This window comes from Scyliorhinus canicula, chromosome 28 (assembly GCF_902713615.1).
Source record: "Scyliorhinus canicula chromosome 28, sScyCan1.1, whole genome shotgun sequence".
In the NCBI taxonomy this organism is placed as follows: domain Eukaryota; kingdom Metazoa; phylum Chordata; class Chondrichthyes; order Carcharhiniformes; family Scyliorhinidae; genus Scyliorhinus; species Scyliorhinus canicula.
This window is the reverse complement of record NC_052173.1, coordinates 18640245-18770063: the sequence shown is the minus strand read 5'-3', so window position 1 is coordinate 18770063 and position 129819 is coordinate 18640245. Positions and strand designations below refer to the sequence as shown.

Here is a 129819-nt window from a genome sequence, read left to right as displayed (position 1 = left end):
AACAAGCTCATTTACCTTGTTCCATATATTGCACGCATTTTAGGTACAACACCCTCAATCCTGCCTTGACAACCTCCCTTTTCACACTCCCCTCAGTCATTGTACCCTGTACTGTGGCCCTTTTTTGATTTTTGACTATGGCTTCTCTGCCTTACACTTTCCCCCTTACTGCTTTTTGTTTCTGGGCCCGTTTTACTTCCCTCCGACTTCCTGCATTGGTTCCCATCCCCCTGCCACATTAGCTTAAACCCTTCCCGACAGCAACCCCCCCCCCCCCCCCCCCCCCCCCATGGACATCGGTTCCAGTCCTCCCCAGGTGCAGACTGTCCGGTTTGTCCTGGTACCACCTCCCCCAGAACCGGTTCCAATGCCCCAGGAATTTGAATCCCTCCCTCTTGCACCATCTCTCAAGTCACGCATTCATCCTATCTATCCTAACATTCCTACTCTGACTAGCTCGTGGCACTGGTAGCAATCCTGAGATTACTACCTTTGAGGTCCTACTTTTTAGTTTAACTCCTGACTCCCTGAATTCAGCTTGTAGGACCTCGTCCTGTTTTTTACCTATATCGTTGGTGCCTATGTGCACCACGACAGCTGGCTGTTCACCCTCCCCCCCCCCCCCCCCCCCCCCCCCCCGAATGTCCTGCAGCCGCTCCGAGATATCCTTGACCCTTGCACCAGGGAGGCAACATACCATCCTGGAGTCTCGATTGCGTCCACAGAACTGCCTGTCTATTCCCCTTACGATCGAGTCCCCTATCACTATAGCCCTGCCATTCTCCTTCCTGCCCTGCTGCGCAGCAGAGCCAGCCACGGTGCCATGAACCAGGCTGCTGCTGCTTTCTTCTGGTGAGCCATCTCCCCCAACAGTATCCAAAGCGGTATATCTGTTTTTCAGGAAGATGACCGCAGGGGACACCTGCACTGCCTTTCTACTCTTGCTCTGTCTTTTGGTCACCCATTTTCTATCGCCCTCAGTAATTTTCACCTGCGGTGTGACCAACTCGCTAAACGTGCTATCCACGACCTCCTCAGCATCGCGGATGCTCCAAAGTGAGTCCATCCGCAGCTCCAGAGCCGTCAAGCGGTCTAACAAGAGCTGCAACTGAACACACTTCTTGCACGTGAAGGAGCCAGGGACAGTGGACCCACATCGCACACGAGGAGCATGACACAGGTCTGGGATCTCCTGCCATGTCTTAAACCTTAGGTTAACTTCCACAATTTCAAAAAACAAAAGAAAAAAAATTAAATAAATTAGACAAATGAAAAGAAGAACTACTTACCAGTCACTTACCGAGGATAAAAAGCACCTCCTCCCCACCCAGCTTCGAATTCCCACCTAGCTTCAACCCCACCCCCCCTCCTTTCACAGCCATGGCCCACCTCACCCCCTGGCCATCGGCAGTGCCACCCTGGCACATGGGCACCCTTGCAGGTCTCCTGGCACATGGGCACCATGGCAGTACAAGGGAGGGAGTGCCAAGGTGCCAGCATTCACTGCCATCCTGACGACCCAGAGGTCTTGAACGCAGAACAGTGTGAAAGACTAGTAATGGGAGCCAAGTGAGTCAATTGGGTCAGAGCTTCAGATTCGGATGAATCCCTTGAGGTACAAAGCCTGTCGGGAAGCTGCACAGTGCTTAAGGGAGAGCGCAATGCAGCTGGTGGATCAGAACCCAAGTGTTGATGGGACTAAATTGCATGCAGTTTATGTTCTCTTTGGGGGCGCTATTTCTGAATCAATGCAGGACAGGCCAATAGGTCAGCACACCACCGGCGCGAATTCAGAGCAATTCCCAGCCCAGCAGGCATTCTGACCGCTGAGGCTGGAGTTAGTACCAAAGAGCCTGGCAGCTGGAGCTGTTTTAAGCTCTCTACTCACCACACACACGGCAACCACCAAGATGGCTCAAAGAAAGACCTGCCCCTCCCCCAACAGGAGCCAGAGGTGTACCCTCAACTCTATGCCAGTGAAGAGTGGAGGGACAGAGAACCAGGGAGGGTTCCGTGGGCCACAGTGCAGTTGCCCTCTGTTTGGGGTAAGCTCTGCTTCCTCTACAATGTGGTAGCACTTGAGTGCCAACACCTGGTGGGCACCTGATCGAGCCTGGCATGTTTATTATTATTGTCACAAGTGGGCTTACAAGGGCAGCACGGTGGCACAGTGGTTAGCATTGTTGCCTACGGCGCTGAGGACCCGGGTTCGAATCCCGGCCCTGGGTCACTGTCTGTGTGGAGTTTGCACATTCTCCCCGTGTCTGCGTGGGTTTCACCCCCACAACCCAAAAGATGTGCAGGATAGGTGGATTGGCCACACTAAAATTGCCCCTTAATTGGAAAAAATAATTGGGTACGCTAAATTTATTAAAAAAAAGAAACAAGTGGGCTTACATTAACACTGCAATGAAGTTACTGTGAAAAGCCCCTAGTCGCCACATTCTGGCACCTGTTCAGGTCACAGAGGGAGAATTCAGAATGTCCAATTCACCTAACAGCACGTCTTTCTGGACTTGTGGGAGGAAACCGGAGCACCCGGAGGGAACCCACGCAGACACGGGGAGAACATGCAGACCGTCCGCACAGACAAGCCGGGAATCGAACCTGCGATCCTGCTGCTGTGAAACAACAGTGCTAACCACTTTGCTACCGTGCCGCCCATGACACGTACAACGGCGTCCAGAGGGATAGCCTTGGTGGGCTGCCAGATGACTGGAGGCCTTCTGAGTAATTAAACGGAGCAGTTTGAGGAGCCAGGAGCCCGTCAGTAGCACCAAAGGGATGAGTTTAAAAGACAGACTGCAGCAATGGGGTCTGAGCCAGGCCACCCCGATCCCGAGGGAGACACCCGAAGTCCATGGACCTGGCATCAAGTCACTACACCCTACTGCCCCCAGCAAGACAGAACATTTTCAATGGTTTTTAAGTGTGTATTTAGACTCCCACTTCCCCTCCGCAGCCATGACCACCTGGTCCATATTTGCAAATATTTCTAGTAATTCACGCCTGCAAGACCTCCGCCTGAGAGCAGAGCAGCATTGCGGAAGGGCAGAGGATACGGTGTCCAACCCGCTAATCACATTTAAATTAATGAAGATGCCGGTTCCGCATGCTGCCAGCGCAGGGCGCAAACCTAGTTATCGCCACCAGTGACGGGCCGGAGCAGGGCACCCGACCCCGCGGCCGGAGCACGGCACCCGACCCCGCGGCCGGAGCACGGCACCCGACCCCGCGGCCGGAGCACGGCACCCGACCCCGCGGCCGGAGCATGGCACTGTTTTGGCCAGGCATCCAATTCTCCACCCGATCGCGGTTTGCGCTTGCACGTCGCGAGGTGGAGAATTTCACCCAATGGCAAGCCTGGAAGGGTGAACAACTCCTTCCTATTTGATCAAGGTGGAGAATGGATCATTCCAAGTTAATGCTTAAAAATAAAAACAAAATCACAGTAGCCATTAAACAGGGAAGCTATGCATTTTACATTCTTTGGAACATATATCACATGACTTCTCTATCTTGGTTGGATACTGGAATTGGGATCCCAAGTAGAGAACACAGGGAGCAGGGGTCCTCCTCCACAATATTTGATCCAGGTTTGCATCCTGTTTTACGAAGAGGAAATAAAAAAGTGGCCACATCCATGCAGCAGGGACTCTGCTAAAAAGCCCTTGGATTTTCTACATCAGTGATTCCAGGAGAAAAAGGAATCTGCCAGCCATAACTTTGAACCAACGGCCTCAGCTGAAGAACCAATGCTTCCTGACAATGCATCGGAGGGGAATTATGTGCACACTAGTGAGAAGTAGAGTAGGACACATCTGTATATTATGTCTGGGTGGGTTTCAGCAGTAAACCTAACTTTTACATGTTTGACTCAAGAATACCTGCCTAACTTACTTCCCTCAAGACTTTGTGAAGTCAAGTACATACTGAACAGGCAATATCAGACTTTTTTCAAAAATTAAAACCTTGGCTATGACCAGAGTGGGGAAGAACTAAAAAGGAACGGCAGCCCATCACTCCTCACTTAGTCTAACAAAAAAAACCAATAAATAAATAATTGTGCATATCCTCTATTTGTGTTTCATTGGCCATGTGCATTGTCCCACATGCATTGCAGGACAAGGAAATCCAGATTCCAACCCATGAACTCCCCAGCTTACAGGCAAGGGCTGCACAATATTAACATTTAGAACAAGGTCTATGTCTCACCGTGAATATCTGATAACTGCCATTGCACAATTCCTCAAAATGAGGCAGGTGAGAAAGTTATTTCCCAAACCCAAACAAAGTCTCAAGCTTTGCAATCCATGAACGAGCAGGAAAAGCAAAATTAGATTCTGACAATTAGCCCACATAACCCACCTCTTTGCTCACCGATAAGTCAGCATTACAAGACCTTTACAGTCTATTTTAAAGTAATCTTATCTAACTTAATTATAAATAACTTAGCACTTTCTTTCCAGTCAGAATTCATTGTGACTGAGGAGGCCCCCACTGAGAGCCCAGGCCTAGTCAGGTCCGTTTGAATTTTTTTTAAATATAATCTTCACATCCAGAAATGGAAGTTAATTATTTTAGAACACAGGATTGGAGTCAATAATGCTCAAGTTCTTTCCATATCTTGGATTTATTCCAGCTGGTCAGAGAGTTTAGTTATTGCGAAAGGTTTCCCTTGGTCAAATAAATTATTCAAAAAGAAAAAAAGTGAAAAATCAAAAGGCACATTTGTCAATTGGATAACTGAAGTGTCTGCAAAGCAACAGAACAACATTTTTAAAATACTTTACAGACAAAAGCATTTCAATTTTGGGAGGAAAAACCATTTCCATATGTCCATGCCAGATACAGGCTGACTGCACCCCTGGCATACAGGTTTTTGTGTTTCACATAGACGTGTTGGGGTGGGCCATGAGGAAAAACACCATCAACTGCAGTTCAGTTTTAGCAGTTATACTAGCTACCACTTGCTAGGTGATTTTGGCATATCAAAAAAAGACCGGAACGGCAACAAAATAGAAAAGCAGCCTCTACCTACCAGAGCAACATGGTGGAAAGGAGGGCAAAGGGGAAGGAAACACTGATCATATCATCACATTTAAAATAAATAACTTGCATTTATTTATGCTGTTCACTGCAAGCTCCTATTCCTCCTCAACCTAGGGTCCATTAATTAGCACAGAAAAGCACCAAAAGGTTTTAATATTACATATTCTAAGGAAGCAGCTAGTCAGTCAGAGTCAGGCCGTTGTTTTGAGAATGGAGAATAACTTCATACTCCAGCTTCAAAAATACCTTCATGAAGAAGAAAAACTAACAAAATGGCGATTGGCATCTCTGAAAATCTGCCTGTTAATTTGGGAATACCACAAACAATAGCAGGTAACTGAACAGTTTCAACAATCTGTGCGAATTATCTTGATAAACTTATAAATACTATACAATTAGGCACCCTTGCTTTTGAAGTATAAAATCCCCGTACACTGTAGAAATGGCATTTTTTATTAAAGGCTGCTAACGTGCCAATATCCACTCCCTTCAATAGGTGGGTACTGATTCCTAATCGCATCGTGCGGGCGAGGCTCTTCGTCCCTCCTTATCTCGACCCTTCGGAATGAGTTGCGTCCCTGACTTTGTGCTTGGGCAGCTATTGCATTCAAATTGTTGACAATGAGAGATTAGAAATGGTTCCCAGGAGAGAAAACTTTACACAGCAACATTTCCCCAGAGGAATCAGACTGGGATTGTGTTTCAGGACAAACGTCACTAGTTACTGACCACAGATCTAACATGGCCAGAGCATAATTTAACCCTTGTTGAGGCAAACAGTAAAAAGTCAATTTGGAACCCATTTCAGGCAAAACAAGGAATGCCAGGTTACTACAACAAGGCTCAACATTTTGCACTCCAATCCAAAAGCAGTGGGCAGGATTCTCCCGTCTCCCAGCCACACGTTTCTCAGTGGTGCAATGCTATCTTCCCACCGCTTGTCAATGGGATTTCCCATTGAAATAACCCCACGCCACTGGGAAAAGTGAATCACACGGCTGGAGAATTCAGGACAGTATTTGGCTCTGTTGACCGATGTGAACAAACATACTGCAATCAAAATCTTCAGTTGTCCCTCCCCATTAGGCAAATTTAAGCAATAATGTTAACGCGTGGCTCCAGAATTAACAACAGCCGAAAGGGGGTGCTAATGCTACAGTAATCGGATACACAATTGCAGTGGCAAGGAAGCCAAGTCTCAGGATAAATGTTCAATTTGGATCAAAGTGGTACCAAAAACAGTGAATGTGGGACAGTTTTGTGTGTTAATTTACAGATATTTCTTCCCCCTCAAACACAGACTACAAAAGGTATAATTTGATATAGCATTTAGGGCGAAGGTAGGATTAGGCTATTGAGTTGGATGATCAACCATGATGATAATGAGTGGCAGAGCAGGCTCGAAGGGCTGAATGGTCTCCTCCTGTTCCTATTTTCTATCTATGTAAAGACGTAGGAACAAAAGTAGGCCATTTGGTGTGGTCTGGTCTTAATTGGTTTTGGTAACTTGGGAGTAGATCGTCAGGTTCGGAGAAGGCCCAGGAGAGCAGCACGTTACTAACTCTTGCTGGGGTAGAGTTTCATGGTGCCTGCAGCCATCTAGCAACTCACCCCCAAGTAGCCATTCTTCATTTGTCAGCAGGCTATTGCAAAGGGATGAAGCAGGGAGATCATGAAAGAGAGTGAGGGAAAGAAATATTAGAAATGCTGAGTAATAGCTTGACCAAAAGGTGGGTTTTTGAGGAGATTTGTAAAAGGCGAGGAAGGAGGAGATGCAGAGGGGTTTTGGGAGAGAATTCCAGAGCTTGGAGCCGAGCAGGAAGGCAACATAGACAAGAGGCTAGATTCAGAGGAATGGAATTAGAGTCGTGGTCCAAGGAGGAAGTTACATCAAGTGGGATGGCAATTTGCAAACACCTTGGCTCAGCGCTGGTCAGGAAGGGGGATGGGTTGAGTTTGTGACAGGAGCCAAGACAAAATTTATTTATTTATTTATTTTTAAAAGGGGATAGAAAAACACTACAATTCAGACCAATCCAAGGTAAACAGGCCTAAAGCAACATTGGGCCTTTCAAGAATCTGAAACCCACTAGAAGTGGTTCAAGCTGTTGATGGCATTGCCAGCCACCGAGGCCACCTGTACTGGCTGACAAAGCTGTTCTGTACTCGCTGTTCTGCATATATCCCTTCAGCCAGTGAAGAACTTAGGAGGCCAGGAAAAGTCCACCATTACGAACTGAATAGGTGGCGCAGTAGTGAGCACTGCTGCCTCAGGCATCAAGGGCCATTCCCAGTCCTGGCTCACTGTCCGTGTGGAGTTTGCACATTCTCCCTGTGTCTGCGTGGGTTTCACCCCTCCAACCCAAAGATGCGCTGGTTAGGTGGATTGGCCATGCTAAATTGGCCCTTAATTGGAAAAATATTTTTTTTAAAATTGAACAATTAGTTGCTCCCTAGTTGTGGCAACTAAAGAATGGCCTGAAGCCCCAAGGCAAACACATCTTGGAGCAACTCTGCAAGAGAACTTGGTCAGAGAATTGTGCTTAAAGCATGTAAGCTAACCTCATTCCAGAAAACGCACCCAGTGCTCAGCAAAATGATGTTTGTTGTGTAATGGACTGGTTCACGTGGCCAGAGAATGTTAGCCGGTACGCTATGGTGAAGCCTAGCATCTCGGACCTACAGACAAATATCTACCTGATACAAGGAGGCAGTTTTATTGAGTCAAGCCATCTTGGTAGTAGCATTCAATTAGGATATTGTACCCAACTATTGAAAGGAGTTCAAATTACTAGTTATCCACACACTTTAAAACATTAAAAACCTCCAGCTGTGTGGATCACCAAGTCCCATTACACTCCCAATATAATTCTAGTTCTAAAAAGAGTTCAAGCTATTTTTGAATGTACCTTGGTCTCATCAAAACGTAGCCAATCAGAATACCTGACGGGGGGGGGGGGGGGGGGGGGGGGGGGGGGGGGAATACCTAGTGCCCAGTGTGCTGTTCAACACCTAAATCACAAAACGTGGAGAAAACTACCTTCTTTTCAGCTGCAAGATTTACTAGTGTCATAATGCTGTTGGCACCTGCACATCAAGTCATCCTCAACCCGGAGGAACTGCCCAAGCACCTGTACAGGTCGTACTTACCAAATGCATGGAGAAGTTCTGCTTGCATAGACCTGGTGAATTTTTTAACCAGGCACATTGCGGTAAGGCCAGCAAAAAGCATGTTGTAGAGAAAGATGATGTAAAAATTTCCCAGCCAGTTAAAACTGCCAAAGTTCCCCAACAGGTCAAAGTTTGTGATTCCTAAAAGGGGAAAAATAAATAATTGTTTTAATGAGGTAATATTAGGAAAATTAAAGTGTTAAGGAATTTACATTGGTAAACATAATGTTACTGTGCCGAGAAGGGTAAAAATTATAGTTAGATTCGTATGCATGCGCATGTGTCAGTAGGTTTTGATTCTAACTGCAATTCTATTGTGCTTAGACGAGTCTACGGCAAGAAGAGTAAATAAACCAGCAGTGGTTGCTCAGTAACTGGGGCCTTGCATGGTAGAGAAGCTCTTACATTGGAGATAGGTAGTGAGAGAAGGCAGCTGCCACAGCTCTGCTAGAAGCAATTTGTTTTAGAAGACTAAAGAGGGAGCATCACTCAGGCTGTAGAGTAATAGTGAAGAAAACAGCTGGATCTCCAGCATCTAGAAGTCTGGAGTTAACAGAACAGAGGAAAGTGGGCAAGTGGGCAAATCAATGGCAGATGCAGTATAATTTGGATAAGTGTGAGTTTATTCATTTTGGAAGCAAAAACAGGAAGGCAGATTACTACCTGAATGTTGTAAATTGGAAATGGGGTGTGCAGCAGGACCTGGGTGTCCTTGTGCACCAGTCGCTGACGGTAAGCATGCAGGTGCAGCAGGCGGTAAAGGCGGCTAATGGTATGTTGGCCTTCATTGCGAGAGGTTTCAAGTATAGAAGCAGGGATGTCTTGCTGCAATTGTACAGGGCCTTGGTGAGGCCACACTCGGAATATTGTGGGCAGTTTTGGTCTCCTTCACCCTGGAAGGATGTTCTTGCTCTTGAGGGAGTGCAGCGAAGGCTTACCAGGATGGTGGGACTGTCATATGAGGAGAGATTGACGAGGTTGGGATTGTTCTTGCTGGAGTTCAGAAGAATGAGGGGAGATCTCATAGAGACTTATAAAATTCTAACAGGACTAGACAGGGTAGATGCAGGGAAGATGTTTCCAATGATGAGTGCGTCCAGAACCAGGGGTCACAGCCTGAGGATCCAGGGTAAACCATTTCGGACAGAGATAAGGAGACATTTTTTCACACAAAAAGACTGGCGAGCCTGTGGAATTCATTACCACAGGAAGTAGTTGATGCTAAAACTTTGAATATATTCAAGACACGGCTGGATATAGCACTTGGGGTGAATGGGATCAAAGGCTATGGGGAGAAAGCAGGATTAGGCTATTGAGTTGGATGATCAGCCATGATTGTGATGAATGGCTGAGCAGGCTCGAAGGGTCAAAAGGCCTCCTCCCATCTTCTATAAAAGCATTGGCTGTCAGATCAACCAATTTATTTATTTATTTTTTAAAGTGAAGAAATAGAATTAGCTAAAATTCAATTACAAATATATGCAGGGCAAAGGAGAAAGATAAAGAGATATAAAAAAAAGAAATAGCAATGAAGAAACTTGAAAAGCAGGTAAGGGGGGGGGGGGGGGGGGAAAGTGCACTTTTGAAAAGGAAATTGAAATGAGAAAGCTTGATGCGGAAGTGGAAAGATTAGCAATGGCAGAGAGAGAATTTAAGCTTAAAATGCTGGCACAAGTGACACACTAGAACAGATTGAGGAAGGAAGTAGTTCAAGACATGAACCTAGTGGGGAAATGTCAAGCTCCTCCAAAATTTGAAGGAAAGGATTTGGAAGCATTCTTTATTTCTTTTGGAAAAAAAAGGTAGCTAAACAGATGAAATGGCCAACATAAATTTGGTCATTACTTTCAAATTAGACTGGTGCAAGTACCATTGTCAGAAGAGGTATCTATGGATTTTGTAGTAAATAAAGCTATCCTTTGTGCGTACGAGTTGGTTCCGGAGGTGCACATGCAGAAATTTCGAAATGCAAGAAGACAGCCTGGATAAATTCCTATTCAATTTGAGGGAGTGAAGCAAAATTCTTTTGACTGGTGGATCCGGGCATCAAAAGAACATATGAAGTCTTGGAGAGGTGATTCTTTGAGAAGAATTTAAAGATTCACTTCCTTTAGTTATTAGACACACATGTTGAGGAACAAAAAGTTAAAACTGCTAGGCAGCTAGTTAGTTAGATGATTACAAACTGGTCCATAGAACCAAATCTTTTTCCACAAAAAAAGTATCTTCCAATTCTCTGTAGTTAGTGTTTGCTAAAGTACAGTACCATACACACAAATCCAAAATAAGCTTTGCATTTTTAAAAAAATAAATAAAAGGATCACCACCTCAATGGCCAACAGATAAATTCTGCATCAGTAGTGCAGACTAGGTTCAATTCCTGAACTCTCAAGATACTCAATTCTCAGTCATGACGGAAGCAATAATGCTACAATTTTCTGCAGTGTTCCTCTGCTCAGCACAGAGACACAAAAAATAAAGCCACGGTTTTGGCTGGATTACTATCCAGATAATGCATATGCACTTTCTTTAATAATTGGTCAACAGTTATTATATCACAGATCGGGATGCAGATACATGCAACTATATTCTAGTGAGGGAACCAATGCCTTCCAGGGGGGGGGGGGGGGGGGGGGGATGATAGAAAGACGACCAAGGCTACATAAATTCTCCAAGATAACACAAGGCAGGAAAAGCTGAATTTTATACATGCAGGTTCTGCAAACTGAAAATGGGGCTTTGAACTCCAAGTAGCCTTAGTGGAGTTTGGTGCCACCTGCAGGCAGCTTGAAGGAACTTAAATCCTAACAGCAACAGTGCTCACAAGATGCCATTAGGGCCAAAGGCATGTCATGACTTGTGTAAAGCAAATTTGTTTTTATTGCATTTGCTTCTGGGATCTCGAATTAGCATTTTGGAGATCACATTCCACAATTTAATCTGTTTTTCTCAGGAAACAGAAAACCAGTGCCTTCCTTGCATTATACAAAGGGGTAACTATTCCTCATTATCAAATATCATATTAACATTCTCTGGTTACCAAAGGCAATATGAAAAGCAGCAGCAAAAGGTCATTCAAATCGTCTCGTTAAAAGGGAGCTGATTCACTCATTGCTATTGGTTACATTCAGAAAAGTCACAAAAATGACTCCTGGGTAATAAATGACAGGTGCAGTGCAGAGTTTCTCCAATTGATTTTTCAGAGATCCTAATTTAAAATCAACACATTTTGCGGGGGGGGGGGGGGGGGGGGGGCTATTTCCCTCATGCATTCAGCAGGACATATGGAACCTGGTTGATTTTATCATAAAGGATTTCATTCCCCTCCCTAGTCTGAACAGGTTGAAGTCGATTAAAACATCCAACACTGCCCCAGTAGGGATGTTTAAAGTTAGCAGACCTGGAAGATTTAAAACAGTAGCTATAGGCACTGGAGAAATGTACAGTTGCTTACCGAGTGTCCGGGAGAATACTGGCAGGGCTGAGCTCAGAACAAGCAGTGACACACAGTTCCCGATTATCTAGATGAAACAGATAGATCAAAAGATTTTACACAGAACTAGAAAGATAATGAACCAGGGGCGAAATTCTCCCGGGGCCGCCGAAAATCCCTCTCCGCCACCCGGGAATTGGCGGGGGCAGGAATCGCGCCACGTCGAGCGGCAAGCCCCCTGCAGCGATTCTCCGGCCCGCGATGGGCCAAAGTCCCACCGCTGGGAGGCCGCTCCCGCCACCGAGGTTTGAACCACCTCTCTGGCGGCGGGATCGGCGGCGCGAGCGAGCCCCCGGTTTCCTTTTGGGGGGGGGGGGGGGAAAAGAGATCGGACCCCAGGGGGGTCCCCCACGGTGGCCAGGCCCGCGATCAGGGCCCACCGATCGGTGGGCGGGCCAGTGCCGTGGGGGCACTCTTTCTCTTCCGCCACCGCCACGGCCTCTGCCATGGCGGAGGCAGAAGAGAATCCTCCAGCGCGCATGCGCCGGTGGTGACATCAGCAGCAGCTGCCACTGACGTCACCACCGGTGCATGCGCAAACTGGTGAAGGCCTTTCGGCCAGCCCCGGCGCCGGGCCGGAAAGGCCGCTGGTGCCGATTTTGGCGCCAGTCGGCGTGGTGCCAACCACTCCGGCGCAGGCCTAGCCCCTCAATGTGAGGGCTTGGCCCCCAAAGGTGCGGGGAATTCCGCACCTTTGGGGAGGCCCGATTCCGGAGTGGTTGGCGCCACTCCGCTACGCCGGGACCCCCCGCCCCGCCGGGTAGGGGAGCATGCCACCCCAGGTCTGGCAGCATCTGTAGGGAGAGAAGAGAGCATCTGGACTCGAAACGTTCGCTCTTCTCTCCCTACAGATGCTGCCAGACCTGCTGAGATTTTCCAGCATTTTCTCTTGTTTCAGATTCCAGCATCCGCAGTAATTTGCTTTTATTAAGAAAGACAATGGCATCCTTCAAACACCCTTTATCCTGCCACATCTGGGAACAGTGTGTCCAGTTTTGGTCCCCTCAAATAGTGCAGGATAGCAAGCCAATGAAAAAGGTTTACACAACAGCCATTTGACTGATAACCTAGTTAATTTACCAGGATAGGCAAAGAGAGCCAGGGCTTTTTACTTTTGAAACAGATCAACTGATACTGAGATTCTGCAACGTAATTTTTATTTTTCTACAAGTTTAAGTGTCTTCATACACACTTTTGATTCCTGGACTGATTATGAGCCAATTGCACCGCATTATGAATGCTCCTTCCATGACCAACAAGTCCTGTTGGGAATTGAACCTGGAGCTCCTGGTAGGTAGGGACTGCTCAACAAGGCCTCCTGTCTTCAAGAAATTAAGGATTAGACTCAGCCCATGGATAGACTACAAACTAGATAGGTTAGGAAAGACCGATAACTCTAACATTGGTGACAAAAAACATAGAATTCGCATAGCCTTAAACTCTGGAATAAATTGACAGCAGGTGAATGCAGGCTCACCATAAGCATTCAAAAAGGAAACTGGTCATGTTCCTGACACCTCTATATACAGAAGGTAGCAGAATTACTGCAGGCCAGGGTCAAGTTACTGTTTGGTCACCTCCAGGATTTGAAAAGGATTGCTGCAGAGTTTTGTTTCACGAACTGACCAAATGGTTTTGTTTTCATTTTTAAAATGTGCCTTAAATGTCACTGCCAGTGAGATAGTTGGGGTGGTGTGTGTAAGCTACGGTACATAGGGACCAGGAAGGTGGTCTTTGCTTGTCCTTACCATATTTAACTGATGACAATATTAAATATTAATCATGGCATAACAGAAACTGAATGGACTAGCCACAAAATTACTGTGGCTACCAGAGCAGGTCAGAGGCTGGGAATCCTGCGGAGAGTAACTCACCTCCTGACCCCCCAAAGCTTGTCCACCATCTACAAGGCACAAGTCAGGAGTGTGATGGAATACTCTCCACTTGCCTGGATGAGTGCAGCTCCAACAACACAAGCAGCTCGACACTATGCACTAAAAAAGCAGCCCCACTTGATTAGCACCCCATCCACCACCTTCAATATTCACTCCCTCCACCATCGACACAGTGTCAGCCGTGTGTACCATCTACAAGATGCACTGCAGCAACTCACCAAGGCTTACCATCATCTTCTCAAGGGCAATGAAACTTGGTAATAAATGGTGGCCTAGTCAGTGATGCCCACATCCCATGAAAGAATTTTTAAATTCCACAAGAACAAGCTGAACAGTGCTGTCTGAGGTCGTTGAGCTTTGGGTAACTATAATCAGTCCCCCCGTGTGGTTGTTCTTTGTAGATTTAAAAATCAAAATATTTACATACAATTTGAGAATCAGAGAAAGTGACTCTTCTTTCCCAAAGTGTTGCCACGTCATTACCCAAACTTGTAACTGACACAAGAAAGCAAATAGAACAATGTGGCATTTTATAATACAACACAAGTCCTCAAACAGGAAGTTACTTTCAACAGACTAGTTTCCAACCTTACCTTAGTCATGGTGGTGTCCTGCTTCCTGGGGGCAAGCTTGATGAAAAATGGCGAACTGTAAAACCCAACAACTGATGACACCATTAAGTAACTGCATTGAAGTCAAGGTGCAAATAAAATATTCAAAAGCATGTCAGACAAGAGAACCAGAAACTATTGGGCCATCTTACGGCCGAGAATGTAAACCGAGTCTGCCCTCTCAGCTGGACCCTAGAACACACAATCAATGTCATGGCCAATCGTTGTCCCTCAACATTTTCTGATCATTGCAAAATTGTTTCTGGGAGTTCACTTTGTACAATGGTCTATATATTTCCTAAACAAGTGGCCCCAAGAGGCTGCTCCACCAAGTCCTTTCAAACTGAAGAGTCCAGAGGAAGGATTCAGGGTGGTGGCATAAGAGAGTGTGGTTGAGAGGGGACAGCTGTCATTCATGGCAGTCTTTGGGCAGGGCCTTGCATCAGGCTTCTTTGGAGACCATGGGTGGATTCTCCGGCCATGCCTACCCAACCAGAAATCCCCCCCCCCCCCCCCCCCCCCCCCCCCCCCGGCCAGGACAATGGAGCTTTACATGGTCCGTGTCCGCCTGTGGCAATCTTGCAGTGGGCGGGGCAGAAGAATCCCACCCCAATGCTAGGGTGACCAGACAGATGAACAGGAAAACAGTTTCTAGCACAAAGGATGGTTGCAGTTGTTGGGACTGAGCCATCTCAGTCCCAGGTCATTGGTGCAGGATTTCCTCAGGGTAGCATCCCAAGTTTAACCTTCTTCAGCTGCTTCATCAATGACCTTCCTTCCAAACAAAGTCAGAAGTGGGGATGTTTGCAGATGACTGCACAATGTTCAGCACCATTCATGAATCTCAGACTATGAATCAGTCCATGTGCAAATGCAGCAAGACCTGGATAATATCCAGGCTTGGGCTGACAAGTAGCATTTGCCCCGTACAAGTGCCAGACCATGACAATCTCCAACCTCACCATCTTCCCTTGAAATGACATTACCATCGCTGAATCTCCCACTATTACTGTCCTGGGGGTTAACATTGACCAGAAACTGACCTGGACCAGCCATATAAATACTGTGGTTACAAGAGAGGTCAGAGGCTGGGAATCCTGTGGCAAGTAACTCACCTCCCAACTCTCCAAAGCCTGTCCGGCAAGGCAGAAGTCAGGAGTGTGATGGAATCCTCGCCACCTGCCTGGATGAGCGCAGCTCCAACAACACGCGAGAAGCCTGACACTTTGAAGGACAAAGCAGTCCTGCTTGACTGGCACCCCATCCACCACCTGCAAAATTCACTCCCTAGTGGCAGCAGTGTGTACCATCTACAAGATGGACTGCATCAACTCACCAAGACTCCTTCGACAGCACTTTCTTTTTTCGTTTGTCGAAGTGGCAGAATTACTAGCAAGGCCAGCATTTCTTGCCCATCGCCAGTTGCCTTCAAGGGTGGCTTGCTAGACTATTGCCAAGGGCAGTTAAGGGTCAACCACATTTCTGTGGGCCCGGAGTCACATCGGCCAGATAGAGCCAGGATGGCAGATTTCCTTCTCTAAAACAAGGGTAGTAAGCCAGATGAGTTTTCATGCCAATTTTATACCCATCTAAGCCCGTGACTTCTACCACCTATAAAAAGGACAAGGGAAGCAGATACCTGGGAACACCATTGCCTGCAAGTTCCCCTCCAAGTCACACACCAGAACTATATCAGTTGATCCTCCATGGTCATTGTATCAAAATCCTGGATATCCCTGCCTAACAGCACTTCCGATAGTCGAGCGAGCCACTTGATGGCAATTAGGAATGGGTAACAAAAGGCAGCAGCTCAAGGTGATCGCTGCCACCTTACAGGGCAATTCAGGAAAGGCAAAAAATGCTGGCTTTGTCATCCACACACAGAAATTCCATTAACAAATAAAAAAACTGGAGGCAGAAGATTGGGAACATACCCTCACTCACACTATGGTACTTGGCCTGTGCCTCCTACAGGTGGTCAACATTCAATAATGTGGGGCCTGGAGGAAAGCCTGGTGAGCACAAAAGGGGAAATGACCCAACACAGTGGGGCTTTGTCTGCCTTTACAGAACAGAAACATTAAAGGATACAATATGAGAATGACTTCTATAGCTGCTCCAAGTGAACCAAACATAGAGAGAGAGTCTTTTCCTAGAAGAGGATTCTGGAATAGAAAAAAAAGTCACGTAACTACAATTGGCTTTCGGACGTGTACGGGCGCAAGCGTATAAGCGTGGGTAGATGGCAAGGGGGTGGGGAAGAAAAGGAGAACAAGTGAGGAGATCGGGATGAAGGTTCCTGGGTGATGGTCAATACACAAAAAAGGTTACTACTGGCATACAGTTGAGATATCAACCCACAGTCAAATGACTTCCAACACCCTCGGTCCAGGTCCAAAAGGCCGGCCATTAATACACTGGACAGCTTTCAGTGCTTGTAGCACTGGAGTTCGGCATAAGTGGGCAGGATACAAAATCCAGAAACGTACCTCCACAGGAGTAACCTGCAAACTCAGCTGTCATTTTTCTCCAAAACAGGGATACTGTGCAAGGGGGGGGGGGTGGAAAAAATAAACTGCAAATGCTGTAGTGACACAATAGACGCATTGTACAGTACAATCAGCTCTTCTTCAGAGCCAGAGAGGAGTTGTGCAGGGTCAACCCGCCTTTTTCCTTTCCAGACAGTGTACGTTCAAGCATTTTCTGTTCTTCATTCAGACATGGCATGTACATGGTACAGGAGCTCCTCCACCAGGTTATTAAAGGTAGAGCATGATGCACATTGAAAACGGTTTAGGGTCCAACCGGAAAAGTAGCAACTCAGGAGGCCATTTGGGGAACTATATACCAATTTATTTTTGTAAATGTTGACCTCGTTATCACTTGCAATACAACAAAGAGCTTATCGAGCATTTGTAATTCAGCATGGTGTTAATTTTTAGACTTGCTGGGGAGCTTACTGTCAAAACACTACTTTATTCCTGCAGTGCAGGAGGCCATTCGGCCCATAGAATCTGCTTTGACCCTTGAAAGAGCACCACACCTCATCTCCATAACCCAACCTTTTTCTTAAAAATGTTTTTGATTATCCTTCCTCCCCCCCCCTCCCCAATTAAGGGGCAATTTAGCATGGCCAATCCACCTACCCTGCACATCTTTTCTTGTGGGGGTGAGACCCACGCAAACACGGGGAGAATGTGTAAACTCCACACGGACAGTGACCCAGGGCCGGGATCGAACCTGGGACCTCGGCGCCGTGAGGCTGCAGTGCCGCCCTTCCACCCTTCCACAACCTAACCTGCACATCCCTGAACACTAGGAGGCAATTTAGAATAGCCAATCCTCCTAACCTGCACATCTTTGGACTGTGGGAGAAAACCAGAGCACCCGGAGGAAAAGACACTGGGAGAACGAAAGTGCAGACTCCAAACAGACAGTCATGCAAGGCCGGAATTAAACTCAGGTCCCTGGTGCTGTGAGGTAGCAGCACTAACCACTGTGTCACCCATTTTGCAAGTAAATAAATAACAGTTTTAATAAGGGAGCAGCACCAAGCTCTGTTACACATATGTTCATTCAGAATTAAAGATCCCAACTCATGGAGCTAATTATACATATTAATGTGGCTTCCATCTTCAAGATTCGGTTTCACTCGCTGCAACAGGACATTTTAGGTAGTCAATATGGTTTGAGAACATATAACATGCAACTGTCCCTACATTTGAGCACCGGTTGCGTACACCTAACTTGGAGACTTTCGCACACTGCAATTATCTCCCCGGCACCCAAATGTATATTTGCCTCCCCTATTTCATATTTTATTGTGTATTTTAGGTTGGGGTGTGCTCCTCTCTTCCAAATATATATATGTTTCTTATTCTGTGTACATAACGGTAATTATACCTTGTTCAAAAGCCCAATTTTTAAAAAATTATTTTAAAAAACTTGGAGACTTTCCCTTACCTGATGATATTTGGAAACTACAAAGCCACCAGACCGTGGTAGTTCCAGATACAGGACAGCAGCCAGACAAAAGCTACAGGAACAGGGCTGGGAAATTCCAGGTACTACACTTCACAAGGTGTGCCACAGGAAGAGGTCATTCAGCCTCTTTACCTGCTGCACCATTCAACTAGATCACGGCTCGGTAACCCTTAATACCTGCGCATAACGAAAAGAAAAATCACGCTGACTTTCCCAACTCAACGATGTGCAGCTTTTTTTTTTTTAAATCAGAGTGAGGGGCCGAGATGAAATGTTTGATGCAGCCAGGTTGTCTAGATGGTTTGCAGACATACAGGAGCATAACACATAGCAGAATTAAATGATATGTTTTGCTTTTCTTTACCTGCATTCCTTTGGGCATGGCCGTTTCATCAATAAGTAATTCAAGAATATGGAATCCCACCAGCAGGATGGAGATACCCTGAAATTACAGCAGAACAAACATCAATTGAGGGGAACAGTGTACTCCAATCTTCCCCAGTTGACAAGACATCTAATTCCCAGAGTGGTCAAGATGAAGCTACATTGGTCTTTGTGTTTCAGAAGCACTGTCTTTATGACCCTTAAACTGATGGGAATGATAAAAAAAAAAGAAGTTTGGAATAATCCCAACCAAAAGCTTAGTGCAAGAGTCCCTTGTACAACCCTTTGTCACACACACAACAACAGGAGTTGCAGAACACAAATAGGATGCCTTGTGTGGCATTTGGCCCATGGTGCACCTTGGCCCATGGTGCACCTTGGCTGGAAGGGCTTGGGGCCGAATGCAGCTGCTAAAACCTCGACTTGTGCAGTCCACTTGGGGATTACAACATTCAAGAAAATCACAACAACAACACTTGGTTTGATCATGTGCACCAGTTAAATAGTGAAGTTTTATTTATGGATTGAGTAATGTTCAATTCCTGGCTCACGCTGCATCGGGACTCCAACAGAAGCCAATCATGTTTGTGCCAAAGGTCAGCAAACAGTTCAACTTCTGTGAGGTCTTTCATGTGAAGTTGAGTTTTCTGGATTCAACCAAAACAAGCAATCAATTAACTTCTGCATAAAACAAGTTTCTTTCAAAACGAAAGGGCCGTACATCATTTTGTTTTTGAGTTATGCAAATGAGTCACTCCTAAAAACAGTGCAATGCAAACTTACAGCTCAAGGGACAGGAGGGACTCGACTGAACACAAAAGATGTATAAATGGCAACAAACAAACTCAACCCATTACTTATTAAACCTGCAGAAATGAAGCAATTACATTTTTAGTTGGCCTTTAATATATTTGTTGCTGGGATTTGAGCATCACTGGTCAGTCCAGCATTTGTGGCCCATCACTAATTGCCCTGAAGGTGGTGCTGAGCTGCCTTCTTGAAACACTACAGTTCATCTGCTGTGGTTATGCCCAGTGTTAGGAAAGGAGTTCCAGAATTTTGACCTAGCAACAGTGAAGGAATAGCAATATAGTTCCAAGACAGGATGGTGCATGGCTTGGGAGGGGAAGCGGTGGTGTCCCCATGTAACTGCTGCAATTGTCCCTCCCTCTAGTTGGTAAAGATCACAGGTTTCGAAAGTGCGGTCAAAGGAGCCTTAGCGAGTTGCTGCAGTGCATCTTGCAGATGGAACGCATGGCTGCTACTGTGTATTGGTGCTGGAAGGAGTGAATGTTCGTGGGTGGGGTGCCAATCAAGCGAGGTTGCTTTGTCCTGGATGGTGTTGAGCTTTTTGAGTGTTGTTGGAGCTGCACTCATCCAGGCAAGTGGAGAGTATTACTTCACACTCCTGACTTGTGTCTTGTAGATGGTGGACAGGGGGGAAAAAAAAAAAAGAGGGATGGAGGAGAGGAGAACTGCAACGGTTAAGATCCTAACTAAAACTGGAATGGAGTGGCATGGGCACCATCGAGCAAGTTCAAGCTAGTTGAGAATATAACGGGGGAAAAAAGGCCCAGTCTTTTCTATTCATAAAAGGAATATGCTCTTGGAAAAGCAAACTGACAAAATCCAGGATCAACTAACCTCCCCAACATGACCTTTTAAAAATTGGACTCCCGAGAAGCTATGTTTACCCATCAATTTTCTTAACATAGCTTTCCAGTCACCCACAATTAGCAAAGTTGCTAGAAAATGCTCATCTCAGCAATTGAAAAGGTTTTAGGTATACCGAGACTTTACACACCACCCATCCTGGATGGGATTAGCAGAGGAACACTCAGGATTTCTATAAACAGCACAGACAACTGGCAAACTTTTGCATTCAGTCATTCAACCCAAAACAAGCTGGAATACCTCTTATACCAAAAGAAAAAGGTCAGACTACAAAGTGTGCCGCTGTCTCCAGGTGACATTTGACAGCAGGTTGGCTGCATTTAGTTGGCAAAGCATTAAAAACAGTTTACAGAACACTTTGTAGTTAAATGTTCTGTGTGATCAGTAATTCTGCACAATGAGTGCACAAGACGTGATTAGGTACACTGCATTCTATGCTCGAACAAGGTGTGCATTAATCAGAAAGAATTGTAATGAGAACCAAGTCTAATTCGTAGGTTTATTCTTACATCTTGTATCATGGATGTCAGTGGTGTCCTTAGAATATTAAGCAAATTAATTTGAGATACATCAAGTGGCCATGGAGTCAAAAAAGGGCAACATTTGCATTAATTACACCTGGAAACTCTTCACCAAAACCCACCCAACATTTTAACACTTACTGTTAATGCCAGAAGCAACAGCATTGCCAATGGGTATCCCAGGTTTCTTTGCCATGGCGATGCTCTTCTCCGTATTTCTGTAGGCACAGACATGCTGTTAGGTGGGTCACATAAAAAAAAAAGAATGTGCGCGCACACAGTTAATCCAGATTTCCGGTCCTTACCCAATTTAAGCCTCCTGGCATGGATACTCAGGAACTGATTTTTGAGGGACTCCACACTGAAAAACACCCAGCAAGATGACATCTTGCCTGCCGCCAGAAGAAAAAACAAAGATACATTAGCAACAATGTTGCTTTTGAATTCCTTTCACAGTAAATTGCTTTTAAACTGTTTAAACTTATTGATTCAATCAAACCTTTGATTGTAATGATCAGCTATCATTGGGGCACAAAGTTGCGCAGCTCAAATGTATGATGTGCGATTTGGACTACAGTACTAACAATTTGCTTCAGTTTTTGAACATAACACTAATCTCATGAGCTTGACAAATGAAAAGGGTACCAAATTCAACTAAGCTTATTCCACCATTGATGGGGTTGGATGTGGGGGGTCATATGTAGTCCCCCGTATAACTGTTGACAAGAACTGTTTTTACACACCATTTAGCTTATGCACCACAGCAGCCTCCTCAAATCTTGTACAGTTGAGTTGTTCATCCAGATCTTCCAAAAGCTACAAACAAAAAGGTAGAGCAAGATTGATGCATCCCATCTCCTTTCAACATACATTGGCATAGCTAACAAAATATCCCAACGGCTCTTCACAGGAGCATCAAACATCGAGCCAAATAAGGAGACAAAAGGACAGGTGACTAACGGTTGGATCCAAAAAGCAGAGCTAGGCAAAGGTATTTAAGGCAGGCAATTCCAGAGCTTAGGGCCCAGGCAGCTGAAAGCAAGCCCATTAATGGCAGAAGAATTAAGTCATAGGTACTCAAGAGGCTGGAATTGGAGCAGAGAGATCAGAGGGTTCAGGCTGGAGGGATTTGATCACAGATCAAACTGATGGGTTGCTGGACAAGGAACCAGTGTAGGTCAGAGAGCACAGGGGTGATGGGGAGCAGGGCTTGGTACAGGTTAGGGTACAAGCAGAAGAGTGTTGGAAGAGTACAAGTTTATGGAACGGTGGTCAACAAAGCATTGGAATAGTTCAATCTGGTATCAACAACAGTACAGATAAGGGCTTCAGCAGGGGATGGCCATATGAGTGGAAGCGGATATTCTTGGCAATGGTGGGACTGAGGGGTCAGAAGTCCAGCTCAGAGTTAAATAGAACGACAAAGTTACAGATCGTGCAGCCTCAATTACCAAAGAGGGGATAGAGTCTGTGGTTAATGAACAGAGTTTGTGGCAGGGAATGTAAACAATGTTATTGAATTAACATTGGAGAAAATTCCTCCTCATCCAATACGGAGTATCAGGCAGCAGTGCCACAAATTGGAGGCCGTTCATTCACCTCAACATAAAAAAGATTAAATAGTACCTTGGGTGTTCCAATAGACCAGCGAGTACAGTATTTGCAATCTTCAACATAACCACAAAGGGATGAATGTCAAGGGAAGGGACAAAATGGACAGAGTCACTGCTTACCAAAAGTAGTTTTCACAATTTTCTAATGCTGCACTTGCATTGGCGAGCTGTCTTATGAAGCAACAGGACCCACTTTAAAACAACTGTACACATGCATGGCAATGAGAGCCTCTTCCAACTGCATTTGTTCAGATTTCATTCAGAAGGCGGCCATTAGAGTCTGCACTGACCCATTTAAGCCCTCACTTCCACCCTATCCCCATAACCCAATAACCCCATCTAACCATTTTGGACACTAAGGGCAATTTATCACAGCCAATCCACCTAACCTGCACATCTTTGGACTGTGGGAGGAAACCGGAGCACCCGGAGGAAACCCACACAGACACGGGGAGAACGTGCAGACTCCGCACAGACAGTGACCCAGTGGAGAATTGAACCTGGGACCCTGGCGCTGTGAAGCCACAATGCTAATCACTTGTGCTATGGTGCTGCCCACAAAATATTCAAAGATTCTGCTTCCACTGCCTTTTGAGAAAGAGTTCCAGACTCTCAACCCTCAGAAAATATTTCTCAGATCCAATTTAAACAAGCGACTCCATATTTTTTTAAACAGTAACCACCAGCGAAGGGCAGCACAGTGGCACAGTGGTTAGCATTGCTGCCTCGTGGCACCGAGGTCCCAGGTTCGATCCCAGCTCTGGGTCACTCTCCACGTGGAGTTTGCATTCTCCTAGTGTTCGCGTGGGTTTTGCCCCTCCACAACCCAAAAGATGTGCAGAGTAGGTGGATTGGTACGCTAAATTGCCCCTTAATTTGGGGAAAAAAATGAATTGGGTACTCTAAATTTTAAAAAAAAAAAACTAACCCCCAGTTGTAGATTATCCCACAAGAGGAAATATCCTCATCATATTCACCTTGTCAAGGCCCACCAGGATCTTAAAGGTTTTGATCAAGTAGATCTCTTATTCTTTTAAACTCCAGCAAATAAGAGCCCAACCTGTCCAACCTATCCTCAGACAACCCGTCCATTCCTGGTATTAGTTAAGTGCATGGCTTTTCAAGCTGCGGGTCATGACCCGCTGGTGGGTGCTGGGAGGCATTCCTGATTGCGGATAAAGCAGCCATGAGCAGCTTTTAGAACGGGGAATGTCAGCCGCGATCGGCTTTTAAATGGAACGATGCAGTCTTCGTCAGAAGCGGCTGCAGACAACAGGTCACGTGCCCAGCACGTACATTGATGTCACACAAAAAACCTCAAAAATTCAGAAGGAGTTTGAAGACTAACCATGGCGAGTTATTGGTGAGGACTGATTTTTCCAAAGGATGCAGTGAGAACTTAAATCATCAGCTAATGGGTGGTATGGTGGCGCAGTGGTTAGCACTGTTGCCTCAGTGCCGAGGACCTGGGTTTGATCCCAGCCCACTGTCCATATGGAGTTTGCACATTCTCCCAGTGTTTGTGTGGGTGTCACCCCCACAACCCAAAGAATGTGCAGGGTAGGGGAATTGGCTATGCAAAATTGCCCTTGGAAATTTTTTAATTTAAAAACCATTAGTTGAAATCCTTAGCAGAAATGCAACATTGAATGAGAGATCGTGAGGACCAATAGGCTCAGTGTCACATTAAAGGCAAGCGAAAATAGCATGTCACGGAGGTCGGCTGGCTGGCAGAAGTGGGTCCCGGGAGAAGAAAAAAGTGTGAAATCCACTTGTCTGGTGAACCTTTTCTGAACCGTTAGCACTGCTGCCTCACGGCACAGAGGTCCCAGGTTCGATCCCATCTCTGGGTCGTTGTTCGTGTGGAGTTTGCACATTCTCCCCGTGTCTGCGTGGGTCTCACCCCCACAACCCAAAGATGTGCAGGGTAGGTGGATTGGCCACACTAAATTGCTCCTTAATTGGAAAAAAAATAATGAATCGGAACTTGAAATTAAAAAACTTTTCTGAACTGCTTCTATTGCGTTTACATCTTTGCTTAAATAAGGAGACCAATGCAGAACACGCAGCATAACCTCCCTACCAATAGATGTAGATTCCCCTCACAATAAACAATAACATTCTATTAACTTTCCTAATCACTTGCTGTACCCATACACCAGCCTTTTGTACTCTGACTCGTACTCATGCACTCAGACACCCAGATCCCTCTGCACCTCGAGCTCTGCAATCTCTCACCATTGAGATAAAAGTATTTTTTATTCTTAGTGCCTAAATGGACAATTTCACATTTACCCACATTTGCCAATTTTTTTGCCCACTCACTTAACCTATCTATATCCCCTTGTAGCCTCCTTGCATCCTTTTCACAATTTACTTTCCTACTTATCTTTGTGTTGTCAGCAAATTTAGCAACCATACGGTCAGTCCCTTCAACCAAGTTATTTATATAAAAATTGTAAAAATTGAAGGCCCCAACACTGACCCCTGTGGCACACTACTCGTCACATCCTACCAACCAGAAAATGACCCATTTATGCCAACTGCTAGACAATCTTCAATCCATATCCCCACCACACCATGACATTTTCCACAGTAACCTTTGATGTGGTGCCTTATCAAATACCTCCTGAAAATCTAAGTAGAGTACATCCATCGGTTCACCTTTATTCGTCACATATGACATTAGATGAGGAGGAATTTCTTCTGACGGTAATAAATTTGTGGAATTTCTCAGAGGGTAGCAGATCTGTGGAATTCTTTGCCACAGGTGGTTGTAGAGGCTGATTGAGATAGACAAGATTTTTAATCAGGGGTATGGGGATAAGGCGGGAAATCAGAGTTGAGGAATATCACATAGCAGTCATGATCTCATTAAAAGGTGGACCAAACCCGATGGCTGAATGGCTTACTTCTGCTCCTATATCTTATGGGGACTCCTACAAACGAACACCATTGGAAAAGCTGGAGTTAAGCAACGTTACCTTAGATGCTGAGAGGTTGTAAAATATGATTTCTTACCCTGGGCTTTACAAGAAGTTGGCCAGTGACAGTGAACATGCGGGACAAGCCAAAAGGAGTGCACACTGGTGAAGAGAAGGAGACAAGTTATTTCTTGAAATTAAAACATATGCAACTTGCTCTCCATATTCTGAATGCTGATGAATCAGACAGATTTAAACTATCTCTCCAATTCCTAGCTCTACACTACCCTGTTGTTAAGGCAATAGATGGCACACTGCACAAACAAGGTTTTAAAAACTCCTTTATGGGATGTGAGAGTCATTGGCTAGGCCAGCAAATCTTGCCCATCACTAACTGCCCCTTGAGAAGGTGGTGATGAGCTGCCTTCTTGAAACTCTGCAGTCCATGTGATGTAGGTACATCCACAGTGCTGTTTGGGAGCGTGTTCCAGGATTTTGACCCAGTGCAGGAATGACAATTATAGCTCCAAGTCAAGATGGTGCAAGACTTGGGTGGGGAATCAGCACATCTGCTAGCCTGAAGGTCAACCGTTTGGAAGATTTATCTGTTGGAGGAGCCTTGGTAAGTTCCTGCAGTGCATCTTGTAGATGGTACACATGGCTGATACTGTGTATCGGAGATGGAGGAAGTGGATGTTTGTAGAACAGGTGCCCATCAAGCAGGAGTGGCAGCACGGTGGCACAGTGGTTAGCACTGGGACTACAGCACTGAGGACCCGGTTCCGAATCCCTGCCCTGAGTCACTGTCCATGTGGAGTTTACACATTCTCCCCATGTTTGCGTTTCACCCCACAACCCAAAGATGTGCAGGTTAGGTGGATTGGACATGCTAAATTGCCCCATAATTGGGAAAAAAAATAATTGGGTACTCTAAATTTTCCCAAAAAAAAAAGCAGGTTGCTTTGCCCTGGATGGGCAAGTAGGGAGTATTCCATCACACGCCTGACCTACCCGCCACAGGATTCCTAGCCTCCTGACCTGCTCTTGTAGCCATAGTATTTATATGGCTGGTCCACTTCAGTTTCTGGTCAACGATCATCCCCAGATGTTGATAGTGGGGGATTCAGCAATGGCAATGATTGTAAGGGTCGATGGTTAATTTAGGTGGGCAATCCACCTAACCTACAATCTTTGGGTTGCGGTGGCAAAACCCACACAGACACGGGGAGACTGTGCAAACTCCACACGGACAGTGACCCAGGACCAGGGATTGAACCTGGGACCTCAGGGCTGAGACTGCAGTGCTAACCACTGTGCCAGGTGCCATCAACATGCCCACTACTGACATCACAATTGAGGAAAGGTCATTGACAAAGCAGCTGAAAAGAACTGGGCATAGGGTACCACCCGGAGGAGCTCCTGCAGTGATGTCCTGGAGCGGAGATGATTGACCTCCAACCACCACAACCATCTTCTTTTGTGCTGAGTATGGCTCCCCAATTCCCATTGACTCCATTGGTTTCCTTGTCCATTTTCGACCCAATGCCGTGAGACTTCATAGGATTTAGAGTCAATGTGGAGGACTCCCAGGGCAACTCCACCCTGAATGTCTACCACTCTGCTGCTGCCTCTGTCGAGTCGGTCCTGTTGGTGGGGTAGGACATACCCAGAGATGGGGATGGTGGTGTCTGGGACATGGTCATATTTACAGAATCGTACCTTGTAAACAAGATTAATAATGAGAAATAACAATCAGCACAGGCCACACATTTTTCCTAGGCCGAGTTACTCACAGAGGAGAAGCAGAACTCCGAATAGAGAAATACAGGAGTAGAGGTATGGAAGATAATAGTCCCACAGATCTGTTGGTAAAAAGAGAACATGGATTAAAATATAGCATGAATTAAAGGACAGATGACCTGGACCAGGGTCCCCATCTCAGCTTTTAGACTCCCTTTGGTTACAACATCTGGAAAGGCCCAGATATTAGGACATGTAAATCTGAAAACAACACGAGGAATGATGTGATCCTCCAAGCCCTGTGTTAGGACCGAGACCCTCAAGTTCTCCAACCCGTATTTTATTTTATTAAGAAAGTACAAATTGCACTCATATCTGGAAGATTAGAATTCGGAGAGGGAGGCAAGGGGAAAAGGCGGCGTGCTTCAACTGCACAAAAGTGCTGGTTAGACCACCTGTGGAGGTACAGTGCAGTTCTTGGTGCCACACTTTAGGAAGGTTATATTAACCTTGGAGGAGTACTATGTAGATTTCCTCGGACACCTGGACTCCACCGGACAAGAGATTATACAAACTCAGGTTCTATTCCCTGCAATTTCGAAGGTTATGGAGTGTTTCGATTGAAGTTTTCAAGACATTCGGGGGAAAACACATTAGGGTAGTCCCTTCAGCAGAATACTCACCATAGAGAGATTCCCAGCTAGCTGCATCATTATTGATAATTGCCGATGCCACCCACACGATCCCCAGAACCAGGAGGGTCAGAAGGAAGAGGACAACAAATGTTTCATAAACTCGAGCCATAATTCCCTGCGGATAGACAATAACATTTAATATAGGGTTCCCATATATTTTTTTTAAAAAGGTCCGAAATGAAACTCCAGATCAGATGATATTTTAAAACCAGCAACCATGTCAGCAGCCAGTACCACTAGTATCCAGTCAAGGCAGAGTGCTGTTTAATTGACTTGGTCACTCAAAAGTGCCAACAGCTTCAGGCAGAAGAGTGCAGTGGGATCTTCGCTGAAGGGCATTGCATCAATAGGCAAATAAGCAATTTCTTGAATTAGCTGGAGTCCATAATGTGCAACAGGTGGCACAGCTGCAGTACACAACCAGTCAATGAAGACTAAAAACAGCATCAGTAACAGATGATAGTGAAGAGTTGCATCCATCCCTTGTGTTAAGCAGCAAGCCACCTTCAAAAATCACAGCTGAAAATGAGCTTCAAGAGATCAAAAACAGACAGGTTTACTGAACCATCAGCAGCAAATTCAAGGCGTATCAAGAAACGATCAGTTTAGCAACAACACCAGATCCATCTGCAACAGACAGCTCATCACATCCTGCTCTCTTCTCCAAAGATAACACCCAACTTCTCTTCGCCCCGTCTTCTTAAACTACTCCCCATCCTTTATTTAAAATTTAGAGTACCCAATTCTTTTATTCCCCCCCTCCAATTAAGGGGCAATTTAGCGTGGCTAACCTGCCGAACCTGCACATCTTTGGGTTGTGGGGGTGAGACCCACACAGATACAGGGAGAATGTGCAAACTCCACATGGACAGTGACCCAGAGCTTGGATCGAACCCAGGTCCTTGGCGCTGAGAGGCAGCAGTGCTAACCACTGCAGCACCCCCACTGACCCCCATCCTCACCTCCAACAACATGAATTATGTACTTCTGTCACTAAGATGGAGCGCATCTATTTAGCTCCTTCTATAATTGATAGTCTATAGTTTTATTCATATAGGTGCTGGTTGAATGCATGTAGCCAAGAGGCAAAAATATTAAACTGTCTTGACTGTGGGAACTCTGTCATCGTCTCATGCATTCAGCACGAAGAACGTACTGTTCACTGTCTAATCAACTAATCAATTCTTAAGGTCTCCGCCAAGGTGTGAAACATAGAAAAGTGTGAGAAAACATATGCAGTACTTTTCCTAAGACTGTGCACGCAGATGCCAAATTAGTTTTGATAGGCACCAGTCAACTTAAGTAATGTCCAAATTTGTGATCAACAAATCATCTTCTAAGTAACAGACATTCTTTTGAACAAACCAGGTAGTCTCAACTGAGAATTAGAAGCTAATGAAATTAAATGAGGGGTTAAACCAGAGGTAAGAATTCCCTTAAAATTAGGACCTTGTACCCAAGGTCTTTGTTCCCGAATTCTTGAATCATCTATTTGCTTATTTGTGTTCGTGATTTCCTTTTGTGCTTTATGCCTTTTGCCATGTGCTTGACCTTTTTATGTATTGTTTCATATTTTGTTTCTAAGCTTTTATTTTTTTTTATAAATTTAGAGTACCCAATTCATTTTTTCCAATTAAGGGGCAATTTAGCGTGGCCAATCCACCTACCCTGCACATCTTTGGGTTGTGGGGGTGAGACCCACGCAAACACGGGGAGAATGTGCAAACTTCACACGGACAGTGACCCAGACACGGGATGGAACCTGGGTCCTCGGCGCCGTGAGGCAGCAGTGCTAACCCACTGCGCCACCGTGCTGCCCTGCTTTTATTCAGTTCTTAGTCAAGTATATTCAAGCGAGTAATAAACAATAATAAAGTCGTATTTTTGATAACTCCCACCAACCAGACTACCAATTCTTATTAGAATGTAAAATAAGAGTCACAGTCACATCCCTCCCTTTCCCTAGTCCAGCAGGCCAAACGTGCCCTAAACTCACATCTCTCTCTAGTTGCTCCATGAATTTATCTTGGTAAGAAGTCTTACAACACCAGGTTAAAGTCCAACAGGTTTGTTTCAAACACGAGCTTTCGGAGCGCTGCTACTTCCTCAGGTGAAACCTACCTCTCCATTCACCTGAGGAAGGAGCAGTGCTCCGAAAGCTCGTGTTTGAAACAAACCTGTTGGACTTTAACCTGGTGTTGTAAGACTTCTTCTGTGCTCACCCCAGTCCAACGCCGGCATCTCCACATCATGAATTTATCTTGGCCCACCTTCTGCTCTGCCATGGAGGACTGTACTTCACTTCAGGATGAGAGGGCATATCCATGTGTCAGCTCATTTGGCATATCCACACTTCCTACTCAAAAATTGCACACTTATTGCACTAGACAGCAGCCTCCAACATCCTATTTTATAGCGATGGTTTTAATTACATTCAGCCATTTTCTAGTCTTTCTGCAACACCACAATATCCCTGCTCACCTTTTTTGAGCCAGCAAATCCCTCTGATTCAGTGAAGAAGTATGCAAAGGGCATCAGGAACACCAGAGATATGTTGGAAAAGAGGAAAACCAGATTCCACAGACCTGCAGGGGGAGACATACACTTTCTCTGTTAACACCTGCCCAGTTCATTTTGAATGCCGTTGCAGCACAATAATTGGATTCTGCAACCAGTACTGGTGCTAGATAACGAAAGGGAAGCTTAATTATCAGAAATATCCACCAAAATTGTCACCGAATGTTTGGGAACATTAGCTCTATGGGAAGGTAAAGGAAAATTATTTAAAAGGAAATACATTTTCAGAGACGTCAATTTTAAAAGCCTTTCAAAATTTCTACCACGCAAATTTGAATTGAATCTCCGGTTGTATGTATTCTTGCGGGTTTCAGCGGTACGGTGGTTGGCACTGCTGCCTCACAGCACCAGGGACCCAGGTTCAATTCCAACCTTTGGTGACTGTGTGCAGTTTGCACGTTCTCCAAGTGTTTGCGTGGGTTTCCCCTGGGTGCTCTGGTTTCCTCCCACAGTCCAAAAGATGTGGTTAGGTGGATTGGCCATGATAAATTGCCCCTTAAGTGTCCAAAGACATGTAGGTTAGGTGGGGTTCTCTTTCAGAGGGTTAGTGCAGAATGGCATCCTTCTGCACTGTAGAAATGTGATGATTCTACACAGCTGTCCAGCACACTGCCTTCCCACAGGTATTGTCACTGGTTCTAGTAAACCAGAGACTAATGCTCTGGAGACCCAGGGTCAAATCCCGCCACTGCAGATGGTGAAATTTGAATTCTATAAAAATCTGGAATTAAAAAGTCTAATGATGACCATGAAACCAGTGCCGATTATCTGGTTCACAAATGACCTTCAGGGAAGGAAATCTGCCATCCTTACCCAGTCTGGCCTACATGTGACTCCAGACCCACAGCAATGCGGTTGACTCTTAACTGCCCCTTAAAGGGCAATTAGGGATGGGCAATAAATGCTGCCACAGCCTGCGGCGCCCATCTCCCATGAAAGAATTTAAAAAACACTAACTGGGCCTTAGCTGATTGGATGGCCTGACTGACAAACAGTCCCCCACCGTATTGCCAAATATTTTTACAACTGATAACAGAAATTCCAAAAAGAAATGGAGGGGGAAAAAAAACACTTCCTAATGTTCTCCCAGGTTGTCTGCAACAGGTTGTCCCAGAAATTAATCTTTTGATACCTGTGCACTCCAAATCAATCCTGCAGGATTGACATCCCAATTATAATTATAATCAGCATTTCAGATACTGGAAGACTGATTCCTATACTACACATGAGAAGTGACGATAATGAAAGAACGTTCAATAGCGAGGAGGAAAAAAAATGCCAAAGTATAGATTTGGGGGATACTGGTAAGCTGGCACTTAGTTTTAAAGCCTCGTTACAATTTCTCACATAGGTTATGCTCTGGGGTTTTGGTGCATCTCCACAGGTGCAGCAAAACCACCCACTCCAACAAGCATGAAAACATGGCCACTTTCTTCAAAAAACTAGAAACGGAGTTTGTTCGTGGGCTATCCCATTTCACCACTAGATGGCAACGTCAGCTCATTCCTGCAGAAATCGGTCACGTGCAAAGACATTCAGAAAATCAGCACATGAGATTTAACAACCTCAATTCAAAGGTGCCCATTTTCAGGTCTAAAAAAGGGATTGTACTTTTAGCTGCATTAATGATTAAAATGGAACTCAGGCCGATATTGGGTAGACAAATGTAGCGATAAAAGTTAAGTGAGGGATCATTTTGGGAGCAGTGGAATTGTTTGTAAATTCTATGGCCAGACAATCTGACAGACACAGGAATGCCAGTGGTCCTCTGTAGAGATTTTCAGTTGCTGATTTTCTCCCATCCTGAAGATGCTGACACTTGGAGCCAAGCAAGGCCTTTGCTCCCAATGGCCATTCTTCATGCAAGTTTGCACAGGGAGAACCAGCTGACAAGTTCACACACATTTTTGGTAGAGATGCTGGTCAGTGATGAGCACAAGGAACTCTAGTTCATCTTTCTCCTCCCTCCTCCCCCCCCCCCCCCCCCCCCCCCCCCCCCCCACTTTCAGCACGGGAGGAGATCAAATGTACCATCCCAATTACTGCTTCAGCTAACTCAAGAAGTGCTCTACATCAACTGCCCTACTTTTGTACAAGGAGTTGCAGTGCACAGATACAGTGACCTTGATTTTTGTTTCAAAAGCTGCAGTACAAAGCTGACACGCTTCCCCTAAGTTAGTCTCATCACAAGCTCTCAAACAGTTAATTTGCTGGGGCTTTTTGCTACCGATTAGGTACAGCAAAACCACCACTCCACAGTCCCTTTATAGTACAGCTTTTCCTCTGCATTCAAAAGGAAGCTGGAGATCGCCATTCGCAAATATGCTGATAAAGGACTCAGTTTGACATTTGCCATCTTTCAAAAATGCAGCTCTGTAATAGATGTGCTGCCCTATCATAGCTAACGCAATAAAAAAAACTCATCTTGTCAATTCGAAACATTATGTGGAACCGAACAACATTTGAGCTCCCATTTACTCACCATGGATAAGGGAACCATTCAACCACTGCATGTAATAATTTTCTGGAAATGAAAGTAGGATCTCGTTGCTAATAATTGAAAATGGAAGTAGGAAGACTGCACCAGCAGATACTGCAAGGGTGAATGTGCACATCCATAACCTATTTTTAAAAAAAAAAGAGGTTGCTATTAGCCATGTGTTCTGTTGTATCAATCTAAGTCACCACAATAGATCAAACACCTTCCACTGTGCATGACGTTTAGATGTAGCGAGGCACAGTTCAGTTCTTTTTCCCGAACTGCAGATTCTCTTGCCTTCTGTTGCACTCTTATAAATACACAAATTATTGCATAGAGAGCCAGAAAAACACCTGCGTTCGGAATCTACCAACAGGTTAAGGCCACATGCTGTGGGAGACAGATGGCTGCAGCTGGTCATACATGTTTGAACCAGCAGCTTTCCATAAAGCATTAAGGTCATCTTTCCTGCAAGGTGGGTGGGGGAAATAGTTTCACATTTCAGTAAATAGTGCGTCAACTATATTCTTGTTTTTTTTTTTTAAAAAGACGCCTCAGCAGTTCAAACAATGCAGATAATTCTCCGAACACATTGGCAACAGAGAATGTGATAACCCATTATCCAGTAAGTTCAAGGTACAAGAACACTCTGACATTCACATCTATAATGTTTACAAAACTAGTCACTAAACTGCAAGTGAACTGCATTGGCTAGGCGGCATTTCTGGAAAGTTCAGCGAATGTGAAAGATGCTTTCTTAGTGCAATTTCCTGCCTGCCCCCCAGCCGCCACGCCACCCCCTCCGCGCAAAAAAGGACATTTGCGAACCAGTTTTAAAAAATAAAAAAAAAATCTTAACAGCTTCCATGTCCACTTTTATTGATACCATCTTTCTTTCCAGAGAAAAAATTTTTTTTTCCAATTACCATGGTGGGTTCTAAACAGCATGGTAGCACAGTGGTTAGCACTGTTGCTTCACAGCACCAGGGCCTCAGGTTCCATTCCCCGCTGGGCCACTGTGCAAAGTCTGCACGTTCTCCCTGTGTCTGTGTGGGTTTCCTCCGGGTGCTCCAGTTTCCTCCCACAAATCCCGAAAGACGTGCTGTTAGGTGAATTGGACGTTCTGAATTCTCCCTCTTGTGACCCGAACAGGCGCCAGAATGTGGCGACTAGGGGCTTTTCACAGTAACTTCATTGTAGTGTTAATGTAAGCCTACTTGTGACAATAAGGATTAGAACAAAAACTCATCTCTGGATTACTAGTCCAGTAACAAAATCACCATGCTGCAGTAGAGTGGCACAAATATGAATTTTTTTAAATTCAAACCAAAAAGGGGCTATGAATCAACTTGTTATGTGGCTGTTCAAAGGACAGAACTGGGATGGCATTAATTTTCTACTATTATTGACATATACAAAAGTTCAATCGACTAGTGCTGTTCAGACATCAGTTTGACAGAGACTAAATTACACAAGAGTCATTATAGGTTTGTGGCTTGAGGAAGTGGTCCCCATCCAGGCCAGGCCAATAGGGTTACACTCAATGAAAGATTAAAGTGGGTGATTGAGTTTGATTTTTAAAAAGTTACTTACGTGATGCGATTGACTGTTGCATCTTCATTATTGTCTGGAGAAGATAGATAATTTCAAGTTACAAGCATGTTAGAATTAATGCTTTACTCTCACTACAATGGCTTTCTTGGATTAAACTATGAAAGTGTGCACACTAGTGACAACCACAGTTCTCAATCAAAGCTCCAGTCCCAGATTTCAGTTGTCAGTTGACTCGGTTTTAAATTAGGAATTATAACTGTGGATGAATTTTATTTTATTTTTTTAAAAACATAACCACTTTTTCCATTCTTCACAAAGTTAATTAATTATGGCTTTGATTTAACTTCCAGAGTCCTCCGGTCACAAAATATTGAAGCAAGAAACAGCCATTTGATGGGCAGCACGGTGGCACAGTGGTTAGCATTGCTGCCTACAGCGTTGAGGTCCCAGGTTCAAATCCCGGCCCGGGGTCACAGTCCGTGTGGAGTTTGCACATTCTCCCCGTGTCTGCATGGGTTTCACCCCCACAACCCAAAATATGCAGGCTAGGTGGATTGGCCATGCTAAATTGTCCCTTAATTGGAAAAAATAATTGGGTACTCCAAATTTATTTTATAAAAAAGAAACAGCCATTTGACATGATCAAGCTCCACCCAGAGCAGATATGCAATTATTCATTCAATCATAGATTCCCCTACTCCAGGGAACACCAAATTCCTTCCTCAAAATCAAACAAACAGTACTTATTCCCATCTCTACAGCCTTCAACGTTCTCAGCAGATAGCAATTCATTTTTGTTTGAAAGTGATGTCTGATCCCAAACCAATCTAGGGGCCTTTCTTCCACGTGTCTACTATCTGGTAAAGAGGGAGTGAGTCATGAAGCACGCTGAGGTTACCTACGAGAGGACATTCCAACTTGGAACACCAGTTTGTGGAGGTGTACAGTCTTGTTTTTGGAATTATGTGATGTGAAACCCCAGTGAGAATGAACAGCCCACCCAGCCATTGTGTAACAATTATTGAAGACTATTTATTAAATTAAAGAAAAGACAAATACACACTGACAAGATTATATTACACAAAGACAATCAAGATCTGAATTCCTAAACACAACAGTTTATGTAGAATGTACCCCTTGTTCCAAAATATATCTATGATCCCTGAACTCACTAAGACTTCCCCTGTTCCCCAAACAACATTGACATTAAATCTACAAGTTAAGACCAGCTTATTGTTACCATGCAATACAGGGATGATAATCAAGTCTGGGAAACGTCTGTCCTGGCCCAGCAAAGATATTTGAACTCCTTTACGAAGGTTTCTGCACTGCCTTGGCATGAAGACTTTGTTAGATGTAAAACTTGGCCTCCAGGCTGCTAGCTGGAAATGAGCTTTTCTGCTTCGGAGGCTGCTAGCTGTCAAACTGGCCTGCTTTGCTTCGGAGGCTCCTGACAATTATACCTTTGTTCATTTTTTGATGCTGCCTTCTGTGTAGTTGGCTGCCTGCCCCTCTCAAATTCCTCGACTCTAGACATTAACGTGTGTGTATACCTCATTGATTTGATTCCCAACCACCTAGGTAAGCGGGTTTGAATATGGGATTCAAACCTGATCAAACATACTATTCGTGTTACTGGGAAAGATGCATCCCATCCCTTAACTGGCCCATTGCTGGGTATATCGCATCCAGGCTACTGCTGGTACGAGGCAAATCCATGACATACTCCCACTAATCTAACTTTGCCCTACCTCACCAATTTAATTCCCCACCACATTCTTCACCTATCCATTTTTGTTCTACTATACAACAAGAGATGTCGCTCAAATGCGTCACCTTTCAGGAAGGCACTCAGCAGCTCTCTGCTCTCAAGTGACTTTAACAGTGTTTTAAAAATAACAATTCCTCTTTCGTTACACTAGGAGATGTTTCCAATGCAAGAACAACAAGTCTGTTATTGAGGGTGGCAAGAGAAAAGTTGGATTGGCTTAAGGATCGTCAAACAACCATTGCACCAAGGTGGGAGGCTGCAGTTGGGACCAGCATGCCTTTCTTTGACCTGTAGTGCTGGATTCTGTTCCACTTGCTAATCTCTCCTGTTAACATTTCTCATCCATCTGGACCACAGCAGACCCCAAGAAAGCAAGCAGCAGCTTTGAGGCCAGATATAAAAATCAAAACTAATTTGTGGACAGTATTAGATTTCACAGGTCTTACAGAATAATGGCACATGTAGCCCAAGTACTAAAATTTAAAAGCTGGGAGATGGGGATATAAATGGAGTAGAAAGGAAAAATAGCAAAATTATGCAGAATTGTTACAGTGCAGAATGAAGCCATTCGGCCCAACGGCTCTCCGAATGAGCATTTCAGCGAGTGCCATTCTCCTCCCTGTACATTGATCATTTAATTCCCTCTCTAATGCCTCACTTGAACCTGCCTCCACTACACAATTATTTCCCCCTCATCACTTTTGCTTCTATTGCCAATCTGTACCCTCTTGCTCCTTTCACAAGTGGTTTGCCCCTGTCTCCTCTGTTCAGGCATACAGTACCCTTGTGCTTTATTAATGGGGCACAGAGTACAAGAGCATGGACGTTATGTTAAACTTGTATAAGATATTAGTTATACCTCAGCTGGAGTCATGCATACCGTGCTGGGCGTCCCATTTTAGGAAGGACATGAAAGCATTGGAGAGTGTGCACAAGAGGTTTACAAGAATGATTCCAGGGATAGGAATCTGGAAAAGTTGGGCTCTTTTCCTTGGAGAAGGCAGAGGGGTTTTATAATTATGAATATAATTTCATTTTCAACTTACTGTTGGATTGGAAGGGGTTCAAAAGGAATTTAATAATGTCTTCTCACATTGTGCGATAAGGGAGAAAGCAAAGTGAAGGAATATAGATAAGCTAAAAGGACCGACAAGGGACAAAAGGTAGATTTATACCAAGCAAAGGTAAAGCAGTGAGTAATTGTACAACACCTTTAACATAAAATCCCATAGCACAAGAGAGGAGGAAGGGAGCAAGCAGAGAACATTCTGAAAGCTTTGAAGACAAGATTCTAAAAAGGCAGAGGGAAAGACACGGTAGCCAGATTCAGAGGACTGGAAGGTTTGAAAAAGATTGCAGAAAGCAGAGTGAAGCTACTAAGGAATTTGCAGCCGAAGAATGCATCCCCCCCCTCCCCCCCCCCCCCCCCACAAACACAAAAAACCACCACAATTTACAGTATCCATTTATGTTCACCCAAAACTCAAACTGGACAGCATTGCACAATATCCAGAACTACAAAAATGTGCTAACGTATACCACTCATTAATTGAGGAACAACATGTCCAGAATGTCGACAAGACACCAAGGAAATTTTAGGCCACACAGACGTCAGTCCAACAGTACACAGTCCTGTTACATAAGAGACAGTCTTGGCACTACTGGGTACTGTATGAATAGCTGAAATAACATGAAAAGAAAGTGAATGAAAATAGCCTCTGCAGCTGTTGGCCGTATTCTGTGCAACAATAAACTGTCTATGTCCTGAAACTCCACGCCATCAGAAATTGGAAGCTGCAGCCTGCACCCCCCCCCCCCCCTCCTCCTCTTTTCCCCCACCCCCCCCTAAAAAAAATGGGAAACCTTTACTGCAGGTTTGTAGCTCCAGACAGAATCAAACCCTCTGTTTGATCCCATGTCTGTGTGGCATTAGTGAACCTCAGTCAGCAAGGCAGGCAGTGCGGAGGGACACTAACTGAACTCAGTGCCTCTAGGGGAAATAATTCTGTCAGTGGACCATGATTCTGCAAATAACAAATGGATAAATTAAGCACCTGGATGTGGTGAGAAGATGTACAGATCAACAAGGTGTTATGTTCAATTCCCAATTATGCTAAATGCAAGATGAAGGAAAATGTTATACTTGTATTCAGCGGGACCAACAGTACCCAGCTGCAGCACCAACGATACTCAAACGACCTGCTTACAAATTTGTTCAATGCAAGGATTTCTTCAATGGGACTCTTCCAATGGGCAGGTGATGAAAACACAGATTTGGGAGTAGCGTGGAAATTAGTGCTCAACACGCACTTGTCTTTCAGGTTTTCCACAGAAACCTTAGCCAAGCCTAGCTGACAGGCTGAACTAGAATAACCTCACAGTTAAATAAATTAAAACAGACTTCTAAACAAACCCAAATAATAGAAACATACCATGTGATTGGAAACAAGTCTCAACATTTAAAACAAACCTGATGGAACAAAACCATCCCCCACCCCAGGGCAGGATTCTGCCTTGGGAGAGCTGTCCAGACTTTAAGAACGAAAATAGCATTGATGAGTGTGACAAAGACAAAGACAATCACATATCATTTGTGAGCAAGGCCATTTGTCCATTGACACACATTGCGTTGCTACGCCACTCAAAAGTTGTGTTTTGTTGATGTAAGGAAGCCTTGTAATCTTTAGAATTCAGGGCTGCACCCAATAAATAGTTCACATTTTTTTTTTTTTTTAATGGCCTGCCTGGCTCAAATTTGCCCGAGGGTGGCACTCAGGTGAGGCCCTTCAACACAGCAGGTGGAGGGAAAAAGTAGCAAATGTATATATATTTTATTTGAAAATGCATTAGCCATTTCTCAAGAGCATATTATAGTGAAAAGGTTTTGTTTTTTAAAATCACGCTACTGTGAAATTCTGGAAAATTCCCTCTAGCCCGCTATTAGTAACCTGCAGAAATTCAGAGAACAGAATGACAGGTCATCATTTATAAAAATTGGTATAAATTTCTAAAACAGTTCAAGCTAATGTGTTTCAGATAGGACTCTGAAACACTCTGAAACATTCTGAGATTTGTTCACTGGCAAACGGAGTTTGGCTCTCAGATCAGAGATTGTATTGGGGTCATCCTGCCGTAAGGAAGAGAGATTCAAAACACTCTGAAGGAGTTACAAATGCTGCATTTCAAATGCATGCAACCTTTGAGCATTTCAGCAGAGTCCGGTCAAGTTGGTGCACAAAAGGCTACCTTTCATCTTACCCACTAGATTGGCAGTTTACTGGACTAGAATAAAGTACAAATTTCAAAACCATAGATCATTTGAAGGGGGAATAGATTTTTTTTTTGTGGAAAATTCAGAGTACCCAACTTATTTTTTCCAATTAAGGGGCAATTTAGCGTGGCCAATCCACCTACCCTGCACATCTTTGGGTTGTGGGGGTGAAACCCACACAGACACGGGGAGAATGTGCAAACTCCACACGGACAGTGACCCAGAGCCGGGATCAAACCTGGGACCTCGGCGCCATGAGGCAGCAGTGCTAACCACTGTGCCACCATGCTGCCCAGGGAATAGATTTGAAGGCAAGGAGTAGTGGATTGGAGGAAAACTTTCCACTGAGAATCTGGAACTCATTGCCCAAAAGGGTGGTCAAGGCAGGAAACCACAACATTTAAGAAGCATAGGTGAGCTCTTGAAATACCATTGCATACAAGGCTACGGACCAATTGCTGGAAAATGGGATTAGAAAGGTGCCCGATAGCTGGCACAAACACGATGGACAGAAGGGCCTCTTTCTGGGCTGTAAAACCCTACATACCCTGCATATGTAAACATAGTCACCCATCAGGATTGTCAGGCTGATCCGACACACCCGTTACAACAACTTGCCCTTTATAATCACAACCTGACAGGAACATTTCTCAAGAGGTTCACAGCAGCATAGTTACATGAAAAATACACAGGTTACTGCAGGCAACCTACTTTAAACCCAATATCAAAACTGTAACCAGACAAAAAGGAAGCATGCACCACAAGTAGGGGCATGCACATTTGTGCGCACACACATGCAAGTGTCGGTGTGGAGAAAGAATATTACAAGCTCAGGATACTTCATCTCCCTGGTGACAGCCATCAACCATTAAGATGTTTCCACCTGCAAGCATCACATTGACTACTAACCTTTGAAAGGGAGTTACAGCATACATTGCAAATGGTTAAGATTCAAGACTGAATGGCTCATGCTGCATTTATCTACAACAGCACACTACAGAAACAGAGTATCGACGACCGACTGTGGCACCACCATTGGAAGTATCCTCTGTCTTAATTAATCAATTATTCATGCCACCCAAACCCTTGGGTCTAAAACTATCTAAGACCAAATCAGAATAAATTCAGAGTTTATCATAATTTAAGAAAATATATTTTACCTGCTGCAAAGTCTGCATTCTTCTTAAACCGAGCAATCACCAGGTACGAGAGGATGTACAGAGCAGTGAACAGTAGGGCACAGATCTGTGGCGGAAGAACAGGAAAAGTAGTTAAAAGCAGTAAGAAAACAAACAAATGGCACTCAAAAATCACCCTTCACCAATCAAGTGCTGAAATTCAGCCACACAAAGTCAAACCCATCTATCCATTGGGATATGACAGGAGAATCTGCACAGAAACAGCATTGCCCATTTGCTACAGTGGAATTGAGCCAGTGCAGAAAAGGTCAGTAGCTGGTTACTGCATTGACATCAAGTCAGCTGGGTATCACCGGACATCTCGATCTCAAAACTAATTTCCCTATCGCCTTTAGGGGCAGTACATGCTGATAAGGAGGGGCAGTACATCCCAATTGTGGAACTGCTTGGCAGAATTCACTGTCAGAACATGAAGAACGCTCACTTGAATGACGTACCAGAGGGTTGGCACACCTGGGGAAATGGATTGAGCTCTTTTAGGCATTTTCTCCAAAATAAAAAACTACTATGCCCCCTCCCCCGCACCCAACCTACTACCCCCCCCCCCTCCCCCCACAACCGCACCCAACCCCAAGCCACCTAACACTACTTTTAGAAAACAGTGCACGAGTCACTTTTCAATCATGATGCACTTGTGGGTTGGAGAAGTATATCTGAAGAACGTAGAGCTACAACTCCTCGTTCTTGTACTGCTTCACAGAAGCATGCCGTTTCTGCAATTCTACAATAATAATGATCTTTATTAGTGTCACAAGTAGGTTTGCATTAACACTGCAATGAAGTTACTGTGAAAAGCCCCTAGTCGCCACATTCCAGCACCTGTTTGGGTACACTGAAGGAGAATTCGGAATGTCCAATTCACCTAACAGCACATCTTTCGGGACGTGGAAGGAAACTGGAACTCCTGGAGGAAACCCACGGACACATGCAGACGCCACACACATAGCTACCCAAGCAGGAATCAAACCAGAGTCCCTGGCAATTTCAAAGATTCACAACACCGAATGAAGAAATTTCTACTCTTCTCAGTCCTAAATGATAGGTTCCTGACCCAGTGTTGTAGATTCCCCAGCCAGGGGGAAACAATCTCTCAGTATCCACCCTGTCAAACCCCAGCCAGGGGGAAACAATCTCAGTATCCATCCTGTCAAACCCCAGCCAGGGGGAAACAATCTCTCAGTATCCACCCTGTCAAACCCCAGCCAGGGGGAAACAATCTCTCAGTATCCACCCTGTCAAACCCCAGCCAGGGGAAACAATCTCTCAGTATCCACCCTGTCAAACCCCAGCCAGGGGGAAACAATCTCTCAGTATCCACCCTGTCAAACCCCAGCCAGGGGGAAACAATCTCTCAGTATCCACCCTGTCAAACCCCAGCCAGGGGGGGGAAAACAATCTCTCAGTATCCACCCTGTCAAACCCCAGCCAGGGGGAAACAATCTCTCAGTATCCACCCTGTCAAACCCCAGCAGGGGGGGGGGGGGAGAAACAATCTCTCAGTATCCACCCTGTCAAACCCCAGCAGGGGGGGGGGGGAAAACAATCTCTCAGTATCCACCCTGTCAAACCCCAGCCAGGGGGAAACAATCTCTCAGTATCCACCCTGTCAAACCCCAGCCAGGGGGAAACAATCTCTCAGTATCCACCCTGTCAAACCCCAGCCAGGGGGAAACAATCTCTCAGTATCCACCCTGTCAAACCCCAGCCAGGGGGAAACAATCTCTCAGTATCCACCCTGTCAAACCCCAGCCAGGGGGAAAAACAATCTCTCAGTATCCACCCTGTCAAACCCCAGCCAGGGGGAAACAATCTCTCAGTATCCACCCTGTCAAACCCCAGCCAGGGGAAATAATCTCTCAGTATCCACCCTGTCAAACCCCAGCCAGGGGGAAACAATCTCTCAGTATCCATCCTGTCAAACCCCAGCCAGGGGGAAAGAGTCTCTCAGTATCCACCCTGTCAAACCCCAGCCAGGGGGAAACAATCTCTCAGTATCCACCCTGTCAAACCCCAGCCAGGGGGAAACAATCTCTCAGTATCCACCCTGTCAAACCCCAGCCAGGGGGGGAAACAATCTCTCAGTATCCACCCTGTCAAACCCCAGCCAGGGGGAAACAATCTCTCAGTATCCACCCTGTCAAACCCCAGCCAGGGGGAAACAATCTCTCAGTATCCACCCTGTCAAACCCCAGCCAGGGGGAAACAATCTCTCAGTATCCATCCTGTCAAACCCCAGCCAGGGGGAAACAATCTCTCAGTATCCACCCGGTCAAACCCCAGCCAGGGGGAAACAATCTCTCAGTATCCACCCTGTCAAACCCCAGCCAGTGAGAAACAATCTCTCAGTATCCACCCTGTCAAACCCCTTCAGAATCTTCCATGTTTCAATGAGATCGCCTCTCATTCTTCTGAACTTGAGAATATAGATCCAATTTGCTCCACCTCTCATCATAGGCAACCCATCATAGGGTGGCACAGTGGTTAGCAATGCTGCCTCCGCACCAGGGAACCAGATTAGATTCCGACCTTGGGGAGATTGTGCTCCGTACAGACATTCTCCCCACATCTGCGTGGTTTTTCTCCAGGTGCTCCGGTTTCCTCCACAGTCCAAAGATTTGCAAGTTCGGTGGATTGCCACACAGTGGGCTAGACAGCTGGTTTGTAATACAGAACAATGCCAGCAGCACGGGTTCAATTCCCGAACCAGCCTCCCCGAACAGGTGCCTGAATGTGGCGACTAGGGGCTTTTCACAGTAACTTCATACTTGTGACAATAAAAGATTATTAAATTACCCCTTAGTTTCCAAAAGATTAGGTGGGTTATTGGGGACAGGATGGAGGAATGGGCCGAGGTAGGGTGCTCCTTTGGAGGGTCGGTGCAGACTCGATGGGTTGAATGGCTGTTTGCACTGTAGGAATTCTAAGTGTCAGTGTTACCTGTTGCCTTCCCACTTTTTACCTTGGGAGTACCTTCTCCTATGTGGGGTGCAACCAAGGCTGAAGAGCCCATCTGCCACTTCACAACGGCGAATCGGACTACAGGAGGGAGATAAATCACTTAGTTGCATGTGCACCGAAAATAACCTCTCTAATTGTCGGAAAGTCCAAGGAACTGATCATCGACTTCAGGAAGTGTAGCACGACACACACACCCGTCTACATCAATGGCTCCAAAATGGAGATGGTCGGTAGCTTTAAGTTCCTGGGGGTCACCATCACCAACAGTCTGTCCTGGTCCACTCACGTTGTGCAACAGTCAAGAAAGCCCAACAATATTTCTACTTCCTACGGAAGCTAAAGAAATTTGGCATGCCTGCATCAACTCTCTCAAACTTCTACAGATGTGCGATAGAGAGCATCCTATCCGGCTGCCAACACAGCTTGGTGTGGCAACTGCTCGGCCCAAGATCACAAGATACTTGCAGCTTAAAAGCTTCCTACGGAAGGAGACAAGGACGTACCCACGACCACAACAATAGATACCAGATACCAGTGGAGGAATTACTGGATGCACACATTCTAGGTAACAGAAACTGTAGCGACATGTATGAACGACTGGTAGACAGCGCCAACATTGTACTGGACGTGACGAGGAAGAAATGGGAGGAAGACCTGGAACTCGAAATAGGGTGGGGACCTAGAGCGAAGCACTACATAGGGTCAACTCACCTCCACGTGCGCAAAACTCAACCCAACGCAACTAATAGAGCCCACTGAACAAGGACCCGAATGAGTAGGTTCTTCAGGAGGTAGAGGACAAATGTGAATAGTGCCAAGGAGGTCTGGCCAACCACGCCCGCATGTTCTGGTCTTGCCCCAGACTTGCTGGTGGGTACTGGACAGCCTTCTTCGAGGCAATGTCCAAAGTGGCAGGGATGAGGGTGGAGCCATGCCCGAAAGTGGCAGTCTTCAGGGTATTAGACCAGCCGGATCTCATCACGGAGAGGAAGGCAGGCGCCCTTGCCTTTGCCTTCCTGATCGCTCGCTGTAGAATCCTGCTCGGCTGGCAGTAAGCAACACCTAAAGTTGCAGACTGGCTGTCCAACCTACCAGAATTTCGCCAAATGGAGAAAATCAAATTCACCATCCGGGAGTCGGAAGGTGGCTTCATCAGAACATAGGAATCACTCACCCAAGTATTCCGGGATCTGTTTGTGCCAACAAACGAGAAAAGAGAAGGGAGGGGGCACGAAAGAAGGAAGGGCATGGGGCAAAGATAATAGAGGGCGCCAGAGGGAAGGAAAGATAAGGGAACACAAACTGGAAGAAGAGGAGCACAGGAATCGACAACCACAATAAACACAGCAGGGCAACAGAGTAAGAAAGTACAGGAGGAAGGAACAACAGACGTCTGAGGCAAACGCACCACGACAACAAAGTGAAAATCGACCAGGAGAAGCAAGCAACATCAGGGGCTCCGCCCAGATACCCCACCTACCCTGTTTTGTTTGGTTTGTGCTGTATGCACTGTCTTTTTAAAACAAAACAGAAGAATAGTTGGGGGGGGAAGAGAAAGAGCCCCCCACCCAAAACGACATGTATAATGTAATTGTCTCTGTGTATACACACTTCTCCAGTTTTTACTCCCCATCCCTTGGTTTTTATTTATTTTTGTGATTTTATGTTGTGTTTTTGTTATCTCTTTTTGGCTTCTCTTTGCGTACTCCTGTAAATACACCATTTACAAAAAAAACAATACATCTTTTTTAAAAAAGGATACCACCAGCATGTATTCGCTACTGGATGTCAAACTGATTTCTTTCCTGTTGGCCAAGGCTACTGTCTATAAACTGCCGATGCAGGTGCTGATCAGTACAGGATTCCCATATTTTATTTTATTTTTTTAAACTTGAAATGAGATTTGTTCTAGGGTGTGTTGATTGCAAATCTTTGCTTTCTCCTGAATGCTGATGGAAAATTGAAGAGGAAGCACAAAAGGTCACAGGCCCTCCACGTTCCACACAATGAGTAATCCTTATTGCTTTCTTAACTATTGGTTTGAATGACCTTGACAGAGGCTGGGAAGCAGTCATTGTTCTCTTGGCCAAGAATGATGTGTCTGCATGTATGTGAAGGCCAAACTGGCGGTTTGAGGGAAGTTAATTGGAAGTGGAGACCATCCGGAACCCGCCCTATCCCAAAGTGCATACCTTTTCTGCAATTCACCCAGTGGTGTTTATACTTTTGATGTTTCACACCTTGGTTCAAAATCCTCTCTCTTTTTATCCAATTCGCTGCTTGAACAGTGTTCTCAGCACCTTGCTGTATAGCTGTGAAACACTGGATCACTTGGAGCGATCAAGAAAAGGAGCGATCAAGAAAAGAAGCACACTTTCTGTGATGCATCATGGGTTATCATGGCTGGACAAAATCATAGTCCTCTCAGAGGCAGAGCTTCCAAGTTTTGTTAGCATTCATTCATCAAAAAATAGTGGTTTTGGCTCAGGTCACCTCTGCAAGACGGTCACAAACCCAAGGACTTTTTGTTGAGTGAATAAACCATGGAGGCATAGCAATTAGCACTGCTGCCACAGTGCCAGAGACTTGGGTTCAATTCCGACCTTGGGTGACTGTCTCCCTATGTCTGTGTGGGTTTATTCCCACAGTCCAGAGATTGGCCATGATAAATTGCCCCTTAAAGTCCAGGGACATATAGATTAAGTTATAGGGTGGAGTGGATCAGTGCAGACTGGATGGGCCAAATGGCCTCCTTCTGCACTGTAGGAATTCTGGGAGATGATTAGCCAGACACCCAAAGCTCTGCTTCAAGGATGCTTGTAAGCATGGCATAAAAACCCAAGACATTGACTCTCACACCTGGGAAATGGCAACATGTCCTGTGGGCTGGCATGATGATGAACAGTGGCTTGGCAACACTGAAAAAATTGGTGGCGCCAATTGCGACACTGGCAGCAGAAACCCCGAGGATTGTTTTGTTGAACCGTCAGCAGATTTGTCATGCAAATACCCCAATCGTTTGCTGTATGGCCATTATCCTTCAGACAGAAAGATGCCAGAACAAGCAGAATGCATTTATGAAGTAAAAACAAGATGCGTTTAGCACCGTTTCAAATCCATCACGTTTCTTCCTCTTCCAAGCCCCAAATAAAAGGAATGAGCACAACTGAATAAAACCATAGTTAAGCAGCATTTAAAATAAGTTCTTCCAACCCTGATAACTGTAACAAGAATTTCAAAATGGCACATTTTATATTGTTTTTGGACCAAGCATTTACTGATTAATTTGGGTCTGACAGAATATCTCTGGTCATGTATGGATTCCTGGAATACAGGTTATACAGACACCAGAGGTCTGGTGATGCAAAAATACATTGGTGTGGCTTTTAGATATCACTCAAGACAGCTGCACATTTATCCATTCTTGGATCTTGCATCAAATTAATGTGCCATGTTATTTTGTTTGTGTCTTTATGCCAACTAAAACTGCTCATTTAATCTTGTAGTTAAATGAGTGCAGAAGTCATTTCTTTCATTCTTGTTTTTTCCTGCATTTTTTTTTTTCCTGCATTTTTTTCCCTCCCCTGTCCCCAATATAAAGTTGACATAGTGAGTTGAATCATTTGTTTCCACATCTGTAAGCACTCAACAACAAAGTCTTGGGTTAAGTGCAGCATGGTGGCACAGTGGTAGCACTGCTGCCTCAAGGCGCAGAGGTCCCAGGTTCGATCCTGGCTCTGGGTCACTGTCCGTGTGGAGTTTGCATATTCTCCCCGTGTTTGTGTGGGTCTCACCCCCACAACCCAAATATGTACAGGGTAGGTGGATTGGCCACACAAACTTGCCCCTTAATTGGAAAAAAATGAATTAGATACTCTAAATTTAGTTTTTTTTTAAAAAAGCACGTGATCTAGAATGGTCATTTGTTACATTCCAAAGTAATGCAAGAATTTTCCTTTCATTTAACAAAATAGCTCCAGTTTTAATGTCTGTGTCGATTGGCTGTAGGTTTAGTTTTGTGACGTTGTGCAGGAACATTTCTGGGTAACAGGCCAGTTAAGATTTGCATCCCCTGGAACAGTAATCTGCTCTCTTTGTTTTGGAATGAAGATTTTCTTCCACCTCATCTTGAAGAAAGTGAAGGCGTTCTACAGCATGAGGAAGGAGCAGCGCTGCAAAAGCTCGTGTTTGAAAAAAACCTGTTGGACTTTAACCTGGTGTTGTAAGACTTCTTACTGTGCCCTTCAGAAGGTGCTGGTTAGCTGCCTCCTTGAGCCACCGAGGTCCCGGAATTGTAGGCACTCACATGATGCTTGTTACAAAAATATTGAATTCTATAGAATAAGTCAATCCAAGCAATTATTTATCATAATTCAATTGTTGACCAAGGATCCCAAGCAAAATTAAAACAAAGTAATTTGGGCATTAACCCAGGCATGTATTAGACAATAGGAACAGTCCATTTGAGGGGAAAAAAATTGCAAAGGACATTATGTAAAAAAAAGTCCAACTGATGTGATTGAACGATCTTTTGTTTAAAAAAAATGATAAACACCGACATCACTGCCAAAGCCAAACTATTAACCTTGTTAACTTACTGATGACTGAATGGAATTGTTCAGTATCAGTATCATGTATGTACAGAGCAAGTCACTGCTTCAACATAACAAAGCCAACAACTGAATTGAATTCCAACTCTAGTAACCATGTATTGTATTCAAGGGAGCCACAGAATCCACATTTTCTAGTTCTCTGCAACTCTCCCAAGGACCTGCACTCAATTAGGAAATTTGTTTTTTTTTGTAGGACAGGATGTAGAGTAAAATAGTCACAATATTGCACAAGTTAACGCCTTCCAATTAAGATTTTCTGGTGATGTTTGCGTTCTGAGTACATTACAAGGTTAATATAAATCCACCCTGCCAAGAATAGTTCTCGAAAGCCTAGAAGTATGCATTTATATACAAACTGCTTACAGCACATTTTTAACTACCTAAAAAAGTGTCTAAACCTGTGATTCCTGTTAATTTGCCTAGTTTGATTGCACAATACTGCTGTTCCAAACTAGACACAGCAGCAACAGTGAAACCCATACAGATACAGTACAGTTGCTCAGAAATAGCACTCAAGACTTCATGTTTCTGACAACCCATCATCTTCAGTGTTAGAGAGAAGGAACAACAGGGAGATCTGTACAGGAATCTCCCATTCCCTTCATTCCACCTTTAGCCACCAAGATAGAAATACTGGATATACTCCCTCCCCCCTCCTCAAAGTCAACCTCTTTGACCAAGCTTTTGCTCAACTGTTCCAATACTGTATCAGCATGTATGTGTCAAATGTTACTTGTTAATGCATTCATAAAATGCCTTGGGATGTTTTACCATGTGAAAGGCACGATATAAATGAATGCTTGTAAAAGCAGCACAGCTCCAGGTATTGGCAGGCAGAGTTTAATTGCCAGTAAACATGCCCGTCAGAAGCCTCCATGTTCATTTGCAAGTACCATCCAAAATCATAGAATTTACAGTGCAGAAGGAGGCCATTCGGCCCATCGAGTCTGCACCGGCTCTTGGAAAGAGCACACTACCCAAGGTCAACACCTCCCCCTATCCCAATAACCCAGTAACCCCACCCAACACTAAGGGCAATTTTGGACACTACGGGCAATTTATCATGGCCAATCCACCTAACCTGCACATCTTTGGACTATGGGAGGAAAGCGGAGCACCCAGAGGAAACCCACGCACACACGGGGAGGATGTGCAGACTCCGCACAGACAGTGATCCAAGCCGGACTCGAACCTGGGACCCTGGAGCTGTGAAGCCATTGTGCTATCCACAATGCTACCGTGCTGCATGTAGGAATGTAGGAGTTAAGATTTTTGTTTAAATGACTGAAATCATTGCAAGTCTCTAACTGCATGGTATATTTTTTAAAAATAAATTTAGAGTATCCAATTAATTTTTCTCCCCAATTAAGGGGCAATTTAGCGTGACCAATCCACCTACCCTGCACATTTTTGGGTTGCGGGGGGCGAGACCCACGCAGACACAGGGAGAACGTACAAACGCCACACGGACAGTGACCTGGGAGAATGCACAAAACTCACATGGACAGCAACCCGGGGCGTCCTCAGCATCATGAGGCAGCAGTGCACCACTATGCCTCCCATGGTACATTCAAAATATACAAATTAGAATAGGAGCATGGGCTCTTCCACAATTTTCTCATCAATAATTTACCAATCTTAGGCATTGCAAAAGTGGGGAGAGAAAACACTGCTCAATTCTTACATTATCAGCAACTTCAACATTTTAAAAGCATTTTAACTGTATCAGTCCCAGACTCGCACAGGAGGTTGAGGCATTCACACCGCCGCACCCCCCCCCCCCCACCCCGCACCACCGTAACCCCCTCCATAGCCAGACTATCAAAGTGACCCCATTTCAAAAGTAATCAAATAGGTGTGAAGTACTTTGCAGATGTCCAAAGGTCACAAAGGTGGCTACATAACCAAGCTTGCTCTCCAAATCCTCTAAAATATTCCCATCTTTCAGAAACCATTCAAGTAGACAAAAAAGATCATATGACATGATTTGAAGAGCACAAGTTCTCCCGGTATTCTTGTAAAATATTGTTATTCGCCATCATTTTCACCATACAAAAAAAAAGAGAAACAGAAACAAAACCAACATAAAAAAAGTCTCTCCCCCCCCCCCCCTAAAACATCTGTCCCACATCCACCTGCAACCCAGGCCAGTCAGACACCCTGAAAATGGCTTCTAGGGAACGGGGTTCCACATCCATGTGCAAGACGCTCAGGATTGTGCTAAATACCACCCGCCAAAACCTTACTAGCTTCGGGCAGGACCAAAATATATCAACGTGGTTTGCGGGGCCCCTCCCACATAGCTCACAGACATCCTCCACCCTTCAAACAGCCGGCTGCTGCTCAATTTTTGTCAGGCACCCAATGCACAACTTCCAACTGTATCAGTCCCAGACTCGCACAGGAGGTTGAGGCATTCACACCGCAGCACCCCCCCCCCCCCCCCCCCCAACCACCTTAACTCCCTCCATAGACAGAACACGCACAAACAGACTCAAAAACAGCTTCTCCCCACCGTCAACAGACTCCAAAATGACCCTCTTATTGACTGACCTCATTAACCGTAACCCTGTATGCTTCAACCGATGCATATCTTGTGTTGCCCTATTATGTATTTTCTTGAATTTTGTTTAATTCCCTATTCTTCCCATGTACTGAATGATCTGTTGAGCTGCTTGCAGAAAAATACTTTTCACTGTACCTCGGTACACGTGACAATAAACAAATCCAATCCAATCCGTCCTCCTCCAAGATCCTCCCATGGACTGCCGAAACAAACCCCCTCTCCAGGCCTCCCGCTGCCAGCACTGCCTCCCGCAACGAGGAGGCCAGCGCTACGGGGAAGGCTAGGAACACCTTCCTTGTGGAATCCAGAGCCTGCAGTTACCGAAACCCTTCCCCCACACCTATCCATACTTTGCTCCCAACTCCTCCAGACTCACGACTCGTCCCAAGAAACATGTCCTTCATCCCCCTCTCGTCCCATCACCATAACCTTGCGTCCTTCCTCCACATCTCGAATCCATGATTCCGCCCTAAATCGGCATCCCCCCAGTTTAACATATTCCCTAAACTGCCTTCAGATCTTTAATGTGGCCACCACCACCGGACCCACCGAGTACCTTCCTGGAGCCCTGACCCCCCCCCCCCCCTCCCTCCCTCCACACAAGCCCTCCTCCATCTTAACCCACCAGGCCACCCCCTCTTTGGTCCAACCCCACACCTTCTCCGCATTCACTGCCCAATAGCAGCACACCAAGTCATCGTCCCCGAGTCACCCACTCTACAAGACCACCCTACTAATCCTAGCCACCTTCCCCATCCCAGATAAATGAGGAAATCAATTTGTTTACTCCCCTGAAGAAAGATTTTGGTAAAAAGACCAGCGGGCTTTGAGAACAAAAATTGCGGCAACATTCATTTTCACTGCCTGCACCCAGCCCAATAGCGAAAGAGGGAGGTTGCCCCACCTGACAGTCAGCAGCCTTCACCTTCTCCACCAGATTGGTAAAATTATATCTTCAGAGCCCACCCCGTTCCCGAGCCACCTGCACCCCCCAAGTACCTGAAGTGAGTTGCTGCCAAACAGAATGGCAGCCTCCCCCATCCCAACACCGGCCAGGAGACCATGAAATACTTCCTCTTGGCAAGTTCAATCTTCCTTCAAAACTGATCAACATTGGGGCGGTAGCACAGTGGTTAGAACGGCAGCCGAGGACCCGGGTTTGATCCCGTCTCTGGGTCACTGTCCGTGTGGAGTTTGCATCGGTCTCACCCCCACAACTCAAAGATGATGTGCAGGGCAGGTGGATTGGCCACGCTAAATTTCCCCTTAATTGGAAAAAATGAATTGGGTACTCTAAATTACCAAAAACACTGATAAACATAAAAAGGTTAAAAAAAGGCTTCAATACTGATTAGATCAGAAACAGAGCTGCAGTCTTTCCTGCTTGAAGTTAAGTTAACATTTCACACACAAGCTGGAAGGATGCCCCACAGCTCGGACACAAGGCTGTAAACATCCTCAGATCTCAATCTGCTGTTCTGTGAAAAAAAACACTGCAATAAACTCCATTGGGAGCAACTTGCTCAATCAGTCGAAAACAGTTTCCTCCCAGCTGGCTGATTTTAGCGCAGCCTTTGGCTCTAGTATAGCAGCGGACATCAAACCAAAAGCATGAGATCTGCAAATCAGTGGTGACTCACATTTTTGTCCTTCTGCCTGTGTAGAAGTTGAACCATTAACTTTAAGTAATGGGAGTTAAGACAATAGGAGGTCTATGGTTCGATGGATCAGATCTGCTCATATCCAACACCAACAAACCAGGCAACTAATGAAAAACAGCATTACAGTAGTTCAGGAGCATCCTTTTGTCTCAGCTCAAAAGTTATCTAGTGAGTAAGAGAAGGCGGTGTAGAAAGGTCATTTGGGTAGGAGTATTTTACCAAAGGTAGCCAGAATGGAAGAGAGCTCCTCACAAATTCTTTTGAACCAGGACTAAACAGGAACTACGGCAAAGTACATATTCATCACATTATTGAAGAGTTTCTTTGCCCAAGTATTGCAGGTTCAAAATGCTTTCCCCTTGAATAAAGGGGCTCAGAAAATAAAGCTGCCACTTAGAACACCAAGTTTTTTATAAAATGACTTGGCAACTCGAAGGCATATACTTCCATGAATCACGGATTAGTACGCCAATTTCTTTAAGAGGCTTTTGGGCTTCTATCCCATCTCTACTCATGACTCGGCTAAAAGTTATGGAGGAAGTTTTACTTCTATAAATCCAATCCACAAGGCACTGATTTAAAACTAGTGCATGATTACTACAAGCCCTCAGTAAATGTTGAAAAATCATAGATTTTGGAAGGTCCTTAATATAACTGAACAGAACACAGTATGGACAGAATTTGAGATTCAATGTCTCAGAGAGTAGAGAGAAGGAAAAATAAATGGACTCAAAAGTCACCAACACAGAATTGGTGAAAGATACAAACAATACAAGACTTTTGGGAGCTTCTTCCGCCAGGTTTATTTTGGGACTAGGTGGAAACTACCCTTCCTACAGTTATCAAAGATCAAAGTATTTTAGAACCCCTTTACAGAGCGAGAAAACATGAATTTATGACCTCAAGACATCTGAAAAGTACTTTCCAGGCAAGTTAAGTACTTCAAGTCTAATCACAGTTGTAAAATGGCAAGTTTTATGTTATTAGTTGAGGGATAAAGATCAGCAGAGACACCAGGGAGACCAACTGTCAGAACAGTGTCATATGTGGTGCCAAGGTCCCGGGTTCGATTCCGGCTCTGGGTCACTGTGTGGAGTTTGCACATTCTCCCCGTGTTTGCGTGGGTTTCGCCCCCCACAACCCAAAGATGTGGAGGGTCGGTGGATTGGCCAAGCTAAATTGCCCCTTAATTGGAAAAAATGAATTGGGTACTCAAAAAAAATTTTTTTTTTTTTTTTTTTTTTAAGTGCCATGTGACTTTTAAATCCAGAGGGCATCTCATCTGAAAGATGGCACCTCCAACAACGTAGCATTCACTCAGTGCTGGTACTTGAATCCAAAGCCTTCAGGAGGAGAGTGGTACCTACTTAGCCAACACTGTTTGACAGAAGAGCTTCTTAATATGCTGTAATTCAACAGATTTGAATAGCTTTACTAACTGCATCAGTTTCCTGTTCCCTCAAAAATGTGCCGAAGGAATTGCATTGTTTATCTTTGGGCTGTGGGAAGAAACCAGAGCACCCAGAGGAAACCCATGCAGACACGGGGAGAATGGGCAAACTCCACACAGTCACCCTGTCCGAAACCAAGATCAAGCTATCCCACTCCCTGTCATTCTAGTGTGCTCCATGTGCCTATCCAATAACCGCTTGAAAGTTCCTAAAGTGTCCGACTCCACTATCACAGCGGGCAGTCCATTCCACACCCTAACCACTCTTGAGTAAAGAACCTACCTGAAATGTAAGTTTTCACATTTGAACCTTCTTTCTTCTCCCACACCCCTCTCCACTGTTGCTTTGCTGCAACATTTCTTGACAATCTAGTTTGGGCTTACCACACAATTCCACAAGAAACTCAGAGTAATATCAGCAAGTCAAATGACTGCAAGTACATTAAGACTAAAATTTCCATTGCTTGCTTTTATTGGGATCTCTGAAAAGCCATTTCCAATAAAGTTCCAAGTTAGTAACAGTGCAAAGCTGCAGCATTTCAGTCGGAGTGGTTGTACCTAGTGGTACAACTAGGAGTGGTTGTACCAGCACGAATATGGATCACAAAAAATGTTCTTTCAGCTTGTTCAAATACTTAAAATAAATCCAATCCAGTAACAAAACCAAGTTACATAGAACATAGAACAGTACAGCACACAACAGGCCCTTCGGCCCTCGATGTTGTGCCGAACAATGATCACCCCACTTAAACCCACGTAACCCGTATACCCGTAACCCAACAATCCCCCCATTAACCTTACACTACGGGCAATTTAACATGGCCAATCCACACAGACAGTGACCCAGCCGGGAATCGAACCTGGGACCCTGGAGCTGTGAAGCATTGATGCTAACCACTATGCTACCATGAGGCCCCAAAAAAATGAATTGGATACTCTAAATTTATGAAAAAAAACATTGCATGAAGTCTACAAAGTAACAGATGGTCAGGAAATCTCATTCCAAGACCTAAATTATGCTTCAATCAGGTTTAAATTCTCCCCATTTCCTACAAGCAACCAAATCGGCTTTAAAAAACCGTACCCTAGGGAATTGTGCAAGAACAGTCAGGAAATAGGACTAAAATTGCTACTGCTGCCAAAGGTCACAAGAAAAGCAAATGCAATCTATATCTGAGGATTAGACATTTGGGTTAGTAGCGGAAATGACATGGTTCTTCTGGAACAGAACAGTTGGAAGGAATAACGTTGGAGGAGAAACTACATAATTCTTGAAAGCATGAAAGAACCTTGAAAACAAGACAGTAGATAGGTGTACTCTCAATCGCACATAACAGCAACTTACCAATTATAGCTATATTGCTAGAAGACAATGCAGGGCAAGGAAAAAAGATACAAACCCAAGTGATTCTCATGCACTTCCTAGCAACTAATTACAGGGAGATAGGGGACCTAGAGGCATGTTATTTTGTTGATCCAATGGAGCTGGGTATGGCATGGTGTGGTGTATGATCTAAAGAGAACCAATAGGACGGTGGTGGAGGGTGGGGAAGAAGGGCAGAGATAAAAATTGAATACAATTGGCAACCTTAATCCTTAGAAATTATAAACAACACTGTAAAATGCAAGGAAAAAAGGAATTAACTTCTGCAAAATAGGCAAAAAGGTTATCCTGCATTGTTAACAAATGCAGGATCAAAATGCAACTGTTGCAAAACCTCCAGATGACCTCTGATCCTAATCCTGCTGTGTGATTTTGTAATCTACAACTCATGACGATGCTTACAGTAATTTGCAGATTCATCTAATTATACAAGCTCCTTGCCAAAAATGTACATTTCCAAGGCATTTACAATTAAGGTTTCTTACTTGGATTAAAGTATCATCAGCAGGCGATAACAATAAGGATCCCAATTGACTTTTCTCTTCACCAAAATGAGAGGGTGGGAATGTCATTTTTAGCACTTCATTCTTACATCTTGGATTGTCATGCATTTACTGATTTTTGAAAACCCAAAGGATGCACATTGTTGCAAGTATGTCACAAGATGTTAACTTTTGAACAGTTGTAAGTGATAGATTATCTCAGTAATTCTACAAAACATAGAAGCCACTTTTGTAGTAATCCAGCAAATGCTACTGTCAGCAATAATATATTGGATTACCAGGTTTGATAATGCCAGCACTGAATGTCCATCTACGAACAGGACAAAGGTATACTTTATGGTTCCATGTTGTAACAGAAACAGAGAACTTTGTGCCTCATATCGCAACAAGCACTTTAAAGCTCATTCCCTCCACCTCACCCAACCTCACTCCCTACCCCCGCCTTAGGGTTGATTTCACATCACAGCCATGATCGAGCAAAAGATCATCTTAATCAGTATGGGTCATTAGATAATGTATTTACCCAGTAAACCATGAGAATAGTTTATTGCACAGAGGCAATTAAATTCCACTGATTGAAAATGTTTGTTAACAGACATATCCACGGTGCGGGTGTTGCTGCTATGGAGTTCAATGGTACGCAATATGGAAGTCACAAACTTTTCTGAAGAATGGTGCCAAGTGCAAATATTCATGCCAAAAGTTAATCCAAATATAAGTCAACACAAAATGTTGAAAAGCCAGACAATTTACCAAAGTCTAAAACACCATATTGGGTTAGAAAGTATTCCTGAAAGCAGTACCGGAAACAATTCATTCAAAGTAGGATAAACAGATTATATACACCACATTGACAATGCTGAAGCGAATTTTATACCAACCCACTGTACGATGCTATAAGTGGCATAGATTTCATAGAATTTACAGTCCAGAAGGAGGCCATTCGGCCCATCGAGTCTGCACCGACTCCTGGAAAGAGCACCCTACCCAAGGTTAACACCTGCACCCTGTCCCCATAACCCAGTAACCCCACCCAACACTAAGGGCAATTTTGAACATTAAGGGCAATTTATCATGGCCAATCTACCTAACTTGCACATCTTTGGACTGTGGGAGGAAACCGGAGCACCCGGAGGAAACCCACGCACACACGGGGAGGATGTGCAGACTCCGCACAGACAGTGACCCAAGCCGGAATCGAACCTGGGACCCAGGAGCTGTGAAGCAATTGTGCTATCCACAATGCTACCGTCCAACTTCTGAAACATTCAACACACATAAGTACAAAGAAATGGCAACAAGAAAAAGGAACCCCAACAACTCCCCATATCCACATGCCCAACCCAAACATCCAAAAAATCTCAAAAACCACAATTAATCCATACTCAGACCATGCATTTTTACAAAAGAATTTCCTCCCGTGCAGCAAAAAAATAGCCTTTCCCCTCAAACGTCGCTCTCAACTGCGCCAGGTTCTCCATCCTAAATCAGACTCCAGTTTTCTACTGGGCATACTGATTGCATAACCTCCATTTATAAAAATAAGCTTGCATCAGGTCTTGGGAGAGGGATAAATCAGGATACAACTTCCAACTATTTCTCTCGATAACTGTAGCAGCAACAAAATATACTAGTATATTTTAACCTCATCTGGTACGGGAAGTGAACCCACACTGTCGGCCTTGCTCTGGCATCGCAAACCAGCTGTCCAGCCAACTGAGTTTTACTAGAGTACCCTGGAGTGTAAGCACAATCCCAAACTCCTCTTCACTTCTAATCACCACCTTTGTTCATAGAATCCCCAACAGTGCAGAAGGAGGCCATTCGGCCCATCGAGTCTGCACCCATCCTCTGAAAGGGCACCCCACCTAGCCCCAATCCCCCACCCTATCCCCACCTAGGGGCAATTGATCACAGCCAATCCACCGAACCTGCACATCTTTGGACTGTGGGAGGAACCAGAACACCGAGAGGAAGCCCACGCAGACATGGGGCGAACATGCAGACTTGACCGTCAGCCTACAATTACTACACAATTTTTTGGGGCAGCATGGTGGCGCAGTGGTTAGCACTGCTGTCTCACAGCACCAAGGACCCGGGTTCGATCCTGGCCCTGGGTCACTGTCTGTGTGGAGTTGGCACATTCTCCCCATGTCTGCGTGGGCTTCCTCTCGGTGTTCCCCTTCCTCTCAGTTTCACCCCCAGAACCCAAAAGGATGAACAGGGTAGGTGAATTGGCCACGCTAAATTGGAAAAAAAGAATTGGGTACTCTAAAGTTTAAAAGAATCACAAGATTCATAGTGGCATCGTTCCCCATTTTCTTCCCGTCTATCTCCTCATGTTGGTTCTATTCCCATCTCGCCTACAGAGTCTCAAGCTCATCCACATACACCATGTCCAATAATCAACCCTTAGCCTCCCCTTTTCTCTTCATCCTTGAAGGTTTTGGAGATGGTACAGGATGGTTTGAGGGATGAAGGAATACAGTTATCAGGATAGATTGAGAAGCCAGGCAGGTGTCTTTTCCTTAGAGGAGAGAAGGCGGCCACGTGGAGATTTATTTTTTATTATTTCAAGTACCCAATTCATTTTTTCCAATTAAGGGGCAATTTAGCGTGGCCAATCCACCTACCCTGCACATTTTTGGGTTGTGGGAGCGAAACCCACGCAAACACTGGGAGAATGTGCAAATTCCACACGGACAGTGACTCAGAGGTGGAAATTTACTAGAAGTGTTCATAATCATGAGAGGTTTAGATAGGATTTTTTTTTAAAACACAATTTCTCACAGCTGATGGGCTGATAACCAGACGCTACAGATTTAAGAAAATTGGTAGGAGAACCAAAGATTTAGGAAATGTAGGAAGTAGTTCGGATTGGGATGCAACACCCAATAGATTGAAAAATTGGACCAATACACGAGAACAATTGTAGAATTGCTCTTCAAAGATTTGATGCATACACTCAATGGGCTGAGTGGCCTCCTCTGTGCTGTGCTACTCTTTGATTCTGTCAACATGCTGTGCCTCACCAACATCACATCCATATTGTACAGCATTTGGATATTATTGAGATATTAAAAGTCCAAAGTTTCAAATGCTCCACTAATGTCCACACGGTTGGATACCAGGGCAGGATCCCAACACAAGGGCAGCACAGTAGCGAGCACTACTTTCTCACTGCACAGAGGACTCGGGTTTGATCCCAGCTTACTGTCCGTGTGGAGTTTGCACATTCTCCCCGTGTCTGCGTGGGTTTCATCCTCACGACCCAAAGATATGCAGGGTAGGTGGATTGGCCACACTTCATTGCCCCTAAATTGGAAAGAAATTGTGTACTAAAAGGATCCCAACACAGCATACAATAGACAACCTCAAAATAAGTAATTTAAGATTGAAAGGGCAGCACAGTAGCCCAATGGTTAGCACTGTTGCTGCACAGCTCCAGGGTCCCAGGTTCAATTCCCAGCCTGGGTCTCTGTCTTTTGAGTGTTGGCATGGGTTTCCTCCCAGTGCTTTGGTTTCCTCCCACAGTCGAAAGATGTGCAGGTTAGGGCCCAATGGCCACTTCTGCACTGTAAATTCTATTAAACAAAATGCTTCCTCCCTCCTGATAAAACTAGTAAAATAATACCTCATCTTGGTTTTCAAACCTAGCAAAGATTCAAGAAAGCCTCAAACAATGAAAGCCATGTACAGCTAAAATGGCTTGCTGTGTTCCATTTTAAAGCATGGACTATAATCTTTGCAGACATGTGGACACTCACGAGGCACTTGTTTTACAGACAGCATACTGGAGAATTGATGAAAATGGAATCATAAAATAGTTAGAATAATTACAACCCAGAAGGAGCTGGCTGTTCAGCCCACGTGTCAAGTCCAACTCACTAAAAGCAGCAATTCACCCAGTTGCACTGCACTCCCTTACCCACTCAATGTTTTTTTAACCTTTTCAGATACTAACCATTTGCTGCAACAAAAAGAAAAAAGTTTTTACTCACGTTGTTGGTACTTGTCATTTACCATCAGTGCTCTCTGGCTCTTGATTATTCCGTCAATAAGATGTTTCATTTTATCTACTTTAAAGTTTTCACATGCTTCCTAAAAGTGCAGTTTCCAGAATCAGATACACTTCCAGCTGAGGGTAAACTATCCACAGAATCCCTACAGTGCAAGAGGCCATTCAGCCCACAAGTTTGCACCAACCCACTGAACAGCACACCAGCCAGGCAGATTCCCCTATCCTATCACCATAACCCCACCTAACGTGCACATCTTTGGACAGCAGGGGTCAATACAACATGGCCAATCTACCTAACCTGCACATCTTTGGACACCAGGGGACAATTTAACACAGCCAATCCACCTAACCTGCACATCTTTGGACACCAGGGGACAATTAACATGGCCAATCCACCTAACCTGTACATCTTTGGACACCAGGGGACAATTTAACACAGCCAATCCACCTAACCTGCACATCTTTGGACACCAGGGGACAATTAACATGGCCAACCCACCTAACCTGCACATCTTTGGACACTAAGGGACAATTTAACATGTCCAAAAATGTGCAGGTTAGGTGGATTGCCCATGTTAAATTATCCCTTAGTGTCCTGGGATGTGCAGGTTAGGTGGATTGGCCATGATAAATTGTCCCCTGGTGTCCAAAGATGTGCAGGTTAGGTGGATTGGCCACCAGGGGACAATTTATCATGGCCAATCCACCTAACCTGCACATCCCAGGACACTAAGGGACAATTTAACATGGCCAACCCACCTAACCTGCACATCCCAGGACACTAAGGGATAATTTAACATGGCCAATCCACCTAGCCTGCACATCTTTGGACACTATGGGGCAATTTAGCATGGCCAATCCACCTAACCTGCACATCATTGGACACTAAGGGACAATTTAGCATGGTCAATCCACCTAACCTGCACATCTTTGGACACTATGGGGCAATTTAGCATGGTCAATCCACCTAACCTGCACATCTTTGGACACTAAGGGACAATTTAGCATGGCCAATCCACCTAACCTACATATCTTTGGACACTAAGGGATAATTTAACATGGCCAATCCACCTAACCTGCATATTCCTGGACACTAAGGGGCAATTTAACATGGCCAATCCACCTAACCTGTATATTCCTGGACACTAAGGGGCAATTTAACATGGCCAATCCACCTAACCTGTACATCGTTTGGACGTTTACAAAAGAGAAAAACGTCCTTTCGATACGACACCTCATGAAAGCCCAGAATCCTACATCCTAAGCATTTTCTCAAACTGTTTCGCCCCACATTCTTCGTACCAAAATGAATCATTCCACATTGCTCTACAATAAACTTCATCTCGGAGGAAATACTCTTCATACCAAAGCGATAGTTGACGACCAAAAAGGTCTTGCGGGGGGGGGGGGGGGGGGGGGGGGGGGGGGGGGGGGGGGGGGTGAATTCTGGGCAAGAGACTTTTTGATTAATTAAAAGACATTGATTGCTGCAAAAAGTGCAAAAACTCACAATGCACTCCCGAACTCGGTTGTGGAAGAGTTTTGCTCTAATCATAACGTCGTCTTCCATCACGACCCTTCATGGCGAAGAAAAGGCGCGCTACCTGTTTCCCCAGGTCTATGGAATTGTCACTCTGTCCGGCTCGAGCACCGCACCGCTGCAGCCTTCTAATGTGCCACCAGCTGCTGCAGCCCCATGCAACGCGCTCCCAGATTGGCTGCGGGCAGCCAGGGGCCAACATAGCCCCGGGCATCCCATTGGTGAAGCCGACATCCCAAATAAGACGTGGCATACGATTGGTCAGGACTCACCGCTGGCGATGCCTGATTGGCTGTGCCTGGCTTCAGGTACGCATCGATTGGTGGAAAGCCTGATGTCCTTCGCCAATAGTAATTGACAGTGCAAAGCGTTTGCGCCTCTGATTGGTTATGATCATGTCCGTCAGCCCATTGGTCCAAACACGAGGCCGGGCGCTTTAATTTGGTGAGTAGCTTCCATTAGAAATCTGACTGAACAAAATGCAGTTTAATTATATTTAAAATGTCCCAAAAGTTTCAGCTAAACACACAAGAAATGGAAGTGCCGCTTTGTGCAAGGAAATTCTTTTGTAAGTGGAAAATTGAGAGAATATTCTCAGGTTTTATTGGCATTAACAAGTAAAGCTAAAAGAAGAAAGCTTCAAATAAAAGCTGAACATTATTCTGAAGAAACGTGTTCTTTTTTCAAAGCCAGCATATTTTCAACGTTTCCCCTTTTTATTTTCTGGAATATGACTGGATTTTTGGCAACAATTGTAAAACTGATTTTTTTAGCCTTTTGCTGCAACGAGTGCACAGAGGAACTAACGGTTATTTAAATAGAGAGGAACATTCAAATTGACCAATCAATAGCAGCCTGCAAACCAGCATAGAAACGCTGCCACCTGGAGGCAATCCTAGCATCAGCTCTTCCCTGGATTGCTCCTTTCCAACAGCATTTTCTGGATTCAACTCCACCAAATGTGATAACTACAAATGATGCTGGAATGTGAAACAAACACAGACAATACTGGACAATCTCAGCAGGTCTGACAGCATCTGTGGAGAGAGAGATGGGAGTGAACGTTTCCAGTCTGGGTGACCCTTTGCCACAGCTTTGACCAAATGTGACTCTGGTCTGATTTCTCACCTCCCAGAACCCCGTAAGAAGTCTTACAACACCAGGTTAAAGTCCAACAGGTTTGTTTCAAATCACTAACTTTCAGAGCGCAGCTCCTTCCTCAGGTGAATGAAGAGGTGGGTTCCAGAATCATATATATAGACAAAGTCAATGATGCAAGACGATACTTTGAATGCAAGTCTTTGCAGGTAATTAAGTATTTACAGGTCCAACGGAGCAACTGGAGAGAGGGATAATCACAGGTTAAAGAGGAGTGAATTGTCTCAAGCCAGGACAGTTGGTCGGATTTAGCAAGCCCAGGCCAGATGGTGGGGGCTGAATGTAATGCGACATGAATCCAAGGTCCCGGTTGAGGCCACACTTATGTGTGCGGAACTTGGCTATAAGTTTCTGCTCACCGATTCTGCGTTGTCGCGCGTCCTGAAGGCTGCCTTGGAGAATGCTTACCCAAAGGGGCTGTTTAGCACAGGGCTAAATTGCTGGCTTTGAAAGCAGACCAAGGCAGGCCAGCAGCACGGTTCAATTACCGTATCAGCCTTCCCGGACAGGTGCTGGAATGTGGAGACTAGGGGCTTTTCACAGTAACTTCATTTGAAGCCTACTTGTGACAATAAGCGATTTTCATTTCATTTCATTTCATGATCAGAGGCTGAATGCCCTTGACTGCTGAAATGTTCCCCGTCTGGAAGGGACCATTCCTGCCTGGTGATTGTCGCGCAATGTCCATTCATCCGTTGTCACAGCGTCTGCATGGTCTCGCCAATGTACCATGCTTCGGGACATCCTTTCCTGCAGCGTGTGGGGTAGACTACATTGGTCAAGTTGCACGAGTATGTGCCACGGACCTGGTGGGTGGTGTTTCCACGTGTAATGGTGGTATCCATGTCGATGATCTGGCACGTCTTGCAGAGATTGCCATGGCAGGGTTGTGTGGTGTCATGGTCGCTGTTCTGAAGGCTGGGTAGTTTGCTGCAAACAATGGTTTGTTTGAGGTTGCGCTGTTGTTTGAAGGCAAGTAGTGGGGGTGTGGGGATGATCTTGGCAAGATGTTGGTCTTCATCTTTTTTTTAAAAATAATTTTTATTGAAAAAATTGGAATTTATACAACAACATCGAACCATAATAAAATACCAACAATAACAATAATGATAGCAATCATAAATATTCGCCCCTCCTCAATGAACAACACAACATTTTAACAACAACTTAAATTAACACAGGGCGCGATTCTCCCGACTTACGAAAAATCGGAGAATAGCCGGCGGCGTAAATTTTTACGGACACACTGGTCCGACGCCCTCCCGCTATTCTCCCCCGCCCCCCCACGCCCGGCTCCCGACACGAAACGTTGCCCGCCGTTTTTTTACGGCGAGCAGCGATTCACTCCTGGCCGATGGGCCGATTTTCAAGGCCCTTACGGCCGTTTTTACAAGCGTAAAACACACCTGCTCTGACCGTTCGTAAAAACGGCCGTAAAGTCCCGTTCTCGGGAACCATGGCACCGATTGGCACGGCCGTACCACGGCCGTGCCAAGGGTGCCATGGGCCCGCGATCGGTGCCCACCGATCGCGGGCAGCAGGTACTTACCCCGCGCACTCTTTCTCCCTCCGTCGCCCCGCTGTATCCATTCGTGGGGCGGCTGAGGGGCATACCGGCCCGCGCATTTGCGGGTTTCACGCATATGCGTGATGACGTCATCCGCGCATACGTGGGTTGGAGTCGTCTAATCCGCGCATGCGCGGCTGACATCATCTGACACGTCAGCCGTCGCTAACTTTGGCCAGCGGGCTTAACAAAATTCGTTAAGCCCGCGATGCCGGAGTTCACGGCTGCGCGATGCTAGCCCTGACCGGGGAGATTAATCGGTTCCCGGTCGGGGGGGGGGGGGGGGGGGCGGAGGCTGGGGTCAAACCCGCCCGTTTTTGACGCCAGCTTCCCGATTTTTCGTAAGTCGGGAGAATCGCGCCCACAATGTTAAGTTACATAACCGGAGAGAAGAAAAAAAAATAGAAACTATAACAAGGAACACCCCCCCCCCCCCCCACCCCGGCCAGAAGATGTGCGGATTCGCTGGACTCCCCGAGCACCTGGTGCACCTGTCCTCACCCGCAAAGAACCTACTCATCCTAGTCCCGGACATGTGGGCCCGGTGCAGCACCTTAAATTGGATGAGACTAAGCCTCGCACATGAAGAGGAAGAGTTGACTCTCTCCAAGGCATCCGCACAAGTCCCGTCCTCTATCTGCTCCCCGAGTTCCCCCTCCCATTTAGCCTTCAGCTCCTCCACTGACGACTCCTCCACCTCCTGCATTATCTTATAAATGTCAGACACCTTCCCCTCTCTGACCCACACCCCCGAAAGCCCTCTGTCCATCGCCCCCCGCGAGGGCAGCAAAGGGAACTCCTCTACCTGTCGCCTAGCAAACGCCTTTACCTGCAAGTATCTGAACATGTTCCCTTGGGGGAGCCCAAATTTATCTTCCAGTTCCCCCAGGCCCGCAAACCTCCCGCCAATAAACAGGTCCCTCAATTTACTGATGCCCACCCTTTGCCACCCCCTAAATCCCCATCATTGTTCCCCGGGATGAACCGATGATTTCCACCCAATGGAGCCTCCATCGAGCCCCCTGTTTCCCCACTATGCCGTCTCCACTGTCCCCAGATTCTTAGGGTCGCCGCCACCACCGGGCTAGGAGAAAGCGGCAACGGCGCCGTTACCAAGGCACCCAGGCTCGTACTTCTACATGACGCCATCTCCATTCTTTTCCACGCCGCGCCCCCCCCCCCCCCCCATCACCCATTTACGCACCATTGACACATTGGCCGCCCAATACTATCCCAAAAGGTTGGGCAGCGCCAGCCCGCCTCTATCCCTCCCTCGCTCCAGGAAAACCCTCTTCACTCTCGGAGTCCCATGTGCCCACACAAAGCTCAAAATACTGCTAGTCACTCTCATAAAGAAGGCCCTGGGGATGAAGATGGGCAGGCACTGAAAGAGGAACAAGAACCTCGGAAGCACCGTCATTTTGACGGACTGCACCCTCCCCGCCAACGGCAATGGCAGCATGTCCCACCTCTTGAACTCCTCCTCCATCTGATCCACAAGCCTGGTGAAATTATGCTTGTGAAGAGTCCCCCAGTCCCTGGCCACCTGCACACCCAGGTACCTAAAACTCTCCCCTGCCCTCCTAAGCGGGAGCCTACCAATTCCTTCCTCCTGGTCTCCAGGGTGCACCACAAACACCTCACTCTTGCCTAAATTTAGTTTATAGCCTGAAAAGGTCCCAAACTCAGCTAGCAGCTCCATCACCCCCGGCATCCCTCCCACCGGGTCCGCCACATACAGTAATAGGTCATCGGCATACAACGACACCCTATGTTCCTCCCCACCTCGCACCAAACCTCTCCACCTCCCTGAATCCCTCAATGCCATCGCCAACGGCTCGATTGCCAATGCAAACAACAAGGGGGACAGGGGGCAACCCTGCCTGGTCCCTCGGTAAAGCCGGAAGTACTCCGACCTCCTCCCATTCGTGGCCACACACGCCATCGGGGCCTCATATAGCAGCCTCACCCATCTAATAACCCTTCACCAAATCCAAACCTCCCCAACACCTCCCATAAGTACCCCCACTTCACTCTATCGAAGGCCTTCTCCGCATCCAGCGCCACCACTATCTCTGCCTCCCCCTCAATCGCCGGCATCATGATGACATTCAACAATCTCCGCACATTCGTGTTCAGCTGCCTTCCCTTCACAAACCCTGTCTGGTCCTCGTGTACAACCCCTGGCACACAGTCCTCTATCCTGGTGGCCAGGACCTTTGCCAGCACCTTGGCATCCACATTAAGGAGAGATATGGGCCTGTATGAACCACACTGCTGGGGGTCCTTGTCCCTCTTTAAGATTAAAGAAATCAGCGCCCGCGACATCGTCTGGGCCAAAGTCCCCCCTTTTCCACGCTTCATTAAGTGTCCGCATCAGCAAGGGGCCCACTAGGTCCACTAACTTTTTATAGAATTCCACCGGGAACCCATCCGGCCCCGGCGCCTTCCCTGACTGCATCTGCCCGATCCCCTTAACTAGCTCCTCCAGCTCAATCGGCACCCCCAACCCCTCCACCTGCTCCTCCTGCACCTTCGCGAAAGAAAGCCTGTCGAGGAACCTCTCCATTCCCCTCCTCTCCACCGGTGGCTCCGACCGGTACAGTTCCCCGTAAAAGTCCTTGAAGACCTCATTCACCTCTACCCCCTTCCGCACCACATTCCCACTCTTGTCTCTCACTCCAGCAATTTCCTTAGCCGCATCCCGCTTGCGGAGCTGATGAGCCAGCATCCTACTTGCCTTTTCACCATGTTTGTACACTGCCCCTTGTGCCTTCCTCCACTGTGCCTCCGCCTTTCTAGTGGTCAGCAAATCAAATTTAGCCTGTAGGCTGCGCCTCTCCCCCAACAGTCCCTCCTCTGGTGCCTCTGCGTACCTCCTGTCTACCTCCAGCATCTTTCCCACCAGTCTATCCCTCTCACTCCTCTCGCCTCTCTCCCTGTGTGCCCGGATGGATATCAGCTCCCCACGAATCACTGCCTTCAGGGCTTCCCAGACCATCCCCACCTGGACCTCCCCCGTATCATTCACCTCAAGGTACCCCTCAATACTTGCCCGGACCCTCCTACACACCTCCTCCTCCTCCAACAACCCCGCATCCAACCGCCACAACGGGCGCTGGTCCCGCACCTCCCCCATCTCCAACTCTATCCAATGCGGAGCGTGGTCGGAGATTGCAATGGCCGAATATTCGGCCTCCTCCACTCTCAGTACCTTGGCCGCCGCCGGCCTCCTACCCGTCCTTGAACTGGACCAATCCAGTGTAGGATCCAACACCATGTTGAAGTACACACACAACCCCCCCCCCCCCCCCCCCCCCCCCATAATCAGACCTCCCACCTCTAGATCCGGGACACGTCCCAGCATACGCCTCATAAAGCCCGCATCGTCCCAATTTGGGGCATACACACTAGCAAGTACCACCTACTCTCCTTGTAGCCTGCCCCTAACCATAACATACCTACCCCCCTTATCCGCCACCACCTCAGATGCCTCAAACGACACATTTTTCCCCACCAGAATCGCCACTCCCCGGTTCTTCACATCCAACCCAGAGTGGAAAACCTGCCCCACCCATCCCTTCCTCAGGCGGACCTGGTCCGCCACCTTCAGATGGGTCTCCTGAAGCATTGCCACATCTGCCTTTAGCCCCCTCAGATGAGCAAGTACCCTCGACCGCTTCACCGGCCCATTCAATCCTATGGCATTCCAGGTGACCAACCGGATCAGAGGGCGTCCCGCCCCCCCTCCCCCGTCGACTAGCCATAGCCCGTCGACTACTGTCCCAGGCCAGCACCCCCTGCCCGACCCAGTCCCCACAGCGACAACACCTCACCTCTGTCCCCCCCGGCCCACACCAGCTCCTTCCTGACCCTGCGAGCAGCAACCCGGTATTCCCCTTTCCCCCCCTCCCTCCCCACCCAGGCTAGGAACCCTCCTAGCCGCGAACCGTCCTCCATTGTACTTCCGTGGGTCAGCTAACTTCTGCTAACAACCGACCCCACAACCCCCAACCCCTAGTTCGAGTCCAGTTTCTCCGTCCGCACGAAGGCCCACGCCTCCTCCGGGGAATCAAAATAATAATGCCGGTCCAAATAAGTTACCCACAGGCGCGCAGGCTGCAACATTCCAAACTTTATCTTCTTCTTAGAACATAGAACAGTACAGCACAGAACAGGCCCTTCGGCCCTCGATGTTGTGCCGAGCACTGATCACCCTACTCAAACCCACGTATCCACCCTATACCCGTAACCCAACAACCCCCCCCTTAACCTTACTTTTTAGGACACTACGGGCAATTTAGCATGGCCAATCCACCTAACCCGCACTTCTTTTGACTGTGGGAGGAAACCGAAGCACCCGGAGGAAACCCACGCACACACGGGGAGGACGTGCAGACTCCACACAGACAGTGACCCAGCCGGGAATCAAACCTGGGACCCTGGAGCTGTGAAGCATTTATGCTAACCACCATGCTACCGTGCTGCCCTTGTAGAGCACCTCTTTCGTCCGATTAAACCCGGACCGCCGCTTAGCCACCTCCGCACTCCAATCCTGGCAGATCCGTACTACCCCATTCTCCCAGTTGCTGCTCTTCACCTTCTTGGCCCAGCGCAGCACGCAGTCCCGATCACTGAACCGGTGGAACCTCACCAGCACCGCACGCGGGGGTTCATTCTCCTTAGGCCTCCTGGCCAGTACCCTGTGGGCTCCCTCCAGCTCCAGGGGCAGATGGAAAGATCCTGCCCCCACTAGCGAGTTCAGCACCGTAACCACGTAGGTTGTCAGATCCGACCCCTCCAGCCCCTCCGCAAGGCCCAAGATCCTCAGATTTTTCCGCCTCATGCGGTGATCAAGCTCCTCGAAGCGGTCCTGCCACATCTTGTGGAGTGCCTCATGCCCCTCCACCTTACTCACGAGGACCAAGGCCTCCTCCTCTCGTTCAGTGGCCTGCGTCTGCAACGCCTGGATGGCAGCACCCTGGGTCGTCTGAATCTCTGAGAGCCTTTTGTTCGTTCCCTGCAGAGAGCTCAGTACCTCAGCCTTGAAATCTGCAAAGCAGCGCAGGAGAGCAGCTTGTTGCTCCAGGGCCCACTGCTTCCACTCCTCTGGAGCTCCACCGGCCGCCATCTTGGATTCCTTCCCCCGCTTTTTCTGGGGAGCTGCTGCCGTTTTTTCCCCCTTTCCACTCCGAGTTCGAGTCATGAAATGTGGAGAAAGTTGATCAGCGCACGTTCTCCCACCGGGAGACGTCGAAAAATTTCCGTTTTGGGCTCTAAAAAGAGCCGAAAAGTCAGTTTGAAACGGGAGCTCCCAAATGTGCGGCTTCCTACGTCATCGCCGCCACCAGAAGTCCAATGTTCGTCTTCATCGATGACATGTTAAAGAATGCGAAGAAGATGTCGTCGTTTCCCCACTCCAGGGAAGTACTGGAACCTCAAACAGATTAGCTTTGGCAAAAAACAGAGTATGATAGAAACCCAGCAAGCTGGTGGAGAAATTATTTGCACATTAGATTTCCAGTGTTTTTATTTTTGATATAATAATAATCTTTATTATTGTCACAAGTAGGCTTACATTAACACTGCAATGAAGTGACTGTGAAAAGCCCCTAGTCGCCACATTCCGGCGCCTGTTCGGGTCACAGAGGGAGAATTCAGAATGTCCAATTCACCTAACAACACGTCTTTCAGGACTTGTGGGAGGAAACCGGAGCACCCGGAGGAAACCCACGCAGACACGGGGAGAACGTGCAGACTCCGCACAGACAGTGACCCAGCGGGGAATCGAACCTGGGACCCTGGCACTGTGAAGCAACAGTGCTAACCACTGTGCTACCGTGCCGCCCATATTACGGATGGCTTGCGTAATTACTGGGTTTTTTTTAAATCAAGATGTCCCCATCCAACTTTATCAGCACCCTTCTTAGCCTAGATCACCCTCATTTATATTCCCTTTGTCTTTCTGTCCACAACATCTTTGTCAATCTCCACCTATCGCTGGCCCTCTATCCAGCTCCAGCATTCCACACTCCCTCCACTAGAGTATAAATCTGACCTTAGTTCCAAAGAGTCATCAGACTCAAAGCATTAGCTCCTTTCACTCTCCACAGATGGTGTGAGACCTGCTGAGATTGTCCAGTATTTTCTGTTTTTTGTTTCAGATTCCGCAGTAGTTTGCTTCTAGCTTAAATACTATCCTTGTTTACAGTAAATATATCTTAAATGGTATGGAAGTACTGTGATTGAGATGCGTTTTCAAAAGTGAAGTGGGTGATTCAAATTGAAGTAGATAATCAATCATGATCGTGACGTTGGAACAGACTTAATGGGAAAATGGCCCAATCATGCTCCTATGCTCCTGAAATATTGGCCTATTTCACAAGTGGACAGTTATTATTCGCAAATGCTGCCTATGGCGCTGAGGACCCGAGTTTGATCCCGGCCCCGGGTCACTGTCTGTGTGGCGCTTGCTCATTCTCCCCAAGTCTGCGTGGTACCCACCCCCACAACCCAAAAAGATGTGCCACGCTAAATTGCTCTGCATGTAAAGGACAATGAGGCGAGGCGTGTGTTGATTGCACACAACATTAACTGTGAGCCATCAACTTCCTCTGCACCCAATCAAAGCTCAAATATTTTATTTTTACCGTTTGAAATTGATGAGAGTTCTATTAATATATAAATGATGAAGCATTTTCTATAACTTGTTATGAAATTTATCAGCATGTATTAAATGTATTTGATCTTATTCATGGGGTCACGGTTAGTGAACAATCCTGAGGCCCATTCAGATGAAGGAGGGACAATCATGCAGCCCATTCTCTGGCCGAGGTTGCTGAGAGGAAGGAATTTCTGAGCTTCAGGCCTGGCAGCTGAAATATAGAAAATAGAAGCAGGAGGAGGCCATTTGGCCCTTCGAGCCTGCTCTGCCATTCATTATGATCATGGCTGATCATCAAGGTCAATACCCTCATCCCGACTATCCCTTGATCCCTTTAGCCCCAAGAGGTATATCAAATTCCTTCTTGAAATTACACAATGTTTTGGCCTCAACTACTTTCTGTGGTAGTGAATTCCACAGAAGGCAAAGAAGTAAGCACAAAACAAAATTCTTCCTGAGTTCCCAACCCAAAGGTGTCCTTTGCAGACAACAGCTAAGCACCATGATTTTTTACTAGTCCAGGCTGAGGAGGCAGGCCCATGTGTACATCAGTCAAAATGGGGATCAAACCCAGTGATGTTTGCAGGGCCTGGTAGAGTAATCATGCACCCTGATGCTTCTCCTCTTTCCAAGCCCCTTGTTCCCCACACACACGCCGCCCCACTTAACCCTCCCCCTCAACCATGCATTAGATTTTTTCCCTCTTTCACAATTCACCACTCAATTCACCAATTACAAAAATGTACCAATAAGTGATAACCTCCATTGTTGGTATCTGGTTTCAAACATCATCTGATGTATTTGCAGCTTGGGTCATTAATATGAAGAGCAGCAACAATATAATGCAATGTTAGTTTGTGTGTGCCCTATTGGTGATCACACCACGATTGTTAAACAACCCAGATAGTACAAATTTAACTTTAACAGCATTGTGCAATATTGTTAATTTGACAGGAAAATATCCCATTAGTTATTTATTTATTTTTAATTTTGAATACCCAATTCATTTTTCCAATTAAGGGGCAATTTAGTGTGGCCAATCCACCTACCCTGCACATCTTTGGGTTGTGGTGGTGAAACCCACGCAGACACGGGGAGAATGTGCAAACTCCACACGGACAGTGACCCAGAGCCAGGATCGAACCTGGGACCTCGGCGCCATGAGGCAGCAGTGCTAACCACCGTGCTGCCCCTCACCCTCATTAACATGTTCTGCACCATATGAACACAGTGACAGTAAATTCAATTTTGGGAGAAAGAATCAATACTTGCAGCCCAGATAAACTGCACAAGATATTTTTCACTCTCAAGAGGAATTAGAATGCTTTTGCCTGCCTGGGTGCATGATATTATTCAATATAATTATTTCACAGAAGATGTGTAATTATACTCTATTTCATCAGTAATATCACAAGGGAGAAAGATCAAATGATTCCTGAGCAACAAAGTGGAATTGGAAATGGATTGAACAACACAGGTCTTCACTGGAATCCTCAGATGTCCCTGTGCAACATGCCTTCTTTTATGCCAGAGGACAAAGACTGAGTGGTTCACAATTTTTTCTAGGTTTTTTTGATCAGCAAGTTTGAAGACTGTTAATTGCTGCTTCTCAGTACAATATATGTTCAACATTATTATGCAATACAACTTCATCACAATATTTCATTCCTCTAAAATGTCATTAATGCACCAAGACAGGGGAGATAATAGGTAAGTAGGCAAAAGGACAAGATTGAAGTCGATCAAAAAGTCTTGAAAATTATTTTCACGATAATGCAGCTTATTGGGTTACTATGAGCCCATTATATAGTGCATGCATTAGTAATCATCTTTCAAAATTCTATAGATGCTGGAATGGTGCCGCCAGATTGGAAGATGGCAAATGTGACCCCACTACTTAGGAATGGAGAGAGTGAGAAAACAGAACTACAGACCTGTTGGCCCAACATCAGTCATAAGGAAAATGTGAGAATCTATTTCTTTTTTTTTTTTTTAAATTTAGGGGCAGCACTGTGGTGCAGTGGTTAGCACTGCTGTCTCACGGCGCCGAGGTCCCAGGTTTGATCCCAGCCCTGGGTCACTATCCGTGTGGAGTTTGCACATTCTCCCCGTGTCTGCGTGGGTTTCACCCCCACAACCCAAAGATGTGCAGGGTAGGTGGATTGGCCATGCTAAATTGCCCCTTAATTGGAAAAAATTAATTGGGTACTCTAAACTTTTTTTGAAAAGAAAAATAAATAAATTCATTTTTTTTCCATTAAGGGGCAATTTAACATGGCTAATTCACCTCCACTGCACATCTTTGGGCTGTGGGGGTGAGACCCAGGCAGACACGGTGCGAATGTGCAAACTCTGCACGGACCCGGTGCTGGAATTGAACCGGGTCCTCGGCGCCACGAGGCAGCAGTGCTAATCATTGCGCCACTGTGTTGTCCCTGAGAGAATCTGTTTCAAAGGATGGGATAACTCGGCATTTAAAAATTAATTATGAGATTGGGCAGAGTCAACATGGATTTATGAAAGGGAAATCATGTTTAACAAACATGGGTAGCCATTTTTTGAGGATGTTACTAGCAGAATAGATAAGGGAGAACCAGTGGGTGTGGTGTATTTGGATTTTAAGAAGGCTTTCAATAATGCCCCATACAGGAGGTTCATAACAAAACTAGAGCTCAGGGATTGGTGATAATATACTGGCATGGATTGAGGGTTAGTAAACAGAAAACAGAGTAGGGAGAAACAGATCGTTCTCAGGTTGGCAGGCTGCAGCTAGTGGGGTATAGCAAGGACCAGTGCTTAGGCCCCGCCTATTCACAATCTATATCAATTTGGATGAGGAGACCAAATGTAATATTTCCAAGTTTGCTGTCGACACAAAACTTGGTGGGACTGTGAGTTGTGGGGAGGATGCAAAGAGGCTTCAAGGATATTTAGACAAACTAAGTGACTGGGCAAGAACATGGCAGACAGAATATGATGTGGAAAAATGTGAAGCTATTGTCGTTGGTAGGAATTTCCTAATGGTAGTGTAGTGATCTGTATATCTGAATGTATGTAAAGGGTTAACCACTAGATGGCAGCACCAGATATATGTATAAAAGGTAAACTCAGAGAGAGTTCCCACCTCTTCATGTTAGGAGTGACTAGTGTACAGGGTTAGTGAGAGAAGGCTTGGTGTGCAGGTGTAGTTAATCATCATTATACATATTTTAATCTTATTAATCTAATCTACAGTTACAGTTATTGAAGAGTGAACAAACTCATAGTTAATTTATAATCATTACTCAATAAACAGTATTTGAAGACTTTGAGTGTTACTGAACATCAAGCATACAACCATTCTGGCAGTAAGCAAATGAGTAACAAGATATTACACAACATAATATAACATGGTACCAGCTCTTGGCTGAAAAAAAACTAACTAGTTAGATTAGAAAATTCAAGAAAAGAACAAAATTGTAGCAGCTATTCAACTGGGGATGCTTTGCAGCAATCGGATCCTTCACAGAAAAACCACCTCGATGGACTATGCACAAGCTCCACGTCAACTCAAAACAATCGGTAATCTTAATTCCAATTGGAAATTGTTCAAGCAACAGTTTCAAATTTTCTTTTTTTATAAATTTAGAGTATCCAATTCATTTTTCCAATTAAGGGGCAATTTAGCGTGGCCAATCCACCTATCCTGCACATCTTTGGGTTGTGGAGGTGAAACCCACGCAGACACGGGGAGAATGTGCAAACTCCACACGGACAGTGACCCAGGGCTGGGATTGAACCTGGGACTTTGGCGCCGTGAGGCAGCAGTGCTAACCCACTGTGCCACCGTGCGGACCTGTTTCAAATTTTCTGAGAGGCTACTGATTTAACCACCGCTACTGATGCTAGGAAGATTGCATTGCTTTTATCAATGGCAGGACAGCATGCAATAGAAATTTATAATTCCTTTATCTACTCTGAAGCACAGGCCAAAAGCAAATTCAGTGTTATATTAAATAAATTTGATGACCACTGCAAAATTCAGACAAATTAAATCTTTGAGATTCAGATTCAACAAACATTTGCAGAAAAATGGGGATCAAATTGTGCATGGCATAAATGATGAGAGTTTAAGAGAGAAATTATTAAGACAGCAAGATCTTACGTTAAAAATCGCTGTAGAAAATGTTTAGCTCATGAACAAAGTACAAACCAGTACAACAAATATTATCACCGTGAGAAAGGCGTGAAAATCTACCATGAGGTTGAGTGTGTAAAAATGGTGGCGCAATCGATGAAGAAGCACATTTCGGATGGCAGCCATCTTGCACGTGCGCACTCGAACCCTACACATGCGCACTTCGCCAGAAAATACGAGACGGAACAAAAAAGGTCTGCGCATGTTCGAACATGTCTCATGCGTCAGAGACGACGTCATGACGTGTTACTGATGTGGAACCGCCCACTTAAAAAGGAAATGTCCAGCTGAAGGCAAACAATATTTAGAGTGTGAAAAACTCAATCCATAAGACCATAAGACATAGGAGCAGAATTAGGCCACTTGGCCCATCGAGTCTGCTCTGCCATTCAATCATGGCTGATAGTTTCTCATCCCCATTCTCCTGCCTTCTCCCCCTGATCCCCTTATTAATCAAGAACCTATCTATCTCTGTCTTAAAGACACTCAGTGAATTCGCTTCCACAGCCTTCTGCGGCAAAGAGTTCCACAGATTCACCACCCTCTGGCTGAAGAAATTCCTCCTCATCTCTGTTTTAAAGGATCGTCCCTTTAGTCTGAGATTGTGTCCTCTGGTTCTAGTTTTTCCTATAAGTGGAAACATCCTCTCCACGTCCACTCTATCCAGGTCTCGCAGTATCGTACGTTTCAATAAGATCCCCTCTCATCCTTCTAAACTCCAACGAGTACAGACCCAGAGTCCTCAACCATTCCTCATACGACAAGTTCTTCATTCCAGGGATCATTCTTGTGAACCTCCTCTGGACCCTTTCCATGGCCAGCACATCCTTCCTTAGATACGGGGCCCAAAACTGCTCACAATACTCCAAATGGGGTCTGACCATTTGGTCAGGGGCTGATTTAGCTCATTGGGCTAAATCGCTGGCTTTTAAAGCAGACCAAGCAGGCCAGCAGCACGGTTCGATTCCCGTATCAGCCTCCCCGGACAGGCGCTGGAATGTGGCGACTAGGGGCTTTTCACAGTAACTTCATTGAAGCCTACTCGTGACAATAAGCGATTTTCATTTTTATTTCATTTCATTTTCATGACCAGAGCCTTATACAGCCTCAGAAGTACATCCCTGGTCTTGTATTCTAGCCCTTTTGACATTGAAGTAAAAACCTCACCACTATTCTTAGAATTCCCCCTATAGTCGATAGAGCGCTGTAATTCTAAATGGTGATCCAGGGATTCCCTTGCTTTCCCTGACTCCTAGGCAGACTTAGGTGGATGCCAATCAGGTCAAACTATTATTTCAAGTTATCCCCCAGTATAATCCATATCTTCCCAGGAGCTTTCGTCTACTTACCACTCAGTAGCTTACACATGGGTCCGGCTTGCTAAGTAGGGTAAAGTAAACTTTCTAATAATAATAACCACTCTTTCAGGTTATCAATTTAAACTTAACTTTATTTTCAAGTTAAAAAGATAAAAACTACTTTTGCAGAAAGGTAAAAAGATCTTTTCCTGTTCGGACCAGTTGTAAGACTTTCAAGTCTATCTTGTCAATCGTTTTTCTTTAACTTTTGGTCTTCTGTTCGTTTCTCTGGGTTGCTCGGTCTTCATCATCATCGAGGAAGATTCTCTGATTTTCTGCTCACTTTTCAGAGTTTTTATAGAAATTTGTGCAGCCTGACCTTCACAAATGACTCCCTTCTGCTGCTTGAGCCTGACAGTTGAAAGCTAGTTTCTATCAGTTAGAAGCGTGGCTCCTCGCAACAGCGCTGCTTCATTCCACCAGCTCGCCATTACTTACTTTGAACTTTTTCACTTTGCTTGACATGTAATCAATTTGTGTCTTCATCAGTAACTTTTCAGATTTATGTCTTTTTTAATGATTTTTTCAGTCTTTTGGGGCAGCACGGTAGCATGGTGGTTAGCATAAATGCTTCACAGCTCCAGGGTCCCAGGTTCGATTCCCGGCTGGGTCACTGTCTGTGCGGAGTCTGCACGTCCTCCCCGTGTGTGCGTGGGTTTCCTCCGGGTGCTCCGGTTTCCTCCCACAGTCCAAAGATGTGCGGGTTAGGTGGATTGGCTATGCTAAATTGCCCGTAGTGTCCTATAAAATATAAGGTTAATGAGGGGGGTTTGTTGGGTTGCGGGTATAGGGTGGATATGTGGGTTTGAGTAGGGTGATCATTGCTCGGCACAACATCGAGGGCCGAAGGGCCTGTTCTGTGCTGTACTGTTCTATGTTAACCCGGGTCATCTTTGGGTCAAGATAATGTCATGTTCAGGTTACCCCTTTTGATTCTATCCTTATCTGGCTTGGCCATTTTCTAAAAGGTCTTAACATCAAAATGGTGTATGTTATAGTGTAACCTTATTACCTTATGGGTTTCTTTATTTGTAATCTCATCTTATTACTGGCGTCAGCAAGTTTTCACGCTTAACAGTTGTCCCTTATTTTAAACCTTAGATTCTGGCTGCTCTTCTTAATTGTTCAATAAAAGAATTAATTGCTTAAAGAATTGTAAAATACTGTTCCCTTTCATATAACTGAAGAATTTAAGTCCATCGAATGACTTTTTAACTTGTAAACCAGAGTGAATTGTTCCTAGCTGTTTTCCTTCACACCAGTGAAGCTGTCTGCGTTTCAAACAAGCTGCTGCTGTTAACCCCTTGTGGGACTTCTCCCTTTCATTAAAGGTCTCAGGCATTCTCAGTATTACTTTCATGTTTCAAATGTCACATTTTTCCAATTTTTCAGTACAACATGAATGCTAACATTGCATTTGCCTTCTTAACTGCCGACTGAACCTGCACATTAACCTCAAGAGAATCGTGAACAAGGACTCCCAAGTCCCTTTGTGCTTCTGCTTTCCGAAGCATTTCCCCATTTAGAAAATAGTCTATGGTTAAATTCCTCCTTCCAAAGTGCATAATCTCATACTTTTCCACATTGTATTTCATTTGCCACTTCATTGCCCACTCCCCTAGCCTGTCCAAGTCCTTCTGCAGCCCCCTTGCTTCCTCAATACTACCTGTCCCTCTACAAATCTTTGTATCATCTGCAAACTTAGCAACAGTGCCTTCAGTACCTTCTTCCAGATCATTAATGTATATTGTGAAAAGTTGTGGCCCCAGCACAGACCCCTGAGGTACACCACTAGTCACCGGCTGCCATCCTGAAAAAGACCCCTTTATCCCCACTCTTTGCCTTCTGCCAGTCAGCCAATCCTCTATCCATGCCAGGATCTTACCCTGAACACCATGGGCTCTTAACGTATTTAACAGTCTCCTATGCGGCACCTTGTCAAAGCCTTCTGGAAATCTAAATAAATCACGTCCACTGATTCTCCGTTGTTCTCCCTTTGACAAAGCCATACTGACTCAGTCCTATTTTACCATGCACTTCCAAGTACTTTGCGAACTCATCTTTAATAACAGGCTCTAAAATCTTACCACTGACCGAAGTCAGGCTACCCGGTCTATAATTTCCTGTCTTCTGCCTCCCTCCCTTCTTAAACAGTGGTGTTACATTCGCCACCTTCCAGTCCTCTGGGACCCTTCCTGCCTCCAGTGATTCCTGAAAGATCACCACCAATGCCTCCACAATCTCCTCAGCTATCTCTTTTAGAACCCTGGGGTGTAGTCCATCCGGTCCAGGTGACTTATCCACCTTCAGACCTTTCAGTTTCCCCAGAACCTTCTCCTTAGTAATGGTCACTGCATTCACCTCTGCCCCCTGGTTCTCCTGGAGCTCTGGCATCCCACTGGTGTCTTCCACCGTGAAGACTGACGCAAAGTAACTATTCAGTTCGTCTGCCATTTCTTTGTTTCCTATTATTACTTCTTCAGCCACATTTTCTAGTGGCCCAATGTCTATTTTTGCCTCTCTCTTACCTTTTATAGATTGAAAAAAAACTCTTCCTATCTTCCTTTCTATTACTAGCTAGCTTGCACTCATACGTCATCTTCTCCCCCCTTATTGCTTTTTTAGTTGTCCTCTGCTCGCTTTTAAAGACTTCCCAATCCCCTGGGTTCCCACTAATCCTCACCACTTTTTATGCTTTTTCTTTAGCCTTTATGCTGTCCTTGACTTCCCTCATCAGCTATGGATGCCTTGTCCTTCCCTTAGCATGTTTCCTCCTCCTTGGGATGAATTTCTGTTGTGCCTCCCGAATAACCCCCAAAAACTCCGGCCATTGCTGTTCCACTGTCTTCCCTGCTAGGCTCCTTCTCCAATCAACTCTGGCCAGCTCCTCCCTCATGTCTTTGTAGTTACCCTTATTCAATTGTAATACCGTTACATCTGATTGCAGCTTCTCCCTCAAACTGCAGGGTAAATTCTATCATATTGTGGTCACTGCTCCCTAAGGGTTCCTTCACCTTAAGTTCCCTAATCAAGTCTGCCTCATTACACATCATCAAATCCAGAATTGCCTGTTCCCTAGTAGGCTCTGTCACAAGCTGCTCCAAAAAAAACATCTCCTAGACATTCCACAAATTCCTTTTCTTGGGATCCACTACCAACCTGATTTTCCCAGTCCACATGAATATTGAAGTCCCCCATGATTATTGTAATATTGCCTTTTTTACATGCCTTTTCTATCTCTCGGGGGCCTGTACATAACTCCCATCAGGGTCTTTTTACTTTTGCAATTCCTCAACTCTACCCACAGAGATTCTATACCTTCTGATCCTACATCACTCCTTGCTATCGATTTAACTTCATTCCTTACTAAAAATGCAACCCCGTCCCCTTTGTCCATCTGCCTGTCCTTTCGATAGGACACATATGCTTGGATATTTATATCCCAGCCCTGATCCCCCTTGCAGCCACGTCTCTGTGATGCCCACAACATCGTATCGGCCAATTTCAATGTGCGCAACAAGCTCATTTACCTTGTTTCGTATACTGCGGGCATTTAGGTACAACACCCTCAATCCTGCATTGAGGTTGTACCAATCACTATGCATCACAATGCAGATCTTCAGTACAATTTCAAACTCCAAAACAAAAGCACAGGAACATCAACGTTCGAAGTGTGGATTCAGCAGAGAAGAAAACCAAAGAGCATTATTCGTCAGAAGAAGACAACTTCTCATTAGAAAATCCATCTTTCTTGGGAATCATTGAAAGATGTGAGGAACCTAAAGCTACAACAAGCAATCCTCAACCAGTCAACACAATCAATTCCAGCAATGAATGGAATTCTGTAGTTCAAGTAACAAGGGATTACAAAACATAACAGTGAGAGATTGGGAAGTGTCGATGGCCAAAGGGGCCTGGGTGTTCTTGTTCATAAATCACTGAAAGCTAACATACAGGTGCAACAAGTAAGGGGATTTGAGTACAGGGAAAAGGAAGTTTGGCTGCAGTTGTATAGAACCTTGATGAGCCCACACTAGAGTATTGTGTACAGTTTTAGTCTCCTTACATATGGAAGGATATACTGGCCATAGAGGGAGTGCAATGAAGGTTCACCAGACTAATCTTGGGGCTGGCAGGATTGTCCTATGAGGTGAGATTGAGGAGACTGGGCTGTATTCTCTAGAGCAGAGGTGTCAATCTTATGGTCCACAGGCTGTATGCGGCCTGTGGGCATGTCCAGTCCAGCCCACGAGACGATGAAAATATTAATTTTGTTATTTGTTTGTATAAGGTTCACTGGCATGCCAGTAATTGGAGGACTGCACACACAAAACCTCTTGTAATACCCTGAAGGCTCTTGTAATTCATTTTTCATCCTGTAGGTGTAGCTATTGCCTCTATTGCTGAGGCAAGACTAGCCCCACAGATATTGCACGGGATTTCAATGGTGCATATTGCACGGGACAAGCTAGCTTTCCAGCACTACACGTTTTTTCCCTCTCTCATCTAAACTGATAAGGACTAAAACAGAGAGATTATTACGCTATCAGAGAGAAGAAAGATTGATGGGCAGTGTCACGTTTTTTAAGAGCAGTGGAATAAATTACACCGGACACAAATTTGGCCCATGTTAAGACCTCTGTCCTCTAATAGTCCGTCACATCAAATGAGTTTGACACCCTGCTCTAGAGTTTAAAAGAATGAAAGGTGATCTAATTGAAGTGTAGACATTTGTTACAGGGCTGGACAGGTTAGGTGCAGGGAGGGTGTTTCCCCTGGCTGAGGAGACTGGAACCAGCAGACAACAGTCGCAGAATAAGAGGTAGGTCATTTCAAACTGAGACGAGGAGGAATTTCTACACTTGGAGGGTGGTAAATCTTTGTAATTCTCTATCCCCAGAGGGCTGTGGAAGCTCGGTCATTGAGTGTGTTCAAAGCAGAGTTCAATAGATTTCTAGATACTGATGATATTAAGGGGTACAGGGATAGTACGGCAGATGGCATTGAAGTAGACGGTCAGCCATGATCTAGTTAAATGGCAGAACAGGCTTGAAGGAGTAAGCCCTTAAGCCTGCTCCACCATTTGATAACATTGCCTATGTGATACCAGTGGCTACAACTCAAAAGTAATTGATCATAAAGTGATTTGAGACCTTGTGAAAGATGCTGTATACATGTAGGTTTTGCCTTTCCTTCATTACACCTGTGTGCAGTAGGCAGAGTGACTGCAACAATAGAGACGTTTGTTTGTTTATTTATTTATTTATTTAAATTTCATTTACGGGATGTGGGCATCGCTGGTTAGTCCAGCATTTATTGCCCATCTCTAGTTGCCCTTCAGAAGGTGGTGGTGAGCTGCCTTCTTGAACCGCTGCAGTCCTTCGGGCATGGGTACACCCACAGTGTTGTTAGGGAGGGAGTTCCAGGATTTTGACCCAGTGAAGGAACGGCCGATATATTTCCAAGTCGGCGTGGTGAGTTACTCGGAGGGGAACCTCCAGGTGGTGGGGTTCCCAGGTATCTGCTGCCCTTGTCCTTCTAGATGGTAGGGGTCGTGGGTTTGGAAGGTGCTGTCTAAGGAGCCTTGGTAAGTTACTGCAGTGCATCTTGTAGATGGTACACACGGCTGCCATTGTGCGTCGGTGGTGGAGGGAGTGAATGTTTGTGGATTGGGTGCCAATCAAGCGGGGCTGCTTTGTCCTGGATAGTGTTGAGCTTCCTGAGTATTGTCGGGAGCTGCACTCATCCAGGCAAGTGGAGAGGATTCCATCACACTCCTGACTTGTGCCTTGTAGATGGTTGACAGACTTTGGGGGGTCAGGAGGTGAGTTACTTGTGTTGTTCCTCGTGTCTTAATAAAGCTCGCAGTCTCAAATGTGGAGAAGATGCTTTATTGTGAGTTCGTTCATTCTTCAGAGCTCTACGTACGGCTACCTTCAGTGCTATCCTAGCTGCTGTGTGTCCAGCTATTAGCTCTGCCTCTTGTGTAGTGTTTCTCACTCCCTGTCCTGATCTATTTATATGGCTCTCCCGTGCTCCCTCTAGTGGTCGCTCAGTTGTGTTGCATCTGGTTAACTTGTGATCACCACATCCCCCTTTTTCTCTTAACATATTTTCTGAACATCGTTAAAGAAAATTGTACATCCTGTCCCAGTGTATTTATAGCTCTCCCGCTCGTGTTTGCTCTGTTTTGTATCTGGTCAATCTACGATCACCACATCCCCCTTTTTCTCATTACATAGTTTCTGTACATCATTAAAGAAATTTTATACAAAACAGTAACTTATGATATGCGTATCTATACAAGTGATGATGCTATTGCCTTAGTTAACAAAGCCAATGTATTTATATGTCCAATCTTAATAAAAACATTTATGAGTCCAAACTTGATGAATTTGTTCAGAGCTTTTTTTCTTTTTGTTGTTGATGACGTGGTGATATTGATATTGCAAGTCCGCTGTGAATGTTGTTGGTGTTCCTTGTTATCTTAAGTACCCAATGCGTCATCCCGAGGTGTCTGCATGGTCACATCACTGATGTTGACTGGCATGGACTTTTTTTTTCTGTGCTTGTGGTGTTGATTTATTGTCTCATCCGTCTTGGATGCTGGTGTGCTTGCTCATTCTGGAGCAGACGTGTGTTTATGCGATTCGTCGTCATCCCATGACATGTTTGTAGTCTTGTCATCGTTTTGCCATGCGCTGTGGCATTGTCCGTCATGTGCCAAGTAGTTCCATTGTGTACAAGTCGTTGTTTCATTGCTGTTGTTTCTGTCGTTCTTGTTTTTGTTGTTTTCGTTGCCGTACTTGTCGCTGTTTTTGTCGTTTCCGTCTTTGATGTTGGCACTGTCGTTGTTCCTGACTTTGTTGTTCTCGTTGCCGGTCTTGGTGCTGTTTTTGTCGTTTCTGTCTTTGGTGTTGTCGCTATCTTTGTTCCTGACTTTGTTGTGTTTGTTGCCATTCTTGTTGTTTCTGTCCCTGTCGTTGTCGCTATCTTTGTGCCTGACGTTGTTGTTTGTCTTGTTGCGCTTCATGTTGCTTTTATTCTTGCTGTTGTCGTTCTCGTTTCTGCTGTGCTTCTTGCTATTGTTGTTTGTCTTGTCGCGCTTCATGTTGCTTTTCTTCTTGCTGTTGTCGTTCTCGTTTCTGCTGTGCTTCTTGCTATTGTTGTTGGTCTTGTCGCGCTTCATGTTGTTTTTGTTCTTGCTGTGTTTCTTTTGACTTTTGTTTTTCTTGTTATACTCTATGAGTGTCCCGAGTGGATAATTTGAGTCATTGAGCATTCCGTCTCGCGAGTGGTGCGAATGATCTGATGTTGCATCGGTGCAGGTGACATCAATCAGTTGTGGAGAATTGGATTCCGCATCTTTGCTTTCTTGGTGCTCGTCTTCCGGAGTCAAAGTCTTCTTGATTACATTTGACGCGGTGTCTGTGGACTCTCGGCGCTCCTCTTCTGGAGTCCAAATCTGCATGATTTCAGTTGACGTGGTTTCTCTAGACTCTTGGTGCTCCGCTTCTGGAGTTAAAATCTTCATGATTTCTGTTGATGTTATCTCACTGGACTCCAGGTGCTCCTCTTCTGGAGTCAAAATTTGCATGGTTTCTTTTTGTTTGATGTCTCTGGACTCCAGGTGCTCCTCTTCTGGAGTCAGAATCTGCATGGTTTCTTTCGGCATTGTCTCTGTGGACTCCAGGTGCTCCTCTTCTGGAGTCAAAATCTGCATGTTTTCTTTTGGCGTTGTCTCTCTGGGCTCCAGGTGCTCCTCTTCTGGAGTCAAAATCTGCATGTTTTCTTTCGGCATCGTCTCTCTGGACTGTTGGGTGGCCCGACTCTGTGCTTCTGTACAGACAAGCTGAGAACTGTCAGTCTCACTGTGATCCTGTACGTCGAGTGCGAGCACCTTGTCACTGTTTTCGCTCTGTGCTTCGGTACAGACAAGCTGAGAACTGTCAGTCTCACTGTGATCCTGTACGTTGAGTGTGATCACCTTGTCACTGTCTTCGCATGCAGTGGGCAGAGGTGCATTGTCTTCTTCTTGTTCCTGTGAGCGTGTTGGACTTTCATAGTCCGCTCTTTCTTCTTGTTCCTGTGAGCGTGTTGGACTTTCATAGTCTGCTCTTTCTTCTTGTTCCTGTGAGCGTGTTGGACTTTCATAGTCTGCTTTTTCTTCTTGTTCCTGTGAGCGTGTTGGACTTTCATAGTCCGCTCTTTCTTCTTGTTCCTGTGAGCTTGGTAGACTTTCATAGTCTGCTTGCGGTTGCTCAGGTACAGCGGGTTTACCTTCATGGTCTTGTTCATGCTTGGTGTCCGCCCGGGAGTGTTTGCTTGCATCCCTGTTGGCGTCTTTCATCACTCGCACTGTGGAGCCTGTCATCGCTCGCTCCGTGGAGTCTTCCTGTGCTCTCTGTGTGGCGTCGTCTTCGTCTTGGGTATTGCTGTCATCCAATGTATCGACGAGCTGCCATGGCACCATGGTGTTGGATTCATCCACCATGAGTAGATTCGTGTTGAGCTTTGCAACGGTGTCGCTGATGCTGTGATCAGCATGTCCAAATAACTCCTCCATGTCTGAGTAGTATTCTTTGAAAGCCATTTCATCTTGGTTGGCTTCTTCTACCACGAGTTGGTTCGTGTTGAACTTTGCGACCGTGTCGCCGATGCTGTGATTAGCATATCCGACTGACTCAGCTATGTCTGAGTAGTATTCTTCGAAAACCAAAGCATTTTGGTTGGATTCATCTACCACGAGTTGGTTCGTGTTGTACTTTGCGACCGTGTCGCTGATGCTGTGATAAGCATATCCGACTGACCCAGTCAGGTCTGAGAGGTAATCGTCGAAAAACAAATCATCTTTTGTTGTTTCGGAATTCTTTTTGTTCGCTTCACTGTGTGTGGTGAAGGCAGCTTTTTCCAAGGTTTTGTGCAAGTTGTTTTTCACTGTTGGTTTAAGTTCAGGCGTTTTTCTGTGTTCTGAGGCAAGAAAATTTGGTTTTACCACTTTAAGTGTCTTGTTTTCAATTTTCGGGCATTTCCCTTTTAAGTGGGCGTGGTCAGGATTCTCAGACGTCATGACGTCACGCGTAGGAACGACTTGCACATGCGCAAATCGGCTTTCTTGCCTTGTGCGGTTCGGTGTCCATTGCGCATGCGCGGCTTGCGCATGCGCATGACGGTCCGCGACGAAGACTTTTTTTGACTGCGCATGCGCGGCTCGCGCATGCGCATAACGATCGGCGCCGCGATCTTTTGTAAACTGCGCATGCGCGACTTCCGGTTCCGGCGCATGCGCAGACGCGATTTGTAGTTCTTTGCTTTCCAGAGACGGCAAAATGTGCTCCGACGCCATTTTATCGCGGATTTCAGCGTTTTTTCTTTCTAAAAGTTGTAAGTTACCTTTTCTTTCCGATCTGGACTGGATTTCAGCGTTTTGGCTTTGTGAAAAATTCATGTTATTTCTTCTTTTTGATCTGTACTGTGCATTCGCGATTTCCTGATCTTTTTGTGATTTTTTAAGTCTTGCATCACTCAGTCTCTGTGCAGGTTGGACTGTGAGCATGCCTTGCTGTTCAAATTTCTCACAGTACTCTTCAAATTTGTTTAGTAACGTTTGTAAGCTGTTCCTGTCTTCACCTTTTGAGTATTTAAATCCATTATACACTTTCCTATTGACAGGCCCTTCGATGAGAATTGCTATTTTAATTTTGTCTGAGGCTTCTGCTACATCATTAGCTATGAGATAAAAATCGAACATTTGTTTAAACCTTTTCCAGACATTTCTTACATTACCAGTCGTGTCCAGCTGAGGTGGGTATCCATGCCACATCCTCGAATTAGCGATGTCTTCCCCAGTCAAATGTCCAGTAGGAGATTTCCATGCCATTTTGTGCTTTCTGTATCTGCAGCTGAGTTGTCCTGTAGTAAGCGTCTGAAATCACTGCTGGTACCATGTGTTGTTCCTCGTGTCTTAATAAAGCTCGCAGTCTCAAATGTGGAGAAGATGCTTTATTGTGAGTTCGTTCATTCTTCAGAGCTCTACGTACGGCTACCTTCAGTGCTATCCTAGCTGCTGTGTGTCCAGCTATTAGCTCTGCCTCTTGTGTAGTGTTTCTCACTTCCTGTCCTGATCTATTTATATGGCTCTCCCGTGCTCCCTCTAGTGGTCGCTCAGTTGTGTTGCATCTGGTTAACTTGTGATCACCACATTACTCACCACAGGATTCCCAGCCTCTGACCTGCTCTTGTAGCCACAGTATTTATATAGCTGGTCCAGATCAGTTTCTGATCAATGGTAACCCCCAGGATGGTGATAGTGGGGATTTAGCGATGTTAATGCCATTGAATGTCAAGGGGCGACGTTAGATCCTCTCCTCTCTTGTAGGAGGTGGTCATTGCCCGTCACTTGTGTGGCACAAATGTAAATTGCCACTTGTCAGCCCAAACCTGGATATTGTCCAGGTCTTGCTGCATTTGGACATGGACTGGTTCATTACCTGAGGAGTCGCGACTGATGCTGAACATTGTGCAGTCATCCGCAAACATCCCCACTTCTGACCTTATGATGGAAGGAAGGTCATTGATGAAGCAGCTGAAGATGGTTGGGCCCAGGACACTACCCTGAGGAACCCCTGCAGTGATGTCCTGGAGCTGAGATGATTGACCTCCAACCACCACAACCATCTTCCTTTGTGCCGGGTATGACTCCAACCAGCGGAGAGTTTTCCCCCTGATTCCCATTGACCCCAGTTTAGCTCGGGCTCCTTGATGCCACACTCGGTCAAATGCTGCCTTGATGTCAAGGGCAGTCACTCTGACCTCACCTCTGGCATTCAGCTCTTTTGTCCATGTTTGAGCCAAGGCTGTAATGAGGTCAGGAGCTGAGTGACCCTGGGAGGAACCCAAACTGAGTGTCAGTGAGCAGGTTATTGCTGAGTAAGTGCCGCTGTTGCTGTCTCCTCACATCACTTTGCTGATGATGGAGAGTAGACTGATAGGGCGGTAATTGGCTGGGTTGGATTTGTCATGTTTCTTGTGTACAGGGCACATCTGGGCAATTTCCCACATTGCCGGGTAGATACCAGTGTTGTAGCTGTACTGGAACAGCTTGGCTAGGGGTGGGGCAAGTTCTGGAGCACAAGGCTTCAGTACTATTGCTGAGATATTATCATCTCCGTATGATCGTCTCCCTGTCCTCCCCCTGCAGCATCCATTTGGCTCTACCATAAGAGATTACAACCAAGAACACTCTCAGTTGCTGCGCTGCTGGTGACCTTTGGGCAGCTTTGGGCGGCACAGTGGTTAGCACTGCTACCTCACAGTGCCAGGGTTCAATTCCGGCCTTGGGTCACTGTCTGTGTGGAGTCTGCACGTTCTCCCCGCGTCTGCGTGGGTTTCCTCCGGGTGCTCCAGTTTCCTCCCACAGTCCAAAGATGTGCAGGTTAGTTGGGTTGGCCGTACTAAATTGCCCCTTTGTGTCCAGGGATAGGTTATGGGGGTAGGGCTGGGTCAATTGGTGAGTGGGCCTAGGTAGGGTGATTTTTCAAGGGGCCAGTACAGACTCAATGGGTCAAATGGCCTCTATCTGCACTGTCGGGATTCTATGATTCTTTGTGGTTTTCTGGCAAATCTTTAAACATTGGAACCACCTGGCTGTGTTGGAGGTTGGACATTCTCCCCGTGTCTGCGTGGGTTTCGCCCCCACAACCCAAAGATGTGCAGGGTCGGTGAATTGGCCAGGCTAAATTACCCCTTAATTCGAAGAAATGAATTGGGTACTCTAAATTTTTAAAAAACATTTGACCCACAAAGCTGCCCGAAAGTCAGAAGCAGCAATGCTGCAACTCAGTGAGACTGACGTGACAGACCGGCTTAAAAATAAACGGGAACTCCCAGGGTGACGGTTTCGATTTTAAAATGTTGGTCTTTTAAAATGTTGTCTGCAGCTCTGGTGGCTCAGGCTACGGAGCAAGAAACTTAACTTAGAGCAACGAGCCCTGTCCCCCCCTCCAGCCCCAATGTTTGGCACCATATGTGCACACCTCTCTCCTGAGCCCTGGTGTTAGCATTAATCTGATCAACGCTCTAGCTGTCTAGCCAACTGAGCCAGTCTTTTTAAGATGCAACACTACCCTAAAAGATCCCATGGCACTATGTAAAGATGAACAGGGCAATTCTCTCTCGTGTCATGGAAAATATTTATCCCTCAATTAACATCACGAAAACAACCTTATCTCTATCACATTGCTTTTGTGGAAGCTTGCTGTGTGCAAATTGGCAGCCACGTTTCCTACACCTCAACACTGACTACACTTTAAAAATAACTCATTTCTTATAAAGTGTTTTGGGAGACCTTTGAGGCAATGCTATAGAAATTCCAGACTTTCTTCTTGATAAATAAATATGAAAGCAAATATCCCTCGATTTCTGTTCCAGTCATAGGCCGCTCTTTCCTTGTCTCACTCATTCTATCTCTTTCACAGTTAGAAAATGCAGCAGCTCCACTTCTGGCAGCAGCATCTGCAGTATTGACTAACATTTGTTCCTTTGCTGCAATCTTTTCACAAATGAGCATATGGGCACGTCGTAGACATGCACACAGACAACTGGCTGCACCTTGTCTGGACATTGAGTGTAAACAGGTTATTTGTCCAAAAATTCTGCTCTCGTCCACCTTGAAAAACTGAAGAGCCCCCGACTGATCATTATGGTCATGACTGAGGCCAAGATCCACTCATCAACACTTTGAGCTGGACCCAGACACCTTACTTGATCATGGCTTCTAATTTTTGTTATTCAGGAGGCTAACATGTGCGACTATCCACTAATGAAATGAAAATCACTTATTGTCACGAGTATGCTTCAATGAAGTTACTGTGAAAAGCCCCTAGTCGCCACATTCCGGCGCCTGTTCGGGGAGGCTGTTATGGGAATCAAACCGTGCTGCTGGCTTGCCTTGGTCTGCTTTCAAAGCCAGCGATTAGCCCTGTGAGCTAAACAGCCCCTCACTAAAAGATGGTATTTAACTTTGTGGATGAATAACAAACTTCTTCCATACTCTGACAAAGCCAAATCGAGGTACTTGGATATCCAAAGTCCAAATATATTTGGACTTTAATTTAAATATATTCTGGGGCCTAAGAACATAATCCTTAAACTTGTGTTGCTTGTAAATAATTTTATTCAGCACCTTATCCATGAGCCAGATGAAGAACTGCACACAGTGAGGGGAATGTTTTTTAAAATGTTCATCTTGGGATATGGATGACACTGGCGAGGTTGCATTTATTGTCCATCAACAATTTCCCTGAGAAGTGGCGGTGAAACTTCTCCTCAAGCAGCTCCAATCCACATAAAAGGTCACTGCACAAGATAAGAACTCAGGTTGTTGGGGTGACAGATTAACATGGATTGGAGATTGGTTAATTGACAGGAAACAGAGTCAGGATAAATGGATCAATGATGCAATAGGTAGGAAAGCAAGTTGTGAGGAGGATACAGCATACCCTGTAAAGGGACATAGATAGGTTAAGTGAGTGGGCAAAAACATTTGGCAGATGGACTATAATGTGGGAAAATGTGCAGTTGTCCACTCTGGCAGGAAGAACAGAAAAGCAGAATATTATTTGAATTGATTATCCTGGAATGCTGCAGTACAGAGGGATCTGGGTGTCCTTGTACATGAATCACAAAACGTTAGCAAGCAGTTTATGGGGTTGATTTTCAGCCAACATTCCCCGTCAGAGAGAAAATTACATTTCCCGAACTTTACAACAGCTTTCTAAAAATGAGTTCCAGTCAAGGGCATCCCTCAAGGGTCACAATGGTAGGCATAGCTCCCGGGAAAGAGGGATATGCTTGGGCAGTGGCCTGGCACAGGTTTGCACTGCCATGGTGTCACTGCACTGACTTGGCAGTACCAACCTGTTCCAGGGCACGCCTTCTAGGGAGCCACGAGAGAGAGGAGTGCTGAAGCCATCGAGGTGGAACTTGCAGGCATGCCAGTGATAATTCCGCAGTGGGGGCGGGTAAAGAAAGAGCCCAATGATTATTGTGAAGAGCATGTTGTTGATGTTCATCTTTGGTCAGGGCATCCTTTATAGATGCCCCCTCCCAAGACTGAAAGTGAAAACCCCAGACACTTTGAACAAATATGGTAAGATTTCACCCACTGCAAGTAATTAGGAAGGCAAATGGAATGTTGGTCATTATTGTGAGGGAGATGACGTATAAACGTAGCAAAGTCTTGGTACAGGGCCTGAGCGAGACCACAACCGGAGTACTGTGTACAGTTTTGGTCTCCTTACTAAAGGAGTGACATATTCACATTGAAAGTAGCTGAGGAAAGTTCATTGGGCTGGTTCCTGGGATTAAAGTGCTGTCTTATGAGGAAAGGTTGAGCACTTTACCTATACCCATTGTTGAGAGGTGATCTTATCCGATTCTGAGGGGCTTGAAAAGCTCAGAGGCTGTTTCCTCTCATGGGGAATCTAGACCCTGGGGCCACAATTCAAAAATAAGTGGTCTCCCATTTTAAGATGACGATGAGAAGGAATTTCTTCTTTCACAGGGTCATTAAGTCTTTGGAATGCTCTTCCATAGACTGCAGTGCAGGATGTGTCATTGAAAATATGCAAAGCTGACTTAGGCGGGTCTTTCTTTTACAAGGACGTCAAAGGTTATGGGGGACAGGAAGGAGAGTGGAAGACCACAATCAGCAATGATTTTACTGAACGGTGGAGCAGACTCAATGGATCGAATGGTGTACTCCGGCTCCTATTCCTTATGATCTTGTTGTGATTGTGCTTTTATTATGGCATTCCAAGATTCTGACCCCAATAATAAAAGGAACATTACTGTATGTCCAATTTAGGGAAATGTTAATGTCACAAACTATCCTATCACCATTTAAATAATTTTCTACCATTCTGTTCCCTCATCCACATCATTGATGTACTGTGAATAACCACCCAAGCACTGATTCCCATGTGACCCCATTAGTCACTACCCGTCAACTTCGAAAAAGACCCACTTATTCCTACTTTCCTGTCTATTCCTTATTTTCCTGTCTGCTAACCAATTCTCAATCCACGCCAATATATTACCCCAAATCCCATGAATTTTACACACTAATCTCATATGTGGGACTTTTAGCAAAATCTTTCTGAAAATCCAAACACACCACATCCACTGGTTCACCCTTATCTATTCTACTAGGGGGGCAGCACGGTGGCCTAGTGGTTAGCACAACCGCCTCACGGCGCTGAGGTCCCAGGTTCGATCCCGGCTCTGGGTCACTGTCCGTGTGGAGTTTGCACGTTCTCCCCGTGTCTGCGTGGGTTTCACCCCCACAACCCAAAGATGTGCAGAGTAGGTGGATTGGCCACGCTAAATTGCCCCTTAATTGGAAAAAATAATTGGGTAATCTAAATTTAAAAAAAAAAAAAAAAAAAATCTATTCTACTAGTTGCATCCTCAAAACAGGAGATCCTCAAATCCATGTTTTGTCCAATCCCATTGATATTTTCTAAATGTCCTGTTATTGCACCCTTTAATAGACTAGCATTTTCCTGTGGATGTCAGGCTAACTGGTCTATAATTCCCCATTTTCTCCCTCCCTCCTTTTAAAATAGTGAGATTACATTTGCCACCCTCCAACCTGCCAGGATTATTCCAGAATCTACACCATTTTGGAAGATGACAACCAACGCATCCATTATTTCCATGGCCACCTCCTTTAGTACTCTGGGACGTAGATTATAAGGCTCTGTAGATTTATCAGCCTTCAGTCCCATTAATTTCTCCAGCACTATTTTTCTAGTAATAGTAAATTTTCTTCAATTCCTCTCTCACTAGACCCTTGGTTCCTTAGCATTTCTGGGATGTTAAAGGTGTTCTTCTTCATGAAGGCAGAACCTAAAAGTAGTTTAATTGCACTTCCATTTCCATGTTCTCGATTATATATTCTCCTATTTTGCATCAATGTTCTGCACTCCCCTCATCAAGGCTGTGAATATTTGTAGTGTCTCCTCTTCTACTTCGTTGTTTATTTGTCCACCACCATTCCTGATTGAATATGGCAAGACTGTAGAGATTTCAGAGCACAATGACTTTAGAATCACAGTTATGAGTCACCACATCCAGATTGGCGATGAATACAAGGAACTGAAATGAAGGACAAGGAACTGAAAACTAAACAAACGTATCAGACTGAACTGAACTCTCAACAGATTGATCCATGCCACACTCCCTAGTTTAGTTGACATGCTTCTGTTATTAAACAAGTGGTATACAGCTTACAGTGCACAAGGAGACATTTATGTCAACTAAATAATCCATTAGCAAGCAACCAATTAAAAGACCTGGGGGGAACTAATTTAGGCCCAGACTTATAATATATACATACATACACACACTTTTCCATGTTTTGTCACGAAAATATCATAAGTCTGCTGAGTTGGCAAATCTCGACTAGGGTAGCGATTTGGGGTGCACCCGATCTTTAGTCACAGAGTATGGAATTAGCTATGATTGATGTTACTGCGGGGGACGGGCGCAGTGGATAGCACTGCTGCCTCACAGCACTGAGGCCCAAGGTTTGATCCTGGCTCTGGGTCACTGTCCGTGTGGTGTTTGCACATTCTCCCCGTGTTTGCATGGGTTTCACCCCCACAACCCAAAGATGTGCAGGGTAGATGGATTGGCCACGCTAAATTGCCCCTTAATTAGGAACATTTTAAAAATGTTTCAAATATAATTTTAAAAGGGCAGGGTTTTGCACAGCTGCCTCATGGCGCTGAGGACTCCGGTTCGATCCCGACCCTGGGTCACTGTCCATGTGGAGTTTGCACATTCTCCCCGTGTCTCTGTGGGTCTCACCCCCACAACCCAAAGATGTGCAGGATAGGTGGATTGGCTATGCTAAATTGCCCCTGAATTGGAAAAAATGAATTGGGTACTCTAAATTTATTTTTTTAAATGATTGATGTTACTGATCATCTTATGGGAGACTTTAACTTTCCTAATATTGACTGGAAAAGATATAGTTCGAGTACATTGGATGGGTCGTTCTTTGTACAATGTGTGCAGGAGGGTTTTCTGACACAATATGTTGACAGGCCAACAAGAGGTGAGGCCACTTTGGATTTGGTTTTGGGTAATGAACCAGGCCAGGTGTTAGATCTGGAGGTAAGTGAACACTTTGGAGACAGTGACCACAATTCGGTGACCTTTACATTAGTGATGGAAAGGGATAAGTATACCCCGCAGGGCAAGAGTTATAGCTGGGGGAAGGGCAATTATGATGCCATTAGACATGACTTAGGATGTGTTGGTTGGAGAAGTAGGCTGCAAGGGTTGGGCACACTGGATATGTGGAGCTTGTTCAAGGAACAGCTATTGCGTGTTCTTGATCAGTACGTACCAGTCAGGCAGGGAGGAAGGGGTCGAGCAAGGAAACCGTGGTTTACCAAAGAAGTGGAATCTCTTGTTAAGAGGAAAAAGGAGGCCTATGTGAAGATGAGGCGTGAAGTTTCAGTTGGGGCGCTTGATAGTTACAGGGAAGCGAGGAAGGATCTAAAGAGAGAGCTAAGACGAGCAAGGAGGGGACATGAGAAGTCTTTGGCAGGTAGGATCAAGGAAAACCCAAAAGCTTTCTATAGATATGTCAGGAATAAAAGAATGACTAGGGTAAGAGTAGGGCCAGTCAAGGACAGTGGTGGGAAGTTGTGTGTGGAGGCTGAGGAGATAAGCGAGATACTAAATGAATACTTTTTGTCAGTATTCACTCAGGAAAAAGATAATATTGTGGAGGAGAATGCTGAGACCCAGGCTATTAGAATAGATGGCATTGAGGTGAGTAGGGAAGAAGTGTTGGCAATTCTGGACAAGGTGAAAATAGATAAGTCCCCGGGGCCTGATGGGATTTATCCTAGGATTCTCTGGGAAGCCAGGGAAGAGATTGCTGAGCCTTTGGCTTTGATTTTTAGGTCATCATTGGCTACAGGAATAGTGCCAGAGGACTGGAGGATAGCAAATGTGGTCCCTTTGTTCAAGAAGGGGAGTAGAGATAACCCCGGTAACTATAGGCTGGTGAGCCTAACATCTGTGGTGGGTAAAGTCTTGGAGAGGATTATAAAAGATACGATTTATAATCATCTAGATAGGAATAATATGATTAGAGATAGTCAGCATGGTTTTGTGAAGGGTAGGTCATGACTCACAAACCTTATCGAGTTCTTTGAGAAGGTGACTGAACAGGTGGACGAGGGTAAAGCAGTTGATGTAGTGTATATGGATTTCAGTAAAGCGTTTGATAAGGTTCCCCACGGTCGGCTATTGCAGAAAATACGGAGGCTGGGGATTGAGGGTGATTTAGAGATGTGGATCAGAAATTGGCTAGTTGAAAGAAGACAGAGAGTGGTGGTTGATGGGAAATAAGAACATAAGAACATAAGAACTAGGAGCAGGAGTAGGCCATCTGGCCCCTCGAGCCTGCTCCGCCATTCAATTAGATCATGGCTGATCTTTTGTGGACTCAGCTCCACTTTCCGGCCCGAACACCATAACCCTTAATCCCTTTATTCTTCAAAAAACTATCTATCTTTACCTTAAAAACATGTAATGAAGGAGCCTCAACTGCTTCACTGGGCAAGGAATTCCATAGATTCACAACCCTTTGGGTGAATAAGTTCCTCCTAAACTCAGTCCTAAATCTACTTCCCCTTATTTTGAGGCTATGCCCCCTAGTTCTGCTGTCACCCGCCAGTGGAAACAACCTGCCCGCATCTATCCTATCTATTCCCTTCATAATTTTAAATGTTTCTATAAGATCCCCCCTCATCCTTCTAAATTCCAACGAGTACAGTCCCAGTCTACTCAACCTCTCCTCATAATCCAACCCCTTCAGCTCTGGGATTAACCTAGTGAATCTCCTCTGCACACCCTCCAGCGCCAGTACGTCCTTTCTCAAGTAAGGAGACCAAAACTGAACACAATACTCCAGGTGTGGCCGCACTAACACCTTATACAATTGCAACATAACCTCCCTAGTCTTAAACTCCATCCCTCTAGCAATGAAGGACAAAATTCCATTTGCCTTCTTAATCACCTGTTGCACTTGTAAACCAACCTTCTGTGACTCATGCACTAGCACACCCAAGTCTCTCTGAACAGCGGCATGCTTTAATATTTTATCGTTTAAATAATAATCCCGTTTGCTGTTATTCCTACCAAAATGGATAACCTCGCATTTGTCAACATTGTATTCCATCTGCCAGACCCGAGCCCATTCACTTAACCTATCCAAATCCCTCTGCAGACTTCCAGTATCCTCTGCACTTTTCGCTTTACCACTCATCTTAGTGTCATCTGCAAACTTGGACACATTGCCCTTGGTCCCCAACTCCAAATCATCACTGTAAATTGTGAACAATTGTGGGCCCAACACGGATCCCTGAGGGACACCACTAGCTACTGATTGCCAACCAGAGAAACACCCATTTATCCCAACTCTTTGCTTTCTATTAATTAACCAATCCTCTATCCATGCTACTACTTTACCCTTAATGCCATGCATCTTTATCTTATGCAGCAACCTTTTGTGTGGCACCTTGTCAAAGGCTTTCTGGAAATCCAGATATACCACATCCATCGGCTCCCCGTTATCTACTGCACTGGTAATGTCCTCAAAAAATTCCACTAAATTAGTTAGGCATGACCTGCCTTTAACGAACCCATGCTGCGTCTGCCCAATGGGACAATTTCTATCCAGATGCCTCGCAATTTCTTCCTTGATGATAGATTCTAGCATCTTCCCTATTACCGAAGTTAAACTCACTGGCCTATAATTTCCTGCTTTCTGCCTACCTCCTTTTTTAAACAGTGGCGTCATGTTTGCTAATTTCCAATCTACCGGGACCACCCCAGAGTCTAGTGAATTTCGGTAAATTATCACTAGTGCATCTGCAATTTCCCTAGCCATCTCTTTTAGCACTCTGGGATGCATTCCATCAGGGCCAGGAGACTTGTCTACCTTTAGCCCCATTAGCTTGCCCATCACTCCCTTCTTAGTGATAACAATCCTCTCAAGGTCCTCACCTGTCATAGCCTCATTTCTATCAGTCGCTGGCATGTTATTTGTGTCTTCCACTGTGAAGACCGACCCAAAAAACCTGTTCAGTTCCTCAGCCATTTCCTCATTTCCCATTATTAAAACTCCCTTCTCATCCTCTAAAGGACCAATATTTACCTTAGCCACTCTTTTTTGTTTTATATATTTGTAAAAACTTTTACTGTCTGTTTTTATATTCTGAGCAAGTTTACTCTCATACTCTATCTTACTCTTCTTTATAGCTTTTTTAGTAGCATTTTGTTGCCCCCTGAAGATTTCCCAGTCCTCTAATCTCCCAGCAATCTTTGCCACTTTATATGCTTTTTCCTTCAATTTGATACTCTCCCTTATTTCCTTAGATATCCACGGTCGATTTTCCCTCTTTCTTCCGTCCTTCCTTTTTGTTGGTATAAACCTTTGCTGAGCACTGTGAAAAATCGCTTGGAAGGTTCTCCACTGTTCCTCAACTGTTCCACCATAAAGTCTTTGCTCCCAGTCTACCTTAGCTAGTTCTTCTCTCATCCCCTTGTAATCTCCTTTGTTTAAACACAAAACACTAGTATTTGATTTTACTTTCTCACCCTCCATCTGTATTTTAAATTCCACCATATTGTGATCGCTCCTTCCGAGAGGATCCCTAACTATGAGATCATGAATCAATCCTGTCTCATTACACAGGACAAGATCTAGGACCGCTTGTTCCCTCGTAGGTTCCATTACATACTGTTCTAGGAAACTATCGCGGATACATTCTATAAACTCCTCCTCACGGTTGCCTTGACCGACCTGGTTAAACCAATCGACATGTAGATTAAAATCCCCCATGATAACTGCTGTACCATTTCTACATGCATCAGTTATTTCTTTGTTTATTGCCTGTTCAGAATGGAGTTCAGTTACGAGTGGCATACCACAAGGATCTGTTCTGGGGCCGTTGCTGTTTGTCATTTTTATAAATGACCTAGAGGAGGGAGCAGAAAGATGGGTAAGTAAATTTGCAGACGACACTAAAGTCGGTGGAGTTGTCGACAGTGCGGAAGGATGTTGCAGGTTACAGAGGGACATAGATAAGCTGCAGAGCTGGGCTGAGAGGTGGCAAATGGAGTTTAATGTGGAGAAGTGTGAGGTGATTCACTTTGGAAAGAATAACAGGAATGCGGAATATTTGGCTAATGGTAAAATTCTTGGTAGTGTGGATGAGCAGAGGGATCTCGGTGTCCATGTACATAGATCCCTGAAAGTTGCCACCCAGGTTGATAGGGTTGTGAAGAAGGCCTATGGTGTGATGGCCTTTATTGGTAGAGGGATTGAGTTCCGGAGCCATGAGGTCATGTTGCAGTTGTACAAAACTCTAGTACGGCCGCATTTGGAGTATTGCGTACAGTTCTGGTCGCCTCATTATAGGAAGGACGTGGAAGCTTTGGAACGGGTGCAGAGGAGATTTACCAGGATGTTGCCTGGTATGGAGGGAAAATCTTATGAGGAAAGGCTGATGGACTTGAGGTTGTTTTCGTTAGAGAGAAGAAGGTTAAGAGGTGACCTAATAGAGGCATACAAAATGATCAGAGGGTTAGATAGGGTGGACAGCGAGAGCCTTCTCCCGCGGATGGAGGTGGCTATCACGAGGGGACATAGCCTTAAATTGAGGGGTAATAGATATAGGACAGAGGTCAGAGGTGGGTTTTTTACGCAAAGAGTGGTGAGGCCGTGGAATGCCCTACCTGCAACAGTAGTGAACTCGCCAACATTGAGGGCATTTAAAAGTTTATTGGATAAGCATATGGATGATAAGGGCATAGTGTAGGTTAGATGGCCTTTAGTTTTTTTCCATGTCGGTGCAACATTGAGGGCCGAAGGGCCTGTACTGCGCTGTATCGTTCTATGTTCTATCTCAATCCAGTGACCTCCACTGGCCACTGAGGGGCCTGGGTATGTGATGCCTTGTAGCCTGCCAACATGGAGCTGAGGCTCACAACCTTATCAATGGACATTTGCACGAGGCACCAGGAAGTCAAAGAAAAACTACATCGGAGAAAAAAAAATCAGTACATGAGGGATGAGGACAGTAAGAAAATTGGCCACAAACTATCAGGAAATGTGTTAATAATATTCTTAAATTTCCAGGTAAAAGAAAAATCCTTAACACATGCTCAGTGAGAACTTTTGTCAAAAATGCTATTGTTGTGTTCCAGCAGGTAGATGTACTAACAGCATAGTTCAGAGACAATGGGTGAGATTCCCCTGTCCCCCAGCGGTGTTTCTCGGCCGCGCGCATTGATCTCAGCCGTGCGCAGTGATTCTATCTTCCTGCCGCTTGTCAATGGGATTTCCCATTGTAACCACCCCACGCCTCCAAGAGACCCCACGGGCAGGGGTGCGCTGCCAGTAGGAAAGTGAAAAAGACTGGAGAATTACAGCCAATGTTATAACCCTACCCCATCTGCTGTTCAAGTGCAGTACCTGACAGTGGGATTGTAGACTTATCCACTTGGAACACACGTTTTCTGTTGATCTAAATGTTGTGCAATCTGGATTGTGAAAGTCCGTATGGAAGGATGTCAAACCCAATTACTTTAGAGCCAACACGTGGGGCATCAACACAAACCTGAAAGCAGCACCCATCTCCCTGTTTGTTCATTCTATAAAGAAGTCGGTACTTTTGAAAAGTTGCTCAGATCAACCAAAAAGTAAGAAAAATGCTCACTTCCTTTTGCAAAACAAGGATCGTTTTTTGGATTTTGAGAGCATGACCATCTACTTCCTCAATGAACCTTCAACTCACTGCACTGTAATTGTTGATTGTTGTAATTAAATGAAAAGTTAAATTGCTGGGCGTCAGCATAGTTCTGGCACCTTAACATGTTTGGGTTCAAAGATACTCACTAAATATATTGAATCAAAATATAGAAAAACATTTGGTTAACGTAATCGCCTGCCAAGCAGATGTTTTTCTTCAATTCAGTCATGGGATGTAGGCATCACTGGCTAGGCCAGCATTCATTGTTCAGCCCCAAATTGAAGCCAGAAAAATCAAAAATACCGGGACAAAGGGTAGCATGGTAGCACAGTGGTTCGCACTGCTGCCTGTGGCACCAAGGACCCAGATCCGGTCCCGTCCCTGGGTCACTGTTGGGGAGAACGTGCAAACTCCACCCTATGTTTGTGTGGGTTTCGCCCCCACAGCCCAAAGATGTGCAGGGTAGGTGAATTGGCCACACTAAATTGCCCCTTAATTGGGAAAAAATTTATTGGGTATTTAAATTTATTTTAAAAAAATTACTGGGACAAAAATTTTGAAGGATATGGAGAGGGCAGAGAATTTGGATTAATGCCAGCACAAATTCCCATGACTCAATACTCTGAACAATATCATTTTTTTGACATTATGTATTCTCATTTGGAGTCTCTGCCCATCAGTTTTTCTCAACCACCAAATCCTTCAAAAAGGGAAAATAATTGAATATGGCCCAATCTATATGCTGATAGCCAATGAGTCCATAATGTTGGGGGAAGCTGAATTAATGTACCCAACTAAAAAAAAAAATGATACTTGGGTTTCACACAGGAACTGTTATAATAGTGTCCCAAGACACTATTGGAATCTCAGCTTTTCACTCCATTTGCCAGTAGCTTAAATGAATGGAGATCAGGATAACAAAGATTGCAGACAATACAAAGTAATACAGATGGACGCAGAAGGTTGCAAATGGATATACTCAAATGGAGCAATTTAGCTGAAAGGGCAAGTACAGGTACAGGACCCTATATCCAGGAAGCAAAGACTAGACATGGGGCTCTAGGTCCATAAAATATATTAAAATAAACAAATGAAGGTTCAATTCAAATTGCTACCCAGGGCACCAGCACGAAACCTAGGCAGCTTTCAAGTCCTTCCAGACTTTGGGTCAAGGTACCACAAGATAAATCACTTTTTTGAAAGATCAGAATATTTGCATTTCCTTAAAATTAAAGGCACATCATTCAACAGTGGTGTCACAAATTTAGATGTACCCTGTCACTCAAAAAGCAGCTTCAGTTTATTGAAATTTTCAAGTGAAGATTTTTAAAGTCAAAGATATGAAAGATCGTATGTGAAGTCAAGATAAATATCAGCCATGATTCTGATAGGCAGTACAGATTACTTTTGATTCAGAAATAACAAATTAACCTTCTTTACTTCATCAGACATGAAAACTGTTATGCACAGACAATCAAACATGACCAGAGATCAAAGACAACCATAAAGATAGGTACACACCACACAGTTACCATTTCTAACACCTTCGCTGTGTAACATCAATAGTTCAACACTCAAAATGAATTGAGCCTGGAGCTTGAGACACAAAGATGCATGCTTGAGAATGGGATTGGACTGAAATGCAAAGTTAATATTCTTCCCCTTCCTCCTCTCCTTCCCCTTCAATTGAGTCAACACCGACTTCTTCATAATCTTTCTCCAGAGCAGCCATGTCTTCACGAGCCTCTGAGAACTCCCCTTCCTCCATACCCTCACCAACATACCAGTGAACAAAGGCGCGCTTGGCATACATCAGGTCAAACTTGTGGTCCAGGCGAGCCCAAGCTTCAGCAATGGCTGTGGTGTTGCTCAGCATACACACAGCCCGCTGAACCTTGGCCAGGTCACCTCCAGGTACCACAGTGGGAGGCTGGTAGTTGATCCCAACCTTGAAACCAGTTGGACACCAATCCACAAATTGGATGCTACGTTTAGTTTTAATAGTAGCAATAGCTGCATTGACATCTTTTGGCACCACGTCACCTCGGTAAAGGAGACAGCAGGCCATGTACTTGCCATGGCGGGGGTCACATTTGACCATTTGGTTAGCTGGCTCAAAGCAAGCATTGGTAATCTCAGACACAGAAAGCTGCTCATGATAGGCTTTCTCAGCCGAGATAACTGGTGCATATGTGGCCAATGGGAAGTGGATACGGGGGTATGGCACCAAGTTGGTCTGGAACTCTGTCAGATCAACATTCAGAGCACCATCAAAGCGGAGTGAGGCAGTGATAGATGACACTATCTGGCTAATGAGACGGTTCAGGTTAGTATAAGTTGGCCGGTCAATGTCAAGGTTTCGTCGGCAGATATCGTAGATGGCTTCATTGTCAACCATGAAAGCACAATCAGAGTGCTCCAGGGTGGTGTGAGTGGTCAGGATAGAGTTGTAGGGTTCTACCACTGCAGTAGACACTTGTGGAGCTGGGTAGATGGAGAATTCAAGCTTCGATTTCTTGCCATAGTCAACAGAGAGACGCTCCATCAGCAGGGATGTAAAACCAGAGCCAGTGCCACCACCAAAGCTGTGGAAGACCAGGAAACCCTGGAGACCTGTACATTGGTCAGCCTGTAAAAAAACAAACAAACAAACGGCATGTAAAAATCGGTACATCATCAAGAGTTGCTTTCCTAAAAGCAGCAACATCATGAAATTCTTTCGACGTGCATGACAAATGAATATTTGGAGGAATAAACAGCCGGCAGTCACTTGAGCACTATTGGGTGACCCAATAGAGCCCATTTCCAGATGATGTTAACACTTTTAGTTACAAACTGGTCTCTAATCAGAGGCTTTAAGTGCCACTCCGGAGACCTGGGCAAGTAATCTAGTCTGTCTCTTCCAATGCAATTCTATTAAGTATTATCTCAATAGTAAAACTACCCTCGGATGGATGTAAAAAAAATCTCTTTACCATCACAAAGAGATTATACTCTAAAATATGTAACTCACCAGTTTACGGATTCTGTCCAGGACCAGGTCAATGATCTCCTTGCCAATTGTGTAATGCCCACGGGCATAGTTATTGGCTGCATCCTCCTTCCCAGTGATGAGCTGCTCGGGGTGGAAGAGCTGGCGATAAGTACCAGTACGAACTTCATCTGCAAATCAAAGCACAAAATTGGTCAGCAGTTGATCAAAGATGGTCACACAGCATGTTGTGACTGGTCCATTTGGTTCTCTAAAGCTTTGACCTTGTGCATAATTATCTTCCAAATAGACTTCATTTAGCATTTTCTCTGCAATGTTGCTACTTTAAAAATATATTTAAAGGGGCGGCACGCAGCACAGAGATAGCACTGCAGCCTATGGCGCTGATGACCCGGAGTCGATCCTGGCCCAGGATTACTGTCTGTGCAGAGTTTTCACGTTCTCCCAGTGTCTGTGTGGGTCCCACCCCCAGAACCCAAAGATGTGCATGTTAGGTGGATTGGCCACCCCAAATTGCCCCTTCATTGGAACAAAAAACAATTGGGTACTCCAAATGTATTTATATATTTTTTAATAACTTACCTATGACAGTTGGCTCCAAGTCCACAAACACAGCTCGTGGAACATGTTTGCCTGCTCCTGTTTCACTGAAGAAGGTGTTGAAGGAATCATCTCCACCTCCGATGGTCTTGTCACTGGGCATCTTCCCATCAGGCTGGATGCCATGTTCCAAGCAATAGAGCTCCCAGCAGGCATTTCCAATCTGGACTCCAGCTTGGCCAACATGGATACTGATACACTCACGCTGTGGGAAAGAGAGCAAAAATACTCACGCTAAAGCAGAGAGAGCAAAAATCCTAGCACATATATGTTTTAAGTCTATGATGTTAGGTGCTGGTTTAAATAGTGGGTTAAACAGCTGGCTTGTAATGCAGAACAAGGCCAGCAGCGCAGGTTCAATTCCCAAACCAGCCTCCCCAAACAGGTGCCAGAATGTGGCTTTTCATAGTAACTTTATTGAAGCCTACTTGTGACAATAAGCGATTATTATCAGATTATAAATTGTATAAGGGTTTCTCTTGAAGAATTTAGCGCCTCAAGAAGTTGTCCTTTTAGATGAGACTTGGCCAATCTGGTGTTGCATTGGCGCTAGTGGGGAAAGCTGCATATGCACAGCTTGGTAAGAAGCCTTACAACACCAGGTTAAATTCAAACACGAGCTTTCGGAGCGCTGCTCCTTCCTCAGGTGAACAGCTGAACTCCCTATGCACAGCTTGTGGGGACACTCTGACAGGGGGTTCTGGGAGATGTAGTTTCTCCCCACCTCTCCATGGAGGCTGCAGCCAGTACAGGAACTACATTACCCACAATGTAGTGCACACTGCGGCACCCACAGGCTAGACAGTATCCGCCATGTTAGCAGCCAGACTGTGCAATGCACCGTCTCCATCCATCCGTCAGTAACAGCTGCCACTAGATTCCTCAGAGGGAATCTAGTGCTGGAGGAAAACAAAGCAAAGAGCGGTACGACTGGCGCCCATCCCCTGACTGATTTCCTTCACAACCCCATTCTCCAGGCTCAGCAGCCAGTATGTGGAGTATTTTAAATGACAGTAACAATTAGAATTATTGGGCCGCCTTCACCCTCAAATCTGCTGTTGGATTTTAAACTGCGCAGCGACAGACTAACGGCAATGTTATAAACAGCACCATCACCTAAAGACAAATGGCGCGTTTGAAACGCCGAGCGGATGAGAAGAGATCGCGATTCTCGCGGGTAAACTTCATCTTCAAAGGCAGAGCAACCCCCTCCCCTCAGACACATTATCGATCTGACAACATTCACTGACTGTCTCACCCCAACCAAATAATGCAGCAGGGAATGTTGGCAAACACTGTCACCCTGGACAGTGACCCTTCAGCAGCAGCAGGAGGAGAGGGCACATTGAACGCCATCCCATCCAGCTTCAATATGAAACATTAAGGAGAATTAGCTCTCCCTTTTTAACAATGTTGCCACGTTAGTTACTTCGTCTTTACATTGTTTTCATACCCAAAGATGTTACACTTCAAACAAAATGCATCAGGATGGCGACAGTGGAGGTGACTTCACAAGTCAATCTTGGTGCAACTTGCACCATTATTAGATCTTAATTACAGACGACCCGATTAAACACTTGCTTTGAAATGCGAACTCACCATTTTTGTTTCAAGTTATACACGGATGAGAATGGCCTTATAAAAGATGACTGTTACTTCGCCCGACAGTAACGAGTCGATGTAAGTAACCGAATGGGAGAGGTTGTCGGATGGCGCCTTTTTATATTGATGGAGGCCGGCCTCAGTCCAGGCATTGGTTCCGAGGTAGAAGGGAGGTGGCGGGAGAAGATGTCAGTCAAATTGGATTGGGCAAATGTCCTTATTTTAAAACACGTCAGCTTTAACGGTACAAATCCTCTGCGCAAAAAGAAGCACTGCAGAATGTACTAGAAACGCGGGGAGTACCTTTCACTCTGAGCAAGTGCTGAGATTTGTAGGGGAAGATTCCTCCTCCAGCCCTACATTTCAGTGTTACCAGCAGTCCAGCCACGCCCTTCTTCTTCTATCATAGATCAAAAATGAGAAAATAGTGACATTCTGAAAAATCCTCACATTTCATCTCTTTAATATTTGTACAGGGATGCATACGTGTCTATAGGTGAACAATGAAGAAAGCTCAAGGGGTATTGATGGGGTTGATGTACAAGAAGAATGAAATCTGGGTTCTGCAGGCATCTGCAGTAAGGGCGGGGACGTGCGAGATTGCAGAATGCGGACTATGAGGAAAGCAATTTGACCGAGCCCACAATTTCTGCAGAATTTATATCACACTTCCATCATGTACCCATGGCTTTTTATTTTAGAATGTGGAAAAGATTGACCTTGCTTACAATATTGCACCAAAAATAAGCCGAGCATGTTATTTTTTTAATTGCTAAACAGCTGTCTTACAGCAATATAGAATGCTGAGTGTAAGTCTAAATGCTGTAAGTGATTTTAGTGCGTAAATTAAGGCAAGCAGTTCAAAGCTGAACACAATTCCCTTTACAAAGAACAGTTTTTTGGCGAGTTAATGGCAAAGGCTGAAAAGCTCCAAATATCACCGTTCTGTCTCAGTATCACCTCTGAATCGAAGATTGGGAATTCACGCCCCTCTCCAGAGATTTAAAACGTCACCTCGGGTGTCTGAGGAACAATCAAATAACATTAACGACGAAAACAAAAAAACTCAGCAAAATTTTTGGTAACATTTCTGGGGTGTATCGAAAAGATAATCTCTGAAGCCAAAAATTGAATTACAGAAAAAAAAATCTACTGAGAATATTGGATACAGGTGTATATATTTACATACAATATTGCACCAAAAATAAGCCAAGCGTGTTATTTTTTAAAATAAATTTAAAGTACCCAATTCATTTTTTCCAATTAAGGTGCAATTTAGTGTGGTTAATCCACCTACGCTGCACATCTTTGGGTTGTGGGGGCGAAACCCACGCAAACACGGGGAGAATGTGCAAACTCAACAGGGACAGTGACCCAGAGCCGGGATTGAACCTGGGACCTCAGTGCCATGACCGAGCATATTATTTAAAAAATGTCTTATTACAACATTCAATATAAACTACTGTGTATATATTTAAATCTGTGATTTTGGGCATGCATAATATTGAAATGGAATTGTGCCGTGCAAAACTCAACAATTCGTATTCCAGAGGAGATTTTGATATGTAATAAGAACATAAGAACATAAGGACATAAGAACTAGGAGCAGGAGTAGGCCATCTGGCCCCTCGAGCCTGCTCCGCCATTCAATGAGATCATGGCTGATCTTTTGTGGACTCAGCTCCACTTTCCGGCCCGAACACCATAACCCTTAATCCCTTTATTCTTCAAAAAACTATCTATCTTTACCTTAAAAACATGTAATGAAGGAGCCTCAACTGCTTCACTGGGCAAGGAATTCCATAGATTCACAACCCTTTGGGTGAAGAAGTTCCTCCTAAACTCAGTCCTAAATCTACTTCCCCTTATTTTGAGGCTATGTCCCCTAGTTCTGCTTTCACCCGCCAGTGGAAACAACCTGCCCGCATCTATCCTATCTATTCCCTTCATAATTTTAAATGTTTCTATAAGATCCCCCCTCATCCTTCTAAATTCCAATGAGTACAGTCCCAGTCTACTCAACCTCTCCTCATAATCCAACCCCTTCAGCTCTGGGATTAACCTAGTGAATCTCCTCTGCACACCCTCCAGTGCCAGTACGTCCTTTCTCAAGTAAGGAGACCAAAACTGAACACAATACTCCAGGTGTGGCCTCACTAACACCTTATACAATTGCAACATAACCTCCCTAGTCTTAAACTCCATCCCTCTAGCAATGAAGGACAAAATTCCATTTGCCTTCTTAATCACCTGTTGCACCTGTAAACCAACCTTCTGTGACTCATGCACTAGCACACCCAAGTCTCTCTGCACAGCGGCATGCTTTAATATTTTATCGTTTAAATAATAATCCCGTTTGCTGTTCTTCCTACCAAAATGGATAACCTCACATTTGTCAACATTGTATTCCATCTGCCAGACCCTAGCCCATTCACTTAACCTATCCAAATCCCTCTGCAGACTTCCAGTATCCTCTGTACTTTTCGCTTTACCACTCATCTTAGTGTCATCTGCAAACTTGGACACATTGCCCTTGGTCCCCAACTCCAAATCATCTATGTAAATTGTGAACAATTGTGGGCCCAACACGGATCCCTGAGGGACACCACTAGCTACTGATCGCCAACCAGAGAAACACCCATTAATCCCCACTCTTTGCTTTCTATTAATTAACCAATCCTCTATCCATGCTACTACTTTACCCTTAATGCCATGCATCTTTATCTTATGCAGCAACCTTTTGTGTGGCACCTTGACAAAGGCTTTCTGGAAATCCAGATATACCACATCCATCGGCTCCCCATTATCTACTGCACTGGTAATGTCCTCAAAAGATTCCACTAAATTAGTTAGGCATGACCTGCCCTTTATGAACCCATGCTGCGTCTGCCCAATGGGACAATTTCTATCCAGATGCCTCGCTATTTCTTCCTTGATGATAGATTCCAGCATCTTCCCTACTACAGAAGTTAAGCTCACTGGCCTATAATTTCCTGCTTTCTGCCTACCTCCTTTTTTAAACAGTGGTGTCACGTTTGCTAATTTCCAATCCACCGGGACCACCCCAGAGTCTAGTGAATTTCGGTAAATTATCACTAGTGCATCTGCAATTTCCCTAGCCATCTCTTTTAGCACTCTGGGATGCATTCCATCAGGGCCAGGAGACTTGTCTACCTTTAGCCCCATTAGCTTGCCCATCACTACCTCCTTAGTGATAACAATCCTCTCAAGGTCCTCACCTGTCATAGCCTCATTTCTATCAGTCGCTGGCATGTTATTTGTGTCTTCCACTGTGAAGACCGACCCAAAAAACCTGTTCAGTTCCTCAGCCATTTCCTCATTTCCCATTATTAAAACTCCCTTCTCATCCTCTAAAGGACCAATATTTACCTTAGCCACTCTTTTTTGTTTTATATATTTGTAAAAACTTTTACTGTCTGTTTTTATATTCTGAGCAAGTTTACTCTCATACTCTATCTTACTCTTCTTTATAGCTTTTTTAGTAGCTTTCTGTTGCCCCCTAAAGATTTCCCAGTCCTCTAATCTCCCAGCAATCTTTGCCACCTTATATGCTTTTTCCTTCAATTTGATACTCTCCCTTATTTCCTTAGATATCCACGGTCGATTTTCCCTCTTTCTACCGTCCTTCCTTTTTGTTGGTATAAACCTTTGCTGAGCACTGTGAAAAATCGCTTGGTAGAGGATTACAAGCACCTGTCTCCGTGGCAGCACTCTCCCCTCTGAATCGGACATTCGGGATTCAAGCCCCACTCCACAGATTTAAAACGTCATCGGAACCAATGCTCCTGAAATTAATTTGGGAGAAGGAATCCTTTTCAAATGGATTAGTAATAATTGATTCCTCTACACATAATGCGTATAATATGAAAGTGCTGCACATAAGACATATTTCAATAATGGAGCACTTTTTAGACGTTTTATATGGTCTTTAAAAATTTAATTTAGAGTGCCCAATTCGTTTTTTCCAATTAAGGGGTAATTTAGTGTGGCAATTCCACCTACCCTATACATCTTTGGGTTCTGGGAGTGAGACCCAGGCAAATATGAGGAGAATGTGCAAACTCCACACGGACAGTGACCCGAGGCCGGGATCAAACCCAGGTCCTCAGCGCCATGAGGCAGCAGTGCTAACCACTGTGCCGCCGTAGTATCAGCTGATTCTAAGTCTAATATCAGCAACAGTAAATTCTGCACTAATATGGCTGAATATTTTTTCCCCACCTGAAGGTGTGATCCTCCCTATAACACCAAAACTTGAGAATAGCGGGAGTTGGCGACACAATCATCGCTCAGTTAGCACTCCTCCCATGTGCACTCCCCTCCAAGGTCAGACAGCCAACTCAGTCTGTGGTGCACATATGGTGCCTGCAATCCATTAATTCTTCCCGGCTTGTACCAAGCCCGCCTTACTCTTGTCTTGATCAAAGTACCACTCTGGAAACAATTGTAAACTATACAATTCTTAAGATGCATCTTCTGTGCTAACCATTATAAGTCATTATACACAGGATTACATAAGCATTTAAACAAGCTATTTGGCATAACCAGTCCATGCTGGTGTGTATGCTCCACACAAGGCCCCGGGTCACTGTTGTGTGGAGTTTGCACATTCTCTCCGTGTCTTCGTGTGTCTCACCCTCACCATGCAAAGATGTGCAGGGTAGGTGGTTCGCCAAGCTAAAATTGCCCCTAATTAGAAAAAAAAGAATTGGGTACTTTACATTTAAAGAAAGCTGAAGCAGGTCGTAAGTTATGGGAAAATATAGATGGATTGGGCAGATGGGCAGAGCAGTGGCAGATGGTATTTAACCCTGATCAGTGCGAGGTGGTGCACTTTGGAAGAAGAAACAGGACACTAGGAAGCTTAGAAGAACAGATGGATCTTGGGGTACTTGTTCACAGATCCTTGAAGGCAGCAGAGCAGGTGAATAGGATAGTTAAGAAGGCATATGGACCACCACAACCCAAAGATGAGCAGGGTAGGTGGATTGGCCATGCTAAATTGCCCCTTAATTGGAAAAAGAAAATAATTGGGTACTCTAAATTAAAAAAAAAGAAGGCACATGGGACACTTATCCTTATCAGTTGTGGCATAGAATATAAGAGCAAGGAGGTCATGTTGGAGCTGTACAGGATTTTGGTCAGTTCACAGCTGGTGTGCTGTGTGTAGTTCTGGTCACCTCACAAGAGGAAGGAGGTGATTTCACTGGAGAGGGTAGAAAGGAGATTTACCAGGATGTTGCTTGGGATGGAACATCTGAGCTATAAGGATAGGCTTGGATTCGTTTTTTTTGGGGAGTAGAGAAGGCTGAGGGGGGGGGGGGATATGATTGAGGTGTATAAGATTATGAAGGGTTTTGACAGGGTAAATAGGAAGCAGCTGTTCTCCTTGGTTAAGGGGTAAATCACATTAAGGGGTATATTTAGGATGAGGGGCAGGAGATTCTGAGGGGATTTGAGAAAAAACATTTTCACTTGAAGGTGGTGAGAATCTGGAAGGCACACCCTGGGAAGGTAGTGGAGGCTGGAAACCTCACAACCTTTAAAAGGCACTTGGATGAGCACCTGAAACCCCATCACATTGAAGGATATGGGGCAGGCGCTGGTAAATGGGATTAGGGCAAGATTAAGGGTTGTTCTTGTTGGTGCAGACTTGATGGGCCGAATGGCCTTTTCTGTGCTGTACGACTCTATGACTCTATATAAATGGCAGGCATTGTAGTTGAAATGAGCCAGAAAATTGGTGTTGGAATGCATATGGCTAGCAAAATGGTGGAATGGCTCACTGGGGAGAATAGCTTACTCCTGTTCCTATATATGTTCCTAGGTGCAAATCCTGATAAGGGAGGAATCAAACTTCTAGATGAATTTAAACCAGGAGAGAGGGAATGAGAGAGAGAGCGAGAGAATTTAAACCAGGAGAGAGGGAATGTGAGAGAGAGAGAGAATTTAAACCAGGAGAGAAGGAATGTGGGAGAGAGAATTTAAACCAGGAGAGAGGGAATGTGTGTGAGAGAGAATTTAAACCAGGAGAGAGGGAATGTGAGAGAGAGAGAGAGAATTTAAACCAGGAGAGAGGGAATGTGTGTGAGAGAGAGAGAGAGAGAGAATTTAAACCAGGAGAGAGGGAATGTGAAAGAGAGAGAGAGAGAATTTAATTTAATCCGGAATAAGGTGGGTGAACTTGCAGCATGGGTTGGTACCTGGGACTTCGATGTTGTGGCCATTTCGGAGACATGGCTAGAGCAGGGACAGGAATGGTTGTTGCAGGTTCAGGGGTTTAGATATTTCAGTAAGCTCAGGGAAGGTGGTAAAAGAGGGGGAGGGGTGGCATTGTTAGTCATTCACCTGAAGAAGGAACTGCGCTCCGAAAGCTTGTGTTTGAAACAAACCTGTTGGACTTTAACCTGGTGTTGTAAGACTTCTTACAGTGTTAGTCAAGGATAGTATTACGGTGGCAGAAAGGATGTTTGATGAGGACTCGTCTACTGAGGTAGTATTGGCTGAGGTTAGAAACAGGAAAGGAGAGGTCACCCTGTTGGGAGTTTTCTATAGGCCTCCGCACAGTTCTAGAGATGTAGAGGAAAGGATTGCAAAGATGATTCTGGACAGGAGCGAAAGTAACAGGGTAGTTGTTATGGGAGACTTTAACTTTCCAAATATTTTATTTCTTATTTTTTTTAAAATAAATTTAAATTACCCAATTATTTTTTCCAATTAAGGGGCAATTTAGCGTGGCCAATCCACCTACCCTGCACATTTTTGGGTTGTGGGGGCGAAACCCACGCAGACACGGGGAGAATGTGCAAACTCCACACGGACAGTGACCCAGAGCCGGGATCGAACCTGGGACCCCAGCGCCGTGAGGCAGTTGTGCTAACCACTAGGCTACCGTGCTGCCCAACTTTCCAAATATTGACTGGAAATGCTTTAGATTGAGTACTTTAGATGGGTCTGTTTTTGTCCAATGTGTGCAGGAGGGTTTCCTGATGTTGCGCCGAACTTTTGTCCTAGGTTAATCATAGAATTTTGGACACTAAGGGCAATTTTTCATGGCCAATCCACCCAATCTGCACATCTTTGGACTGTGGGAGGAAACCGGAGTACCCGGAGGAAACCCACGCACACACGTGGAGGATGTGCAGACTCCACACAGACAGTGACCCGAGTCGAAATCGAACTTGGGACCCTGGAGCTGTGAAGCAATTGTGCTATCCACAATGCTACCGTGCTGCCCTTAAGAAGAAGTTAACCTACACTCCATTATTCTACCCTAATCCATGTACCTATCCAATAGCCGCTTGAAGGTCCCTAACGTTTCCGACTCAACTACTTCCACAGGCAGTGCATTCCATGCCCCCACTACTCTCTGGGTAAAGAACCTACCTCTGACATCCCCTCTATATCTTCCACCATTTATCTTAAATTTATGTCCCCTTGTAATGGTGTGTTCCACCCGGGGAAAAAGTCTCTGACTGTCTACTCTATCTATTCCCCTGATCATCTTATAAACCTCTATCAAGTCGCCCCTCATCCTTCTCCGTTCTAATGAGAAAAGGCCTAGCACCCTCAACCTTTCCTCGTATGACCTACTCTCCATTCCAGGCAACATCCTGGTAAATCTCCTTTGCACCTTTTCCAAAGCTTCCACATCCTTCCTAAAATGAGGTGACCAGAACTGCACACAGTACTCCAAATGTGGCCTGACCAAGGTTTTGTACAGCTGCATCATCACCTCACGGCTCTTAAATTCAATCCCTCTGCTGATGAACGCTAGCACACCATAGGCCTTCTTCACAGCTCTATCCACTTGAGTGGCAACTTTCAAAGATCTATGAACATAGACCCCAAGATCTCTCTGCTCCTCCACATTGCCAAGAACCCTACCGTTAACCCTGTATTCCGCATTCATATTTGTCCTTCCAAAATGGACAACCTCACACTTGTCAGGGTTAAACTCCATCTGCCACTTCTCAGCCCAGCTCTGCATCCTATCTATGTCTCTTTGAAGCCGACAACAGCCCTCCTCACTATCCACAACTCCACCAATCTTCGTATCATCTGCAAATATACTGACCCACCCTTCAACTCCCTCATCCAAGTCGTTAATGAAAATCACAAACAGCAGAGGACCCAGAACTGATCCCTGCGGTACACCACTGATAACTGGGTTCCAGGCTGAATATTTGCCATCCACCACCACTCTCTGTCTTCTATCGGTTAGCCAGTTTGTTATCCAACTGGCCAAATTTCCCACTATCCCATGCCTCCTTACTTTCTGCACAAGCCTACAATGGGGAACCTTATCAAATGCCTTACTAAAATCCATGTAAACTATATCCACTGCTTTACCTTCATCCACATGCTTGGTCACCTTCTCAAAGAAGTCGATAAGACTTGTAAGGCAAGACCTACCCCTCACAAATCCGTGCTGACTATCCCTAATCAAGCAGTGCCTTTCCAGATGCTCAGAAATCCTATCCCTCAGTACCCTTTCCATTACTTTACCTACCACCGAATTAAGACTAACTGGCCTGTAATTCCCAGGGTTATCCGGATTCCCTTTTTTGAACAGGGGCACGACATTCGCCACTCTCCAATCCTCTGGTACCACCCCTGTTGACAGCGAGGACGAAAAGATCATTGCCAACGGCTCTGCAATTTCATTTCTTGCTTCCCATAGAATCCTTGGATATATCCCGTCAGGCCCGGGGGACTTGTCTATCCTCAAGTTTTTCAAAACGCGCAACACATCTTCCTTCCTGACAAGTATCTCCTCGAGCTTATCAGTCTGTTTCACACTGTCCTCTCCAACAATATGGCCCCTCTCGTTTGTAAATACTGAAGAAAAATACTTGTTCAAGACCTCTCCTATCTCTTCAGACTCAATACACAATCTCCCGCTACTGTCCTTGATCGGACCTACCCTTGCTCTAGTCATTCTCATATTTATCACATATGTGTAAAAGGCCTTGGGGTTTTCCTTGATCCTACCTGCCAAAGATTTTTCATGCCCTCTCTTAGCTCTCCTAATCCCTTTCTTCAGTTCCCTCCTGGCTATCTTGTATCCCTCCAGCGCCCTGTCTGAACCTTGTTTCTTCAGCCTTACATAAGTCTCCTTCTTCCTCTTAACTAGACATTCAACCTCTCTTGTCAACCATGGTTCCCTCACTCGACCATCTCTTCCCTGCCTGACAGGGACATACATATCAAAGACACGCAGTACCTGTTCCTTGAACAAGTTCCACATTTCACTTGTGTCCTTCCCTGACAGCCTATGTTCCCAACTTCTGCACTTCAATTCTTGTCTGACAGCATTGTATTTACCCTTCCCCCAATTATAAACCTTGCCCTGTTGCACGCACCTATCCCTCTCCATAACTAAAGTGAAAGTCACAGAATTGTGGTCACTACCTCCAAAATGCTCCCCCACTAACAAATCTATCACCTGCCCTGGTTCATTACCAAGTACTAAATCCAATATGGCCTCCCCTCTGGTCGGACAATCTACATACTGTGTTAGAAAAGCTTCCTGGACACACTGCACAAACACTACCCCATCCAAACTATTTGATCGAAAGAGTTTCCACTCAATGTTTGGGAAGTTGAAGTCACCCATGACTACTTCCCTGTGACTTCTGCACCTTTCCAAAATCTGTTTCCCAATCTGCTCCTCCACATCTCTGCTGCTATTGGGGGGCCTATAGAAAACTCCCAACAAGGTGACTGCTCCTTTCCTATTTCTGACTTCAACCCATATTACCTACCTCAGTAGGCAGATCCTCCTCGAACTGCCTTTCTGCAACTGTTATACTATCTCTAATTAACAATGCCACCCCCCCCCCCCACCTCTTTTACCATCCTCCCTAATCTTGTTGAAACATCTATAACCAGGGACCTCCAACAACCATTTCTGCCCCTCTTCTATCCAAGTTTCCGTGATGGCCACCACTTCGTAGTCCCAAGTACCGATCCATGCCTTAAGTTCACCCACCTTATTCCTGATGCTTCTTGCATTAAAGTATACACACTTCAACCCATCTCCTTGCCTGCAAGTACTCTCCTTTGTCAGTGTTACCTTCCCCACTGCATCACTACGTGCTATGTAGATAGGCCAACAAGAGGCGAGGCCACATTGGATTTGGTACTGGGTAATGAACCAGAACAGGTGCTAGATTTGGAGGTAGGTGAGCACTTTGGTGATAGTGACCACAATTCAGTTACGTTTACTTTAGCGATGGAAAGGGATAGGCATATACCGCAGGGCAAGATTTATAGCTGGGGGAAAGGCAATTATGATGCGATGAGGCAGGACTTAGGATGCACAGGATGGGGAAGGAAACTGCAGGGGATGGCTACAATTGAAATGTGGAGCTCGTTCAAGGAACAGCAACTGCGTGTCCTTGATAAGTATGTACCTGACAGGCAGGGAGGAAGTGGTCGAGCGAGGGAACCGTGGTTTACTAAAGTAGTTGAATCACTTGTCAAGAGGAAGAAGGAGGCTTGTGTAAAGATGAGACGTGAAGGTTCAGTTAGGGCACTCGAGAGTTGCAAGTTAGCTAGGAAGGACCTAAAGAGAGAGCTACGAAGAGCCAGGAGGGGACATGAGAAGTCTTTGGCAGGTAGGATCAAGGATAACCCTAAAGCTTTCTATAGGTATGTCAGGAAGAAAAGAATGACTAGGGTAAGATTAGGGCCAGTCAAGGACAGTAGTGGGAAGTTGTGCGTGGAGTCCGAGGAGATAGGAGAGGTGTTAAATGAATATTTTTCAGGGCAGCACGGTGGCACAGTGGTTAGCATTGTTGCCTGCGGCGCTGAGGACCCGGGTTCGAATCCTGGCCCTGGGTCACTGTCCGTGTGGAGTTTGCACATTCTCCCCGTGTTTGCGTGGGTTTCGCCCCCACAACCCAAAAGATGTGCAGGTTAGGTGGATTGGCCACCCTAAATTGCCCCTTAATTGGAAAAAATAATTGGGTACTCTAAATTTTTTTTAAAAATGAATATTTTTCGTCAGTATTCACGCAGGAAAAAGACAATGTTGTCGAGGAGAATACTGAGATACAGGCTACTAGACTAGAAGGGCTTGAGGTTAATTAGGAGGAGGTGTTAGCAATTCTGGAAAGTGTGAAAATAGATAAGTCCCCTGGGCCGGACGGGATTTATCCTCGGATTCTCTGGCGAAGCTAGGGAGGAGATTGCTGAGCCTTTGGCTTTGATCTTTATGCCGTCATTGTCTACAGGAATAGTGCCAGAAGACTGGAGGATAGCAAATGTTGTCCCCTTGTTCAAGAAGGGGAGTAGAGACAACGCCGATAACTATAGACCAGTGAGCCTTACTTCTGTTGTGGGCAAAGTCTTGGAAAGGTTTATAAGAGATAGGATTTATAATCATCTAGAATGGAATAAATTGATTAGGGATAGTCAACACGGTTTTGTGAAGGGTAGGTCGTGCCTCACAAACCTTATTGAGTTTTTTGAGAAGGTGACCAAACAGGTGGACGAGGGTAAAGCAGTTGACGTGGTGTATATGGATTTCAGTAAAGCGTTTGATAGGGTTCCCCACGGTAGGCTATTGCAGAAAATACGGAGGCATGGGATTCAGGGTGATTTAGCAGTTTGGATCAGAAATTCGCTCGCTGTAAGAAGACAGAGGGTGGTGGTTGATGGGAAATGTTCAGCCTGGAGTTCAGTTACTAGTGGTGTACCACAAGGATCTGTTTTGGGGCCACTGCTGTTTGTCATTTTTATAAATGACCTGGAGGAGGGCGTAGAAGGATGGGTGAGTAAATGTGCAGATGACACTAAAGTCGGTGGAGTTGTGGACAGTGCGGAAGGATGTTGCAGGTTACAGAGGGACATAGATAAGCTGCAGAGCTGGGCTGAGAGGTGGCAAATGGAGTTTAATTCAGAAAAATGTGAGGTCATTCATTTTGAAAGGAGTAACAGGAAGACAGAGTACTGGGCTAATGGTAAGATTCTTGGTAGTGTGGATGAGCAGAGAGATCTCGGTGTCCATGTACATAGATCCCTGAAAGTTGCCACCCAGGTTGATAGGGTTGTTAAGAAGGTGTACGGTGTGTTAGCTTTTATTGGTAGAGGGATTGGGTTTTGGAGCCATGAGGTCATGTTGCAGCTGTACAAAACTCTGGTGCGGCTGCATTTGGAGTATTGCATGCAGTTCTGGTCGCCGCATTATGGAAAGGATGTGGAAGCATTGGAAAGGGTGTAGAGGAGATTTACCAGGAAGTTGCCTGGTATGGAGGGAAGATCTTATGAGGAAAGGCTGAGGGACTTAAGGCTGCTTTCATTAGAGAGAAGAAGGTTAAGAGGTGACTTAATTGAGGCATACAAGATGATCAGAGGATTAGATAGGGTGGACAGTGAGAGCCTTTTCCCTCGGATGGTGATGGCTAGCACGAGGGAACATCGCTTTAAATTGAGGGGAGATAGATATAGGACAGATGTCAGAGGTAAGTTCTTTCCACGGAGAGTAGTCAGGGCGTGGAATGCCCTGCCTGCAACAGTAGTGGACTCACCAACATTAATGGCATTTAAATGGTCATTGGATAAACATATGGATGATAAGGGAATAATGTAGATGGGCTTTAGAGTGGTTTCACAGGTCGATGTACCATCGAGGGCCGAAGGGCCTGTACTGCACTGTAACGTTCTATGTTCTAATGTTCTATGTTCTATGATGGCTTCCCTAAACGTGAGGCTCAAATTGAGAGCAGCGGGTGGAGAAGATGGACAAGCTACGGACCTAAATCCGAACCTGAGGTAAAACTTCTTGAATCTTGCATTGAGTTCAAAAAATATTTTTGTTTTATTTCTGAAAATACAAAAAGTCTATTAGGTCAATTGTGCAAAATATTAAATGCCTGACTCTACTTTGTTTCCTGCATGCTGGTTGCTCGCTGGTACTTTGACTAAGTGGCTGTCCTTAATGTGTGACCCTGGACAGTCAATGCTGTGCTTTTCAACATGCATCGACCATACAAACCTTTACTTTTCAATGAGTCACAGACTTTTATTTGTTCCAACTGACTCTGCACAGAACTCTGCACATCACCTGATCCAGAGGCCACTTGAAGCCCCTTTACATATCAGTGTCAATCATTGAACACTTAACATAAATGAGACAATCATTGAACACTTAACATAAATGAGACAACTAATTGCAATGTCTCTTAACCCATTACTTAACAGTCTCCCCTTCCTTGGAGAAAAAAAAACAATTAGGTGAAAACAAAATTTCAAGAAACTAAAATTTCAAGAAACTAAAACACACACGTGATTCCCCCCCCCCTTTTTTTTTAGTAGAAGAAAAACAACATTCACAGAAACAGGCGCCCTTCATTCACAATATCGAAAAGTTTCTGTGAACTAGCCCCTCTTTTCGTAAAACAGTCTGATAGTTGATAGCTACTGTCAACCCATTTAATTTTTGTTATTTCCCCTCTGTCCAACATCTGCTTCAAACTTGCGATGTCTATCCGTAACCTCTTTTCATTGACACTTTTTGTAGAGTGCACATTTTCCCACAGGGATTTATTGTCAATGTGACAGTCAATAGGTATATTACCCAAATCCCCATATCCCATAATTTCTGTCAATATCTGACTTGTATAAAAGGTCATATCCACCGCTTCCACTAAGCTTAAAGTCTCAGCAGCCAAAGTGCTTTTGACCACTCTCCTTATTTTCTTTTTTTCCCACACAAAAGGGCAACATTTACCATTGTTCCCCAAAAGAAAAATTATAAAACCTCCTGCGCTTGAAACTCCATCACATAAATTTGCATAGGACGCATCACTATAAACTATGAGTTTCAAATGCCTAAGATCACTTAAAACCGGGAACTTCAAAACACACTCCTGCATTTTTAGTTTGGCCAACACTTTATTTGCTCTTATTATGTTTTCCACTTTGGGATCATTCATTTTTGTACTCAACTCTAAGACATCAAAACTCACGTCCGGTCTAGTCTGTCTACCTAACCAGTTCAGTTGCCCAATTAAACTTCGCAGTTGCTCTTTTTCTATCTTCGAAACCATTGCGTCTTTTTGTGAAACCCGGCCATGACTAATTGCTATTGGGCTGATGCTTTCCAAATATGATTGCTGACGTAAAGTTACCCCTAACTGAGTCTGTCCGATTTCCAGTCCAATATATTTAAATGCACCGGAAGCCTGACTTCCAACCCTGAATTATTTTCTCAAACCAGAGATTACAATAGCTTCAAAATCACTAGTCCCACCCCACAAAAAATCATCGACATGCATCATAAAGATGCCAGCAAGATTTCCTTAATAGTGCCAGTAAAACATTGCAGGATCTGCTTTCAACTGGCAACAGCCTAACTTTAACAAGACTGACCTTACCAAAAAGTACCACACTCTAGATGCATCATTTAATCCATATACACATTTGTTCAACTTCCAGTGTACCCCTTCAGTGTTAGCTGCTTCTTTAGGAGGACGGAGAAAAATGTCTCTCTGGAGCTGATGCCCCTGCAAAAAGGCAGCTTTTATATCTATAGATTTGCATTCCCATGCCTTTGTGGCTAATAGAGCCAAGAAGATCTTTAAAATAACCTTTCCTGCTGTAGGTGAATCTACCCGTAAATCCTGATCTTCTAAGTTTTCTTCAAATCCCCTTGCCACAAGCCTGGCCTTTGCCTTATAAATTCCATCTGGAAGAACCTTTTCTGTACAAATCCATCTGTGGGATAGAGCCTTTTGTCCCCTATCCGGTATTTCCATGTATACCCCAAATTCACTCCAACTGTGCAATTCTTGCTGTTTAGCATCTTTTTTTTTTTTCTTTTTTTTTGTAAATAATTTTTATTGAAAAATTTTGAATTTACACAACAATAACGCACCACAGTAAAATACCAAAAATAACAATAATATTAACAATCATAAACATTCGCCCCACCCCCATGCACAACACAGCATTTTAACAACAACGCAAATTAACACAATATAAAGTTACAGAATAGAAACTACAATAAGGAACACCCCCCCCCCCCCCCCCCCCCCCCCCCGGGTTGCTGCTGCTATTGACCAAGATACCTATCTTTGCGCCAGGAAGTCCAGAAAAGGCTGCCATCGTTTATAGAACCCTTGTATTGATCCTCTCAGGGCAAATTTGACCCATTCCTGTTTTATAAATCCCGCCATGTCACTGATCCAGGTCTCCACGCTTGGGGGCCTTGCATCCTTCCACTGTAGCAGAATCCTTCGACGGGCTACTAGGGACGCAAAGGCCAGGACACCGGCCTCTTTTGCCTCCTGCACTCCCGGCTCTACCGCAACTCCAAAAATCGTGAGTCCTCACCCTGGTTTGACCCTGGATCCGACCACCCTCGACACTGTCCCCGCCACCCCCTTCCAGAATTCTTCCAGTGCTGGGCATGCCCAGAACATATGGGCGTGGTTCGCTGGACTCCCCGAACATCTGGTGCACCTATCCTCACACCCAAAGAACCTACTCATCCTAGTCCCGGACATGTGGGCCCGGTGCAGCACCTTAAATTGGATGAGAGCTGTTTAGCATCTTTGATAACTTTTTCATCTAATTTATTTGAAGCCACCAAAATCTCACGTGCATGTGGGCTTCTACTATTAGTATTCGTAGTCTTACTCCTGTTCCGAGATCTTGATAAACTATGTCCCCTCTCCTGCCTGGTATCTCGTTCTGTACTGCTACTGCTTGATCTTTCTCTTCTGTAGCGGGATGTCCTTTCAATAGTTCTCTACCTTTTCCTGCGAACCTGTTCACTATCTGATGTACTATCTGAACTGGCACTGCGTTTCTGTGCCCTCCATTTTTGAACTTTGTTTTCGCAATCCATTGTCTTAACTTCCTCCCCTGAATGCTGTACATTCAACCAATGTTTATACTTTCCAGTGGCCTTCCCTGCTCTACTAATAACAGTTGTATCCTTCCATTGACTAGACCCTTCAGGCAAGTATGTCACTTTTGTACCAACCTTTGGCAGTTGCCCTTTCGGAAAAATGGCCTGATCTAATTTATCAGAAGTGTCGTGTTCCTCTACAGAAACCCTGTCTATATCAGTTAACTGGTCCTCATAGTTCTGTAACACATAGAGAGATAGAACAGTACAGCACAGAACAGGCCCTTCGGCCCTCAATGTTGTGCCGAGCCATGATCACCCTACTCAAACCCACGTATCCACCCTATACCCGTAACCCAACAACCTCCCCCTTAACCTTACTTTTATTAGGACACTACGGGCAATTTAGCATGGCCAATCCACCTAACCCGCACATCTTTGGACTGTGGGAGGAAACCGGAACACCCGGAGGAAACCCACGCACACAGGGGGAGGACGTGCAGACTCCACACAGACAGTGACCCAGCCGGGAATCGAACCTGGGACCCTGGAGCTGTGAAGCATTTATGCTAACCACCATGCTACCTTGCTACCCTGCTACATGCGTACCAGATGACTCTGGTTCTTCATCTTGTCTGTCTGCTCTGTCTAAATTTGAAAGTTTGTAATCTCAACCCATTATCCTTGATGAATGTACCCTAACAGTTCGATTACCATGTTGCAAAATAAGTGTTTTGCCATCTATGCCTATGATCTTCCCTAGGCCTTTCCATTCATTAGAAGTGTCTCTCTTATAGTATACCATTTCTCCTTGTTGAAAAACGGCATCTGATGGCCGTACATTATGTCTTAAAGCTCTGCGAATTCTTTCAGAGACTTCTGCTTCCAAAAAAGCTTTTCTACTGCTATGTAACGCGTTTAAATGTTCAGCAAAACCTGAGCTAATTGTAGTCCCTTCCCAAACTGGAGGCTGGTCATCTAAAATGGAGGGAATTTTAGGATTTCTACCAAACACTAATTGATAAGGACTATAGCCCCCAACCATCTGCAATGAATTCTTTGCATGTACCGCCCATGCTAAAGCTGAATTTAGCGTGCAGTTTGGTCGATCTCCCAAAATTTTCCGAAGCATGTCATCGATAACAGCATGATTTCTTTCGCAGACACCATTACTAAACGGGCTTTCGGCAGCCGCGTTCATAACTCTGATATTCATGTTTTCACACATATCCCTAAACTCATCATTAGCAAATTCTCCCCCATTGTCCGTAAAGAATTTTGCTGGTGGACCCATTCCTGTCCCGATCCATTTTTCCACAATTTTGTCCAAAATTACTCTCTTTTCTTTACTTCGTACAATCGTTGATTGACTAAATCTGGTAGCTAAATCTACAAAATGCAAAATAAATATATTATTTGCTTTATCCCAGATCTTAAGGTCCATGGCCACAATATCATTAAAATCCCTGGCCAAAGGCAGGGTTACTATCGGACGTGCTGGTGTCCTTCTGTACTTCCTGCAAACTTCACAGCGATCACTAACCTGTTCTATCAGCTTAGAATAGTCATCATCCCTTACCCCTGCATCCTTTAATAAATATTTCAGCCTCCGAGGAGACGGATGTGCAAATTGCCTATGCAGTTTTACTACAATAAGCTTTTTACCAGCTAAAGTCGCATTATCAACTGTCATTAATACATCCTTGACCACTCTACTTGAAACATCATTTGTCAATAATGGAATACAATAATGTCCCGACTGTGTAAATTGTAAGTCCACCGTCTTTCCAAAAACTGTTGCCTTATCCTGTTCCATATCCAGCTTCATGTGTGCTTTCTTCATCGACGGTCTGCTCAGAAGCAAAGGTATCTCACTTGATACAACATCCGTGCTAATAAAATGATTCACTCCAGCAATATTGCAAGGGATCACCACTCTTTTCAGCGACTTCAGAGTATTATCATCCCCAAACCTGAAACTTGTGGAATTTTTAAATTCCTTAACCTTGTTATGATTTTCAGCATCCAATGAGTCCAGATAACATCCCCCTCCTTACTCATGGGGTCTTGCCCGCCCATACAAAGCCAGTGATCACTTTGTTGATCCATTTAAAAAAGCACCGCGGACGAAAGATGGGGAGACACTGGAACACAAACGGGAATCTCGGGAGGACCGTCATCTTCACCGTCTGCACCCTCCCGGCTAGTGACAGCAGGAGCACGTCCCACCTCCGAAAATCGTCCTTCGTTTGGTCTACTAGTCGGGCCAGATTTAACTTGTGCAGCTGTTTCCATTCCCGCGTCACTTGGATGCCTAGATACCTAAAGCTTCCCCCTACCACTCTAAACGGCAGCTCCCCAGTCACCCCTCCTGTCCCCTTGCCTGGATCGCAAACATCTCACTTTTCCCCATATTTAGTTTATACCCCGAAAACCGGCCAAATTCCCCCAGAATCCTCATGATTTCTTCATACATACAGGAGCAGGTTGTCTGTGTAAAGCGAGACGCTGTGCTCCAGCCCCTTGAGGCTCTCAGTGCAATTGCCAGCAGCTCTATGGCTAATGCGAACAAAAAAGGGGAAAGGGAGCACTCCTGTCTCGTCCCCCGATGCAGCCTAAAATAGTCCGATGTCCTATTCGTCCGTACGCTCGCCACAGGAGCCTGATACAGCAGCCTGATCCAGTCGATAAAGCCCCGCCCAAAACTGAACCGTCCCGGTACCTCCCACAGATATTCCCATTCTACTCGATCAAAGGCCTTCTCTGCGACCACTACCTCCACCTCCCTACCTTCCGGGGACATCATGATCACGTTGAATAGCCTTCTTACATTGGCCACCAACTTCCTTCCCTTAACAAACCCCGTCTGGTCCTCCCCAATAACGTCCGGAACACAATCCTCAATCCTAGAGGACAAAATTTTGGCCAGCAGTTTGGCGTCCACATTCAATAGGGATATGAGCCTGTATGACCCACACAGCTCCGGGGTTCTTGTCCCGCTTCAGGATCAGCGAAATCGTGGCCTGTGACATCATCGGGGGAAGCTCTCCTCTCTCCCTTGCCTCATTGAATGTCCTCATCAACAACGGCCCCAATATCCCAGAGAACTTTTTATTGAACTCCACTGGGTACCCGTCCAGCCCCGGGGCTTTATCCGACTGCATGGCCTTCAGACCCTCCACTATCTCGTCCATCCCGATCGGGGGCCCCCAGCCCTTCTACCAGCTCCCCGTTCACCTTTGGGAAATTCAGCCCCCTTTGGAAGTGCCTCATCCCCTCAGTCGGCATTTGTTCCGACGATGCCACTTTCCAGAATGGTGCTTTGAAAATGTGTTCCTTCTTCCTCGACCGTGATTTCCCACCCACAGTTGTGGACAGGGCCCTCAACAGTGTGCGGTCCATCTCCCGCGTCACTACCCTCGCCCTCTCCACTCCCTCCCAGAACAAGGATAGAGTCCCCCTCGTTCTCACATTTCATCTCACCAGCCTCCGTATGCAAAGCATAATCCTGCACCATTTTCGCCAACTCCAGCGTGATGCCACCACCAAACACATCTTCCCTTCACTCCCTCTGTCAGCATTCCGCAGAGACCGTTCCCTCTGAGACAATCTAGTCTACTCCTCCACCATACCCAGTACCTCTCCCATCACCCGTGGCACCTTACCATGCAATTGCAGAAGGTGTAACACCTGCCCCTTTGCCTCTTCCATGCTTAACATCCCAGGCCCAAAACACTCATTCCAGGTTAAGCAGCATTTCACTTGCATCTCTTTCAATCTGGTCTATTGCATTCGCTGCTCCCAATGTGGTCTCTATATCGGAGAGACCAAATGCAGACTGGGTGATTGCTTTGCTGAGCATCTTCAGTCTGTGCGCATTCAGGATCCTGACCGTCCTGTTGCTTGCCATTTTAACAAAAGACCCTGCTCCCATGTCCATATGTCTGTTCTTGGCCTGCTGCAATGTTCCAGTGAAGCGCAACGTAAACTGGAGGAACAACATCTCATCTTCCGGTTAGGCACGCTACAGCCTTCCGGCCTGAACATCGAATTCAACAACTTCAGATGATCAGCCCCACCTCAACCCATTTGTTTTCATTTTATTTTAACTGTCTTTTACCATTTATTTCTTTCCTGCACCTTTCTCCTCTTTGCTTCCCCCTTCCCCTCCCCCCCACACCTACAGTTCATCCTCTGATGTTAGTTTCCCTGATGTTTGACCTTTCACATATTTTGTCCTCTCTGGGGACTGCCATTAACACTCTTTCCCCTTGGTTTCTGTGGCCATTAGCACCAGGTTTCCCTGGGTTTCTGTGGCTATGACTCATCTTTCATTCTCACTCCACAGTATAAATATTTCCCACTTTCTCTGTCTTTAGCTTTGCCAAAGGGTCATCTGGACTCAAAGCTCTTTTCTCTCCCTACAGAAGCTGCCAGACTTGCTGCGATTTTCCAGCATTTTCCCTTTCATTTCAGATTCCAGCATCCGCAGTAATTTGCTTTCATCCCCTCAGGCCCCGTTGGGGTTTCCGACCCATACAGCCTACTGTAAAACCCCTTAAACACCTTATTCACCCCGGCTGAGCCTCCAACCAGGTTCCCATCTCCATCCTTTACTTTCCCTATCTCCCTGGCTGCCTCCCTCTTTCTAAGCTGCTGTGCAAGCATTTTGCTGGCCTTCTCTCCATGCTCATAAATTACCCCCCTCACCTTTCTCAGCTGCTCCACCACCCTCCCTGTGGTTAACAAGCCGAACTTCGCCTGTAATCTCTGCCGTTAAAAGTCCTGCCTCTGGGGTTTCCGCATACCTCCTGTTGACCTGTAGTATCTCCTTTACCAGTCGGTCCATCTCTGCCCTGTCTACCTTCTCCCTGTGGGCCCGTATTGAGATCCGCTCCCCTCCAACTTCCCAGTCCATCACTGCCAAAATTTCCCCCATGTCGTTGACTTCCAGATAGTTCTGAATATATTTCCTCAGCCGCCCGCACACCTCTTTGTCAGCTAGAAGACCCATGTCTAACCTCCAGTGCGGGTGCTGGTTACTGTCTTTACTAATCTGTAGGTCAACCCAATTTAATAAAATAAATAAATAAATCTGTCGTTTGTATCAATGTACACCATGACCACTGGCTATTCACCATTCCCCTCCAGAATGTCCTGGAGCCTCTCAGATATCCTTGACCTTAGCACCGGGAAGGCAACAGACCAGCCTAGAGTCCTGTTTACAGCCACAGCAATGTCTATCTGTTCCAACTACAACTGAATCCTCTTTAACTCTTGCATTCCCACACTTCTTACTCCTCCTCTGTGCAGAGCCAACCATGGTGCAATGGATTTGCCCCACCCCCCGCAAATGAGGTCATTTCCCCTAATAGTATGTCTGCTTTGCAGGGGAACAGCCACAGGCAATTCCTGCACTGCCTGCCTGGTTGTCACGTGTCCCCTTTCTTCCGACGGAGTCTTAGCCTGCAATGTGATTACCTCTCTGTATGTGCTAGCCATGATACTCTCCACCTTGCAGATGCGCTAGTGTCCCCAGCCACAATCACACAAGTGTTCTGATTGGAAACTGCAGATTTCCAATTGTCAACTTTTTTTCTTCCTTCAGGGTATTGAGAATGTCAACACTTGTATGAAAATTATAATCTCCATGCAACCCAACCCAGTACAATTGCATTAGGATGACAGTGAGCATAAGACAATTTGAAGTGCCTTGAATAAAGAGGATAGAGTTCCTTTTTAAACAGGATGGATAGACTTCTTGGTGCCTTCCAAATCCAATTTAATACTGAATCCAACTAGCTTTTGCTGTGCACTGTTATGCAAGAGTGCTAACAAAAGCAGTTTATTTGTTTTAGCAATACTAAAATGCAAAAAGGCAGATGAAGACAGGGATCTTATTTTATTGAGAACACCATAAAGACAGAACCAGAGTTACATTTGCAACGCTGTACAGCAATCTCACTTTTGATGTACATTGCTACGCTACAGATGATTTTTTTTAAGATCACATCACAGCTTAGATAATAGAAATAAAAAGTAGCTCTCCAATGACCCAAAGCCAACTGGAATTCATTGAAGGGGCTTTCCAATATATGTAACACTCAACATTGGGTAGCAAAAAAAAAAAAAAAAAACACAGCAGAGTGTATGGAATGCAAACATCATTCCAGTTCCAAGGGAATAATAACAAACCATGGAGCAGTGTATAACTGATAACTATAAATTGAAGACTTAGTCCAAGTTAGTCAATTTTCAGTTACAATTCACTGTTTAAACTCTATGTTTTGTACTTTTATCTTGGTTCCCTGTTACAGCAGCACCATGTTGTGACTTGAAAAACGGTTTTAATATTCTTCCCCTTCCTCCTCTCCTTCCCCTTCAATTGAGTCAACACCGACTTCTTCATAATCTTTCTCCAGAGCAGCCATGTCTTCACGAGCCTCTGAGAACTCCCCTTCCTCCATACCCTCACCAACATACCAGTGAACAAAGGCGCGCTTGGCATACATCAGGTCAAACTTGTGGTCCAGGCGAGCCCAAGCTTCAGCAATGGCTGTGGTGTTGCTCAGCATACACACAGCCCGCTGAACCTTGGCCAGGTCACCTCCAGGTACCACAGTGGGAGGCTGGTAGTTGATCCCAACCTTGAAACCAGTTGGACACCAATCCACAAATTGGATGCTACGTTTAGTTTTAATAGTAGCAATAGCTGCATTGACATCTTTTGGCACCACGTCACCTCGGTAAAGGAGACAGCAGGCCATGTACTTGCCATGGCGGGGGTCACATTTGACCATTTGGTTGGCTGGCTCAAAGCAAGCATTGGTAATCTCAGACACAGAAAGCTGCTCATGATAGGCTTTCTCAGCCGAGATAACTGGTGCATATGTGGCCAATGGGAAGTGGATACGGGGGTATGGCACCAAGTTGGTCTGGAACTCTGTCAGATCAACATTCAGAGCACCATCAAAGCGGAGTGAGGCAGTGATAGATGACACTATCTGGCTAATGAGACGGTTCAGGTTAGTATAAGTTGGCCGGTCAATGTCAAGGTTTCGTCGGCAGATATCGTAGATGGCTTCATTGTCAACCATGAAAGCACAATCAGAGTGCTCCAAGGTGGTGTGAGTGGTCAGGATAGAGTTGTAGGGTTCTACCACTGCAGTAGACACTTGTGGAGCTGGGTAGATGGAGAATTCAAGCTTCGATTTCTTGCCATAGTCAACAGAGAGACGCTCCATCAGCAGGGATGTAAAACCAGAGCCAGTGCCACCACCAAAGCTGTGGAAGACCAGGAAACCCTGGAGACCTGTACATTGGTCAGCCTGTAAAAAAACAAACAAACAAACGGCATGTAAAAATCGGTACATCATCAAGAGTTGCTTTCCTAAAAGCAGCAACATCATGAAATTCTTTCGACGTGCATGACAAATGAATATTTGGAGGAATAAACAGCCGGCAGTCACTTGAGCACTATTGGGTGACCCAATAGAGCCCATTTCCAGATGATGTTAACACTTTTAGTTACAAACTGGTCTCTAATCAGAGGCTTTAAGTGCCACTCCGGAGACCTGGGCAAGTAATCTAGTCTGTCTCTTCCAATGCAATTCTATTAAGTATTATCTCAATAGTAAAACTACCCTTGGATGAATGTAAAAAAAATCTCTTTACCATCACAAAGAGATTATACTCTAAAATATGTAACTCACCAGTTTACGGATTCTGTCCAGGACCAGGTCAATGATCTCCTTGCCAATTGTGTAATGCCCACGGGCATAGTTATTGGCTGCATCCTCCTTCCCAGTGATGAGCTGCTCGGGGTGGAAGAGCTGGCGATAAGTACCAGTACGAACTTCATCTGCAAATCAAAGCACAAAATTGGTCAGCAGTTGATCAAAGATGGTCACACAGCATGTTGTGACTGGTCCATTTGGTTCTATAAAGCTTTGACCTTGTGCATAATTATCTTCCAAATAGACTTCATTTAGCATTTTCTCTGCAATGTTGCTACTTTAAAAAGATATTTAAAGGGGCGGCACGCAGCACAGAGATAGCACTGCAGCCTATGGCGCTGATGACCCGGAGTCGATCCTGGCCCAGGATTACTGTCTGTGCAGAGTTTTCATGTTCTCCCAGTGTCTGTGTGGGTCCCACCCCCAGAACCCAAAGATGTGCATGTTAGGTGGATTGGCCACACCAAATTGCCCCTTCATTGGAACAAAAAACAATTGGGTACTCCAAATGTATTCAAATATATATATATTTTTTAATAACTTACCTATGACAGTTGGCTCCAAGTCCACGAACACAGCTCGTGGAACATGTTTGCCTGCTCCTGTTTCACTGAAGAAGGTGTTGAAGGAATCATCTCCACCTCCGATGGTCTTGTCACTGGGCATCTTCCCATCAGGCTGGATGCCATGTTCCAAGCAATAGAGCTCCCAGCAGGCATTTCCAATCTGGACTCCAGCTTGGCCAACATGGATACTGATACACTCACGCTGTGGGAAAGAGAGCAAAAATACTCACGCTAAAGCAGAGAGAGCAAAACTCCTAGCACATATGTTTTAAGTCTATGATGTTAGGTGCTGGTTTAAATAGTGGGTTAAACAGCTGGCTTGTAATGCAGAACTAGGCCAGCAGCGCGGGTTCAATTCCCAAACCAGCCTCCCCAAACAGGTGCCAGAATGTGGCTTTTCATAGTAACTTTATTGAAGCCTACTTGTGACAATAAGCGATTATTATCAGATTATAAATTGTATAAGGGTTTCTCTTGAAGAATTTAGCGCCTCAAGAAGTTGTCCTTTTAGATGAGACTTGGCCAATCTGGTGTTGCATTGGCGCTAGTGGGGAAAGCTGCATATGCACAGCTTGGTAAGAAGCCTTACAACACCAGGTTAAATTCAAACACGAGCTTTCGGAGCGCTGCTCCTTCCTCAGGTGAACAGCTGAACTCCCTATGCACAGCTTGTGGGGACACTCTGACAGGGGGTTCTGGGAGATGTAGTTTCTCCCCACCTCTCCATGGAGGCTGCAGCCAGTACAGGAACTACATTACCCACAATGTAGTGCACACTGCGGCACCCACAGGCTAGACAGTATCCGCCATGTTAGCAGCCAGACTGTGCAATGCACCGTCTCCATCCATCCGTCAGTAACAGCTGCCACTAGATTCCTCAGAGGGAATCTAGTGCTGGAGGAAAACAAAGCAAAGAGCGGTACGACTGGCGCCCATCCCCTGACTGATTTCCTTCACAACCCCATTCTCCAGGCTCAGCAGCCAGTATGTGGAGTATTTTAAATGACAGTAACAATTAGAATTATTGGGCCGCCTTCACCCTCAAATCTGCTGTTGGATTTTAAACTGCGCAGCGACAGACTAACGGCAATGTTATAAACAGCACCATCACCTAAAGACAAATGGCGCGTTTGAAACGCCGAGCGGATGAGAAGAGATCGCGATTCTCGCGGGTAAACTTCATCTTCAAAGGCAGAGCAACCCCCTCCCCTCAGACACATTATCGATCTGACAACATTCACTGACTGTCTCACCCCAACCAAATAATGCAGCAGGGAATGTTGGCAAACACTGTCACCCTGGACAGTGACCCTTCAGCAGCAGCAGGAGGAGAGGGCACATTGAACGCCATCCCATCCAGCTTCAATATGA

At 45.2% G+C, this 129819-nt stretch overlaps 3 protein-coding genes and 1 long non-coding RNA gene across 4 annotated transcripts in view; 1 reads left to right on the top strand and 3 right to left on the bottom strand.

Annotated features, from left to right (window-relative positions):
- Positions 1 to 8144: 8144 nt before the first annotated feature.
- On the bottom strand, positions 8145 to 61461 carry lmbr1l (limb development membrane protein 1-like). Its single transcript, XM_038786661.1, has 16 exons — positions 61275 to 61461; positions 40570 to 40654; positions 34407 to 34440; positions 32817 to 32956; positions 30239 to 30342; positions 27746 to 27872; positions 27116 to 27184; positions 25420 to 25484; positions 21529 to 21601; positions 21091 to 21177; positions 20927 to 21003; positions 18571 to 18648; positions 16314 to 16387; positions 14205 to 14295; positions 11678 to 11744; positions 8145 to 8364 (listed from the first exon to the last, which is right to left on the bottom strand). Exons 1-16 carry the CDS (start codon positions 61332 to 61334, stop codon positions 8147 to 8149), a joined length of 1449 nt encoding a protein of 482 aa, XP_038642589.1. The 5' UTR covers positions 61335 to 61461; the 3' UTR covers positions 8145 to 8146.
- A 622-nt stretch (positions 61462 to 62083) lies between these two features.
- Positions 62084 to 97259, top strand: LOC119958110. Its single transcript, XR_005458960.1, has 3 exons — positions 62084 to 62482; positions 72540 to 72658; positions 97217 to 97259. It is a non-coding gene; the product is annotated as an uncharacterized LOC119958110 (long non-coding RNA).
- Positions 97260 to 100354: 3095 nt separating this feature from the next.
- Positions 100355 to 104411, bottom strand: LOC119958107 (tubulin alpha chain). Its single transcript, XM_038786336.1, has 4 exons — positions 104261 to 104411; positions 102644 to 102866; positions 102083 to 102231; positions 100355 to 101698 (listed from the first exon to the last, which is right to left on the bottom strand). The coding sequence occupies exons 1-4, from the start codon at positions 104261 to 104263 to the stop codon at positions 100718 to 100720; spliced, it is 1356 nt and encodes a 451-aa protein (XP_038642264.1). The 5' UTR covers positions 104264 to 104411; the 3' UTR covers positions 100355 to 100717.
- A 21619-nt stretch (positions 104412 to 126030) lies between these two features.
- The window catches only part of LOC119958106 (tubulin alpha chain), a 4163-nt gene continuing 374 nt past the window's right edge, over positions 126031 to 129819 (bottom strand). Inside the window, exons 2-4 of the mRNA XM_038786335.1 lie at positions 128428 to 128650; positions 127859 to 128007; positions 126031 to 127474 (exon numbers count right to left, since the gene is read on the bottom strand). Coding sequence (XP_038642263.1) covers positions 126494 to 127474; positions 127859 to 128007; positions 128428 to 128650 — 1353 coding nt within the window. The 3' untranslated portion in view covers positions 126031 to 126493. The remainder of the gene's footprint in view (positions 127475 to 127858; positions 128008 to 128427; positions 128651 to 129819) is intronic.

Coding starts and splice junctions, on each gene's coding strand:
- lmbr1l (XM_038786661.1), bottom strand. CDS start 61,334: ATGGAAGACGACGTTATGATTAGAGCAAAACTCTTCCACAACCGAGTT. Junction 32,957..34,406: donor GCAACAGTCAATCGCATCAC/GTAAGTAACTTT, acceptor TTTTAAAAATAG/GTTATGGATGTGCACATTCA. Junction 16,388..18,570: donor CCATGCCCAAAGGAATGCAG/GTAAAGAAAAGC, acceptor TTTCTATTCCAG/AATCCTCTTCTAGGAAAAGA.
- LOC119958107 (XM_038786336.1), bottom strand. Junction 102,232..102,643: donor CTTGGAGCCAACTGTCATAG/GTAAGTTATTAA, acceptor TTTGATTTGCAG/ATGAAGTTCGTACTGGTACT. Junction 101,699..102,082: donor TGGACAGAATCCGTAAACTG/GTGAGTTACATA, acceptor GTTTTTTTACAG/GCTGACCAATGTACAGGTCT.